General features: G+C 46.3%; 1 protein-coding gene, 1 non-coding gene and 1 pseudogene across 4 annotated transcripts; all 3 read right to left on the bottom strand.

Moving 5' to 3' along the window:
* Window positions 1-45240: 45240 nt before the first annotated feature.
* On the bottom strand, window positions 45241-120622 carry LOC137624401 (small ribosomal subunit protein uS2m-like). 3 transcript variants are annotated; one of them, XM_068355142.1, is made up of 4 exons: window positions 120481-120622; window positions 81650-81745; window positions 56769-57103; window positions 45241-45780 (listed from the first exon to the last, which is right to left on the bottom strand). In XM_068355142.1, exons 1-4 carry the CDS (start codon window positions 120518-120520, stop codon window positions 45424-45426), a joined length of 828 nt encoding a protein of 275 aa, XP_068211243.1. In that variant the 5' UTR covers window positions 120521-120622; the 3' UTR covers window positions 45241-45423. The 3 variants fall into 3 exon arrangements, with proteins under 3 accessions (XP_068211243.1, XP_068211242.1, XP_068211241.1); XM_068355141.1 differs by lacking the exon at window positions 120481-120622 and adding an exon at window positions 118689-118844; XM_068355140.1 differs by lacking the exons at window positions 45241-45780; window positions 120481-120622 and adding an exon at window positions 118689-120446 and having other exon boundaries at window positions 56966-57103.
* Window positions 60346-60464, bottom strand: LOC137625109 (5S ribosomal RNA; annotated as a pseudogene).
* LOC137625106 (5S ribosomal RNA) lies at window positions 105639-105757 on the bottom strand. The gene has a single exon (XR_011040820.1). It is a non-coding gene; the product is annotated as a 5S ribosomal RNA (ribosomal RNA).
* Window positions 120623-144179: the final 23557 nt, after the last annotated feature.

The raw sequence follows: 144179 nt of genomic DNA, 5'->3' as shown, positions 1-144179 counted from the left end.
AATATCAAGGAAAAATGTGGCAAGGAACATCCAACCCACCTATTACTGCCAGTGTTTCCCCAAAAAGAAATTCGCAATCTTCTGATAACATGCTGCATGGTAAGGCAAGAATATCACCTCCTAAGTCTTTGCTCCCCCCTATTAAATCTTTGTCCCTCATTACAAAGGATAATACTAATCTCTCAGGCTATATCTTTGCCTGATTTGATGGAGGTTTCACATAAAACCGACTTATGAGGTGCACCCGTAGTGGGGAAAACACCAACTCCTGCTAAATGACAACCCCTTGATACTCTTAATAGGGAAAGAGAGAGAGACCTCCATATCTCTCTTTCCCTTCCATTAAAAACACCAAAGTTATAATATCCAATAAATATGAAGTTTTGTCTGTTGATATTTCAGATCATCAAGAAAACTACTTAATCCAAAATTAAAGTTGAGGTCCACCATCTCCCTCAAGAATTAGGTAAAAAGAACATTGAAAAGGCAAATGTAAAACCTAACTTATCAAGACCCTCACTTAAGAAGATTACAGGAAATATTGTTAAATAAAAAAAAAACTGCCAAGAAGTCTTCCAGAAAATAAACCATATTTTTTAACCCCATTTTGCAATGGAATTGTCAGGGTCAAATATGAAGAAATTAAACTCCTAATTCATGAGCCTTCCCCCATAATTTTATGTGTACAGGAGAGTAAGCTTGATGATAATATTTCTTCCTTGTCCTTTAAAATATGTTGGCTATAGAACACCTTATGATCAACAAGCAGGGAGCCGTGGTGGAAGTCTCATATAAGTTCGTCAAGATGTTCCACAAATATCTTTGTCTATTCGTACACCTTAGCAGGCAGTGGTTGTACAGGTTGATATAGGGAGAAATATACAATATGCTTTCTGTACTTACCTTCAAATGATAACATTTTGTATGATAATTTAGTAGAGGCGATTCAACTCCCTCAACCTTTTTGGTGGGGCGATGGTATAGCAAGTATGAGGGGCAATATTATATCATCAATTGTGGAAAATGAAGATGTGAGACTTGCATTGAACTATCAATCGCAAGCTCTAACTGCCTTCTCGATTGGAGGACCTTAGATGATTTGCATACAGTACTACTGATCATACACCAATCATTATAAGCACCAACAATAGTCCACCTTTACAGAGATTGCCACGATGGAATCTTGACAAGGCAGATTAGGATAGATTTCATGAGCTATTATTATTATTACTTGCTAAGCTACAATCCTAGTTGGAAAAGCAGGATGCTATAAGCCCAGGGGCCCCAACAGGAAAAATAGCCCAGTGATGAAAGGAAACTAGGAAAAATAATATATTTTGAGAACAATGACATTTAAATAAATATTTCCTATATAAACTATGAAAACTTTTAACAAAAAAAGAGGAAGAGAAACGAGATAGAATAGTGTGCCCGAGTGTACTCTCAAGCAAGAGAACTCTAACCCAAGACAGTGGAAGACCATGGTACAGAGGCTATGGCACTACCCAAGACTAGAGAACAATGGTTGGATTTTGGAGAGTCCTTCTCCTAGAAGAGCTGCTTACCATAGCTAAAGAGTCCCTTCTACCCTTACCAAGAGGAAAGTAGCCATTGGACTATTACAGTGCAGTAGTTAACCCCTTGGGTGAAGGAGAATTGTTTAGTAATCTCAGTGTTGTTAGGTGAATGAGGACAGAAGAGAATCTGTAAAGAATAAGCCAGACTATTCAGTGTATATGTAGGCAAAGGGAAAGTGAACCGTAACTAGAGAGAAGGATCCAATGCAGTACTGTCTAGCCAGTCAAAGGACCTCGTAACTCTCTAGCGGTAGTATCTCAACAGGTGGCTGGTGCCCTGGCCAACCTACTACCTGAGCAAAATTTAAGTTGAAAGTGTTAATGGTGCCATAGACTTACTGTATAAACGGATTTTGAGCGAAGCGAAAAATCTATTTTTGGGTGAGATGGCCATGACGTCCTGATGGAAGGTTCCTTCAGTAGCTTCCTTGGGTATATTTGACTACAGTGGATATTCCCAGAGAATTAAACTAAAGGTTATCACAGAATTCTAACTTCTGGTGCGAGTACCCTAAAGGTTTCCCTCTAGGATATCGTATATCAACAGGGGACGCATGTATTAACACGCCACATAGCTATCTGCTCCCCGTATAGAGTTAACACTTCGATATGAAAAGGTGGTTGAGTAACTGGGGAGCCGTTCCACAGTTACACTCATCCGTGGCTGCTTTTTGTACTCGAGACGTAAACAAACGGGCGCCATTGCTAAATGACGTCACGTCTGTCCTCATCCTGAGTCCAGTTTCTGCTAATCTCCATGATACAGCAGGTCAGGGCGGGGCCTGAAAGGCTGAATTAGAATAGACGGGAGGGTCCATCAGGACGTCATGGCCATCTCACCCAAAAATAGATTTTTCGCTTCGCTCAAAATCCGTTTTTTGGGCTCAAGCCATGACGTCCTGATGGAAGTGTACCAGAGAATTAATGTATCGTGGAATTTTTTCCCTTTTTAATGCAAGTGCCAAGGGCTTCGGATAGAGCTATATAACATGTCCTTACCAGAGATTCTATGAAGAACTAGCTTCCTGCCCCCCTGGCAGAGAAGTCCTGGTGGACGATAGGAACATCTCGAAGCAATCATTGAAGAGCTACTCACCCTGCGGAGAGTTCGTGCCGGACTCGAAAACAAGACTAAGGTTAATATTTGGGTAGGAATATTATGAAGCATAGGTAAGTAAATAATATTTACTACTCTCCCTGGAGGAGAGATCAATCTGGTCTCGGAGGCAGGACAAAGGTTAATATTCAGGTAGGAATATTATCAAGGCATGAGTGAATATATAACGCAATGACATATATTATTCTTCTCATTATTTAGAGACAAAGGGGTAAATGAAACTAAAACAATCGTATATTTCTTGATAAAGAATAGGAGCGGAGAGAGACGCACATGGAATAAAATAGACATTTTATTTCAAAGATTGCAAATCATTATGGTAGTAATTACAATAATGAATGTAGAGTTTATTTACAATAATAAAGAATAATGTACATAGAAAATAAAGACTTCAATCTTGAATCTGAAAAGAAATTTTCTTTTTCAAAGAAAAACACATCATGCCCTAGGGCATGTGGCACTCATGTAAAGTTTATGACATTTCACCTTGGTAAGAACAGTCTATTAGAAATACTAAGTGTCCATGAAATCACTATGTATCACAAAAGGGACAACACAGGCACCCGTAGAGTTAAAGTCCCAAGTAACTCGCTGTTCTATGCAGAGTTAAACAGCAGGTTTCATAACACTACCTGCGGCTACCACAAAATGCTTAACTTCGTGCACTTGTTTTGCGTAGTGCTTGAAGAAAACGCGCGATGATTTCCATCCTGTGAAGCTCTTGAGGCTTTCGAAATCCATACTCTGGAAGAAGTTCAGAGAAGAGGCGACTTTTCTAGGATCATGACCTGCGGGTGTACTGTCAGGATCCGCTCTGCGAATGAAGTAGGTGATTTTCGCTCTTAGTTGTTTCAGTGACAGGTCGCTACCCGATGTTTCTCCTTTGAAGAGTTGTCCTCCACCGAAATCTGAAGTTCTTCGAAGATAGACCTTAAGACTCTCCACTGGGCTTAGAGAGACATCTTCCTTCAGGGGGCAGATTCTCCAAGGGCCCCATCTCTTGGTGGGTAGTTCATTCTTAGCGAGAAACGTCGGATCAGGGAAGAGGGTAAGCTCTCCTGTATCTGCGAACAGGATATGACCCTCTTCTCTTGATAATGCCACTATTTCACTGACTCGGGCTCCCGAGGCGAGAGCAAAAAGGAAGATAACTTTTTGAGTCAAGTCTTTTAGAGGGCACGAATTGTTGTCCAGGTTAGAGGCAAAATGGAGCACCTTGTCCAGGGACCAGGAGATAGGTTTTGGTGGAGGTGCTGGGCGTAGTCTAGCGCATGCCTTTGGTAATTTATTGAAGATATCACTGGACAAATCAATCTGGAAGGCGTACAGGAGTGGTCTAGTCAAAGCCAATTTGAGGGGGAAATCGTGTTGGCCGCTAAGCCTTGTCCATGAAGGTGAATGAAGAAGGACATACAAAAATCAATGGTGATTTCCGCAGGATTTTTTGCCTTGACGAAAGAGACCCACTTTCTCCAGGAAGATTCGTATTGCCGTCTTGTAGATTCAGTCTTGTATTCCTCGAGGAAGTCTAAGCTTTTCTTTGAGATTCCAAACCTTTTCTTTGCGGCTAAGGAGAAAAAATCATGAGATGAAGGTCCCTGACTTTCAGTGATGAAGCGAAGACAGTCGACTTCTGTACTTGTTGAGAGAGAACTGGGCCCGGTAGGGGGATCAGCGTGGGCTGCAGCTCCAGGACCAGAGGGTACCAATTGCTCCGGGGCCACTTGGGAGCCACTAGGGCCGCTGTCCCTTTGAAGGTTCTCAGTTTGGAGAGGACTTTCAGTAGAAGGTTGGGAGGGGGGAACAGGTATATCCTGGACCATCTGTTCCAATCCAGTGACTTGGCATCCACTGCTTCTGCCTTGGGGTCCTCGTACGGGGCCACATATCGAGGAAGTTGATTGTTGTCGCTCGTCGCGAAGAGATCGATCTGAAGTTCCGGGACTTGGTGAGAGATGAAGGAGAATGACCTTGCGTCTAGAGACCATTCCGACTCTATTGGACTTGTCCTTGATAGAGCGTCCGCCGTCACGTTGCGGAATCCTTGTAGGTGAACTGCAGACAGGTGCCATTTCTTCTTTTCTGCCAAACGAAAGATCGGAAGGAGTACCTGATTTATCTGGGGCGATCTCGAGCCCTGACGATTGAGACATCTGACTACCACCGAGTTGTCCAGAGTCAGACGAATGTGGATCGAGGGAGGCGGGGAAAGTTTCTTCAGGGTGAGAAGAACTGCCATGGCCTCCAAGATGTTGATGTGAAACGTCTTGAATAGGGGAGACCATGTTCCTTGAACCTGTCGTTGGTGGGAGTGACCTCCCCAACCCTCCAGTGAAGCGTCCGTGTGGATGTTGATCGATGGAGGCGGGTGTTGAAGAGGGATGTACCTTTTCAGGGCCTTTGCTTCCGACCACGGCTTTAAGAGTAAGCGAAGTCTGTTTGGAAGCCGTCTCTTGAGGTCTCTTCGAGCGATGGATGCGAAACGTCTCCAGACTCCCGCGGCATTCTTTAGCTGTGCGCGAAGCACTGGGTTTGTCACAGAGGCGAACTGTAGAGAGCCTAGAACTTGTTCCTGCTGTCGTCTTGAGATCCGTTTGGATTTTAGAAGTCTTCTGACAGACCCTGCTATTTCCTTCCTTTTCTTATGTGGGATGGAAAGGCGGTGTGACTGAAGATCCCAATGGATTCCCAACCATTGGAACTTCTGAGCTGGAGAGAGGCGAGATTTCTCGGTGTTTATCTTGAATCCCAGATGCTCTAGGAACTGGGTGACTTTGTTGCAGGCTCTTACACAATCTTCGGGCGATGTCGCCCAGACTAACCAGTCGTCTAGGTAGGCCATCTCTTGAACGCCCTGAAGACGGAGCTGTTGGATGATTGTGTCTGCCAGCTTGGTGAAGATCCGTAGAGCCACGTTGAGCCCGAAGGGCAAGGCCCTGAAGGCGTAGCTTTTCCTTTGGAGTCGAAATCCTAGGTAGGAGGAAGCGTAATGATTCATTGGAATGTGCCAGTAGGCATCCGCCAGGTCTATGGAGACCGTGTAGGCCCTTTGAGGCAGAAGGGTCCTTATTTGTTGCAGAGTCAGCATCTTGAATTTGTTGTTCGCAATGAACTTGTTGAGAGGGGATAAGTCTAAAATGACTCTGAGTTTGTCGGAGTCTTTCTTGGGGAAGCAAAATAGTCTCCCTTGGAACCTGGTTGACTTTACCCTCCTGATCACCTTCTTGTTCAAGAGTTCTAGGACATATTCTTCCAAGAGGGGGGTTGACTGTTGGAAGAATTGCTGGAAGGCTGGGGGTGGTTGAGTCCAGCTCCAGCCTAGTCCCTTCTTGACGATGCTGTGTGCCCAGGGATCGAAGGTCCAACGATCGTGGAATTGGCGGAGTCTTCCTCCCACCGGAAGCACTTCATTTCTTCTGGTGTCCCGAGGGTTTGCCACCTCGGCCGCTAGCTCCCCTTCCTCCTCTGCCTCTGGAGGGACGGCGAGAAGAATCTCTGCCGGAGCCTCTGCTTGAGCCCCTACCTCTGGGACGAAAGGTAGTAGAGTGTTGCTCATACGCAGGGGTGAAGACCGGTGACTGCGACACCACCGGTTGGGGGACCAACTGAAAGGTCTGTTGTGGCTGTGTAGCCACTTGGGGAGTAGCGGTACCCGGAAACTGTCGTCTCTGTTGACGTTGCTGGGGTTTCGGCTTCTGAGTTTTCCTCTTAGGCTGAGGGCCATCATCCTGAGAGGATTTCCTCTTTCTTGACATGCCCCACTTGTGGAGAAGGTTCCTATTCTCCGTGGCGGCTTTGTCTACAATCTCTTTCACCAGAGAAGATGGGAAGAGATACTTACCCCAGATATTGGAGGAAATTAGCCTCCGGGGTTCGTGTTTCACCGTCGCGTTGGCGAACACGAATTCACGACAGGCTCTGCGAGCCCTAGTGAAGCTATATAGGTCCTTTGTCACCCTTGCCAAGTGCGATTTGGCTAGGACCATATAAAAGTCCGGGACTCTAGTATCCCCGGCCATAAGTTCCAGCTGTACCTGGTGGGACAGCGACGCGGCAAGCCTCTCCTTCGTATCCTGTTCCCTACGAAGGAGGTGATCATTTAGCCTTGGGAGGTCTTCATTAAATTGACGACCGGCTACGTCAGGCTCTAGTTTCCCTACCGTGAAGGTTGACTGGATGTCTTTCCAGTGCCTATCATTGGGAGGACCAGTAATGGAGAAGGGTCTGCACTCCTCCAGTGCAGGGCAAGGTTTCCCTTCCTCCACTGCCTTTAAGACCGCTGTGAAGGCCTTTTCGATGAAGGGGAAGGTCGCAGCATTTGGCGCAACGAAGGTTGGATGCTTCTTGCTAAGCGCCGGCATCTTGGAGTTGGTGAAACCCCTACTCTTCACCGCCTGGGCTATCATAGCTTGGGCCTTTGCGAGATCGAACACGATAACCTCCTTCGGTTCGGTCTCTTCCTTTGAGGGTGGTTCGGACCTGAGCCGGACGTAACAGTCCGGATAAGCCTCGAAATTCGGGAGGAATTCCACTTCTTCCAGCAAGATAGAGCCAACCCTTTCACTGATGTAGATTTTGCCAGTTGTAATTGGCATATGCTCGGCATATCTCCATGGGTTAGCTTCCGAGCAAGTGGGGAGGTCCTTAACCGAAATCCTTTTCGGTTGTTTAAGACTAACGAGAGTCATCCGGAATTGCTCCTGGGTTTCTCGTAGCTTTCTTTCCATGAGGGCTTCAAGCATCTTGACGACCTCCTGAGTGGCCGATGGAAGAGGGTCCGGGGTGGCAGAAATCGAAGGAACAGGTTCCTCGGACGGTGCAGGAGTTGCTGCGGGAGTGGGAGCAGGAGCGACCTCGGTCTCCGAATCAGGGTATTCCACCTGATCTTCCTCGTAGTCGAGTTCCTCGCCCATGAGGCTCTTCTCTGTCTCTTCCGACACTTCCGACATACGTTCCACGTTATCGGAATCTAGATGGCACTCATGCATGGACTGGGCCATGACAACATCAGGTTCCACCACGATCTGGACGGTGGGGATCTGATCACGTGGGACCACTGAGTCTTTGGATGCCTTTGGGAAAAGCAAGGCCCTCAATGGAAGCCACGCACCCATTTGCGTAGCTTCTTTCTAGCGTTGTCCCTTGCCTCTGCAGAAGGAGGATCGTCGAACGCCTCGACCAAACGACTCTTGCAGACTGTGCAGTTCTGCGGGTCCTAATACTTCAGGTTGCCTTTCTTGGCGGCGCATGGGGCGTGTGCCCGTAGAAGTCCGGGCGCTTCACCCCGCAGAAGTTGCTCTCACACTTCATATACTCCTCCTTTCCAGAAGAAGGCGAGGCTGAAGGTAGCGACATAACGGCGATGTAAGCTGATGAAAAAAGCACTTAGGGAAAATCCGACTCAAGCAAGGAGCTACAGGCAAAAAGGATGAGGACGGACGTGACGTCATTTAGCAATGGAGCCCGTTTGTTTACGTCTCGAGTACCAAAAGCAGCCACGGATGAGTGTAACTGTGGAACGGCTCCCCAGTTATTCTCCACCTTTCCATATCGAAGTGTTAACTCTATATGGGGTGCAGATAGCTATGTGGCGTGTTAATACATGCGTCCCCTGTTGATATACGATATCCTAGAGGGAAACCTTTAGGGTACTCGCACCAGAAGTTAGAATTCTGTGATAACCTTTAGTTTAATTCTCTGGGAATATCCACTGTAGTTAAATATACCCTAGGAAGCTACTGAAGGAACCATCCATCAGGACGTCATGGCTCGAGCCCAAATATATATATATATATATATATATATATATATATATATATATATATATATATATATAGGCCTATATATATATATATATATATATATATATATATATATATATATATATATATATATATATATATAGGCCTATATATATATATATATATATATATATATATATATATATATATATATATATATATATATATATATATATATATATATATTGTGTGTGTGTTTATACACACATACATATAGTGAAAATAGGATAAAGTAGTGAGTATATATCATTATTTACTAATATTTATATTTTACAATCGTATTTACATTGTGTGAAGAATTTTTTTTTTTCACTCCTCTTCTTTCATTCGTATTTTTAGCTCTTTCCTAATAATACTGTAGCTACCCCTTCAACGTTCTCTCCTACAACAAGTTTTCTTTACTGAAACATCGGGAAAACTATTCTAAATCAAATAAACTTGACAGTAGTGTACTCCATCCTCGTGACGTCACAGCGCAGATACGCACACCAAGGCCATAGTAACCCCGGCGTATGTTGGTTCTTTCCTTAAACTACGTGGGTCGAGATTAAATTCCTAAAATGATTTAATAATAATTTTTAAAACTGCCGAATTAATGCATCTTTTATTTCTCAATACCCCTTCTCATCGCACCAGCCCATTGCTAATTGATCATTAAGCTACTAATTTTTAGCAACCCAGAATAGGTAGGGTTATTGTATATATAAACTCCCTTAGAGCAGCAAGATTTCTCTAGAGTATTTAGTACAAAGTCCTGCCTCCTATGCACTCCTTGCATCAATATATTACCCTGTCCTAAAGTCCCGATATGACACCTCAACTGGATTACCGTGCGCATTGTGACCCTCACCTGTCTGGAAAGGTGAAGTGAGGACTGTGAGGTGATCCCTCTCAACTTTAACCTCATCCCATTCGTTCGGAAGTTGTCGTGACCGACTGACCTGCCTGTCATTGAACCCGTGCACCTCTGGCTCACCTCCACTCCCTCTCCCAAAACTCGACTCACAGAGGAGTCCTACCGGTCGGAAAGATAGAGAAGAAGATCCTGGTAAACCTTAATTACCACAAACGAGGATTCTTGGGGTGAGCCAGTCAAGAGTGCAAAGTGCCAACTTGTGCAACCAGGTCAACAGCCACCAAAGGGCAAAGGACAATCTTCCAAGGAGTGTAGGTACTACAAAAGTGACCACTTTGTTATTCCCCCATTCTTAGTTTAGACTAATTTTAACTTGAGTATGGAACATGGCTTTTATATAATTCTGACTGTGTGCGGTGGGATTGTGTGTATATATTTTGGTTTCAATATAATTTTTTGCTTTTGAGACTAGCACAGTCTCTGGGTCACATGGGCCACGTATCCGACCTAAGTTCTGATTATTGATTATTGCGGACCACGTGTCTAACCAACCATTTTTTTATTATTTTTAATTGCTATTACTTCACATTTTGTTTTGATATCTTTATTTTTTGTTCAGATGTCCTTTTCATTTAATGTAAATTTGTATAATAAATCAATATTAGGTAATTAAACCTCCTTCGTATTTTTGCTCCCTCATTTATTTCAATGTGGAAATTATGAATATTTGATCACGCGACAGAATACCCGATATTTGAAAGGAGTAAGCCTAAATAAGTCTATAAGTGGTTTCAGCGAGGAACTTTGTATTAATATATCTGCTTCGAAGGTAAAGATCCATATATTTAAACTTTTAAACTTTACTTTACATCAACGTAAGATACCTGTCCAGCATCTCACTGGGGTCACTGGGATCGAGTTGGAACAGAGCTTGAGAGTGCAAGATGACTATAGACCTGACAAAGTTAGAGTAGGCCAATAAATTACTTTTATTTTCACGTGTGGAGTTCTCCAACCTCTGGACAGTAAAATTTCCCCCTTTTGTATTTAAGAATGACGGTTAGTAAACTGTGGCATTAAAGTTATTAGCAGGGTGTTTGTGCCCCGAGTGTAAGTGCTCATTATTCTCCCCTGTTGATCTTTGTGTAACTGCCGTAGGGAGACTTCCCCGGACTAAGTTCCCACTCAAACATTAAAATAAAAATTCTCCACACATTTCACTTATTTTCATTATCCTCAGTGCAATTCCATATTACTTTCAGAGGATATCGGTATATGATACATTTAGTATTATAATACTTACAATATCAAAATTAATAAAAAAATAGTGAAAATATGATACAGCATTGAAGATAATTAATTTTGTTATATTTGAGGTATGATGTAGGCATTGGAAGTAAGATAATAGTAGTGAATAGTATTTGTGTAAGCTATTGAAAATATTTATATATAATTAAAATGTGATGAAATTTTGAAGATATGATATAGTACATAGCGAAGATACGATAGATGTAATGTGTGCAGTGAAAGTAAAAAATATTTTTGAAATCTGTGGATAGTATTGAAATATGTAATAATGTGATATAGTAGTGAAGATGAGATATTTTAATGAACATGTGATGTAGATTATGATATAGTATGAAAAATAATTGCAATCAAATGAGGGGATATGAGGTTTCCATTTGTTTTATTGTTATCATTATTATTATAATTTTTTAGCTCAAGCCATGTCGTCCTGATGGGAGCTTCCTACAGACAGCTTTCTAAGGGATATTTGGCTACAGTGATACTCCCAGAGAATTGACCATAGGTCGCCAGAATTCTAACTCCTGGCGCGAGTATCCTTAAAATTTTTCTTAAGGATATCGCATAATATCAGGGGACGTATATCTTGATACGACACATGGCAATCTTCACCCCGAATAGAGTTTTCACTCTGAGGGGGAAGAGTGGCAAAATTGAAGGGGAGCCGTTATCAAGGTATCCTTAAAATTTTTCTTAAGGATATCGCATAATATCAGGGGACGTATATCTTGATACGACACATGGCAATCTTCACCCCGAATAGAGTTTTCACTCTGAGGGGGAAGAGTGGCAAAATTGAAGGGGAGCCGTTATCAAGGTTACCTTTCCTTCCCTACTATTATAGGGCCCAAAATGGCCGCTCGTTCCTTATTCAGTAGCGCTTTCGCACGGTGTGCCTTCGTGAAGGCCAGGAGAGCCTGTAGGGAGTTCGTGTTTGCTCCTGCAATGGTAAAACACGAACCCAGGAGGCTGATTTCCTCCAGCATCTGGGGTAAGGACCTCTTCCCAAAAGAAGTGGTCCAAGAGGTAGTTGAGAAAGCCGCCACGGAGAATAGGAACCTTCTCCAAAAGTGGGGCATCTCCTCAAAGAAGAAGTCTTCCCCGGAAGCTGGTCCCCAACCCAAACAGAAGACAAAGAAGCCAAGACTACCTTCTCGGCCTACTCAGCAACATCCCACTGTCACCATGACCGCGATGCCCCAAGTGGTCGGTAAGCCAAAGACCACCATCCAAGTGGTGCCTTAACAGCTGGTTGCCCAGTCACCAGCTTTCAACCCAGGGTTTGAGAGGCACACTACTACCTTTCGCCCGAAAGGAAGAGGATTTCGACGGGGCTCCTCAAGACACCCCTCACGAGGCAGGGGAGGACGCGGTCAGGGTAGCAAGCCCTCCGGACCACCTAAGCAATGAGATGCTACAGGTAGGAGGGAGACTCCAACACTTTCGGGATCGTTGAACCTTCGATCTCTGGGCCGACAGCCTAATAAAAAATGGACTAGGATGGAAATGGAACAGATCTCCACCTTCATTTCCTCAATTCTTCCAACACTCCACCCCTTTACTGGAAGAATATACTGTACCTTAGAACTCTTGAGCAGGAAGGTTATAAGGAAAGCAAAGTCCATCAAATTCCAGGGAAGGCTGTTTTGTGTTCCCAAGAAAGACTCGAACAAACTCAGAGTCATTCTGGACTTGTCGCCACTCAACAAATTCATCGAGAACAACAAGTTCCGATGTTAACCCTTCAACACATCAGGACCCTATTACCGAAAGGGGCGCACACAGTCTCAATAGACCTGGCAGATACTTACTGGCACCTTCCAGTCAGCCGCCCCCTCTCCTTCTACCTAGGATTCAAGCTACAGAAGACAAAGTATGTCTTCAGAGCCATGCCCTTCGGACTAAACATAGCCCCAAGGATCTTCATGAAACTTGCGGACGCAGTCGTACAACAACTACACCTAGAAGGCCTTCAGGTAGCAGCGTACCTAGACGACTGGCTGGTGTGGGCAGCATCCAAGACTGCTTCTCTGCAAACATCCAAGAAAGTGATCCAGTTCCTGGAACATCTGGGATTCAAGATCAGCTTCAAGAAGTCTCGCCTCTCTCCAGCTCAGGAGTTTCAATGGCTGAGAATCCATTGGAACTTGAAGCCACACCGCCTCTCCATTCCACCAAGGAAGAGGAGAGAGATCACCGGTTTTGTCAAGAGATTACTGAAATCCGACAGGATCTCAAGACGCCAACAGGAAAGAGTACTGGGCTCTCTCCAGTTTGCAGCAGTTTCAGACCCAGTGCTAAGAGCACAGCTGAAAGATGCGTCATGAGTCTGGAGAAGATACGCATCAAACGCTTGAAGAGATCTACAGAGACCGGTACCGACTTTACTATGATCACTTCTCAAGACGTATTCGAAGGTCAAGAGGCTAAAGAAGACTGTTCCCTTACAACCACCTCCCCCATCGATGATCATCCACACGGATGCCTCGACGGAAGAATGGGGAGGTCACTCCCATCAAAGGAAAGCCCAAGGGACCTGGTCATCCCTATTCAAGACCTTTCACATCTATATTCTGGAGGCCATGGCAGTCCTCTTGACACTGAAGAAACTATCCCCTCACAGATCAGCCCACATCAGGCTGGTCTTGGACAGCGAAGTGATAGTGAGATATCTGAACCGACTAGGCTCGAGATTGCCCCACATCAACCATGTGATGTATGCCATCTTTCGTTTAGCGAAAAAGAAGAGATGGCGCTTATCGGCAGTTCACCTACAAGGGTTCCGCAATGTGACGGCGGACGCTCTATCCAGGCTAAAGCCGATAGAGTCAGAATAGTCCCTAGATGCAGACTCACTCTCCTTCATCTTGGAAAAAGTCCCAGAACTGCAGATCGACCTCTTCGCGAAGAGCGACAACAAAAAACTACCTCGATATGTAGCCCCATACGAGGACCCTCTGGCAGAAGCGACGGATGCCACGTCCATCGATTGGAACAGATGGACCCAGATCTACTGGTTCCCTCCAACGAATCTCCTGCTGAAAGTCCTCAACAAGCTGCGATCCTTCAAAGGAACTGCAGCAGTAGTGGCCCCCAAGTGGCCCAATAGCAATTGGTTCCCTCTGGTGATGGAACTGAAACTGAGGCTAGTCCCTCTACCGAACCCAGCTCTATCCCAATTGGTTCAGAAGTTGACTGTCTTTGCTTCATCACAGAGAACCCAAAACCTTCATCTCATGATTTTCTTGCCTTAGCAGTTAAGAAAAGATATGGGATCTCGAAAGGCAGTATAGCCTTTCTACAAGAATACAAGTCAAAGTCAACCAGAAGACAATACGAATCGTCTTGGAAAAAGTGGGTTGCTTTTGTTAAAGCAAAGAGGCCGAAATAAATCTCAATAGACTTCTGCCTGTCCTTCATCATCCCCCTTCACGAGCAAGGCTTGGCTGCCACCACGATAACTACGTGTAAATCAGCTTTGACTAGACCTCTTCTCTACGCCTTCCCGGTGGACCTGGCAAACAAAATCTTCAACAAGATTCCGAAGGCATGCGCTAGACTTAAACCAGCAGCCCCTCCGAAGCCCATTTCAGGGTCTCTGGACAAAGTCTTACACTATGCTTCAACCTTGAACAATGAAGATTTTTCTCTTAAGGATCCAACACAAAAAGTGATATTCCTGTTCGCTACAGCGTCAGGGGCTAGAGTTAGTGAAATAGTAGCCCTATCAAGAGACGAGGGCCATATTCAGTTCACAGAAGTGGGAGAACTGAATCTCTTTTCTGATCCTACTTTTCTCGCCATAAACGAGCTAACCACCAAAAGGTGGGGTCCCTGGAGAATCTGCCCTCTGAAGGGAGATGTCTCTCTATGTCCAGTAGAGTGTCTAAAGGTCTATTTTTGAAGAACTTCAGACTTCAAAGGAGGACAGCTCTTCAAAGGCGTAACCTCAGGATCAAACTTATCCCTAAAACAACTGAGGGCGAAGCTCACCTACTTCATTCGCAGAGCGGATCCTGATAGTACACCCGCAGGTCATGATCCGAGAAAAATTGCTTCCTCACTGAACTTCTTTCAGTATATGGACTTTGAGCGTCTCCGCTCATACACTGGTTGAAAATCCTCCAGAGTTTTTTATAAACATTATGCGAAGCAAGTGCACGCGTTGAAAAATTTTGTGGTGGCGGCAGGTAGCGTGGTGAAACCTGTCGTCTAGTACTGCGATGAACAGTGAATTGATTGGGACTTTTCGATTCGGGTGAAAAGATGTTGACACCTTCCAGTGCAATACCCTTTTATTGAGTGTTACCCTGGTGACACTAGGACTGTTCTTTTCTAGGTGCAGAATTATACCAATGACACTAGTGCCATGTGTACACTTGTACAGAGTGTTGATAGTTATCCAACATTTACAGTAAAATTATCTTAATAATTTTTTAACTGATTTTGAGTATCAAAATTTTCTTCCCTTTCAGGTAGAAAATATTTTTATTTGTATATGTTGAATGTATAATTCTATTAAAAATTTTAATACATCTTCTGTTCTATTTGATTATCGATTTAATTAAATGGTGAAAGTGTATTTGCGTCTTCTTTCGCCCGATATGTAGCTAAATAAATAAACTTAGCTCGGGTCTTTTACTAATTTTCCTAAGTAAAATTCATACTTAAGGTACTTAATCATATGAACAAAAAGATCGGAATGATATCTATATTTGTTCCTATATGAATACAAACCTTGTGCTTCTATCATTAAATACGACATTTCCCTGCAGGGGGCAGGAAGCCCTAACATTGTTCCATGCTTAGTGGTAATGAAGTATAACGGTATCGTCATATATTTCAGTGGTCTGGATGACCATATAGAAGCTGACCCAAGGTTGAGGCACTTACACAAACCCACAGATATAGTACTTTCAAGTAATTCTCTGGTAAACTTCCATCAGGACGATATAGCTTGAGCCCAAAAAGCGGATTTTGAAGCAAAGCAAAAAATCTATTTTTGGGTGAGATTGCCATTTCGTCCTGATGGACCCACCCTCCTTTTCTAAGAAAAGGATTATGTAATAATCCCCTCCCAAAACTACTGTATCTGTAGCACCATGCTTAATGCTACAAGGAATGAGCGGCCATCTTGGGCACTGTAATAGTAGGGGAGGAAGGGTAACCTTGATGACGGCTCCCCTTCAATTTCGCCACTCTTCCCCCTCAGAGCGAAAATTCTATTTGGGGTGAAGATTGCCATGTGTCGTATCAAGATATACGTTCCCTGATATTATGCGATATCCTTAGAAAAATTTTAAGGATTCTCGTGCTAGGAGTTAGAATTCTGGAGACTTATGGTCAATTCTCTGGGAGTATCACTGTAGCCAAATATCCCTTATAAAGCTGTCTATAGAAAACTTCCATCAGGACGACATGACCATCTCACCTAAAAATAGATTTTTCGCCTTGCTTCAAAATCTATTTATTATTATTATCATTATTATTATTTGCTAACCTACAAGCATAGCTTGAAAAACAGGATTATATAAGTCCAAGTACTACATCACAAAAAAAAAATTCCAAGAGGGGTAAAGAAATAAATAAACTGCATGAGAAGCAATGAAAAATTGAAATAAAATATTTTGAGAACAGTAACAACATTAAAACACACTATCATATACCATCATCATCTCCTCCTACGCCTATTGACGCAAAGGGCCTCGGTTAGATTTCGCCAGTCGTCTCTGTCTTGAGCTTTTAACTCGATACTTCTCCATTTATCATCTCCTACTTCACGCTTCATAGTCTTCAGCCATGTAGACCTGGGTCTTCCAACTCTTCTAGTGCCTTGTTTAGCCCAGCTAAACGTTTGGTAAACTAATATCTCTTGGGAAGTGCAATGAGCATGCCTTGTGGAGCCCAGGTGAACATTTGCCAAAACCTTCCCCATCTACTCATCATGATCTAACCCCCATATGGCACTCGTGCAATCTCTTAAAGTTTCATTTCTAACCCTGTCCTGCTATTTAACTCCCAATATCCTAATGTAGTCTATAGTCTAGTTCTCTTCCTTGAGGGTAAACTCAGGCACAATATTCTATCTAATTTCTCTGCCAATTGTTTTGTTAAAGTTTTTATAGTTTATATAAGAAGTATTTATTTTAATGCTGTTACTCTTCTTAAAGTATTTTATTTTTCCTTGCTTCTTTTCCTCACTGGGCTGTTTTCCTTGTTGGGGCCCCTGGGCATATAGCATCCTGCTTTTTCAACTAGGGTTGTAGCTTAGCAAGTAATAATAATAATGATAATAATAATAATGATAATAATAATACGGGCTTTGTTCTCAAATCTACTAAATCTATTGGAGATTGTTTCATTGTCATACTATGACTCATGTCCATACAGTAACGCTGATCTCGCTAAATTGATATATAGTCTGATTTTTATATGTAATTTCAGGTGATTTGATTTCCAAATTTTACGTAACCTAGCCATTGTCTAATTTGCCTTTTTCAATCTTTCACTAAACTCTAATTCTAAAGACCCTGTATTGATGATCATAGTTCCTAAATACTTGAATGGTTCTATCTCATTAATCTCTCTCCTTCCAATGATATTTCATCTTCCATTGCATACTCCGTTCTAATCATCTGTGTCTTTCTTCTATTTATCTTCTGCCCAACCTCGTGTGATATTTCATGTATTCTGGTAAGCAAGCGTTGCAAATCCTGTGGTGTTCTGCTAACAAGGACAGCATCAACAACATACTCTAGGTCTGCTAAATTCTTATCACCAATCCAGTCCAATCCTTCTCCACAATCTCCAGTTGTTCTAAGCATTACAAAATCCATGAATAGGATAAACAACATAGGTGACCACACATTCCCTTGGAATACTCCGCTGTTCACTAGAAATTAATTTGATAAGACTCCATTAACATTAACTTTGCACTTGCTATGCTTATGAACAGACTTAATCAACTTTACATATTTCAGAGGAATTCCATAATAACACAGGAATCTCCACAAAAGTCTTTTTCATAGTCCACAAATGCCATCAAAAGTGGATTTCTATATTCTACGCATTACTGTACAGTATATGTATCAAAATGAAAATTTGGCCAGTACAACTACTACCTTTTCTAAATTCTACTTGTTCATCTCTCGGCTTTTCATCAATCTTTCTCTCCAGTCTCTTTAAAATAAGCATACTAAATATTTTCATAACAACTGATGTAAGTGTTATACCTCTAGAATTATTGCAATCAGTCATGTCTCCCCTTTTTTTTTTTTTGCAATTTTAACCAACACTTCTAACTCACATTCATCAGGTTTTGCCTCTTCAAAAAGACTTATGCCAGCCTGTTTAACCTAAAAACATTTGCTACAACTTATTCTTGAACTCGTTCACCGTTTTACTGTTTACTACATCTACTGGAAGTCTATTCCAAGTATTTGCTATTTTGTATGTAAAGAAATTGCCACATTGAGTGGTGTTGTATCTTTTCAATTCCAATTTGTATCCATTACCTCTGGACTGATTTTTGCTAAGCGTGAATAGATTGTTGTAATATATATTTGTTATTCCTTTAAGAATTTTGAATGTCTCTATTAACTGTCCCCTTAATCGTCGAGTTTATAGATCAAATAAGTTAAAACATTCCATCCTCCATTTATATCCAAATTGCCTTAGTTTTGGAGCCAGTTTGGTGACCCTAGCTTGTACTGCTTCCAGTCTGTCTATATCCTTCTGAGTACTTGGTGCCAGAATTGGACTCCGCATTCTAGATGGGGTCTCACTACTGATGTGTACAGCTGTAGTACAGTCTCTTTTCTTCTGTATTTGTATTGTCTCTTTATGTAGCCAATTAGTTTCTGTGCTTTCTTTTCAGCTTTTATGCTCTGTTTGGTGAAATCCAAATCCTTGCTGATAATAATATCGAGATCTTCCTCTTGGTCCACACTTTCTAGTTCATTACCCAGCAGTGAGTAATCTGACTGTGGGTTACTATAGCCTATGTGCATGACTTTACATTTCCCACAGTTGAAAGGCATTTACCATTTTCTGGACCATTCTCCTAGCTTCATTAGATCCTCTCTTAAGGCTTCCATGTCTTGAGTTCACAGGATTTATGCCTAATTTAGTATTCAGGAGGAAAGCTTCTCTCGGTCTCAGCGATGAAAGGCCACCGCTCATCCTTGAGCCGTGCCTCCATACCGAAAGGAATTAACCTTTCTTCTACATTGGTATCTCCTCTCTTCATGCGTAGTTTCAAGTCTATCTACCTTTGGTCGGAAGGGAGACCTCCATGGGGCATGAATCACATCCATTGGTTCCCAAGGGGTGCCCCTTACGACCCAGGACTCCAAGCAGCAGATCTTCACCCGACCTCGATGACAGGTCTGAGGTCTCCCGCTTGTTTTGACTTGATAGACTACTGCGGATGACTTTCAGAGGTATCCAAAAAATTGTTTCACGGTAGGTTTCGAAAACCCTCTCTTCCAGAGGAAATGCTGGATAGTCTCGGACCATGAAAACAGAGGCAGAGAACCGCCTCTTGGAATTTTCTTACGTGCGGCTGACACAGTAGGTTTGGCCATTCTGGGTGTTTTCTTGAGATTTCCGTAATAAGTTTTAGCTAATCTGTATACCACTACGTTGTTGGCCACTTTTTGGGCTATTAGCATTATTCTGATGTCCAGGGATGTTCAGACTGTTCAGGACCTAACGAATCAGACAGAATGGTGGGAATGCATAAAAGTCTAGTCCATCCCACAGGTGCTGGAAGGCATCTTCTATTGCTGCACCTGGGTTCAGGTTTGGAGAATAATATACTGGGAGTTTGGTGTTCAGGTTGAGTGATGAACATATCTAGTGATGTGGAACCCCACCAGGTCAAAAGACTATTTGGAACCAACTGTTGTCCTGATCGACTCATGATGGTCAGCAATACATTCCTCCTCCCGGGGATAACCCTCAGCCGAGTGGGACACTGCGTTGTTCTGTGCCTAACGATGCATCTCCACTGCTAGTTGGCATAGGCTTAGTGATGTAGGTCACAACCACGTAGTTGTCGCAAATCAACACCACAGAGAGGGCTTTGAAAGCCTTTGAGAAGTTGAGTGGGGAGGTCCCTCACAACTCTTCCCCCTTAGGATTTATATGTTCTCATAATTGTTTCTAAGTAGTTGTGAAGAAGGCCTTGGTTTTATGACACTACATACTTGAAAACTGCTCCCTTCCTAGGTGAGCTAACAGGCTCTCCTTTCTCAGTCAACATTGGGAGATTTATCACCACCTCCTGGAGCACTAACAGCAGGGTGATCGGATATTTGAGACAACTGGCTCTTCAGAGCCCCCTGCACCGAATGAAGATGCATTCTTCTGAAGGGGATTTACTTCTCCATTGAGGTGAGGTGTCCTAGGAGTTTTACCAAAAATGAGCAGGAAGTGATTTTTCTTCCAAGAAGGTTTCTGCCACATTTTTCAATCTTGCTACCTTGTTGGACGATGGAAACGCTCTGGCCTGGGTCGAGTTGATATCCATGCCTAGATATCTGATGGACTGTTAGAAGACGAGACTGTACTGTTAGAAGACGAGACTGGACTTTTCTAGATTTAGTCGAATCCCCAACTCCCTGCAGAAGTCAAGGAGATTCTGTGTTTTTTAAGCAGGGTTCGAAACTCTGCTAGGAGAAGCCAGTCGTCCAGATATCTCAGAAGCTTCATGTCCATAGCATGAGCTCAGGCTGAGATAAGAGTAAAGATCCTGGAAAATGCTGAAGCATTACACCTTGAATTGAAAAATTATGTCTCAAAAGGGAAGCCTTAAATACTTCCTTGACACAGGATGGATGGTAACCTGAACATACTCATCCTTTAGGTTTATGGTCAGAGGGAAGTTATTCTTCCCGATGACCTGAATAATAGTAGCTGAAGTCTCTATTTTTCAGCTTTCTTTGTAGGACAAACGTATTCAAATGGGATAAATCTATGATGGGTCTCCAATCTCCCATCAGCTTTTCTACTAATAGATTGCTGAGGAAGCACGGAAAGTTGTCTAAGACTTCCTCTACGGCTCCTTTGGCCAACATCTTAGATACTACCTCTGTTAAGGAGGTCCTTTACCAAGCCTTCAATGATCGAGCTGTCAGAGTCCGAGTCAGAGGGGCAGACACTCTATGAATTAGACATGATATCCTGAATGCAGTGCTTTCATGGTCCAATGACTTTGCAGACATCCCCCTGCTGGTGCTAAGTTGGGGGATAGGCCATCCCTACCAAGGACCTCTCTGGTCGGAGGAGTGTCCTATATGGCGAAAGGTGTGCAGAGGGTATTACCTTCTAGCCTGTTGATAATCTTTAGGAGGAAGAAGTCACCTTTGCTCGTTGATGCGCTTATAAAGGCGAGTTCCTTTGGGGCAATTGAGGGGTAAGCATCCTCAGTGCCGCAGGTCTCATAAGAGAATCCTGACTGACCTTCTCTGATTTTCTAAGGCAGCGGTCACATCTGACGGAAAAAAAAAAAAAAAAAAAAGTCTTGGAGTGCACCAGGTTGGAGTTCCTCATACAGTGTGTCTCTAGAAGAAAACTGATTAATGCACCTAGCTATGATGGCGTTGCATCTTTTTAGGATGTAGTTGCCCCAAAGGCAGCCTGTCTGATGAAGAATTCCCATGCCTTGGCTCCTGACCTCAAGAGGTCTACTAAGTGTTTCAGGGCACTCTCAGCTTGCAAATATTTTGTTAAGAAGCGTGAAACTGCCCCACCTTTCCCTTTTCCCGGTGGTCGCTGTTATGCGTTTGTAGGGAGGGGAATGGGGTGATGGTGACCTTTCACAATCTCTATTGTGACATTCCTTGTATTTTCAAGCCTGTAGAACCTGCTCTGATGTTTTGCGTAATTGCGCAGGAGAGTGACGGCACGCAATACGATGCTACGCAGGAGAGCGATGGTACGCAGGAAAATGTGAGTGCGGGTGTGCAGATGAGCACTGGGGAGCCGGAGAGTGCTGAAGCGCAGGAGTGCGCTGGCGCACAGGGGAGCGCTGGTGCTTAGGAGAGCACTTGCGAGTTGGAGAGCGTTGGCGCGCAGGAGAACAGCGCTGCGCATGAGAGCTTTAGCGTACGAGAGTGCAGCTGCGCAGGAGAGCACTGATGAGTTGGCGAGCGTTGTAGCGCTGGCGAGCTGGCAAACGTTGGTCCTTAGACCGGCGAGAATGCGCTGGAGAGTGCCGGTAAGCGCTGACGTGCTAGCAGGTGAGTGCTGAGGCCCCGAAGGGTGCTGAAGCGCAGAGAGAGTTGATGCGCTGGCAAGCGATGACGCTCTGGAAAGTGCTGATGCTCTGGAAAGCGTTGATGTGCTGGAGGACGCTGACGTGATGCTGGTGAGTGCTGGTGCACTAGAGGGCGCTGGCGTGCAGCTAAACACTTAGGAGGTGCAGCACGAGTAGGCAGATGATGAATAGGTGACAAGAACGGTGAAGGCAGGTCAGCAGATAGGCGTGAAGGTTGAACTGGAACCGAACCAGGATGTGCCGTTTGGAAGGGCGAACATCCACCGACGAGGATTGCAAATGATCTACATTAGAGTCAAGGACTGAAGTCCGAGGACTAGCTGCAGCATCGTCAGGAGAAAGTCCAGGAACAGGCAAAGGTTGAGGGTCGGAAGACAAATGGAGCTTAGGCTCCTCTGCGGGAGATGGCTGCAAGGATGAGGCTGAAGAGCCGAAGAGGCCCCTTTTCACTGAAGGTGAAGGGCTACTTCTAATGTGAAGCAGAGGGCAAGCTCTGCGTCAAAGACGCCCTCTAGAGGCTGGGGGATCAACAAGCTGACCTTTAGAAGCAGCAGTCCTCCGCAGAGAAGTCTCTATGAGTGAACTCTCCCGAGGAGGAAAAACACTCGCAGGAGAGACCAAAGAAAGACCAAGTCCCCCCTCGAAGGATGACCTGGAATGGGGTGAACAGAGTCGGCAGCAACAGTAGGAAAGGCTGAAAGTGCAGGGGCATCGGCAGCGGCCACAGAAGACGCCTCAGACACTATCACGTCGACACACGACTGAGGATCTACCTACAAAGTCAACGACGGCTGCACACTAGCACCACAGATGATGAAGCGCAGCAAGGAGTCCTTGGAGGGTGGACCCGGAAGCCCCAAGGACGACCACACTAGTACAAAAGGAGACAGAGACAAGGTCTCACCCAGGGGAGAGGTGGGGCCACTTTGCTAGGGGAAGCAACACCACCTGTTGAGGACCGGAGTTGGCCATAAATTAAAGGGTCTATGCTACTACTCGACAGTCTTCCGGAAGAGACCAAACTATCATGAGCTTTGGAGGAAGGTTGGGAAGCTGAAGAAGAGGTATTGGGTTTTTCCCCTTTCGAAGAAACCTTCAAATGAGAAATATCCTGCTTTGACTTCTTCCGCCGCTGTCCAAACCTTTCCCACTGGGAGGCAGACCACTCCCAACATTCACTACACCTGTTACCACGATCATACTGTTGACCTTGGCAAGTGGGACAAAGGGTGTGGCAATCGGTGTCCACGGCTGATATGAAGGTTAACCAGGGCCGACCTTTGAGTCCAGGGCAAGTAGGCATGGTTGCAGAAGTCAACACATACACACTAATAAAAGAAAAAGAACAAACAAAAGCATTAATGGCAGTCCAAATAGGTGAAGGATGAAGAACGACAACGACCGTACACCATCCGAGCCAAAAGCAAAGTGAGCTAAATCACCAGTGTGATAGCGGGAGCAGTAGCAAGCTGACCCCCCTACCGCGCTAACTAGTAGAATGGGTAGTTGACCTTCACTAAAATTTAATGGCTTGTCCTTTCAGCTTCACTAAAAGTAATAACCCCTAATAAATAGCGTAGGTTTGTATTCCAGTTACGGAGCAAAGATCCATTAGCACCTCAACAGGAAGCTCCCCCTCTACTGCTCACCAGTACATATCAAATCAAGTTTCAGAACTCAAAAACACTTTGCAACATCTGTGAGATGGCCTCGACGCTTATGGGTCGTCAACAGGGTCTTGATCACTCCAAAACTAAGAATGACCTTAGTGGTGGCCAAATGGCCAAAATCAATGGTACCCAGACCTGATGTTGTCCAAGATACCAAGAGAATTCCTTAATTGGCCCAACCTGCCATGCCAACTTCACTGCGGACACACCACAGCTCGGTAACATCCCTGTCTCTTCACAGTTGTAAGTTATCCCGCATCTTCTCTAGAAGAGAGGCTTTTCACAAGGCACTGCAAAAGAAACGCAAGGATGCCTCCCCAAGTCATCGGCAGCAGTTTACCAGGGAAAGTGTGCCATCTTTAGTTGGTATCCTGGCAAGACCACTTCTCCTGTTGCAGATTCTCTATAAACAATTGATGTTCTGGTCTTCTTACATAGAGAGTATCAACTTTCAGTCTCAGTGGTGTGAGGTCATCACTCTGCCTTGAGCCAAGTATTTAGGTTGAAAGGCCTTGACCTCTCTTCATCTTGGGAACTCTCATTACTACGATGAGTTTCGAGCAATCCTACCCTCTGAGAGAGCTCTGACCATCAGCTTGGGACATTACCAATGTCTTATCTCTATGAATAAAGTCCCATATGAACCGGTGAAAAGGCCCTCCAACAGGGATCTTACCCGAAAAACAATATTCTTACTAGCCGTGGCCTCAGCTAAATGGGTTAGCAAAATTCACGGATAGTCTTACGCAATTCATTAATGCCTCCCGACACGAATTTAATTGGTTCCGCAATGAATTTCGTAACGTGATTTTTTACATGTAAATAGCCTAATTTGTTCCATACCCTGCAAAAAGACTACATTAAATGATTATAAAAGGGATACACACCACTAAACAGTACTAAATGTATGACAAGTACTGTATTTGGATCATTCAATAATAAATTAACCGTTGGTAACCTGTGAAAGAAGTGTATAATTAGAGCAAACAGTAAAAATACAGTAGAAAAATGTGGAACCTTACCTTTGGAGTGAGGGTATGTCCGAGAGCGAAGTGTGGGGTGGTAGAGGAGGATGACAAACGGCGGAAAACTTAAACACATACCTTTACAGAACAGATTTATAAATGACAGAAAACATTAACAATTAATTTTAGGAAACATTTACAAATGGCAAAAAATATTAACACAACTTCACGACAAATTTAGAATAAAAATTTTTCTTTTTTTCTTTCTCTAATTGTTTTTTTTTTTTCACTTTACATTTTGTATTTTCTAAATTTAATTTCACTACGTATTTTCTTCATTACTGCCACTTTTCTTTCGTTTTTTTATCTGGCGTTTGGTCTGCTTCTACCGAAAGCCTCTCTTTAAAATAATCGTCAAAGGAGGTTGTTTCTGCCCGCTTCTAATAATTTTCCTGAAATGACTCATGCAAACTTCATTACAGTACTTAACAGCAAGACCCGTGAGAATTTTTTCTGGGTGTGTCTTTTCTACGAGAGCCGCCAATTTCACTACGTATTTTTTTCATCACTGCCACTTTTCTTTCGTTTTTTTATCTGCCGTTTGGTCTGCTTCTACCGAAAGCCTCTCTTTAAAATAATCGTCAAAGGAGGTTGTTTCTGCCCGCTTCTAATAATTTTCCTGAAATGACTCATGCAAACTTCATTACAGTACTTAACAGCAAGACCCGTGAGAATTTTTTCTAGGTGTGTCTTTTCTACGAGAGCCGACAATTTCACTACGTATTTTCTTCATCACTGCCACTTTTCTTTCGTTTTTTTATCTGGCGCTTGGTCTGCGTCTACCGAAAGCCTCTTTTTAAAATAATCGTCAAAGGAGGTTGTTTCTGCCCGCTTCTAATAATTTTCCTGAAATGACTCATGCAAACTTCATTACAGTACTTAACAGCAAGACCCGTGAGAATTTTTTCTGGGTGTGTCTTTTCTACGAGAGCCGCCAATTTCACTACGTATTTTTTTCATCACTGCCACTTTTCTTTCGTGTTTTTATCTGGCGCTTGGTCTGCTTCTACCGAAAGCCTCTTTTTAAAATAATCGTCAAAGGAGGTTGTTTCTGCCCGCTTCTAATAATTTTCCTGAAATGACTCATGCAAACTTCATTACAGTACTTAACAGCAAGACCCGTGAGAATTTTTTCTGGGTGTGTCTTTTCTACGAGAGCCGCCAATTTCACTACGTATTTTCTTCATCACTGACATTTTTCTTTCGTTTTATATCTGGCGCTTGGTCTGCTTCTACCGAAAGCCTCTTTTGAAAATAATCATCAAAGGGGGTTGTTTCTGCCCGCTTCTAATAATTTTCCTGAAATGACTCATGCAAACTTCATTACAGTACTCAACAGCAAGACCCGTGAGAATTTTTTCTGGGTGTGTCTTTTCTACGAGAGCCGCCATTTTAAAGTAGCCATCTAGACCCACCTTAATTTCTGCTGTTGTCAATGGGTCATCTTCCTACACCCCCGCTGTACTCTTCTTGAACGACGTTCACTAGCATGCCCTCCAACTCCTTCAGGTCATCAGTCATAAGTTCCTCTTGGTGCTCCTCGATAAGCTCATCAATGTCAGCCTCATCAACTTCTAGACCCATGGACATCCCGAGTGTAACGATCTTGGCAACCTCAGAATAAGCCGCTGGTTCAGGATCGTCAACGTTTTCAGCTTCGTCTTCAGCTTGGCCTTCGTGAAAGCCCTCGAAATCTTGTGGGGGAGATGGCAGCAGGCCACAGCTTCTTCCACGCAGAGTTCAAGGGGCGCCTCGAAACCCCCTGCCAAGCTTGATTGATGACTTTGAGGAATATGACAATATCAAAATGCTCCTTCCAAAATTGACGAAGGTTGAGGTTTGTGCTCTAAATGATTTTGAAACATCTCTTGAAGAGATATTTCGTATAAAGTTTCTAAAAATTTGCTATCACTTGCTGGTCCATGTGCTGGAGGAAAGGGGTAATGTTCGGTGGAAGAGAGAACCTTGATGAGGGTATACTCTGCTACGATATCTTCCTCGAGGGCAGGAGGGTGAGCAGGGGTATTTTCCCGCACCAGCAGACATTTCATAAGGAGGCACTTCTCTTCCAAATACTTTTTCACAATTTGGCCAAAACATATATTTACCCACTCGGTGAACAATGATCTTGTTACCCAGGCTTTGCCATTAGCCATCCACAAAACGTGAAGATTTTCCTTATTGACTTCATGGGTCTTGAAGGCTTGAGGAGTATCGGAGTGATACACCAGCAGGGGTTTCACCTTGCAATCAACACTGGTATTTGCACAGTATAAGGACAAGCCTGTCCTTCATAGGCTTATACACAGGTAGCCTCTTTTCTTCTGCCGTGATATATGTTTGAGGTATTTTCTCCAAAAAAGGCCATGCCTGTCGCAATTGAAGACTTGCTGGGGACTGTAGCATTCCCGGACAGTCAACTCGTCGAACGTCTTAACAAAGCCTTCGGCCGCTCTCATGTCCGAGCTTATAGCCTCCCCATGACGCACCACCAAATGAATGGCTGAGCTTCTCTTAAATTTTTCAAACCCCCCCCAAAAAGCTTTAAACACTTGGCGTGCCTGCTCCGATATTCCTTCTACTGCGTCGGCTTCGGCCTGAGCATGCACGAGATCACTGAAAATGGCGCTGGCTTTCTAGCAGATTATCACTTCGGTGATAGTGTCTCCAGCCATTTCTTTGTCCATTACACAGACAAACAGCAGTCTCTCCATCTCATCGTGGAAGGGGCTCCTCTTGCTGGAAAAAAAGTCATGCCCTTAAAAGGTGCTGCTGCTTTGATAGCTGCCTTCTGCTTCAGGATCATTCCTATCGTAGAGGGATTATGGCCATATTTCTTCACGATCACATTTAACCCCATGAGAGACTCGTACTTCTTGATTATTTCCATCTTCACCTCCATGGAAAGCATCATCCTCTTCTTTCCCTGGACATCAGCAACTTTCTTGGGACTCATGGCTAATAATGTAACGTAATATCACACACGATACAGTACAATTGTTACGAAAGGGAAATCACAAACACTAAGTCAATGCGTACGATACCGCTGCCGAAAGAAAAAGGCATAGGACCGCCAATGCGTAGATGCATGATGGGATACAGTACAGTAGATGCTGACCAATAGGAGAGCAGGATCTTATGGTGGTAACTTGCATCTAAGTAGGAAGATAACCAATGGGTGCGCGGGAGGATGGTAGCGAGTTTACGGGCTGGCGGCGCACAAATTTTAAAATCAGTCTTGGACACGGTCGGGCTATCGCACTTTAAAATCAGTCTCGGACACGGTCGGGGTCTCGCACCCTACCTCCTTTTGTTGCCCAAAACATTTTTCGTGATGCAAGTCATAAAATTCTTCGCATCTCGTTTTGCAGAGTGAAAATTTCGTAAGCAGATTCTTTTGTATCGAGAGGTTTGACTGTATCTCATTCCCTTTCCTTCATATCTGAATTCATAGCGAAAACTCAGAACATGACAAATTCAAAGATAATTTGTATTTTTCCTAACCATACAAACCTTAGCTATTTACATTGGGTTTACCTTTTAGCGCAGCTGAAATGGCGAGCCATTAGAATTTAACGAGGGTGTATTACCCCCGCGCTAGTTAGCAGGGGGGTAGGGGAGTGGTAGCTAGCTACCCCTCCCCCCCCCTCACACAGATGAATGCTCACTTTCACTTAGAGGTAGGACTTGTCTTGGGGGACAGGGCTGGCGGGCAAATATGTGTAAATAGCTAAGGTTTGTATGGTTAGGAAAAATACAAATTATCTTCGAATTTGTCATTAGTTCCGTAACCGAAATACAAACCACGCTATTTACATTGGGTGACTTACCCATTAGGTAGGGTGGAAAGTCCCCAGCCATACTGGCTTTGGCTTTACCCGGGGACTCAGAATCCGAGTGAGTCGCACTTGAGAAAAGGAGTCCCTGCACCTCACAAGTTCCTTGCTCCGCAAGGAACCGTGTGGCCTACATAAGCTTGTGTGTGAAGGAAGAAGTGTGACCCGTCCTAGGCAGTTGACCTGGAGTTCCAGAAGGAACTCTGGGTTAGGACGTTCCCAATACCACCTCGTCAGGGTATGGGGGACGCGACAGTATTGACTCAATACTCGGAACACAAGGAAGCATGGTTTAACAGCAGAGGTTCGAGGTCAGCTATGCAGAGACCAGGATGCTGCTTCCCCGTAGAGGGGATGATGAAGAAAGAAATAAGGGCCAGACATACTTCTTTCATTCATGCAGACTAAAACCTGATAACAATGCCCTCAACCTTCTGCTACCTGTCCAAAAAGGAGCCTGAGGTTAGACCAGCTGTTGTGTAGCCACCACAGAGCGATAGAAAACGTATCGAGACTCCTGTGGGTCACGCCCTGCAGGCAGCGGGTTGCGAAGGTCATTAGACGCTTCCAGACTCCAGCTTGTAGCACCTGCGTCACAGAGTAGTATTACTCGAAGGCGAGGGACGTTGCGATGTATCCAACATCGTACTGTAGGGCGACGTGACGGGGGAGAGTCTGGAGACAGGTCGAGATGAATGTCCTTGAGTCCGGGCTGAAGAGGTATACTGCTGACTCTCCCCCGTGTCCTCCTTGTGCTCCCAAATCGGCTGCAACTGAGGACAAACTGCAGCTGTTCCCAAAGCTAACCTCTCGATTCCTTTACTGGCAAGAAAGAGAAGGTCTTGGGACATCAGATACAGAATGGAGACTCGAAATCTTGAAGGAATTGGACCGAAGGGCCGGGACCCCCAGGTTCTGAGTCTAGCCAACAACTCAGGAGTGAACCTGAATGTTGCCTTCCCCTCTTCCTTAGCAAGGGCGGAGTCGTACGAGACCAAGAAGATTGCTTACACACTGGCCGTGGCCAGAGTGAGCAGGAGACCCAAGGCAGAATACAATCCGAGGCCTGTCGTAAAGGGTCTTGAGAAGATCTCTTAAAGGACTAAAAGTCCGAGCCATGCTCCAAGTTGGAGGTCTTCCTCCGACTAGGGCAGGGACGATCGTAGCTTCGCATAAGCGAGGAAAGATCCAGCGGGCAGGAAAAAGTTATTCCTTTAAGCCTGAAGATCAGGGAAAGGCTGAGCGACAGGTTTCATTGCCGAGAGCGGAAAGGAGTTTCTTCCCGCCGAAAGGCAATAAGACCGTTATTGCTGGAGAAGAGGCCTCAAGGGAAGAGGTATATCTCCCACGGCACCAACCACCGAAGACTCTTCACTTTGCCTGGAAGACCCCTGCGGATGACTATCGCAGATGACGCGACCTCCGTACCGCGACTGTAGCGGGTTGTCTCTTCTTGAGGAGGAGGCGTAGTGTCTCCAGGCATGAAGCCGAAGCGACGCCCAGGTTCGGGAAAGATGTCGCAATGTGGTTGTTTGAGTAGTCTGCGCCATGGGAGAGGCTCTCCCGGGAGTTCCGTCAGGGGAAGCAGAGGGTCCAGAAACCGTTCTGCGCATAGTCCCAGTGGAGCTCTCCCATTGAAAGGTTGACAGACAACCTGGTTTTGTTGAGACCCATTGTCCACAGACAAAAAGGAGGGAAGACGCAGGCGTCGAAGTTGTCCCACCATAACCGGAACGCATCTTGCCAGAGTATCGGGGTCTGAGACTGGGGGGAAGACTAGCGGAAGCTTGAGGTTCCAAGCTGTCGCGATCAGGTCCCCCAAACCAGCACTTGCTGGTTACTCAAGGTCAAAGACCCCCAGGTACACTCTCTCTACGAGGCTCTGCTCGGATAGTCGGAGAGAACATTCCTCTGCCTGGAATGAGAGAGCCGATGGTGGTATTGAGATAATCTCCATCATCCCGGTATCTCTACTGCAAGATGTGAAGGTGTGAAAATGCGTCCCCTGCTGGTTAGAACACGCCAGAATCATGAAGTCGACGCGCACGGGGCGACTCGGCAGGAGCTGTAGGATCCGTAGAGGGGCCAGACTACGGCCCCTAAGCCTGCCTGAATGATGGAGAGGTATCCTTCAGGTCTTGACCATAGGCCTGGACCGGAACATGCCCCCCCTTCCCTTTGACGAGTCCGAGAACAGCATCAAGAATGTGGGGAAAGGACGAGAATATCCACTACCATCAAGAGGTTCCATAGGTCAACACCCATTGCAGGTCTAATAGTTCCGCTGGCCCCATAGGGGCCAGGAAGTCCGGTTAAACGTTGCCTGAAACCACCGGAACTTGGACCGACCCACATGGAACTTATCCTGAGGCGACCGTTCGGACTATAGACGGGTCAATGAGGAAAGGAGAACTAGGAAACGTTCCAAGGTAGGGCTGAAAGCTCTGCTTGACTGAGAACAGGTACTGCGACTCTCCTCAGTCTTGCCACAGTCAACTGAAAGGAAGGCTCGGAGGATGTGGCAACAGAATCTGGCGTCCCCAGGTGGTCACCCATCCAAGTACCGACCAGAATCGACGTTGCTTAACCTCGCTGGACGGACGAGAAGCGGGGTTTTCAACGTGGTAAGGCCGTTGACTCAATATCATGGCCAGATACTCCAGATGTTGAGGCAGAAGAAGAGAAGGCTCCAAGCAAAATACCATGAACCCACACTCATGGTAAGCATCCGGAAGCTTGTCCCGGCGCTGAAGAAGGTCGAACCCGAGCCTACCGGAGTTGACCAGCCCTCCAAAAGGCAGAGGAGGCGGAAGCCTGCACCTGAGCGGCCGTGAGGAAAGCAGGGAGAGTTCTCTGGGGAAAAAAACCTGCTATGCCACGGCGGGATAGCCACACTGCATCATAAGCAGGAATACTTGCAGTCTAGGCTGAATTCGACGAGCTCCCTGGAAGATAGATGGAATGGAAACTGAAAGTACCCGTCCTTCCGATCCAGGGTTTAAGGAGTCCTGTCGCCTCGTTACCAGTCTGATCGATTCTGCTGTTCTACGCTGGCCGAAGTTTGTTCGACAAACTTGATCAGGGCTGAAAGGTCGACTACGGAACTCCCCTCTCAGATCCTTCCTTACAAGAAAGGATCGACTGAAGAGGCCGGGGGTGAAGCCGTCGATGATCCTATGGAGGACCTTCGCCTAAGGTATGGATCATTCTGCCCAACCGGGCAACTCTTGCCGACGCTATGGCATAGAGGTTCAGAGACACTGAATTCGCTGACAGAGACGGCACGCGCGATATCCTTGGCTGATCACAGAGATTGTGCGGGAATGGGCATCGGGAAGCTGTCATCCGGATGAGTAACCTTAAGCATCCTCCCAGCGAGAAACCTGCAATCCTAGAGTTCGTGAACTCTGCCGCTCCTTTTAGGACTATGCCTCCCCGGGGGAGCCTCCCGTGCCATCTGTTCCTGACAGGAGGAAACCGCAATTGGACACCTTGTCCCAGTTGTCGTAGCCGATAACTTAGGCCGACGTGGTTGAAAGAAAAGGGCGCTGGAGCCCTGCCGAGTCTGGAAGAAAGCGCCTTGGAGGAGTGAAAACGGAAGTCGATTTCTTCCGCACAGCCGCTGTCTAAGTCTCTGTCCTTGGGCACAAACAAACTCTTCTCAAGGATGGAAGGGTGTCTGAGGTCGTCGACCTCCACAGATGAGACACCCGAAGGAAGCCCTCAGTCAGCACGTCCAGATGGTACAACATCGAGCTTGTCCGCAAGTTAGATACTTAACGACGAAGGGCCAAGGTGCCTGAGCTCGAGAGGAGGAAAGTACCCATGATCTTCCTGTATCTTCCTTGAACCAATCCTCAGGCCGTAACCGAGGAGGGAAAGGACCTGGCAAGCCCCCAGAGGAGGGGGTAAGCAGTCACCCCTTGGCCGATGGAGAAATCTCGAACGGAAAGCCGCCCCCCCCCCCCCCCCCCCCGCCAAAAATCCTTCCAGGGAATGACGGGGAAGGGCTAACCCAGGTTCTGGAAAGAGGAGTGTTGCTCAGACCTCCCTGAAGTTTCTTTCTATTCTTGCAAGTGCCATGCTCTGCGTTTACGGGGTGAGGCCGTGTTCTGGAAATACGCTCCAGAAGAACTCGCTAGGCTGGCTATGCTGCGAAAACCCCAATGGGAATCGTGGTCGCAATTGCCCTGGAGCTCGCGCGATGGTAATTCAAAGATTTGCGCGAGGGCGAACGTGGAAGCGCCCATGCGCGGTCACACAGGAACGCAAACGAAGGTGAGCGAAGGAGCGCAGAAGGAGGGCGAGCGTGGTAGGAAGGGCGAGAGCTGGTGGTCGGTGAGCGATAACCCATAGACGAGCAATGGATACTGCAAGAATTAAGCCGACGTTCGTGCGAAGAAACACCGTCGGTTCGCTTGACGGAACACCGTCTGTCCGCACGATGGAATACTGTTGGTTCGCGCACGGGCGAACATTGGAGAGCATGTGCGCGGACGCGCATGAGCGTAGATGTGCAGGCACGTGGGCGTGTGGGCGCGCAGGCAAATGATCGCGCGGGCGCGCAGGCGAATGATCGCGCGGGCGCGCAGGCAAGCGGTCGCGCGGGCGCGCAGGCAAGCGGTCGCGCGGGCGCGCAGGCGAACGGTCGCGCAGGCGAACGGTCGCGCAGGCGAACTGTCGCGCGGGCGCGCAGGCGAACTGTCGCGCGGGCGCGCAGGCGAACTGTCGCGCGGGCGCGCAGGCAATCAGTCGCGAGGGTGGGCAGGTGAATGAGCACGAGTCCGAGGCGGCGAACGCAAGCATTAGCGCGATGGCGAGGAAACGCGCTGCCGCGTGGGCGAGGAAGACCGCTGGCGATATAGATCAACAGGCGATCGGTGGTGAGCTGGTGAGCGCTAACGCGCAGGTTGGCGATGGCTCGTTGTGGCATGTCGACGCGTTGGCGATGGCTCGTTGTGGCATGTCGACGCGTTGGCGATGGCTCGTTATGGCATGTCGACGCGTTGGCGAGCAGCATGCGCAGGTGAGCGATCGCGCGATGGGGAGCAGCATGCGCAGGTGAGCATCGCGCGATGGGGAGCAGCATGCGCAGGTGAGCATCGCGCGATGGGGAGCAGCATGCGCAGGTGAGCATCGCGCGATGGCGAGCAGCATGCGCAGGTGAGCATCGCGCGATGGCGAGCAGCATGCGCAGGTGAGCATCGCGCGATGGCGAGCAGCATGCGCAGGTGGGCGATCGCACGATGGCGAGCAGCGTCCGCAGGTGGGCGATCGCGCGATGGCGAGCAGCATCCGCAGGTGGGCGATCGCGCGATGGCGAGCAGCATCCGCAGCATCCGCAGGTGGGCGATCGCGCGATGGCGAGCAGCATCCGTAGGTGGGCGATGGCGAGCTAGTAGCTGGCGAACCATGTTCTTTCAGAAGTGTTGGAGAACGTTGGCGTGCCGGCTGTAACACACGCGGGCGATCCGGAGATCGCAGACGTGTAGAACGCTGTTGAATAGGCGATACTAAAATCGCCTGTGCGCGCTGGCGAGCAGGTGAACGCTGGCGAGCAGGTGATCGCTGGCGAGCTGATGATCGTTGGCGAGCTGATGATCGCTGACGAGCAGAAGGCAACGCGTGGAAGCCTGTGCATAGAAGAAGAGTCCTTGACCCAGACCTGAACCGAAGTTCTAGATCGCGAGGGCGAACGTGGGCGCACAGAGCGCGTAACAGGAACCAACAGGAACAGCAGGGATGATCATCATGAGAGCGCTGACGAACAGGAGAGCGCTGGCGAAAGGAGAGCGCTAGCGATCAGGAAGCGCTGATGAGCAGGAGAGCGCCTGTGCGCTAACACTGAGCAGGAGCAGGAGAGAACACAGCAGAAGGACGCGCAGGGGAACCCTGACACGCAAGGGAAGAACCCCCGTGGGAGGCAACCCTTTGCCCCGAAGGGAACGTTGTCCGTCGGGAGACAGATGTCCATCGGAAGACCGTAGCCTGTCCGCCGGGAGACTGATGTCCGTTGGAAGACCGTTGTCCGTCGGGAAGACCGTTGCCCGTCGGAAGACAAGATCAGACTGCTGTCCATCTGCACCAAGGCAGAAGATCAAGAAAAAGGAGTTGTAGGCTGCAAACGGAGATTCAAAAAGGCGCCTCTTAGCACCCTTATAGGGAGATGAGAGGCCCTTACGACGAGGCGGACGGTGGGCCTTACGGCGAGGGAGGCCAACAGCAACAGCAGCAGAAGAATCCTCCGAAGAGGAGTCTCTAAGAGTGTACTCTCTCGCGAACGAAAGAGAAACACTTCGTAGAAGAGACTGGTCAGCCAGTGACCTAAAAGGAGCAATCCTCCGAAGAGGAGCTCCTGCAGTTGCCCAGCCCCTTGAGCGAAACTGCAGGTGTGACCGCTCAGCACCAAGAGCATAGTCGCACGAAAAAAAGGCAAGAGAAGAACCCCCCAAAAGGGGAAAAACTCAAGCCTGGACAGGAAAAACTTCCCTCGGAAGGAAAGTTACCCGCCCAAGGAGGCAAGCCTCCTGAGTTCTAAAATGAACTGGAGAGCTGTCCGTCGTCACGGGAGTACTTCCAGTAGAAGGAGACACGCCCCTGACGAAAATACAAGGGGGGAGGCAGCAACAGCCGAATCCCCAGGCCTCCACAAGACAGCTCACACCGTTGCCATATTACAGAAACGAACTAGATCGGTAACTGTAAAAAAATAAAACAAAAATCATCAGTACACATTCATTCCCCTGGGAAGGCTCCGAAGAGGAATCCCGAGGGAAAGGAAACAAGAATTACACAACAGGCACGTGCCCTCACAACCACTTACACTCATGGAAGGAGAGCTGTAACCAAAACAGAATTATAACAATTATAATTATGAAACTATGTAATTATGTAATTTAAAAATTAATGAATACTAAAGAAAGAACGAAAACCCCGAAAGGAATCGTTCTACAAGCTCAAAAAAAAAACAACTACAATTAGATTCATAAACTAATTGAGACAACCGTACGGCGTAGCAACCCCCCCACACGGAAAAGAAGCTACAAGGGCGTAGTAACACGTAGTAAAAGGGTGAACGACCTCAAGAGAGAGAGAGGGAGAAAGACCGGAGTCAAACTCGATCGCCACCCATAAAATTACGCCGTGGAGGCCTAACTGCCGAGGACACCACGTAGAAATCGTACACTACACACACAAATCTGAAAAGGAAACTTACTGATTTCTATACTCAAATATATATACAAACATGAAAACATGTTTACATATATATTGAGTAAAAGAAAATTAAGTGATTAAGTAAAGACAAAACAAACAATGGCTGCCAAGAGAGGACCAAGACAGAGACGTCTGTCACAGTCCGAGCCAAAAGTGAAAATGAGCATTCATCTGTGTGTGAGGGGGGGAGGGGTAGCTAGCTACCACTCCCCTACCCCCCCGCTAACTAGCGCGGGGGTAATAAACCCTCGTTAAATTCTAATGGCTCGCCATTTCAGCTGCGCTAAAAGGTAAACCCAATGTAAATAGCGTGGTTTGTATTTCGGTTACGGAACAACTTATCTTTCAGAATTCATAGCGAAGACTCAGAACCTCGCCGTTCACAGCCTTAGATTTGAGTTCTTTTCTACTTCTTTAATACGGGAGGCAGCTAAAAATTCTGCCCTGTAAGAGCTCTAATATGCTATCTGATGGACATCCGACCTGTTAAATCACAGCTCCAAAACCTGTTTATCGGTACCAGGTGTAAGAGGAAAGTTCCTAAAATTTTAGAGAAAGATATCATTGAAAAGAACAATAAAAATCCCACAATTTTGAGAGACAGAAATCCGATTTTCTTTTTACTTTCTTTTTCACGATTATTTTGTGTCTAGAAGAAAAATGACAAATTCGAAGATAATTTGTATTTTTCCTAACCATACAAACCTTAGCTATTTACAAAGGGTTATTACTTTTAGCGTAGCTGAAATGGCGAGCCATTAGAATTTAACGAGGGTGTATTACCCCCGCGCTAGTTAGCGGGGGGGTAGGGGAGTGGTAGCTAGCTACCCCTCCTCCCCCTCACACACAGGTGAATACTCACTTTCACTTAGAGGTAGGACTTGTCTTGGGGGACAGGGCTGGCGGGCAAATATGTGTAAATAGCTAAGGTTTGTATGGTTAGGAAAAATACAAATTATCTTCGAATTTGTCATTTGTTCCGTAACCGAAATACAAACCACGCTATTTACAAAGGGTGACTTATCCCTTAGGAAGGGTGGAAAGTCCCCAGCCATACTGGCTTTGGCTTTACCCGGGGACTCAGAATCCGAGTGAGTCGCACTCGAGAAAAGGAGTCCCTGCACCTCACAAGTTCCTTGCACCGCAAGGAACCATGTGGCCTACGTAAGCTTGTGTGTGAAGGAAGAAGTGTGACCCGTCTTAGGCAGTTGACCTGGAGTTCCAGAAGGAACTCTGGGTTAGGACGTTCCCAATACCACCTCGTCAGGGTATGGGGGACGCGACAGTATTGACTCAATACTCGGAACACAAGGAAGCATGGTTTACCTGCAGAGGTTCGAGGTCAGCTATGCAGAGACCAGGATGCTGCTTCCCCGTAGAGGGGATGATGAAGAAAGAAGTAAGGGCCAGACATACTTCTTTCGTTCATGCAGACTAAAACCTGATAACAATGCCCTCAACCTTCTGCTACCTGTCCAAAAAGGAGCCTGAGGTTAGACCAGCTGTTGTGTAGCCACCACAGAGCGATAGAAAACGTATCGAGACTCCTGTGGGTCACGCCCTGCAGGAAGCGGGCTGCGAAGGTCATCAGACGCTTCCAGACTCCAGCTTGTAGCACCTGCGTCACAGAGTAGTATTACTCGAAGGCGAGGGACGTTGCGATGTATCCAACATCGTGCTGTAGGGCGACGTGACGGGGGAGGGTCTGAAGACAGGTCGAGATGAATGTCCTTGAGTCCGGGCTGAAGAGGTATACTGGTGACTCTCCCCCCATGTCCTCCTTGTGTTCCCAAATCGGCTGCAACTGAGGCCAAACTGCAGCTGTTCCCAGCGCTAACCTCTCGATTCCTGTACTGGCAAGAAAGAGAAGGTCTTGGGACATCAGACACAGAATGGAGACTCAAAATCTTGAATGAATCGGACCGAAGGGTCGGGACCCTCAGATTCTGAGTCTAGCCAACAACTCAGGAGCGAGCCTGAATGTTGCCTTCCCCTCTTCCTTAGAAAGGGGGGGGGGAGTAGTAAGAGACCAAGAAGATTGCTTACACACTGGCCGTGGCCAGAGTGAGCAGAAGACCCAAGGCGGAATACAATCCGAGGCCTGTCGTAAAAGGGTCTTGAGAAGATCTCTTAAAGGACTAAAAGTCCGAGCCATGCTCCAAGTTGGAGGTCTTCCTCCGACTAGGGCAGGGACGATCGTAGCTTCGCATGAGCGAGGATAGATCCAGCGGGCAGGAAAAAGTTATTCCTTTAAGCCTGAAGGTCAGGGAAAGGCTGAGCGACAGGCTTCATTGCCAAGAGCGGAAAGGAGTTTCCTCCCGCCGAAAGGCAATAAGACCGTTATTGCTGGAGAAGAGGCCTCACGGGAAGAGGTATATCTCCCACGGCACCAACCACCTTAGACTCTTCACTTTGCCTGGGAGACCCCTGTGGATGACTATCGCAGATGACGCGACCTCCGTACCGCGACTGTAGCGGGTTGTCTCTTCTAGAGGAGGAGGCGTAGTGTCTCCAGGCATGAAGCCGAAGCGACGCCCCGGTTCGGGAGAGATGTCGCAGTGTGGTTGCTTGAGTAGTCTGCGCCGTGGGAGAAGCTCTCCCGGGAGTTCCGTCAGGGGAAGCAGAGGGTCCAGAAACCGTTCTGCACATAGTCCCAGTGGAGCTCTCCCATTGAAAGGTTGACAGACAACCTGGTTTTGTTGAGACCCATTGTCCGCAGACAAAAAGGAGGGAAGACGCAGGCGTCGAAGTTGTCCCACCATCACCGGAATGCATCTTGCCAGAGTCTCGGGGTCAGAGACTGGGGGGAAAACTAGCGGAAGCTTGAGGTTCCAAGCTGTCGCGATCAGGTCCCCCAGACCAGCACTTGCTGGTTACCCAAGGTCAAAGACCCCTAGGTACACTCTCTCTATGAGGCTCTGCTCGGATAGTCTGAGAGAAACATTCCCCTGCCTGGAATGAGAGAGCCGATGGTGGAATTGAGAGAATCTCAATCATCCCGGTATCTCTACTGCAAGATGTGAAGGTGTGAAAATGCGTCCCCTGCTGGTTAGCATGAAGTCGACACGCAACGGGGCGACTTGGCAGGAGCGGTAGGATCTGAAGAGGGGCCAGACTAAGGCCCTTAAGCCTGCCTGAATGATGGAGAGGTATCCTTCAGGTCTTGACCATAGGCCTGGACCGGAACATGCCCCCCCCCCTTTCCTTTGACGAGTCCGAGAACCGCATCAAGAATGTGGGGAAAGGACGAGAATATCCACTACCATCAAGAGGCTCCATAGGTCAACACCCATTGCAGGTTTAATAGTTCCGCTGGTCCCATAGGGCCAGGGAGTCCGGTTAAACATTGCCTGAAGCCACCGGAACTTGGATCGCCCCACATGGAACTTATCCTGAGGCGACCGTTCGGACTATAAACGGGTCAATGAGGAAAGAAGAACTAGGAAACGTTCCAAGGTAGGGCTGAAAACTCTGCTTGACTGAGAACAGGTACTGCGACTCTCCTCAGTCTTGCCACAGTCAACCGAAAGGAAGGCTCGGAGGATGTGGTAACAGAATCTGGCGTCCCCAGGTGGTCACCCATCCAAGTACCGACGTTGCTTAACCTCGCTGGACGGACGAGAAGCGGGGTTTCCAACGTGGTAAGGCGGTTGACTCAATATCATGGCCAGATACTCCAGATGTTGAGGCAGAGGAAGAGAAGGCTCCAAGCAAAATACCATGAGCCCACACTCATGGTCAGCATTCGGAAGCTTTTCCCGGCGCTGAAGAAGGTCGAAACCTGAGCCTACCGGAGTTAACCAGCCCTCCAAACAGCAGAGGAGGCGGAAGTCCGCACCTGAGCGGCCAAGAGGAAGGCAGGGAGAGTTCTCTGGGGAAACAAACCTGCTATGCCACGGCGGGATAGCCACACTGCATCATAAGCAGGAATACTTGCAGTTTAGGCTGAATTCGACGAGCACCCTGGAAGATGGATGGAATGGAAACTGAAAGTACCCGTCCTTCCGATCCAGGGTTAAAGGAGTCCTGTCGCCTCGTTGCCAGTCTGATCGAATCTGCTGGTCTACGCTGGCCGAAGTTTGTTCGACAAACTTGATCAGGGCTGAGAGGTCGACTATGGACATCCCCTCTCAGATCCTTCCTTACAAGAAAGGATCGACTGAGGGGGCCGGGGGTGAAGCCGTCGATGATCCTAAGGAAGACCTTCGCCTAAGGTATGGATCATTCTGCCAAACCGGGCAACTCTGCTGATGCTATGGCATAGAAGTTCAGAGACACTGAATTCGCTGACAGAGACGGCAGGCGCGATATCCTTGGCTACTCACAGAGATTGTGCGGGAATGGGCATCGGGAAGCTGTCATTCGGATGAGTAACCTTAAGCATCCTCCCAGCGAAAAACCTGCAATCCTAGAGTTCGTGAACTCCTTTTAGGACTATGCCCCCCCGGGGGATTCTCCCGTGCCATCTGTTCCTGACAGGAGGAAACTGCAATTGGACACCTTGTCCCAGTTGTCGTAGCCGATAACTTAGGCCGACGTGGTTGAAAGAAAAGGGAGCTGGAGCCCTGCAGAGTCTGGAAGAAAGCGCCTTGGAGGAGTGAAACCGGAAGTCGATTTACTCCGCACAGCAGATGTTTAAGTCTCTGTCCTTGGGCAAAGACAAAACTCTTCTCAAGGATGGAATGGTGTCTGAGGTCGTTGACCTCCACAGATGAGACACCCGAAGGAACTTCAGTCAGTGCGTCCAGATGGTACAACATCGAGCTTGTCCGCAAGTAGATACTTAACGACGAAAGGCCAAGGTGCCTGAGCTCGAGAGGAGGAAAGTACCCTTGATCTTCCTGTAGCTTCCTTGAACCAAACCTCGGGCCGTAACCGAGGAGGGAAAGAACCTGGTAAGCTCCCAGAGGAAGAGGTAAGCAGTCACCCCTTGTCCGATGGAGAAATCTTCGACGGAAAGACCCCCCGCCAAAAATCCTTCCAGGGCGGGAGAAGGAGAGAGTACTCGTGCAGGAGAGGGGACCCTCGAGACCGACCTCTTGGGAACCAACTTCGCCCTGGGGGAAGTCACCACGAAGTCCACTCCTCTCTTTCTCTTAAGCGTAGGAGAGACAGCCGCTGGTTTGTTACCCTGGCCGGTGAGTGCTGGTTTCATAACCCTCATTAACGCCCGTGCCAGCGGATCAAACCATGTCTGCTGCTCCAAGGACACAGAGTCCGAAATCCTCGCTAAGGTGAAAGGGATCGGGCGATCCTTTGGAGAGGACACGACGGTTCCTGCCTGAAAAGAAGGTGGGAAGAATGCTGTACTGACCTGTCTTCGTCCTGCACTACCAACCTGTGCTTGGATGGAGGTGATCCCGAGTGCCGCCTAGGAGCACGCGTCCCTGCTGCTACCACCGGCTGTGGAACTCGCCGCGAACTATGGTCGCGCGAGGGCGAACGGTCGCGCAAAGGCGAATGGTCGCGCGGGGCGCGCAGGCGAGTGGTCGCGCGGGCGCGCAGGCGAGCGATCGCGCGGGCGCGCAGGCGAGCGATCGCGCGGGCGCGCAGGCGAGCGATCGCGCGGGCGCGCAGGCTAGCGATCGCGTGGGCGCGCAGGCGAATGGGCGTGACGGCGAGGGATCGTGCTGCCGCGTAGGTGAAGAAGATCGCTGGCGGTAAGCGATGGCGAGCAGCATGTGATCGCGTGATAGGGTGCGATGGTGATCAGCATCCGCAAGAGGGCGATCGTTCAGGGTTGTGCGATGAGGAGCAGCATGCGTAAGCGGGCAATCGTTCAGGGTTGTGCGATGGCGAGCAGCATGCGCAGGTGAATGATCGCGTGAAAGGGTGCGATGGTGATCAGCATCCGCAAGAGGGCGATCGTTCAGGGTTGTGCGATGAGGAGCAGCATGCGTAAGCGGGTAATCGTTCAGGGTTGTGCGATGGCGAGCAGCATGCGCAGGTGAATGATCGCGTGAAAGGGTGCGATGGTGATCAGCATCCGCAAGAGGGCGATCGTTCAGGGTTGTGCGATGAGGAGCAGCATGCGTAAGCGGGCAATCGTTCAGGGTTGTGCGATGGCGAGCAGCATGCGCAGGTGAATGATCGCGTGAAAGGGTGCGATGGTGATCAGCATCTGCAGGAGGGCGATCGTTCAGGGTGGTGCGATGAGGAGCAGCATGCGTAAGCGGGCAATCGTTCAGGGTTGTGCGATGGCGAGCAGCATGCGCAGGTGAATGATCGCGTGAAAGGGTGCGATGGCGATCAGCATCCGCAGTTGAGGGTCGCGCGATGGCGATCAGCATCCGCAGTTGAGGGTCGCGCGATGGCGATCAGCATCCGCAGTTGAGGGTCGCGCGATGGCGATCAGCATCCGCAGTTGAGGGTCGCGCGATGGCGATCAGCATCCGCAGTTGAGGGTCGCGCGATGGCGATCAGCATCCGCAGTTGAGGGTCGCGCGATGGCGATCAGCATCCGCAGTTGAGGGTCGCGCGATGGCGATCAGCATCCGCAGTTGAGGGTCGCGCGATGGCGATCAGCATCCGCAGTTGAGGGTCGCGCGATGGCGATCAGCATCCGCAGTTGAGGGTCGCGCGATGGCGATCAGCATCCGCAGTTGAGGGTCGCGCGATGGCGATCAGCATCCGCAGTTGAGGGTCGCGCGATGGCGATCAGCATCCGCAGTTGAGGGTCGCGCGATGGCGATCAGCATCCGCAGTTGAGGGTCGCGCGATGGCGATCAGCATCCGCAGTTGAGGGTCGCGCGATGGCGATCAGCATCCGCAGTTGAGGGTCGCGCGATGGCGATCAGCATCCGCAGTTGAGGGTCGCGCGATGGCGATCAGCATCCGCAGTTCAGGGTCGCGCGATGGCGATCAGCATCCGCAGTTGAGGGTCGCGCGATGGCGATCAGCATCCGCAGTTGAGGGTCGCGCGATGGCGATCAGCATCCGCAGTTGAGGGTCGCGCGATGGCGATCAGCATCCTGACGAGCTGATGATCGCTGACGAGCTGATGATCGCTGACGAGCAGAAGGCTACGCGTGGAAGCCTGCGCAAAGAAGAAGAGTCCTTGACCCCGACCTGAACCGAAGTTCTAGATCGCGAGGGCGAACGTGGGCGCACAGGGCACGTAACAGGAACCGCAGGGAAGATCATCTTGAAAGCGCTGACGAACAGGAGAGCGCTGACGAACAGAAGGGCGCGCAGGGAAACCCTGACACGCAAGGGAAGAACCCCCGTGGGGGCAACCCTTTGCCCCGAAGGGATCGTTGTCCGCCGGGAGACTGATGTCCGTCGGAAGACCGCTGTCCGTCGGGAAGACCGTTGTCCGTCGGGAAGACCGTTGCCCGTCGGAAGACGAGATTAGACTGCTGTCCATCTGCACCAAGACGGAAGATCGAGAAAAAGAAGTTGTAGGCTGCAAACGGAGATTCAAAAAGGCGCCTCAAGCACCCTTATAGGGAGATGAGAGGCCCTTACGACGAGGCGGACGGAGGGCCTTACGGCGAGGGAGGCCAACAGCAACAGCAACAGAAGAAACCTCCGAAGAGGAGTCTCTATGAGTGTACTCTCTCGCGAACGAAAGAGAAACACTTCGTGGAAGAGACTGGTCAGCCAGTGACCTAAAAGGGGCAATCCTCCGAAGAGGAGCTCCTGCAGTTGCCCAGCCCCTTGAGCGAAACTGCAGGTGCGACCGCTCAGCACCAAGAGCATAGTCGCACGAAAAAAAGGCAAGAGAAGAACCCCCCAAAAGAGGAAAAGCTCAAGCCTGGACAGGAAAAAACTTCCCTCGGAAGGAAAGTTATCCGCCCAAGGAGGCAAGCCTCCTGACTGTTCTAAAATGAACTGGAGAGCTGTCCGTCGACACGGGAGTACTACCAGTAGAAGGAGACACGCCCCTGACGACAATACAAGGGGGGAGGCAGCAACAGCCGAATCCCCAGGACTCAACCAGACAGCTCACACCGTTGCTATATTACAGAAACGAACTAGATCGGTAACTGTAAAAAAATAAAACAAATAATATTAGTACACATTCATTCCCCCGGGAAGGCTCCGAAGAGGAATCCCGAGGAAAAGGAACAAGAATTACACAACAGGCACGTGCCCTCACAACCACTTACACTCGCGGAAGGAGAGCTGTAACCAAAACAGAATTATAACAATTATAATTATGTAACTATGTAATTATGTAATTTAAAAATGAATGAACACTAAAGAAAAAACGAAAACCCCGAAAGGAATCGTTCTACAAGCTGAAAAATTAACAACTACAATTAGATTCATAAACTAATTGAGACAAAATGTACGGCGTAGCAACCCCACCCACACGGGAAGGAAGCTACAAGGGCGTAGTAAAACATAGTAAAAGGGTGAACGACCTCAAGAGAGAGAGAGAGAGAGAAAGACCGAAGTCAAACTCGATCGCAACCCATAAAATTAGGCCGTGGTGGCCTAACTGCCGAGGCCTCCACGTAGATATCGTACACTACACACACACATCTGAAAAGGAAACTTACTTATTTCTATACTCAAATATATATACAAACATGAAAACATGTTTACATATATATTGAGTAAAAGAAAAGTAAGCGATTAAGTAAAGACAAAACAGACAATGGCTGCCAAGCGAGGACCAAGACAGAGACGTCTGTCACAGTCCGAGCCAAAAGTGAAAGTGAGTATTCACCTGTGTGTGAGGGGGAGGAGGGGTAGCTAGCTACCACTCCCCTACCCCCCCGCTAACTAGCGCGGGGGTAATACACCCTCGTTAAATTCTAATGGCTCGCCATTTCAGCTACGCTAAAAGTAATAACCCTTTGTAAATAGCGTGGTTTGTATTTCGGTTACGGAACAAACAAAAATAATCTATCATGATTTTTGCAAATAAATCAAAGAGTTTTTTTATCAAATGAGTTGAAATCTTTATATGATGAAGGTATCATATATGTCTAAAATATCTATAAAAATGGTGTATTTTGGATCATTAGAAAAAAAAAATGTCGGACAGTCCCCTTAAGACTACCGTATTAGATGTGGGTGGAAGTGGGCACTCCTGCACGTTTTTAGGTCTGAGTGCATTGACATCCTGGGATTTTATACAAGCCAGTTTGATTATAAAAACTTCTTCCCTCCTAAGGATAACCCTACTATTAAAGGACCGGGATTTGTATCTGTGTAGGAACAAATAAAAAATTTCAAAAATAGTTTGTATTTTACCTAACAATTATACAAGCCTAAGTCCTTTAACTTCCCGCCTCAGTCCACCACCAAATTCTTAGGCGTAGGTCAAAGCGACAACTTAGTGAGCCGATGAGGGGGGGGGGTTCTCTCCTGTCAGATGCCTTTAACTACCAACAATTAATTATAAAATCTTAAAGCCGAGTTTCTGGCTTTACTGAAATCAGACTCCTATTGAAGAACTCAGGTTTGTATAGTAAGGAAAATTACAAATTTCAAAAAATTGTGATATTTTCTCAATGACTAACTATAAATACTTTGTCATAGAAAATGCATTTTGAAACTTGCTATGCTATTACTGTATGGTACACAATTGAGTAACAGTAAACTTATCATTCAATGTCTTTATTACAAATAAACAACAGTATTTACATAATTGGAAATAAAAATTCAAGAAACAAACATTTACATGCAATGTTAACAGGAAATGCGTAAAAAGTCAAGTTGACTAACTTTATCATTCACGAAGTTTACTAAAAATATCTTTTATACCAGAAAATTTGAATACTTTTTTATAATCCCAATAACTCTTTTCGTTTTTCTTTGCCTCTAAGTATTGCATTTTTGAATAATTTACAATATAGATTAATTGAGGCAGCAGAATCATCATTGCCTGGAACAGGATACGTGATGAGATTAGGGTTACAATTTGTGTCAACTATTCCAACTGAAGGGATGAGCATTTTAGCCGCAGCTTCAACACCTCTATGTTGTTCTAAGCCTGAGTCTAGTGTGTTAAGGAAAATTAGAAGATCTGGCAGTCTTGTAACACAACCAAATGCAACAGTTGAATTGGTCAAGGTTCCTAGATACCAAAAGCGTGTGTGTGCGTACTCCCCGCATTCTTTAGCCCAATTTTCTACGGAAACCTGAAATATGAAGAAAACAGTAATGTTAACTTATTCTATAAAATTGATCACACACAAATGTATCTAAAAGATGGGAGGTGCAAGTTGGTATATAGAAATACAATAGCAATTACACCTACAGTAAATAAATGAAAATGTTCACACCCCTTAACACTTTTTAGATGGAAAGTACTGTAGAGGAAGTTACATCTTTGACAGCTTTTATATAGGTTACTTCAATGTGTATAATGTTTGATAGATTGAATTATTTTCAATAAATTTACAACCATGGCTAATGTAATTCTGAGATTTGATAGATTGAATTATTTTCAATACATTTACAACCATGGCTAATGTAATTCTGAGATTTGATAGATTGAATTATTTTCAATACATTTACAACCATGGCTAATGTAATTCTGAAATTGAGAAACTTGACAGAATAGTCATGAATCCCCGCCTTCATGACTAACCCATGTACCGTGGGCACGAAAGAGTAAAATTGCTCCAATAAATGTGGGATGGGGCAATGAAGTTTATGAACAGTCACCCAAACAAGAGGCTGCGTCATTTTTACCGGAAGACAAACTCATTTGGACTTCAAAATCAGAAACATTGTAGGGGAGTTAGTTCCATCAGTTCACCATAGGCATTACTATACAAAGAATATTTGCAGCACCCCCATTTAGCTAAACTTCTCTAAACCCCTTTTCAGGAGCCTGATTCACCTAAGTTCTAGATTTCCTTCTTTCCTCTTACAATCCATTTTTACCTTGTCTCCAGGAACAGTCAAAAACTATTCTGATTGGAGTGGTGGCACTATCTTTCTGTACACTATGATGTGCTAGATAATGACAATTTTCAACCACATTGTTTTTATCTACCCTTTCAATGAATCCCCTATCCTCCTGATCCTTCAGGATTTTCTGATAGTGGTTCAGGTAGGCTTCATCCTTCTGAAATTTTGCACACTGTTGCTTAACCCGGCTCAACGCCATGCCAAAATTGGATGGAAGCCTTGACTTATTAGACTTCCATGGTAAGGCCACAACATATTGCTTCTCCATTTCAGAATATACAATGGTACTTTCAAAGTCTTCAAGAACCTTTCGATCATGTTCTTTCAATTCATTGCAGTCAATACCTACTTTATCTAAATTCCACAAAATATCCAAATCATTCTTTATATCACTATCAAATTTATGAGTAGCTTCAATTACTTCCTCGTTAGTTGCTAGCTTTAACACAGTTACCTGGGTTTCCTGCACTGGAGGGGCATTACAGGACCCTGTCACAACATATCCAAATATGGTAGGTAACAATATCAATTTTCCAGCTTTTCTGAATCTGGGGTGTAATATGTTATAGACATTATCAACGCCTACCAACATATCAATGGATGCTTGTTTGTCCACAGGCAGATCGAAATCCTTGTCCGCTAGACAAATTTTGGTTTTACACAACGTTTTCAAATTTCGTTTAACGTTGAATTTCTTAGTATACTCTAGTAACTCATCTACCACAATACAATCCATAGTAATCAAACTACCCTTATAAGGTATGGAAACACTAACCGTCTCATACTCATTCACAGGTTTACTTGTCAAATAACCCCTTAAGACAATTTTTTCCGTGCCTTTAGATCTATACTGTACGTCCTTAAGTGCTGACCTCCTGATAAAGGTTCGTTCTGCACAAGTGTCCAATAATCCACGAAGGCGTACCAAATGTCTTCCTTTACCTTTTAACACAATTGTGGCTGTTGGTAAAATTGACCTCTGCTTGGGTTTCTGACCCTGATCACTTACGGAAAGTGTTCCAACCTGCACACCATTATTATTAGGTTTATTTGCTGATTTATTTGTTGATTTACTTGATTCGCTGGTTTGTTGTATATCACATAATACACAATGATGTTTTAATCTGCATCCGTTTCCACAAATTTGTTTCTCACAATCTACACTAAAATGTTTATTTGATGCACACACAAAACATAATCGTAAAAACCCGAGACGACTCAATTTCTTATCCCTACTGGCATAAGTTTTACTGTACACTGTGTCCACCAGTGTTCGCCTTCACACAACGCACATTTTCTTGTTTGTTGAGAACTAAATTTATTCACATTTCCTTTGCTCTTAGGTCTAACAGATTGTGACTGATTCACTGTAAACGTAGATATTGTTGATAAAGTTCCAGGTTTACTTACAACCGTTGAGACGAAAGATCTTAGATTGTGAATTTCTTCTTCCAGATATTTCTTAAATGTATCAAATACAAGCCAATCATCCCCACTTCTGCGTTTTACAGTTTCACTAACACTCTTAGGCAACTTACTATGAAGCAAAATAGTGTAGAGCTCATTCAACTCCAAGTTTTCACTCTCTAATGATCTGATCGAACATTCAAAATTTGCTCTGAATGATTGCAGGGCTTCTGAATCAGGAGATGGAGACTCCATTTCTAGTAATCTTCTTACTAGAACTCGTATAATCTCATCCTTTTTCCCATATGTGGTTCTGAGGAGAGAGATAGCTTGTGAATAATTCGCAGCTTCCAACTTAAATCCTGAAATCAGTTTTAGAGCATCTCCTGTGAGCAAACTTTGCAGATATGAGAATTTCTGATTAAGTTCTAAATCCCCTCGCTGGTGTACCGACACATTATACAATTCCCAAAAGGAATTCCGCTCCAACACATCTCCAGTGAAATGTTGGAGATCCAATTTAGGCAGTCTAACATTAGTCTTATGTGTGGGTGGAGGATTTCCAGAAGAACCACTTCCTGATATTGCTGTGATGGCATTGCCCAACTTATACCAATGTTCACCAACTACTACTTCATATTCTGCTTGCTCTTCCACTTCTTTCATTCGATCTTCTTCAGTGGTTAAGGCTAATATCTTTTCATTCAAGTCGTGCACAATCTTCATTTGCTTCATAATTAAATCCTTAATTGAAGACAATGTATTGACATTACCTGCCGCAATAGCAGAGTCTATCTTACTTACCCATTTGGTGATTACGCCCTTGTAACCACCTCGTGACCTCACCAAAGCTTCTTTATCAGACATTTTTCCAAAGATAATTATCAAACCAGCTAAAACCAATAAATTTTCAGCAATTTCAACAAACAACTGTTCATAGAGAATATACAATTTCAACAATTTTTCATATATAACCACCCCGTAAAATACAATTAATTAACACACTTAAAGAAAAATTAAATTCATAAATTATCACCATAATTACTGTATATACATTATTTTCAACAACACAACTATATTAAATGCTTTCCCATAGAGTTTTCATTTTAAACAACTTCAACTTAACTGCTCGGTCATTAACAAGATGGCCACCTGTGCGACAACGTTATTCCTAATTAATGCCGAGACTAGTTTAACCCATCAATGGATTCCCGAACATTGACAAAAATGGACGCCTTGTGCGACAACGATATTATCAATGTCGGCGCAAACTCACACAACTCAAAAATTTCACCATAGGAAAGAATCAATTTATTAACTTCACTTTCAACTATTAACGAATTGCCGAAACTCAATTACTCAACAATTATTTCTACTTTAAATCATTTTCAATAAAAACCACAACTAGTAAAAAATAATTTTCATACTTAAATGTTTTAAATTAGTGGCAACGATTAACACTGATCAATTCAGAATGCATATAAAATATCCAATTTCCTCATATGATTCACGGCAAAAAAGTACGGTGTCAACTGTTTTCTAAATTGCCAGTTACGATCTAGCCATAACAACCCGCCGCTACGAACACTTTCCCACGACGCGTAATGTTGGTAAAAACATCTCTCAAACATATTCACGTATTAACACCAATATTAATGTTAAATATATACGTTATCCCTCAGTATTAATCATCACCCTCGATAATAATAATCATCTTGGTCACGGCACCAATTATATATTTACTCTAAAGAATCCAAAATAGTAAACATACAGCATCTTCAATAAATATGAAAACCTAAACTTACCCTAATTTGGTTTGCATATTACCAGGTTCTTTAACAGATTTTCAAGGATTCTTTTCTGTTCCTATCATTCAATAAAACGAGACATTGCGTTGTTTAAATCATTATTTGACCAGGAATAAAAATATTCACATTTATTACTAACCTTAACTATTCATTGTAACATTTCCTATCCGGCAACCCGAAGTACAGTCTCATTTTACAAATGTTCGTCATTAACGATATCTAACGTGCATGCATGCCCTTCAATATCACTAACATAACAAAACACTTATAAAACCTTGACTTAGCTTTTAATCCATGATGGTAAGAACTCCTCTCGTAGGTGTGTTAATCTTTCCCTCCCCGTTGAATACCGTAAGGTAACTATAACCCTCACTGTCACGTAAGTGAGCCGGTATTAACTCCTTCTGAGTTCTGTTGCTCGAAAACGACTGCGCATCTACGCAGGCGCGACCTGCATTCGTCAAAACAAACACTAACAACTCGTTAACGATTGCTTAGAGTCAAACAACTATTTGATATATTTTGCCTTACAAAACTTCGACAAAAAGAAATATTATATACAAAATAATTCAATACAACAATTATGATTTTCTACGCATCTCACATTGCATAATGTTCATAATATTTCCCTTACAAAATAAAAGATAAATGACCTAGATAAATGACCTAGTATTACGAACGGGATAGAATTGTCTAGGGAGATCTGAATGTAAAGGATTGTCAGAGTTTTTAGGGAAAATTTTATGCAACATGCATAATGAACTAATTGAACGACGGTGCCAAAGATTAATATCTAGATCAGGAATAAGAAATTTAATAGACCGTAAGTTTCTGTCCAACAAATTAAGAGGAAAATTAGCAGCTGAACACCAGACAGGAGAACAATACTCAAAACAAGGTAGAATGAAAGAATTAAAACACTTCTTCAGAATAGATTGATCACCGAAAATCTTAAAAGACTTTCTCAATAAGACAATTTTTTGTGCAATTGAAGAAGACACATACCTAATGTGTTTCTCAAAAGTAAATTTGCTGTCGAGAATCACACGTAAAATTTTAAAAGAGTCATACATATTTAAAGAAACATTATCAATACTGGGATCCGGATGTTGTGGAGCCACCGTTCTTGACCTACTTACAATCATACTTTGAGTTTTGTTAGCATTCAACTTCATACCCCATAATTTGCACCATGCACTTATTTTAGCTAAATCTCTATCAAGGGATTCACCAACCCCAGATCTACATTCAGTGGATGGAATTGATGCAAAGAGAGTAGCATCATCTGCATATGCAACAAGCTTGTTTTCTAGGCCAAACCACATGTCATGTGTATATAGAATGAAAAGTAATGGGCCAAGAACACTACCCTGTGGAACACCGGATATCACATTCCTATACTCACTACGGTGCCAATCAACAACAACACTTTGAGATCTATTACTTAAAAAATCAATAATAATGCTAAGAAACGACCCACCCACTCCCAACTGTTTGAGTTTGAAAATAAGGGCCTCATGATTAACACAGTCAAAGGCAGCACTAAAATCAAGGCCAATCATACGAACTTCCTGACCACAATTAAGGGATTTCTGTACAGCATTGGAGATTGTAAGAAGGGCATCACATTCTCCAAGGCCTTTACGAAAACCAAATTGGAAACTAGGGAATAGATGATTACCTTCGGCAAACCTATCAAGATGTTTTGCTAGAAGACGCTCAAAAACTTTAAATAATATGGGAGTTATGGAAATTGGGCGGTAATCAGTGGGACTTGAGCTACCACAAACACATTTACATAGAAGAGTAACATTACCAATCCTCCAACAAGTGCTAAAAGCTCCTCTTCTTGCTGGCTTGCGCAAAATAACAGATAACTTTGGAGCTAAGAAATCTGCTGTCTTTATAAAAAACAATGGAAAAATACCATTTGGGTCTACACCTCCATAAGCATCAAGGTCCATCAACAGAGCTTTAATTTCATGAGATCGAAAAGCTAAACTAGTTAGTTTAGCCTCAGGAAAACATGAATGAGGAAGTTCAAGTTTTTCATTAATCTGTTTACTATCAAAAACATCCACCAAAAGGGTTGCCTTTTCCTTTGGACAGTGAGTGACTGAGCCATCTGGTTTAAGTAAAGGAGGAACTGTTGCATCTACACCAAACAGTGCAGATTTAAGGGTAGACCACCATTCATGTTCCCGAGTTGTACCAGAAAGGGTTTCTTTTATGGTTAAATTGTACTCCTTTTCAGTTGAGGCATAAACTCTCTGAGCAAAAGCTCGAAGCTGAGTATAGTTATTCCAGGTCAAATCTGATCTGTTACCCTTCCAAAGATGATAGGCCTCCTGCTTCTCCAAATAAGCATGTCTACAATCATCATTGAATCAAGGTTTGTCCTTCACTCGGTACCTTAGCACACGAGAAGGGATACGCCTATCAATTATGTTGACTAGATTCTCATTCGAAGGGACAACAGGATCTACACTAAATACTATATAACTGTGACCAATTCAAGCACAAAAGATCATGCAAAATCCCATTCCAGTCTGCTTGGGATTTCATATAAATTTTACAAGAGTATGATATATCAGGGACAGGCTGCTCAGTCTTCACTACTAATGAAATCAAGGCATGATCAGATGTCCCGACTGGAGAACCAACCTTACTAGTTATAACGCCAGGGGAGTCAATGTATACGAGATCCAAGCAATTACCAGACCTGTGGGTAGCTTCGTTATGATTTGCTCACAGCCTGATTCAGAGGCAAAGTCTAAAGCTCTTAAGCCATGGCGATTGGAAGGAGAGATAGAACTTAACCACTCCCTATGGTGAGCATTAAAATCACCAACAAAGACAAAAGAAGCCTTTCTATCATCTTCTTGTATCTTAGCCATAATGGTAAGAAGACAATCGAAGATAGAATCATCCATGTCTGGATTCCGGAAGATCGAACAAAAATAAAAGTTGTTATGCCTGCCACAAACTTTTATTACCTTAATGAAACACACGCGACCTTGACTCTTGACCCCTCAGTAGAATCTCTAACTACGGGCCTTCCGACTCAAACTCTCTCTTCCTTGAGAGCTTTGCTTTTGGCAGCTGAGCTCATCAACAGAGAGCAAGGCACAAGGTAAACCATGCTCCATGCTAGCGGCTTCATGGCTCAACCTATAGTTGTGGTCTTTAGGCCACATTATGCTCTATGGGAACTACAAGTTCCTGCTATCTGGGAGATAGCTTTTCTTTTGGCCGCTGTCAATCCCTTCGACCAGGGCAGAGCTGCCCTGGTCTTAGGGGATCTCCGAGTTCTGAAGAGCTCTTCCAAAACCATCTCTTTACCTTCCTGGGAGGTAGTACCAGGATCTGACAGCTTATTGATGGCCCTCATGCAAGCTCGGACTTGCCAGAAGGCATGCTCCGACTCCCTAAGCTCCTGTTCGTTAGTTTAGACTCGCTGCCCTTGTGAGATATTCCTCGTCCGTGTTCAGCGCATCGTCTACCTCCAAGCTCTCCTCCATAGGAGCCTGGGGTAGGTCCAAGTCGTCAATGGTTTTGCGGGAACCTGCCTCAGGGGACCTTCTATCCCTCTATCCTACGAGCTTCCCTTGCCCTAGCGTTCTTAGGTACCATTTAAGTCTTTCAGCTCATTCCGAGGAGAAAAATGCTCCTCCAGGATGGAAGGATTTGGCCGAGATTACAGTACATTTGACATGCTAGTTACGGGGACTGATGATTCTTCCTCAGCAGGTGGTTTAGACATTGTACGATGGTCTGGGAGAACCACTTCTATCTGCTGAGGATGGAAGGAATGAAGAGAGATATCCCTTTGTGAACCAAAATCACTCGTACGAAGCTGGATGAGATCAGCGTGAGGTGGTGTGTTGTCCCTCATCTTCCTCTTCTGCCGCTTAGTCAAAATATCCTTAGCCTAGACCAGTGTTTAAAGATGTTCCAGATATTGCTCAGCAGCAGATGGCACACTAGCCTCAGCACCGGATCTAGATGAAGTACTGTAGATTGCTGTGCCTTACTACCTTGAGTAGTCTTCCTTCTGGGATTAAGACCCACAAGAGACGTACCTAACTCCAAACTCTGTAGAGGAATTCAAGGAGAAGCCCTGACCTGAGCAAGTCGGGGCTGCGGCAGTGGAGGAGCCACACAAAGGACTTCTGAAGGGTTGATACCAATGTATCAGCTAGAAGTGGAGTCAGAGGTGTTGGGACTGCGCTCGCTTGCGATTCTGGTACCCCGATTCATGCGTGGAATCGCGAGATTCACACCTTATCGGGTGCAATTCACGAGCGGAAGTGCTCGTTTCACAAGTGATAGGTACCGATCGAGAAGAGGGAGGCCCTAAGAGCTCCTGTTATGCTGGAGAACCACTCACGCTCACTAGCAGAGGCAACAAGGGCCTCTGAACCGGGTCAACCCGAAGTGTTGGAGAAAGTGATACTGCAGTGGGACCCGTCTGAAAGCGCCACATAGGTGAACACTTAGCTAAAGCAAAGGGCACTGGGGTAGCTTAACCAGACGCCTTTCTAAAGTTTGTTCAATAAAAAAATCAGGTTCGGTCGGAGGTCGTTAAGGAGAGGCACGTAGCGTGGATGTTGAATGCGAATGTCTACCTATTCCTCGTGAATAGGAATGCTTAGGCTTTGATCGTGAACGGTATAAAACGTCCTGTTCGGGATCGTCAACGGTGTAAATATCGAATGTCTAGCTAGTGAACGTGAGTGTCAGACACGTGATCGTGAATGTCGCCCTCGTGATCGTGATCGTCAACAACGTGATCATGAAAGTCACCCTCATGAATGTGAGCGTCGCCTTCCTGAACGTGAGCACTGTCCCTGTGATCTATATTGTCGAGATCTAGAACATGAGCGCCCAGATCTAGACCTAGAGCGTCTAGCTCGTGATCATGAAGTTCGCTATCGTGAGCTTCTTTTTTTAGAAGAAGAGCGCCGAGACCATGATAACCTTTGGTCTTGTGTGCGTGAAGCTCTTGAGTTTGAACGCCTTCGCGAGGAAGAGCGACCTTCAATCTCTGGGATGATCTTTGGATAATCACAAATGACATCCTGATGAAGACTGTCCCGAAGAATGACATGGTGAGTCTTGCCCTTACGAACAGCTAGCAGATGGAACACTGGCCGCTTGAAGGGCATCATCACCGACAGCCTGAAGATTCCTGTGGAGAGAAACAGAAGGCTGAGGGTTAGGAGACGACAAAGTCCCAAGATGGCAAGAGGGTTCGTCGTCAGGAGGAGGCCGTTGGAGGGGCGAACATGAGCGATTGCCTCGTCCACGCGTAGAAGGGCCAGGAGAGGGTAAAAGGTAGACCTCGCCCACATCCAGAGCATAAGATGTTGAAGGCTTGGGAGAAGGATCCTTCCTAGCGCCACGCTGAAGGAGTTGCAGCACCGCTTTCTTCGAAGGAGAACAGAAACCCCAAAAGATGCCAAGGCTTGCAACACATCTGCAAGTGAAAAGTGTTCTTGGTAGCTGGAGGTGAAGGTGCTTCACTAGGGGAAGCAACTATCCCCCCGGATTGTCATGGAGTTATCCGGTCTGCGCTCCTACTCGATCGCGCACAGGGGGAAGGCAAGTGAAGAGCAGCTTCCAGAAGAGATTTGAGTGTGCATGAAGAAGAGGCGCGTGCTTTCCTCGCCCCGGAGGGAGAAAGATCACGTTTAGCCTTCTTCTTCCTGCGTCATCCAAATTTCTCCCACTGGGAGGGAGGCTACTCCCTACACTCGTCGTAGGGCGAGCCCTGCTCACAGTGACGCCCCGCCCCCCCTGTAGGTCGGACATAAGAAGTGAGGTTCGATATCAACCAACAACATGAAGGTACCACAAGCGGCGACCTAGCGACCAGGACAAGTTCACATTGGAACGTCGGGGAAAAAGCCCAGTCACACCTGAAAAGAAAAAGCAAAACACATAGGGAAAGTTAAAGGCAGCCTGAAGGAGGAGAGACGAGACGTCCACTCTCTATAAGCCAAAAGCAAAAAGTGACGTGATATAGTTCACCGATGTGTGAGTGGATATAGGTGGCTGGGTAACGCCCTGCCATCCCCTCCCTACCAACTACAGTGGTTAGGCAGGGTTGCCACCTCGTACGTTTAGTCTAATGGCTACATTCCAGCTCCACCAAAAGATAATCCACATAAATAACGTAAGGGAACAAACTCAAAATGGAAAAAAAAAAAATTCAACCTCTTAAGAAGTGTATTAATTTACATTTAAGAAACAAAATCTGGTAATCATAATTCTTATAAAGCTTTTCCTTTTCTCATCTCTTTTCCCCCCCCCCCCCCCAAGTAGCCAACAATGACTGATCCCCAACAACAAATATCACTAATCAGATCTGCACACAATAGATTAAATATAATTTGAAGGAGAGAAATTAATTGTTGAGAATAATTTTATGTCATAAGTGATTCTCACATTTTAGAAAACAGGTGACTGGTAATAAAATAGAAAAAATTATAAAAATCTACAATACAAATTCAATTCAGATACAAATCAATTTCGTACTAAAGAATGCCATTCTTGTATATTGTTAAATAAACTTTCCACGACTTGCTACAAGTTTTGATCTATAATAAACTATTGTAGTGACCAATAAATTTGCTACAAATTAATAGAATATTTAAAAAGTAACTTTTCAAATAAAATTCAAAGTCATAACTTGGGGACCATGAATCTAAGTAGTTAAAAATTACCAAATCCATAGGCAAAAATTAAAAACAAAATCTTGCAAAATGAGTATGCTACCAGAAGGCACAGATATACAGTAATGTATTAAAGATTTTGTTATTTCCAGAAGAGTATAAGATGCTAAGTCTTTAGATATACCATACCTAAAATATTAAATATCGATTACCTTCCTAAACCTTCCACTATTGACATCTTTAAATGCAAGGACATATCGAGTTCTGGGCAACGTAATGGTTTATGTAACAAATAGCTTACTACCACTTCATACATACCTGGTGCTGTGGAGAACGACAGACAAAAAGAATAATGCCCCCTCGAAAGGCAATGTGAGCAGTAAAGTTTAAAGCTTGACGAAGATAATCTGCTGTTTGGTCTAAATCAATTATAAGGTGACCTAAGCGTGACCCAAATATAAAAGGAGTCATGTTGGAATGCAGAGAGCCATCAGTATGGCCTAAATGAACACGAGCCTTGAACAAGTCTTCTACAGTGAAGAGATCAGCAACCTTGAAAAAATCAGGGTGTTTCAAAGCTTCTTTCAAATGCTTTTCTTCCGAGGTTAGATCTGTCAAAACTTCTTCCAACTGGTTTTCTTTAGAGGTTAAATCTGCAGAGTAAACAAAAGAAATCATCAATTCATTAATAACCCAGGACTTTTTACATAATAGAAAATTGTTGGTAACTGATATTATTACACAGTATACTATTTGGGACTTCGTTAAAAATAATAAATCTGGAAGTAATTTGTATTTTTCCTGACTATACAAACCTGTGTTCTTTATATAGGTATATGATGTCAGCGAAGCTGGAACACGATTGTTACCACTCAGCAGTGAGGAAGCACTGCCCCCTCCCCCAAATTGCTCACTGGCAAACCATTTTGATAACAGACAGGACTTGTGGGGGAAGGCGTTGGCGGGTAAATTTGAGTAAAAAACTGAGGTTTGTATAGTTAGGAAAAATTACAAATTCAGAGATAATTTGTATTTTTCCTAACCATACAAACCTTAGCTATTTACATTGGGTTTACCTTTTAGCGTAGCTGAAATGGCGAGCCATTAGAATTTAACGAGGGTGTATTACCCCCGCGCTAGTTAGCAGGGGGGTAGGGGAGTGGTAGCTAGCTACCCCTCCCCCCCTCACACACCGGTGAACTGCTTCACTTTCACTTACAGGTAGGACTTGTCTTGGGGGACAGGGCTGGCGGGCAAATATATGTAAATAGCTAAGGTTTGTATGGTTAGGAAAAATACAAATTATCTCCGAATTTGTCATTTGTTCCGTAACCGAAATACAAACCACGCTATTTACATTGGGTGACTTACCCCTTAGGAAGGGTGGAAAGTCCCCAGCCATACTGGCTTTGGCTTTACCCGGGAACTCAGAATCCGAGCAAGTCGCACTCGAGAAAAGGAGTCCCTGCACCTCACAAGTTCCTTGCTCCGCAAGGAAACGTGTGGCCTACATAAGCTTGTGTGTGAAGGAAGAAGTGTGACCCGTCCTAGGCAGTTGACCTGAAGTTCCAGAAGGAACTCTGGGTTAGGACGTTCCCAATACCACCTCGTCAGGGTATGGGGGACGCGACAGTATTGACTCAATACTCGGAACACAAGGAAGCATGGTTTACCTGCAGAGGTTTGAGGTAAGCTATGCAGAGACCAGGATGCTGCTTCCCAGTAGAGGGGATGATGAAGAAAGAAGTAAGGGCCAGACATACTTCTTTCGCTCATGCAGACTAAAACCTGATAACAATGCCCTCAACCTTCTGCTACCTGTCCAAAAAGGAGCCTGAGGTTAGACCAGCTGTTGTGTAGCCACCACAGAGCGATAGAAACGTATCGATACTCCTGTGGGTCACGTCCTGCAGGAAGCGGGTTGCGAAGGTCATTAGATGCTTCCAGACTCCATCTTGTAGCAACTGCGTCACAGAGTAGTATTCCTCGAAGGCGAGGGACGTTGCGATGTATCCGACAACGTGACGGGGGAGGGTCTGGATTCAGGTCGAGATGAATGTCCTTGAGTCCAAGCTGAAGAGGTATACTGGTGACTCTCCCCCGTCCTTCTTGTGCTCCCAACCCGGCTGCACGTGAGGACAAACTGCAGCTGTTCCCAAAGATAACCCCTCGATTCCTTTACTGGCAAGAAAGATAAGGTTTTGGGTCATCTGATACAGAATGGTGACTCAAAATCTTGAAGGAATTGGACCGAAGGGCCGAGACCCCAAGATTCTGAGTCTAGCCAACAACTCAGGAGCGAACCTGAATGTTGCCTTCCCCCATTCCTTAGAAAGGGCGGAGTCCTACGAGACAAAGAAGATTGCTTACACACTGGCCGCGGCCAGATTGAGCAGGAGCCCCAAGACAGAATACGATCAGAGGCCTGACGTAATGGGTCTTGAGAAGATCTCTTAAGGGACTAAAAAGTCCGAACCATGCTCCATGTTGGAGGTCTCACTCCGACTGGGGGCAGGAACGTTCGCAGCTTCGCATGAGCGAGGAAAGGTCCAGCGGGAAGGAAAAAGTTTATTCCTTTCAGCCTGAAATCCAGGGAAAGGCTGAGCGACAGGCTTCACTGCCGAGAGCGGAAAGGAGTTTCCTCCCGCCAAAAAGCAATAAGTTCGTTATTGCTGGAGAAGAGGCCTCAAGGGAAGAGGTATATCTCCCACGACACCAACCACAGAAGACTCTCCACTTCGCCTGGTAGACCCCTGCGGATGACTATCGCAGATGACGCGACCTCCGCCCCGCGACTGTAGCGGGTTGTCTCTTCTTGAGGAGGAGGCGTAGTGTCTCCAGGCGTGAAGCCGAAGCGATGCAACGGCTCGTGAAAGATGTTGCAGTGTGGTTGTTTGAGTAGCCTGTGCCGTGGGAGAAGCTCTCCCGAGAGTTCCGTCAGGGGAAGCAGAGGGTCCGGAAACCGTTCTGCGTATAGTCCCAGTGGAGCTCTCAGGGCCATCGAAAGGTTGACAGACAACCTGGTCTTGTTGAGACCCATTCTCAACAGACAACAATGGTGGGAAGACGCAGGCGTCGATGTTGTCCCACAATCACCGGAATGCATCTTGCCAAAGAGTCTTGGGGTATGAGACTGGGGGGAAGAACAGCGGAAGCTTGAAGTTCCAAGCTGTCGCGATCAGGTCCTCCAGGCCAGGACTTGCTGGTTACTAAAGGCCAAAGACCCCCAGGTACGCTCTATCTATGAGGCTCTGCTCAGATAGTCGGAGAGAACATTCCTCTGCCCGGAATGAGCAAGCCGATAGTGGTATTGAGAGGATCTCAAATCATCTCAGTATCTCTACTGCAAGATGCGAAGGTATGAAAATGCGTCCCTTACTGGTTGGAATACGCCAGTACCATGAAGTCGTCGCGCATGGAGCGACTCGGCAGGAGCTGTAGGATCTGTAGAGGGGTCAGACTACGGCCCCTAAGCCTGCCTGAATGATGGAGAGGTGTCCTTCAGGTCCTGACCATAGGCCTGAACCGGAACATGCCCCCCCCCCCTTTTCTTTGACGAGTCCCAGAACAGCATAAAAAATGTGGGGAAAGGACAAGAATATCCACTCCCATCAAGAGGTTCCATAGGTCAACACCTATTGCACGTCTAATCGTTCCGCTGGTCCCATAGGGGCCAGAAAGTCCGGTTAATCGTTGCTTTGAAACCACCGGAACTTGGGCCGCCCCACAGGGAACTTATCCTGAGGCGACCGTTCAGGACTTTAGACGGGTCAATGAGGAAAAGAGACCTAGGAAACGTTCCAAGGTACGGCTGAAAGCTCTGCTTGACTGATAACAGGTACTGCGACTCTCCTCAGCCTTGCCACAGTCAACTGAAGGGAAGGCTCGGAGGAGGAGGCAACAGCATCTGGCGTCCCCAGGCGGTCACTCATCCAAGTACTGACCAGACCCGACGTTGCTTAACCTCGCTGGACGGACGAGAAGCGGGGTTTCCAACGTGGTAAGGCCGTGACTCAATATCATGGCTAGATACTCCAGATGTTGAGGCAGAAGTAGAGAAGGCTCCTAGCAAATTACCCTGATCCCTCACTTATGGTAAGGATCCGGAAGCTTGTCCCGGCGTTGAAGAAGGTCGAACCCGAGCCTACCAGAGTTGACCAGACCTCCAAAAGGCGAAGGAGGCGGAAGCCTGCTCCTGAGCGGCCATGAGGAAAGCAGGGAGTTCTCTCTGGGGAAAAACCTGCGATGCCACGGCGGGATCGCCACACCGCATTCTAAGTAGGAACACCTGTAGTCTAGGCTGAATTCCAAGAGCTTCCTGGATGATGGATGGAATGGAAACTGAAAGTACCCGTCCTTCCTATCCAGGGCCTAAGGAGTCCTGCCACCTCGTTACCAGTCTGATCGATTCTGCTGTTCCACGCTGGACGAAGTTTATTCGACAAACTTGATCAGAGCTGAGAGGTCGACTAGGGAATTCCCGTCTCAGATGCTTTCCTACGAGAAAGGATCTACTGAAGAAGCCGGGGGGTGAAGCCGTCGACGATCCTATGGAGGACCTTCTCCTAAGGCATGGATCATTCTGCCCAAACGGGCAAAACTCTTGCCGACCCCATGGCATAGAGGTTCAGTGACACTGAATTCGCTGACAGAGACGGCAGGCGCGATATCCTTGGCTGATCACGGAGATCGTGCAGAAATCGGCATCGGGAAGCTGTTATCCAGAAGAGTAACCTTAGGCATCCTCCCAGCGTGAGACCTGCAAGGGGGGGTTGCCAATCCTAGAGTTCGTGCACTCTGCCGCTCCCTCTAGGATTATGCCCACCCGGAAGAGCCTCCCGTGCTACCTGTCCCTGACAGGAGGGGACTGCTATTGGACACCTTGTCTAGTTGCCGTAGCCGGTCCGATAACTTAGGCCGACGAGGCTGAAAGAAAGAGGTGCTGGAGGCCTGCAGGGTCTGGAAGAAAGCGCTTTGGAGGAGTGAAAACGGAAGTCGACTTCCTCCGCACACCGCTGTCTATGTCTCTGTCCTTGGGCACAAACAAGCTCTTCCCAAGGATGGAAGGGTGTCTGAGTTTATCGACATCCACGGATGAGACACCCAAGAGGAAGCCCTCGGTCATTGCGTCCAGATAGTCCAACATCGAGCTTGCCCGCAAGTTCGAAACTTGGCGACGAAACGCCAAGGTGCTTGAGCCCGAGAGGAGGAAAGTACCCATGATCTTCCTGGAGCTTCCTTGTACAAAACCTCGGGATGCAACCGAGGAGGGAAAGGACCTGGTAAGCCCTTTTCACGAGATGGAGAAGAGGAAGGGGTAAACCAGTCACCCCTTGGCCGACGGAGAAATCTCGAACGGAAAGCTCCCTGGCAAAACCCTTCCAGGGAATGACGGGGAAGGGCTAACCAAGGTTCTGGAAAGAAGAATGTTGCTCAGACCTCCCTGAAGATTCTTACTGCTCTTGCATGTGCCATGCTCTGCGTTTACGGGGTGAGGACCGTGTTCTGGAAATACGCTCCAGAAGACTCGCCAGGCTGGCCATGTTGCGAAACCCCGACGGGAATCGCGGTCGCAATCGCCCTGGAGCTCGCGCGGTGGTAAATCAATGGTTTGCGCGTGGCCGAACGTGGAAGCGCCCATGCACGGGCACGCAGGAGCGCAAACGAAAGTGCGCGAAGGAGCGCAGAAGGAGGGCGAGCGTAGTAGGAAGGGCGAGAGCTGGTGGTCGGCTCGCGATGACCCGTAGGCGAGCAATGGATACTGCAGGAATCAAGCCGACGTTCGCGCGACGGAACACCGTCGGTTCGCGCGACGGAACACCGTCGGTTCGCGCGACGGAACACCGTCGGTTCCCGCGACGGAACACCGTCGGTTCCCGCGACGGAACACCGTCGGTTCCCGCGACGGAACACCGTCGGTTCCCGCGACGGAACACCGTCGGTTCCCGCGACGGAACACCGTCGGTTCCCGCGACGGAACACCGTCGGTTCCCGCGACGGAACACCGTCGGTTCCCGCGACGGAACACCGTCGGTTCCCGCGACGGAACACCGTCGGTTCCCGCGACGGAACACCGTCGGTTCCCGCGACGGAACACCGTCGGTTCCCGCGACGGAACACCGTCGGTCCGCGCGACGGAACACCGTCGGTTCCCGCGACGGAACACCGTCGGTCCGCGCGACGGAACACCGTCGGTCCGCGCGACGGAACACCGTTGGTCCGCGCGATGGAATACCGTTGGTTCGCGCATGGGCGAACATTGGAGCACATGAGCGTAGACGCGCGGGTGAGCGCAGGCGGTCGGGAGACCGATGGCGCGTTGGCGGGCGATGGCGCGTTCTGGCGAGCGATGGCGGGTTGGCAAGCGATGGCGCGTTGGCAAGCGACGGCGCGTTGGCGAGCGGTGGTGCGTTAATAAAACGCTAGCGCGCAGGCGAAGAATCGCGCGGGCGCGTAGGCGATCGCTAACGCGTAAGAGACTAGTGACGGTTAGCGCGCATCCTGCTAACAGAAGGCGCGCAGGTGCATCAGGAAGGTGAGCACTGAAGCAAGCTGTTAATCAGGAGATCCTAGACGGTCAGAAAAAACCGTTGGCGCCCATTGGTGCGTGGCAGAAAAGGGCTCGCAGATGTGCGCTGGCGATTGAAGAAAGCTGGCGCACAGAAGGACAGAAGTAAAGGTGAGCGCTGGCGAGCAGGAGAAGATCTACGGCAAGACTCAGCTACCGGAGATCGTGGTCCACAGCAGGCGAGCGCTAGATCGCTACTGATGGTGTCCAGGGGAACTGACACGCGTGGCAGATCGATCGCGATCGTTGACGCGTAGGAGATCGCTGACGAGCAGGCGAACGTTGACCCGTCTGTGGTCGCTGGCGAGCAGAAGGCAACGCGTGGAATCCTGTGCGTAGAAGAAGAGTCCTTGTCCAAGACCTGAACCGAAGTTCTAAATCGCGAGGGCGAACGTGGGCGCGTAACAGGAACCAACAGGAACAGCAGAGACGATCCATCAGGAGAGCGCTGACAAACAGGAGCGCGCTGGCGAACAGTAGAGCGCTAGCGATCAGGAAAGCGCTGATGAGCAGGAGAGCGCCTATGCGCTAACACTGAGCAGGAGAGAACGCTGCAGAAGGGCGCGCAGGGGAACCCTGACACACAAGGGAAGAACCCCCGTGGGAGGCAACCCTTTGCCCCGAAGGGATCGTTGTCCGTCGGAAGACCGTTTTGTCTGTCGGGAGACTGATGTCTGTCGGAAGACCGTTGCCCGTTGGAAGACGAGGTCAGACTGCTATCCATCTGCACCAGGGGCGGAAGATCAAGAAGAAGGAGTTGTAGGCTGCATAGTAAAAGTAACGTAGTAAAAGGGTGAACGACCTCAAGAGAGAGAGAGAGAGAAAGACCGAAGTCAAACTCGATCGCGACCCATGAAATTACACCATGGTGGCCTAACTGCCGAGGGCTCCACGGAGATATCGTACACTACACACACAAGCACAAACTCTGAAAAGGAAACTTACTGATTTCTATACTCAAATATATACATAAACATGAAAAATTTTTTACATATATATTGAGTAAAAGAAAAGTAAGTGATTAAGTAAAGACAAAACAAACAATGGCTGCCAAACGAGGACAAAGACAGAGACGTCTGTCCATGTCCGAGCCAAAAGTGAAAGTGAAGCAGTTCACCGGTGTGTGAGGGGGGGAGGGGTAGCTAGCTACCACTCCCCTGACCCCCTGCTAACTAGCGCGGGGGTAATACACCCTCGTTAAATTCTAATGGCTCGCCATTTCAGCTACGCTAAAAGGTAAACCCAATGTAAATACTGTAGCGTGGTTTGTATTTCGGTTACGGAACAAATAGAATTTTCATACTAAAAATATCGATAATACTTATTGGATCATTTAGCTAGCCCTGAATCCCAATACCCGGCCCCCAAAATTTTTACCACATTGGCAGCCATGATACCTCCAATTCTGTACCGCCATTGGTAACACTGACGGCTAGAATGAGAGTTCATACAAATCTCCCGTCAGTTGTGTAATATCAGAAGTGGGGAAGGCTGGGTGGGATTAGCAAAATTATCCTGATAAGTATTACTGTATTAATATCAATTTTAGTATAATAATTCCACATTAATAAATTATATGTCATTACCTTATGATGATTTATCTGGCCTGATTATTCACATTAACAGCAGGGAACTGATAAAATTTCTCCTTTATGAATGGAACAGGAGGATAAGCATAGAGGGAAAACCCTCAACAACGGAATACGACAGACATTGACCATCTTCTCCATGATTTTACATAAACTGAAGTCTCTGTGAGAAGGATGTCCAAACTTATGGCTGATTACGTGATATGGGCGTACAGTATTGCTCATCCATGACCTTGACCTTTGAACTTCCAAAATCTAATTCTTTCCAGATCTTTACATAACAGTTCAAAATTCCTGCAAGTTTCATTACTTTACGATTAAAATTGTGGCCGTATGGTTGATGACCGGAATTTGACCTTGGACTTGACCTTGACATGTAACAATTGGCGTGGATTTTTATACACTTTAATATGAACCATATTTGAAGTCTCTGTGACTAGGATGTCAAAACTTATGGCTGATCACGTGATATAGACGTTTTGCTCGTCTGTGACTCTCATCTTCCAAAATTTAATCATTTCCAGCTCTCTACATAAAAAGTTTAAAATCCCTGCAACTTCCATGATTTTACGATTAAAACTGTGGCCACATGGTTGATGACTGGAAATTGACCTTTTGCTTGACCTTAATCTTGACACATTAATTGGCATGGATTTTCATACACTTTAATATGAACCAAGTTTGAACCTCTGTGACAAGGATGTCCAAACTTATTGCTGATTATGTGATATAGATGTTTTGCTCGTCTGTGACCTTTACCTTTGACCTTCCAAATTCAATCATTTCCAGCTCTTTACACAACATTTTAAAATCCCTGCAAGTTTCATTACTTTACAATGAAAATATTGGCCGTATGGTTGATGAATGGAATTTAACCTTTTGCTTGACACTGACCTTGGACTCGACCTTGACATGTATTAAATGGCATGAATTTTCATACACTCGAATATGAACCAAGTTTGAAGTCTCTGTGACAACAATGTCCAAACTTCGGGCTGATTACGTGAATTGGACATTTTGCTTGACCGTGATCTTGACCTTCCAAAATTTAATAATTTCCAGCATTTTACATAACAGTTAATTGCTGGAAGTTTCACTACTCTACGATTAAAATTGTGGCCAGGAAGGTGTTCACTGACACACACACACAAACAGGGGGTAAAACATAGCCTTCTTCCAACTTCGTTGACGGAGATAAATATTATACGGATCTCTGAACTGCGAAGATACAACCCAAAAATACTGAAGGGTGACTGTAAAGAGTACTGTAATGTAGATACATTGTTAGATTGTTAGTAGTCTTTTTCAATAAACGTATGAATATTTATCCTGAGATAGTTGTAACATTAAAAATAAGACAAAGAAGACTACAGTTCCCGTATAACCATATTTACTGTTTACCAAGTTCTAAACAGCAAGAACTCGTGACAAATGATGCAATCCTTGAGGCGCAGTAGTGGCCTTCAATATTGAATGCATTTACAGTATATGTACTCCTAAATACACAGCACGTAACAAATCCTTACGTAACTTGGCACTACTTCCTTGACACAGGTGTGGAAGATACTTTCACGATAAAGGATACTGGGAGAATGAGAGTCAACCAGAAAAGTGGCATTGTGTAAGGAGAGAAAAGGCATGAAGGCCGGATGCAAAGAAGCATGGGTGGTTTGAAAACATCGGGCTGCACACAGTAGTCCTAGCCACAAGGTTCCACAAAGAATCAGAACTTTATTCAAAATATTCTACGGATCTTCGTACCGTGGAATATCAAAACCGCATGTATAGGAATCCACGATGATTGAGAGCTGATTGTATGTAAATCCTATCAATAACTCTTAATGGACAAATTGTTCGATAAAATGAAGAGCAGCAACCTTTTTTTCTTCAGACCAGCAATGTGCTTAAAGTTTAGTGAATGCTTGGATCTGCTATCGCATTTAGGAGATGAAGGTGAGGTAGATGCGAAGAATAATCTTAAGCTCTCCTATCAGTAGTTTTTAACAATGTTTCCTTCCTAAGTTACGATACCATCCTCGTCACAACTACACACAAGAAAGGAAATCAACTGGAACAAAGTGTATATTGGCAACTTATACAGATGCTGTCAGTCAGCTACAGTTAACAGGATAACTGAAAAACATTTTTTCTTCCTTAAATTCTCTCACACAGCGAACTGCTAACCATAAATTACAAGGAAAAATGACAAATTCGTAGATAATTTGTATTTTTCCTAACTATACAAACCTTAGCTATTTACACAGGGTAATTACTTCGGTGTAGCTGAAAAGACGAGCCATTAGAATTTTAACGAGGGTTCACTACTCCACCGCTAGTTAGCGGGGGGTAGGGAGGGGTAGCTTGCACTAATGAATGCTTCACTTTGCTTAGAGGTAGGAATTATCCCGGGGGACAGGGCTGGCGGGCAAATATGTGTAAATAGCTAAGGTTTGTATAGTTAGGAAAAATACAAATTATCTACGAATTTGTCATTTGTTCCGTAACTGAAATACAAACCACGCTATTTACATAGGGTAACTCAACCCTTAGGAAGGGCGGTAAGTCCCTGCCATACTGGCTTTGGCTTTGCCCGGGGACTCCATATTCGAGTGTGGAAGTACTCAAGAAATAAGGAGTCCCTGCGCCTCGCTAGCATGCTGTGAAACTGCTGCGGCCTACATAAGCTGTGTGTGAAGGTGAAGAAGTGACTCGTCCTAGGAAGTTGACCTGGAGTTCTTCAGATGGAATTCTAGGCTAGGACTCTCCCAATACCACCTCGTCAGGGTATGGGGACATGACAGTATTACACTTAATACTAGGAACACAAGGAAGCATGGTTTACCTGCAGTGGTTTGAGGTCAGCTGTGCAGAGAAGCTAGGATGCTGCTTTCTCCAAGGGAGGAAAGGATGAAGAAAAGAATAAGGGCCAGACAAAGCTTTTCATTCACGCAGACTAAAACCTGGTAACAATGCCCTCAACCTTCTGCTACTTGTCCATTAAGGAGCCTGAGGTTAGACCAGCTGTTGTGCAGCCACCACAGAGAACCTATCGAGCCTCCTGTGTTTCACGTCTTGCAGGTAGTGGGCTGTGAAGGTGGTCTGACGCTTCCACACCCCAGCTTGTAGGACCTGCGTCACTGAATAATTTTTCTTGAAGGCCAGAGACGTAGCTATGCACCTGACATCATGTGCTCTAGGGCGACATGACGGAGAAGGGTCAGGATTCAAGGCCAGGTGTATTACCTTGCGAATCCAGGCCGAGATGGTATTCCTGGTGACCCTCCTCTTTGTTTTCCCAGTGCTCACGAACAAGGCTTGCACCTGGGGATGAACTGCAGCTGTTCTTTTAAGATACAACCTCAGACTCCTTACTGGGCAGAGTAGGAGATGGTCTGGGTTATCTGTTACAGAACGAAGACACGAAACCTAGAAAGAGTCGAACCGAGGGTCCGGCACTCCCGGATTCTGATTCTTGGCAACAAACTCAGGGACGAACCTGAACATTACCTCCCCCCATCCCCTTGAATGGGCGATGTCGTATGAGAGACCATGTAGTTCGCTGACTCGCTTGGCCGAAGCCAAGGCTAGCAGGAACACCGTCTTCCAAGTAAGGTGGAGATCTGAAGCCTGGCGTAATGGTTCGTAAGGAGGACTCTTCAGAGACCTGAGAACTCGAACCACGTTCCATGGAGGAGGTCTCACTTCCGACTGAGGGCAGGTAAGTTCATAACTTCGTATGAGAAGAGAAAGCTCCAGCGAGGAAGAAATGTCCACTCCTTTGAGCCTGAAGGCAAGACTTAAGGCTGAGCAATAGCCTTTCACTGCCGAGACTGAAAGGCGCATTTCCTCCCGCAAATACACCAGGAACTCCGCTATTGCTGGAATAGTGGCATCGAGTGGAGAGATACCCCTTCCACGACACCAACCACAGAAAACTCGCCACTTCGCCTGGTAGACTGCTGCGGATGACTTGCGCAGGTTTCCAGACATCCTATTCGCAACTTGTTGCGAAAATCCTCTCTCAGTGAGGAGATGCTGGATAGTCTCCAAGCGTGAAGTCGAAACGAAGCTACGGCTTTGTGGAAGATGTTGGCGTGTGGTTGTTTGAGTAGCTGGAGACGTGGAGGGAGTTCTCTCGGAAGCTTCGTAAGGAGCTGCAGAAGGTCCGGGAACCATTCTGTATGATGCCATAGCGGAGCTATCAGGGTCATTGATAGATTGACCGATATTCTGGTCTTGTTGAGCACCCTCCTCATCAGACAGGATGGGGGAAAGGCGTACACATCGATGTTGTCCCACCGTTGTTGGAAGGCATCTTGCCAGTGAGCCTTGGGGTCCGGGACTGGGGAGCAGTACAGCGGGAGCTTGAAATTCAATGCTGTAACGAACAGATCCACAGGCGGGGAACCCCAGAAAGTCAGGACTTTGTTGGCTACTTGACGATCCAAAGACCACTCGGTACTCACTATCTGCGTCGCTCTGCTCAGACTGTCGGCGAGCACATTCCTCTTGCCTGGAATGAAGAGCGGCCGCTAGTGTGATCGAGTGGGCTTCGGACCATCTCAGTATCTCTACTGCAAGATGGGATAGCTGTTCCGAAAAGGTACCTACCTGCTTGTTGATATAAGCCACCACTGTGGTGTTGTCGCTCATCACCACCACAGAGTGACCCGCCAGGACCTGATGGAATACCCTTCATTTCTAGCAGGTTTATGTGAAGGTACTTTTCTGATTCTGACCACAGGCCTGAGGTCCTTTGGTTCAGAACGTGGGCCCCCCACCCTTTCTTTGATGCGTCCGAAAACAACATCAAATCCGGGGGAAGGACGAGAAGATCCACTCCCTTCCGTAGGTTCTCGTCTGCCACCCACCACTAGAGGTCTGTCTGTTCCGCATGACCCATAGGGATCAGAGTGTCCAGGGAATAGTGTCCTTGATTCCATCGGGACTTGAGTCGCCACTGGAGAGATCTCATTCTGAGGCGACCGTTGGGAACCAGACGGGCCAGGGAGGAGAGATGACCGAGGAGACGTAACCACGCTTGGGCTGGAAGTTCTCATTTGAGGAAAGGTCTTGCGACCTTCCTCAGCCTTGCTATCCTGTCGTCTGATGGGAAGGCTTTGTGGAGAGTGGTGTCTATGACCATGCCTAGGTATACCAGTTTCTGAGAGGGCTGCAGAGAGGACTTCTCAAGATTTACCATGATTCCTAGATCCCGGCAAAGTTCGAGAAGCTTGTCTCGGTGGCAAAGAAGGGTTGCCTCCGAGTCTGCTAGGATCAGCCAGTTGTCCAGGTAACGGATGAGACGGATACTGATCCTGTGAGCCCACCATGATATCAGGGTGAACACTAGTGAACACCTGAGGAGCTGTGGAGAGACAGAAGCACAACACCTTGAACTGGTAGATCTTGTCGTCTAGGCAAAATCTTAAGTACTTCCTTGAAGACGGATGGACTGGGATCTGGAAGTACGCGTCCTTCAGGTCCAGTGTACACATGAAGTCTTGTGGTCTCACGGCAAGTCTGACCGTATCTGCCGACTCCATGCTGAACGGTGTCTGTTTGACATATCCGTTCAGGGTTGAGAGGTCGATGACTGGTCTCCAGCCTCCAGACGCCTTCTTTACAAGAAAGAGTCGACTGTAGAAGCCTGGGGACCCGTCCACTACCTCTTGGAGAGCGTCCTTCTTCAACATGGTCTAGACTTCTGCTCGGAGGGGCTGCCCCCTTACTGATCCCATGGTAAGGGAGCTCAATGACACTGGTTTCGCTGTCAGGTGAGGTAGAGATGTTATGAACGGGACGCGATAACCCTGACCGATCACGGAAATCGTCCAGGTATCTGCCCCGAGTTGCTGCCACCTTGTCGTGCAACTTTGCAGGCATCCCCCCACTGGTGGACATGCAGGGGGACTGCCAATCCTAGCGTTTACGGTCTCGGCCGTTTCTTCTAGGATTTTTACTTCCCCTGGAGGACTTTTTGCCCCTCCTGCCCTAGGCAGGAAAGGGCTTAGACACCTTTGGCTTTGCTGCTGTCGTCTTCTTCGCGTCCTTAGCTGGACGGGGCTGCTGGGCTGCTGGAGGTTTGTAGGGCCTCGATGTCAGGGCCCTATGGATGAGGGATTCCAGGTTGGACTTCCTCCACCTCTCAGCGGTTAGCTCCATGTCCTTAGGCTCAAACAAACTCTTACCGAGAACGGAAGAGTGTCTGAGCCCGCTAACGTCGAAACTGGGGACCTTCTGGTGAAATCTCTCAGCCACTGCATCCCGTCGTTTGAGAATCGTGTTGGCCCACAAGCTCGAGACTTGGTGGGCCAGAAACTCGATGGTCCGCGTGCCTGAGAGCAAGAATGTCTCCAGTGCCTTCCTGGTGCTTTCTTTGGACAGATCCTCAGACCTCACCAGGATGCCCAGAGACCCCAGCCAGATGTCAAGCCACAAAGTTGCCAGCATGGCACACTTCGCCACCTTCTCCCGGCTTAGGATCTCAGTAGCAGAATAGGACACGTGCCGGTTGGAGAGTCTCTCTAGAGGGACTCCCCTAGTGAGTTCTACCACGGAGTGGTGAACCGAAAGACCCAAACAAGTCTCCTCTAGGATCTCGAAATACCTCCTCTGATGGACTCGAGGAGGAGGGAGAAGCTTGTTACCGGCGCTGGATCTGTTGGAGGAGGCAAGCTCAGAGAGCTGGCCTTCGACCTTGTCTTTGGCACTCTTCATCCCTTGTGACCAGGGCAAAGCTGCACTGGCCCTAGAGGGTTTCTGGGTGCCATAGACTCGGTCCAAGACTGTGTCCTTAGCCTCACGAGGAGAAATCTCTGGGTCTGGAATCCCGTTGAGGTTCCTCATGAGGGTCAGAACTTGCCAGAACGCATGTTCTGACTCTTGGTGCTCTCCTCCTGAAGGACTGGCAGCAAAGTCTCCCGTCCCCAGTGGCTCTTCCTGGGGGGACTCGTGGACATTCTCCGAAGGTCTAGCTGGCTCCTGTCTGATCCTTGCCAAAGACTTAGGAACAGTCTTCGAGTCCTTCGGTTCCCTCCTGGGAGGGATACAGAACTCTAGTAACGATGGATGCAGGCTTTTCTCCACCCCTGTGCGAGAAGACTTCTCAGGAAGAGGCGGAGTTTCCCCCATTGGTGCGATGGGGGAACGGACCAGCTCATCCGACTCTCCTGAGGATGGGTAATCCTCATCCGCAGGGGAGGGAGAGAAAGTCTGGGGGGGAGAAGGAGCCTTGCGCAAGGATTTGCGAGGAGACAGTTTAGCCCTCGGAGAAATCACCATGGAGGGGACTCCTCTCTTCCTCTTCAGGGGAGAGGAAGCTGCCACTGATTTGTGATGTAGATCAGAGAGCACAGGCTTCATAGCCTGCATAAGAGCTCTGACTATGGCCCCAAACCAGGGCTGCTGGCTGACAGTCGCGCTGTCAGACACTCCCTCTGGAGGGAAGGGGATCATTTGATCCCTTGGAGGAGTCGACAAACGAGGGTTCGCCTGAAACGAAGCTGAAACAAAAGAGTCCTTAGACCTGTCCGGAAACCTCCCCTCCTCCGGCGAGCGCGCTGTTCTGCGCTTGCGGGGAGGGGAACGAGACGATGACCTGTCCGCCTAAAGCCCCGTGAAACCTCGTGCGTGATCGAGTTGGCGATCGGGGCACAGATCGCGCTGGTGGTCGCGCGATGAGCCCTGGTCTGGGTTGCGCGCGAAAGGATCGTGCGCAGCAGGAATCTCGCACTCGCGAGCACAAGGGCGCGGGCGTGCGAGGTTGATGGCGCGGGCGCGCGTAGATGGCGCGGGCGCGCGTAGGAGATGGCGAGGGCGTGCGGCGCGTAGGAGCTGGATCGTGAGGCGGGATTCAAGGCTGGATGGGCGCAATCAATTGATCGTGTGTGCGCAGGCAAGCAGCAACCTGATGTGAGACTGTTGGGCGCGAGTGCGCTGTAGCGCATGGGCGTGTATCTGGAAAGACTGGGCGAGGGCGGGATTGTGCAGCCTCGTGATAGCGCAAGGGTGAGTTTGGGCGTTAGCGCTCAGGTGAGCGCTGCGCAGTTTGTGTAGGCATCTTAACCTGAGGAGATCGTGGGCACGCCGGGCGCGCAGGAGATCGTGGGCGCGCATCAGAGTGCGGGCGCACAGGTGTGCGCTGCTGCGATGGGCGCGCAACAGGATTCGGGCGCACAGGTGTGCGCTGTTGAGTTGAGAGCGCATCACGCGCAACTGGAAGCGCGCGTACAGGATTGCGCAGTCTGGATGGAGAGTCCAGGGGTACCTGTGAGCACCCGTGCGCTAACTTAGGTACCTCCAGGACTGCGCGCTGGATTGTGGAAGCGCGCTGGCGCGTTAGTGAGCGCGTGTGCGCTGTATCAGGAACAACTGCGCAATAAAGCGCATCGCGCTTAACTCCAGAAGAGCGCTGAGGGTCTAGAGGTACCTGTGAGCGCCTGTGCGCTAACATAGGTGCCTCTTGGACTGCGCGTGATGAAGCAGGAACCGGTGAGCGCTTGCACGCAGGTGAGCGCTGGCGCGCTATATCAGGAACTGCTGGTGGGCGCTGGCGCGCAGTAGGTTGTGGCCGCTCAGGGGAACCCTGGCGCGTAACAGGAACAGGTGCGCGCAGGTGAGCGCTGTGGCGCTAAGTCAGGAACAGCAGCAGCATGATGGCGCGCAGGGTTAACCTGGCGCTTAAGGGTTTGAGGCGCAGTTTTGCGCTCAAGTCCCTTATGCCCCGAAGGGACCGGTGCCGGTGCAATGACAGGTTTTGTAGGCACGTAATGCACGTCAGCATCTTTGAAGGGTGACGGCAGGTCAGCAGGTCTGGAGGGAGACTGGTCACAAGGTCCCGAAGGACGATCTTCCTCTGAAGGGGATCGCGAACGATCTCCGAAGAGGTCTAAGGTGGTAGCTGGCAGGAACGGTGAACTGTGAGTCGTCTCCTCCGCAGAGGACTGCGGGGATGATGAGCCGAAGAGGCACCTCCTAACTCCCTTGTGAGGAGAAGGAAGACCTCTACGGCGAAGGGGAGGATGAGCCTTCCGCCTTATACGCCCTCGAGGAGCCGTGGGATCAGCAAGCTGACCATCGTAAGGCCTCCGCAGAGGAGTCTCTGTAAGTGATCTCCCCGAGGGGGAGAATCACTGGCAGGATGTTCGGAGGGGAACCTAAGGCTTCAACTACCTCAGCAACAACAGGCACAGGAGTTTGAGCAGACACACCGGATGCCTCCGTTACAACAACGACGACGACAGACAGAGGATCTATCCCTGCTATCGTCGGCGATTGCTTAACAGCTGCACCTAGTTTGATTATGTCAAACAGGGCTTCCCTGGAGGGCGAACCCTGAAGCCCCAAGGAAGCCCAAAGCTGTAAAAAATCATTGTTATTAACAGATAAATCAGTGTTCATATCCTCCTCCGGGGTAGGAAGGGCAGCTGCCTCGCTATGGGAGGCAACTACCTCTCCCGCACCCCGGGATCGGTCAACAGCAATACGGCCTACGCTACCACTCGCCGGCCTCTCGGAAGAGACGGATCGAGTGGGAGCTTCGGAGGAGGAATGGGCTATGGAAGAAGAAGTCTTGGAATTTTCTCTCTTCAAAGAAGCCTCTGAAGGAGAAATATCCATTTTGGACTTTTTCTTCCGGCGCCGGGCAAACCTCTCCCACTGGGAGGTAGACCACTCCCTACATTCAATACATACATTACCGCTATCACACCGTTGGCCCCTACAATGAGGACACAAGATGTGGGTTGAATTGAATATAGGATTTAGGCATTAAGCCAAGCACTGGGGCATCAAAGGCCATTCAGCGCTATATAACGAAAATCATTCAATCATATCTGTACACTCACACCATTTAGTATCATTTTAACCTTTAATACAAATCGTAACACTTTCATACAATAAAATCTAGATGTGAAATAAATAGAGATTAAAAGGGTAAAATAAATAAATAAATTAATAAAATCAATTATAGCTCGTAATATAACCCAATACTTTGTATAAATTTTCTCAAGTTCAGGGTATTACAGTTTTCCCCCAGTATATCTCTTAAAGGTTTGTCCTGGAGTAAATGTGTCCTCCTCTGAAGATTAAAAACAGGACAATCGACTAAAATATGTTTAACATCCATTGTCACTTGACAGGTATTACAAAGAGGGGCCTGTCTCCCTTCCCCACTCTTCATTAAATAATTGTGCGTTGCATGTGTATGGCCAATACGCAGCCTAGTTATAATAATGGTATCCCTTCTACTTGTAGAATTACAAGATGACCATTTATCCACCAATGGGTGTATTTGTTTCAATTTTGTATTGGTGGTCAGTTCAGACCATCGAGCTTGCCACTTATTTTTACAGTAAGGATGAATCTCACTTTTAAGATCTTTGTAAGGAATACTCAAGGGGGATGGATTACTTAGCCCTGAAGCTTCCTTTGCTGCCTTATCTACTTGTTCATTCCCATCCACCCCAACATGGGCAGGGACCCAACAGAAGTGAACACTGATACTCTTCCTAGACTGCAGAAGTACTAACCAGTCCTGCACCTCTTGTACTAGATGATGGCCTGGCATAATTTGTTTTAATGAGAGTAAAACACTATTGGAATCCGTAAAAATTGTATAAAAACTATTTTGGTTGCCATTTTTAAAAATATGTTGGACTGCGAGAATTATTGCGTACAGCTCAGCAGTAAAAATTGAACAAGAGGATGGGAGTTTCCTTCTAATAACCATATCCCCCACCACAGCTGCACTTCCAACTCCTGCAGCCGATTTGGAGCCATCTGTAAAAACATGCTTCCCATGATGTTGAGCAGCATGATTTAAAAACTCGCTTTTCATTACCCTACTAGGTAAGGTATTTTTCCCTCCTGCCATAAAACATACTTTAACAGGTGGATTACACCAAGGAGGAGACTTGGGATATCCTACCTCTGCTATCTGTGCTGTTAACAAGCCTACTTCTCTAGCATCATTTTTCAGCTGTACTTCCAAAGGCTTAGGCACTCTAGATCTGTTAGGAGCCCGATCTAAAGGCGCCCTAACATATTTACAGTTAGGATTGTTTCTCACAGCAAGGGACCTAGCTAAAAACCTCAAACTCAACTCCTCTCTGCGAATGGAAAGGGGAGGTATGCCAGAATCAACATAGAGACTGTCAATGGGAGATGTTCTGTAAGCACCTGTGCAGATGCGAAGCCCAGCATTGTGAACAATATCAAGTTTTCCAAGTAAAGTCTTTGTAGCTGACCCATATATTTGGCATGCATAGTCTAACTTGCTCAGACACAAAGATGTATAAATTCTAAGCAAAGTTGTTCTATCAGCACCCCAATCAAAATGCGATATCACTTTCAGAATGTTCAGTGACTTCTTAACCCTGATAGATAGGTCATTTATATGGGGACCAAATGTCATTTTCTTGTCGAAAATGACTCCAAGAAACTTGACACTATCCTCATATGGCAAAATACAATCATTTAAGAAAAGGGTGGGGATCTCTTCCCTTTTACGAGTACGAGTAAAGCGAATGGCTTTGGTCTTCTGAGGAGAAAACATGAATCCACGAGAATTTGCCCATTCGGAAGCAGCATTTATTGCAATTTGAAGATTTTGGCATGCTTGCAGTGCAGATGATCCACTACAATAAATTGCAAAGTCATCGACAAATAGTGATCCTTGTATGCCAGGAGGTATGTGACTAATGAGACTATTAATAGCAACAGCGAACAAGGTCACACTCAATACGCTGCCTTGGGGGACACCTTCTTCTTGTATGTAGGATGAAGATAGTTCTGACCCTACTCTCACTTTAATTGAGCGGTTTGATAAAAATTCTTCAATAAAAGAGAACATATGTCCTCCTATACCCCACGAGGCCAATTGCTTTAAAATACCACCCCTCCAGGTGGTGTCATATGCCTTTTCGAGGTCAAAAAAAGACACCCACCACCTGGTTTTGGTTAGAAAACGCATTTGAAATTTCCCTTGATAACATCAGCAAAGGGTCTAGAGTACTTCGGTTCTTCCTAAAACCAAACTGTCTGTTAGATAAGAGATTTTTTGATTCTAGATACCACACAAGTCTGTTGTTGATCATTCTCTCAAATAATTTGCATAAGCAACTGGTCAAGGATATGGGCCTATAACTAGATGGCAGTTCTGGGTCTTTACCAGACTTGTGGCCTGGAATTACAATTGAAGTATGCCAGGAATCAGGAGATGTATGGGAAGCCCATAGACCATTAAAGGTTTCTAATAAAAATTCCTTGGTATCCACTGGAAGATGTGATATCATTTCATACCGGATGCCATCCTCACCTGGGGCAGTTAAAGAAGAGCTGGAGATAGCATTTTGCATCTCCTCCATACTAAAAGGCAGGTTAAAAGCTTCAGTATTTGAAGAAGCAGGAGGAACAACAGATGTTGATGCTCTAATTTGTTGAAATGCTGGGGAATAGTTGTCAGCACTTGATACATGAGCAAAGTGCTTAGCAAGAACCTCTGCTACATCTTTGGGGTCAGATATATATCTATTATTTTCCCTTAATATTGGTAGAGGCTTAGGGACGAATTTACCTTGAAGTTTTCTAATCTTGTCCCATATTTCCTTTGAAGGAGTTTTGGTATTAATATTAGATATATATTTCTTCCAAGATGCTCTCTTTGCTTTTTTAAAAATTCTTTTTTGTTTGGCACAGGCTCTGAGATATGCTATTCTATCTGCTAAATAGTTTGTCCTCAAGTATCTTCTGAAGCAATTTCGGGTCACTTTTCTTGCGTTGGCACATTCTTTACTCCACCAAGGAACTACTGAGCGATGAGGTAAACCGCATGTTTTAGGTATAAACTTGCTAGCATTATCATCAATAATATTTTCAAGATGTTGATAGGCATGCACTGGAGATGTAAATTCATCATATTCTTTATCAGTGTGTGAACAGTTTTCATAAGCTGCCCAGTCTGCCTCATCTATCTTCCATTTTGGTGGACACTGAGAAGGAAGATTATGGACATAATTTAACATTATTGGCCAATGGTCACTGCCATGTAGGTGTTCATTTACTGACCAAAGGTAGTCCAATCGAATGGATGAGGAACAGATTGACAAATCAATGGCTGATGTAGAGTTGTGGAATACATCATACCTAGTTGGAGAACCATCATTCATTAGTATTACATCATTGTTGTCGATTAATTCTTCAACAAGATTACCCCATCTATCGCACACATTTCCACCCCATAAAGTATGCTTTGCATTAAACTCACCCATTAAAATAAATGGGGCAGGAAGCTGATTGATCAAGTCTTGGAGGTCAGAAAGTCTAAGCCTTCTTGGATTACCAGCATGATCTAAGAGGAAAAGTTCTAAGGATGGTTCAATATATAGCGAGCATAAAGTAATTTTTTTCCCGATATGAGTTCTAACTGCACATGCCTGTAGTGGTGTATTGAGTGGGATAGTTTCAAATTTTACAGATTTGTGAATAATAAAACCTGTACCACCTTGAGCTCTTGCAGCTTGCAAAGGAGGGGATCTACAAAAATGATAATTGAGTCCAGGATTAAATGGTTTGTCACTGATCTTGGTTTCCTGTAGGCAAATTACCTTCGTGTCTGAGTCCCTGGTTAAAGTTTTTATTTGCTCAATGCTAGTACTTAGACCTCTGCAATTCCACTGGATGATAGACATTATCTTTTGTTATTATTTTTCTTTGTCTCATTTGTCTTTTGGGACTTTTCAGATGAAGCCATGTAAGGCCTGGAGATGGAAGGCTTTACTAGGCCACCACTCTTCTTTTCTTTCTTTCTAGGATCTTTATAAGAGTCAACCTTAGGATCATGAGCAGTAGGGCACTTACCTGACTTAGATGAAGGTGAGGATGATGGGGACCTTTTCGTCTTTGGAAGATCTTGTTTTCCAATCTCCATCAAATCAGGTAGAGATTCTGCCTGAGACAATACATTTAAGGTGGTGGAAGCCACATTGGCTTTCTTGGAGGATTATGCTAGAACTTCAACAGTTCGAGCACTTAATCCAGAAGGCTGGGCTACTACCTCTAGGGGAGATGCTCCTATCGGTGACAACACTTTTGGTGTGTTGGAAACCATATTGACCTCTTTGGAGGTTTGTGCTCTGGCTTTTATAGGCTGAGCACTTGACCCAGATGGCTGGGCTACTACCACTAAGGGAGATGCACCTGACGGGCCAGGTGCTGCCACTGGTCCCCCTGTGGTAGTAAGGGGTAGTGGATTATAATCTTTTGTTGGCATCTTAACCGCGCGAGCAAAATTAAGTTGCCGATTGATTAAATGCTTTGCATAACTTACACTTATATATTCAGCATTTGCTTTCAAGATTGCAGCAGCTTCTTTCTTGTATTCTCTACATCTTCTATCATTTGATTTATGATTATCTTTACAGTTTGCACAGGTTGTATCTCTGTTGCATTGGTCATGTTATAACAAAGAACAGTTAATACAGATCTTCGTATTATTGCAGTACCGGGAAGGGTGACCGTACTTGAAACAATTAAAGCATTGTAAAGGCCTAGGTTTATATTCTCGAACACGTACTCTTTCATTCTCAATAATTATATGATCTGGTATAACAGGGGTTTCAAATGTTAAAACTACCATGCTTGTTTGAGGGATCTTACTTACTTTCCAAACATTAGCAGGGCACATGTCCAGAATTTCTGGTTCTGAGAATTCATACAGATCTTTATCAAAAACTACCCCTTTACCATAGCTGAAGCTCATATGTGGTTTAATATCCTTAATAGGATCAATTTCTGCAATCTTCATGCCACAAAGCATGTGAGCTTGAGTATCTGATTTAGCATTAATCAAAACAGATTGCTTACCGTATCTACTAATATCCATACTTTTAATTAAACCAACTTTTTTTTGTATAAATTTACTAATCTTATAATAGTTATAATTATCTATCTTCCCAGATGCAATTATCCATGTTGGGGGCTTGGGGGTTCTTACTTCTGGAAGTCTATGCTCTATTTCTTTTTCCATCCATTCTTCTGGTTTATATACCTCTAGGTGTCTTGGTGCTTTATCACATAAAGCCCCAGAAATCAAACAATTGTCAATTTTTATGCTCTCTAAATGTTTATTTGCTTCTAAAGCAATCTCAAAACTTGAAAATGATACCCAAGCTTCCCAAAAGCCTTTACTACCATTAAGCTCCATTAAAATTTCTTTGATTGCCCCAAATCTACAGAAGGCTTCATGAATTATGTCATAGCTACAACCAATTGGTATGTTTTTTAAGTGGAGAATTTTCAGATTTTTTGTTGGATCTGGTAATGAGCCAGAACCAGAGAGTAAAGTATTACTGTTATTACAAGCATCATTTTCCACCAGTGCCGATAAATTTTCTTTAACAACACTGGTCAGAGAAGTATTGTTGGAGGAATCCTTTTTATTGCCGGGGTTGTCAACAGAGCTTTCCCTATTTAAACAAGCAGAAGTCGTCAACGGTGTCTGGGGTTCGCCATTTGATCCAGGGGTACGGGGAATATTAAGTTTACTCATTAATTATTTTTTCAGGGGGAGGGAAGGGGTCATAATAACAATGAAAAAAAAACAATGGAAAAAAATAAAGTTTAAGGGAGAGAAAAAATTAAGACTGTCTGAAATTCTAAAGAAGACACCGTTAGCCTTTCCTGGAATTAATTTCTCCACCAATGACACCTGTGAAAGCTGCTTACCAAATGTCTACTCCCTACTCTACCACAAAGGGATGGTACCATTATGATTAGAGTGGCTCAAGTGTATGCCAAACCCGCTTGATGGGACTGAGAGCATTTCTAGAATACAATCATCCCCACTCTAATCATAGTGGCAGGCAAACCGGACAGAATGCCGAGAGTCCTATCTCTATAAAATCGCCAACCCCTGGAATCCGAAGGCCAAATTTCCTACGAGACAGTTCCGCGTGCCAGTATGGGAATACTGACACTCCTAGGTGTCCAAACATTTTCGGGCAGTTGGCAAGACCACCACAGCTCCCACAATTGATTTTGAAATAAAAACCGATCATGGATACAATGTCCCCTCTAAAAAAACCTGGACAGTGAAATGGGTAAGAGAGTTTTGACAGCAAGGTTGGAGACAGCTGATAATTATGAAGGAGGAATAAGCAATAAGAGGTAATAGAAAAAGAAGGAGAGAAATTTAGAGTCAAACTGAGGAAAAGAAATTCCCCAGTTCGAGAACCCTCTTGCCCGTCACAAGCCTTCAGCACGGGAATGATATGCCGTGCTGAAGCCCAATGACTTCATCAAGGCATTCTCTCGTTAAGAGGGACACAAGGTGTGGGGATCAGTGTCGACCGCCGACATAAAAGTCCCACAAGGGCGGACAGGTAATCCCGGACACGTACGCATTATTAATTAATAGAGGCCAACTTCATACACACACTGTAGAAAAAGAGAAAGCAAAACAGATTAATGGCAGTCAAGAGAGGGTGAGAGCAGACACGTCTGATCGTCACCTGAGCCAAAAGCAAAGTGAAGCATTCACTAGTGTGTGTGTGTGGGGGGGGGGGTAAGCAAGCTACCCCTCCCTAACCCCCGCTAACTAGCGGTGGGGTAGTAAACCCTCATAAAAATTCTAATGGCTCATCTTTTCAGCTATGCCGAAGTAATTAACCTATGTAAATAGCGTGGTTTGTATTTCAGTTACGGAACAAACACAAAATTAAAACAGCCCGTCAGCGGCACCTAGACTACGTTTGTATTCTCCAGCAACTGAAACAAATAGTGGCTACTCAGTATACTGGTTGGGGGGGAAGGGGGGCTTCATGCCATGGGCCAGTAAGTACCAACACTTTGTTATAAATTTTAATAGTAGAAGTCCCAGCCAAGCTGAAGGCATACAGTACTTCTATTAAAAGACAAGGGTTTGTATTTGTGTAAGAAAAAATGAATTTTAACAACCGAATTTTCAGATGCGCTGAAATCATACATCAAAGGTTTGTACCCATATGAGAACAAAACAAATAACACAGTAATAGGATACTGACCTTCACTGGGCTCTGGCTGATAGGCTACTTTTGCTGAACCCATCACTGGCACAGACGATGAAGAAACAGGATGCCATTGTGACCGAAACAGTCCAACTGCAAAGATATATTTTATATTTTAATCTAAAGTAACAAGTTCACTATGAAACCTACTTTCAGAATACTTCAGGTAATATATTAAAATGAAAATGACAAATTCGAAGATAATTTGTATTTTTCCTAACCATACAAACCTTAGCTATTTACAAAGGGTATTACTTTCAGCGCAGCTGAAATGACGAGCCAATAGTTTTTAACAAAGGTTAATTACCCCCGCGCTAGTTAGCGGGGGGTGGGGAAGGGTAGATTGCTACCCCTCCCCTCTCCACACACCGGTGACTTGCTTCACTTCACTTAGAGGTAGGACTTGACTTGGGGGTCAGGGATGGCAGGCACATATGTGTAAATAGCTAAGGTTTGTATGGTTAGGAAAAATACAAATTATCTTCGAATTTGTCATTTGTTCTGTAACCGAAATACAAACCACGCTATTTACAAAGGGTGACTTACCCATTAGGAAGGGTGGAAAGTCCCCAGCCTTACTGACTTCGGCTTGCCCGGGGGCTCGATCCCTCAGTGAGCAGCACTAGAGAGAGGGAGCCCCTGTACCTCACAGGTTCCTAGCATCGCTAGGAACGAGTGGCCTACATAAGCAGTGTGAGGAGGAGAGTGTGACTCGTACTATGAAGTTGACCTTGAGACCTTCAGATAGGAATTCTAGGATAGGACGTTCCCCATACCACCTCGTCAGGGTATGGGAGACGCAACAGTATTAAGCTTAATACTAGGAGCACAAAGAAGCATGGGTTACCTGCAGAGGTCGAGGTCAGCTATGCGAGGACCAGGATGCTGCTTCCCCAAGAGAGGGGAGAATGAAGAAAGAAGTAAGGGTCAGACATACTCTTTCATTCACGCAGACTAAGACCGGGTAACAACGCCCTCAACCTACTGCTACTTGTCCAAAAAGGAGCCTGAGGTTAGACCAGCTGTTGTGCAGCCACCACAGGGCCGATAGAGAACGTATCGAGGCTCCTGTGGGTCACGTCTTGCAGGTAGTGGGCTGTGAAGGTCGTTTGACGCTTCCAGACCCCCGCTTGAAGTACCTGCGTCACAGAGAAGTTTCTCTTGAAGGCCAGGGATGTAGCAATACCCCTGACATCGTGGGCCCGAGGGCGACGTGACGGAGGAGGGTCAGGATTCAGGGCATGGTGGATAACCCTTCGAATCCAAGCTGAGATGGTGTTCCTGGTGACCCTCCTCTTTGTCCTGCCTGTGCTCACAAACAAAGCTCGCACATGAGGACGGACTGCAGCCGTTCTCTTCAAGTAGTACCTCAGACACCTCACTGGGCATAGTAGCAGCTGGTCTGGGTCGTTTGTTACAGAACGGAGACTCGCGATCCTGAAAGAGTCGAACCGAGGATCCGGCACTCCAGGATTCTGAGTCTTGGCCACAAACTCAGGGACGAACCTGAACGTTACCTCCCCCCATCCCCTTGAATGGGCGATGTCGTACGAGAGACCATGAAGTTCACTAACTCGCTTGGCCGAGGCCAAGGCGAGTAGGATTGATTGATTGAAAGTTTTCTGGCATCCTGACATCTAAGGTCATTGATGCCGATACCATTTACTGTATACGAAAATTAAAAGAGAATTCGATTAAAACCATAAAAATTAAGAAGTCATTAAAATAGTTAAATAGTTTTCAGAAGACCTGCTTCTGAAATAAATCTAAAAATTCCGCTCGCATAGTAAGACACATCATGTCCAAGAATCTTGGCAAGGATAAACCTGCCATCCTCACCTCAAGCCTCAAACAGATATCTATTTCTTAAGTTAGTAAAATTAGGGCATTCGGTCAACAAATGCCTCACTGTTAAAGGTACTAAGCAGTCCTCGCAATACGGTTGGTGTTGGCCCTTCAGCAGAAACTCGTGTGTCAACCGTGTGTGACCAATACGGAGACGACAAAGAGTCGTCTCCCATTTTCGGGGAATCATGTTATACCTCCAAGGTGATATGATATTTGTTACTTCCCTCATTTTATTGCCGTCTTGACTGTCCCAGTGCTGTTGCCATTTATCACAAACCAATTTCTTGATGTAAGGTAGGAGATCGTTACATGGAATGGGATACCTCCTTGGTAGCAACTCGGATGCCGCATTCTTCGCCAGTAAATCTGCCTTCTCATTCCCAGACACACCTACATGTGCTGGAACCCAACAAAATCGAACAGTTATACCTTTCCGTCCAATAATAAAAAGCCATTCTAAAATCTTTAAAACTAGAGGGTTACTAGAATTAAAAACTTCTAAAGCTTGAAGAACACTCCTTGCATCACTAAAAATTGTAAAATTACCCTCCTTTTCCAAAGCTATTTTCTCAATAGCGGTTAATATGCCATACAGTTCGGCAGTAAATATGGAAGCTGTTAGAGGAAGTGCACCTCTACAATTAAAATCATTACTATGTACTCCAAATCCAACGCCAGCATCAGATTTGGAGCCATCAGTATATATGAAAGTCGATCCCCTATGTTCTTCGACATGTTCCATAAAAAGAGACCTGGATTCTAAGTCAGTCATATTCTTCTTAACTCCAATAAAGTATTTACAAAAAGATATGTCAGGTAATTTCCATGGAGGCGTTGATGATACCTTGAATGGAAGTACCTTATTTCTAATTATATCCAGACTATTTAAAAATCGTTTCACCCGAAAGCCATAAGGTTGAGGAGATTTTGGGTGCAACTCAAAGTATGATGCGTGTCTTACAAGGCTTGCAGTCTGAAAGGCTAGAGAGCTAGGGAGTCTTTGCAATCTAAACCAATACCGAAGAATGGAAGACATTCGGTAAAGAAGGCGAGTAGGAAAGCCGTCTTCCAAGACAGGTGGCGATCGGAGGCCTGGCGTAATGGCTCGAAGGGAGGTCTCTTGAGAGACCTGAGGACTCGAACCACGTTCCAAGAAGGGGGTCTCACTTCCGACTGGGGGCAGGTAAGCTCATAGCTACGTATGAGTAAAGAGAGTTCTAGCGACGAAGAAATATCCACGCCCTTCAATCTGAAGGCCAAGCTTAAGGCTGAGCGATAGCCTTTCACCGCCGAGACAGAAAGGCGCATTTCTTCTCGCAGATACACGAGGAAGTCCGCTATTGCTGGAATAGTGGCATCGAGTGGAGAGATACCCCTTCCACGACACCAACCACAAAAGACTCTCCACTTCGCTTGGTAGACTCCCTCAGAGGACCTTCGCAGGTGCCGAGACATTCTCTCCGCAACCTGTTGCGAGAAAAGCCTCTCTCCGCGAGGAGACGCTGGATAGTCTCCAGGCGTGAAGCCAAAGCGAGGCTAGGGCCCTGTGAGGGACACCGGAGTGGGGTTGTCTGAGAAGCTCGTGTCGTGGAGGAAGCTCCCTTGGGAGTTCCGTCAGGAGTTGCAGAAGGTCCGGAAACCATTCCGCGTGATGCTATAGCGGAGCTACTAGAGTCATGGAACAGTTGACCGATAGTCTGGTCCTGTTGAGCACCCTTCTCATCAGACAGAATGGTGGGAAGGCGTACACGTCGATGTTGTCCCACCGTTGCTGGAAAGCATCTTGCCAGAGTGCCTTGGGGTCCGGGACTGGTGAGCAGTACAGGGGCAGCTTGAAGTTTAAGGCTGTCGCGAACAAGTCCACCGTCGGGGAACCCCACAAAGTCAGGACTTTGTAGGCTATCTGAGGATCCACAGACCACTCGGTACTCACTATCTGCGAAGCCCTGCTCAGACTGTCAGCGAGCACATTCCTCTTGCCAGGAATGAAGCGAGCTGATAGTGTTATCGAGTGGGTTTCGGTCCACCTCAGAGTCTCTACTGCAAGATGGGATAGCTGTTGCGAAAAAGTGCCTCCCTGCTTGTTGATATAAGCCACTACCGTGGTGTTGTCGCTCATCACCACCACGGAGTGACCCGCCAGGGACCGTTGGAACTGCTGAAGAGCCAGAAAGACGGCCTTCAATTCTAGCAGGTTGATGTGTAGGCACTTTTCTGATTCTGACCAAAGGCCTGAGGCCCTCTGGTTCAGAACGTGTGCTCCCCACCCTTTTTTTGACGCGTCCGAAAACAGAGTCAATTCCGGGGGGAGGACGAGAAGACTCACTCCCTTCCGCAGGTTCTCGTCGGCCAGCCACCACCGCAAGTCCGTCTGTTCCAGAGACCCCATTGGGATCAGAATGTCCGGGGAATCGGATCCTTGATTCCACCGGGACTTGAGCCGCCATTGAAGGGATCTCATCCTGAGGCGGCTGTTTGGAACCAGACGGGCCAGGGAGGATAGGTGGCCTAAGAGACGAAACCACGATTGGGTGGGGAGTTCTTTTCGCCTGAGGAAAGGCTCCGCCACCCTCCTAAGCCTTGCTATCCGGTCGTCTGATGGAAAGGCTTTGTGGAGATTGGTGTCTATTAGCATGCCTAGATAAACCAGTCGTTGGGACGGCTGCAGATAGGACTTCTCGAGGTTTACCACGATCCCCAGATCCTGGCAAAGATCCAGAAGCCTGTCTCGGTGCCGAAGAAGGGTCGACTCAGAGTCTGCTAGGATCAGCCAATCGTCTAGGTAACGAAGGAGATGAATGCCGTTCCTGTGCGCCCAAGATGAAATCAGGGTGAACACTCTGGTGAACACCTGAGGAGCTGTGGAGAGACCGAAACACAGCACCTTGAACTGGTAGATCTTGTTGTCTAGGCAGAATCTCAGGTACTTCCTGGAAGACGGATGGATTGGGATCTGGAAGTACGCGTCCTTTAGATCCAGTGTACACATGAAGTCTTGTGGTCTCACCGCAAGTCTGACCGTGTCTGCTGTCTCCATGCTGAACCGGGTTTGTTTGACAAACCTGTTCAGAGCTGAGAGATCGATGACGGGTCTCCAGCCTCCAGTAGCCTTCTTTACAAGAAAGTCGACTGAAGAAGCCTGGGGAGCCGTCCACGACCTCCTGGAGAGCACCCTTCTCGAACATGGTCTCGACTTCGGCCTGAAGGGCCAGCCCCTTTGCCGATCCCATAGCATAGGAGCTCAACGACACTGGATTCGCTGTCAGGGGAGGTTGAGATGACGTGAACGGGACGCGATAACCTTGGCCGATCACTGAGACCGTCCAAGCATCGGCCCCGTGTTGCTTCCACCTGCGGACGCAACGCTGAAGGCATCCCCCCACAGGTGGACACGCAGGGGGACTGCCACCCCTAGGGCTTGCGGCCGCGGCCGCCACCCCTAGGAGTCTTGCCTCCCCTGGAGGACTTACCGCCCCTCTTGACCTTGGCTGGAAAGGGCTGGGGCTTAGACACCACTTTCTTAGCTGCCGGTGCCTGTTTGGGAGCCTTACGAGGCTGTTGCTGCTGTTGTGGCGGGGCTGGAGGCTTATAGGGCCGAGTTGTAAGGGCCCTCTCAGCCGTTCGCTCCAAGTCTTGAGGCTCAAACAGGCTCTCCCCCAGAAGGGAAGCATGTCGGAGCCTACACACATCTACGGCGGGGACCTTCGGATGGAATCTCTCGGACACAGCATCGCGACGCTTCAACACCGAGTTGGCCTACAGGGTGGTAACCTGGTGTGCCAAAAACTCGATGGAGCGGGTGCCCGAGAGCAAGAAGGTCTCTAGGGCCTTCCTATTGGTCTCCTTGGACAAGTCCTCCGATCGCAATAGGATGCCCAGAGATCCTAGCCAGAAGTCCAGCCACGAAGTGGCCTGCATGGCACACTTAGCGACCTTCACGTGGTTAAGGATCTCTGCCGCCGAGAACGACACCTGCCGGGCAGAGAGTTTCTCCAGGGGAACTTCCTTCGCCAGCTCCTCCACAGAGTGATGGAGAGGAAGAGCGAGGTTGTGCTCACCCAGGATCTCGAAATACCTCCTCTGCTGAAGGCGAGGAGGAGGGATAAGCTTGTTCCCGGCAGTGGAACGACTGGAGGAGGCAAGAAGTGCGAGCTGAGCGTTGGCCCTAGCTCTGGCACTCTTCAGACCCCGAGACCAGGGCAGAGCTGCACTGGTCTTAGGGGCTTTCCGAACGTCAAACACTTCATCCAGAATCGTGTCTTTGCCTTCACGGGGGGCGAAGACTGGATCCGTAAGTCTGTTAAGTGTCCTTATCAGGCTTAGGACCTGCCAGAAGGCATGTTCGGACTCTTGCTGTTCTCCTCCCTGCGGGCTGGCAGCTAAGTCTCCTGCCCCAGGAATCTCTTCCTGGGGTGATACGTGGACATTCCCCTGGGTAGTCGTGGGTTCCTGATGAATCCTTCCAGAGGATTTAGGGACGGTCTTGGAATCCTTGGGTTCCCTCCTGGGAGGGATACAGGATCCCAACAACGAGGTTCGAGGGGCCCCTTCCTCACGAGACGATTCTCCTGCCTGAAGCGAAGTCTCCCCCCCTGGTGCCGAGGGGAAGACTACCGCCCCACTGGACTCACCTGAGGACGGAAAGGCCTCGTCCACGGGAGAAGGAGAGTACTCGTGCAGGAGAAGGGACCTTCGAGACCGACCTCTTGGGAACCAACTTCGCCCTAGGGGAAGTCACCACGAAGTCCACTCCTCTCTTTCTCTTCAGCGTAGGAGAGACAGCCGCTGGTTTGTCACCCTGGCCGGCGAGTGCTGGTTTCATAACCCTCACTAACGCCCGTGCCAGCGGACCAAACCAAGTCTGCTGCTCCAAGGACACAGAGTCCGAAATCCTCGCTAAAGGGAAAGAGATCGGGCGATCCTTTGGAGTGGACACGACGGTACCTGCCTTGAAAAGAAGGTGGGGAAGAATGCTGTACTGACCTGTCTTCGTCCTGCACTACCAACCTGTGCTTGGATGGAGGTGATCCCGAGTGCCGTCTAGGAGCACGCGTCCCTGCTTCTACCACCGGCTGTGGAATTCGCCGCGAACGATGGTCGCGCGAGGGCGAATGGTCGTGCGAAGGCGAATGGTCGCGCGGGAGTGCGGGCGAGCAGGTGGATGATCGCGCGGGCGCAGAGGCGAGCGGTCGCGCGGGCGCACAGGCGAGCGGTCGCGCGGGCGAGCGATCGCGCGGGCACGCAGGCGAGTGGGCGCGAGGGTGGGCAGGTAAATGAACACGTGTCCGAGGCGACGAACGCAAGCGTTGGCGCGACGGCGAGGGATCGTGCTGCCGCGTAGGTGAGGAAGATCGCTGGCGATGTAGATCCACAGGCGATCGATGACGAGCTGGTGAGTGCAGTCGCTCAAGTTGGCGATGGCGCGATGTGGTATGTCGACGCACTGGTGTGCGATGGTGAGCAGCATGCGCAGGTGAATGACCGCGTAATGGTAAGCGATGGCGAGCAGCATGCGCAGGTGAATGATCGCGTGATAGGGTGCGATGGTGATCAGCATCCGCAGGAGGGCCATCGTTCAGGGTTGTGCGATGAGGAGCAGCATGCGTAAGCGGGCGATCGTTCAGGGTCGTGCGATGGCGAGCAGCATGCGCAGGTGAATGATCGCGTGATGGGGTGCGATGGTGATCAGCATCCGCAGGAGGGCGATCGTTCAGGGTTGTGCGATGAGGAGCAGCATGCGTAAGCGGGCGATCGTGCAGGGTCGTGCGATGGCGAGCAGCATGCGCAGGAGGGCGATCGTGCAATGGCGAGCGATGGCGAGCGGCATGTGCAGGCAGGCGATCGCGCGATGGCGAACCATGTTCCTTCAGGAGCGTTGGCGAACGTCGGCGCGTTAGTTGTCGCTGTTGAATAGGCGATACTAAGATCGCCTGTGCGCGCTGGCAAGCAGGTGAACGCTGGCGAGGAGGTAATCGCTGGCGCGTAGGTGATCGCTGGCGAGCTGGTGATCGCTGGCGAGCAGAAGGTCGACGCGTGTCCTGCGAGAGGACAGGTGGTGCGGCGCGTTCACGAGCAGGAACGGGAAGATCGCTGGCGCGTTGGCGAACATGTGTTTCTGACACACGCGCAGCACGATGTTGCGTAGCCACAGGACCAGGCAGATGGTGAGCAGGGAGTTCAGCAGGAACTAAAGGGTGGTCAGAGACCGCAGGGCGATGGTCCTCAAATGAGCGCTGACGCTCGGAAGAGAGCTGACGAGCAGGAGAGCGCTGGCGAGGGGGGCGAACATCAGGAGAGAGCCGACGAGCAGGAGATCGTCGACGAGCAGGAGCGCGCTGGCGAGCAGGAGATCGCTGGCGAACAGGTGAGCGCTGGCGAGCAGGAGAGCGCTGTAGCAGGAGAGCGCTGTAGCAGGAGAGCGCTTGTGCGCTAGCACTGCTCGTGTAAGGGAAGAATCCCTTAGCCCCGAAAGGACCGTTGCCCGTCGGGTGACGAGTTCTCCAGAAGGCGAAGATCCGGCAGGAGATGGTGAGTGGTCTGCAGAGAGGTTCAAGGAGGGCGGAGCAGTAGGTTGAGGCTGACGAGGAGAGTCCCCACCGGAGGACGAAGACCCAAAAAGGCATCTCTTAGTCCCCCTGTAAGGGGAAGGGAGGCCCTTGTGGCGTAGAGGGCAGTGAGCCTTACGGCGGAGGCGGCCTCGGGGGAGATCGTCGGGACCATCGGTCCTCCGAAGGGGAGTCTCCGTCAAAACACTTCCCTCAGAAGGAAGCTGAGCAGCAGTCGAGACCGAAGGACTCACTTCCCCCTTCGAAGGATGTACGGAAGGAGGAGGAGAGCCTTGAGCACCATCACCAGCAACACCACCTGCGGCGGAAGGCCCAGCCACGTCGGAGGCCTCTGTCACCACGACGTCGACAATAGACAGAGGGTCTACCTCTGCTACCACCGGCGACTGCTTAACAGCGGCCCCCAACGAGACAAGGTCAATAAGAGCGACCCTGGAGGGCAAGCCCTTAAGCCCCAGGGACGACCAAATCTGTAAAAGATCATCACTGGATAAGGCATTATTAATAACCTCCCCCGGAGGAGGAGGGGGAACCGCCTCGCTATGGGAGGCGATGCCCTCTCCCCCCACCGAAGGTAGGGAAACAGAACAAGGGCCTGCGCTCCCACTCGGACGTCTCTCCTTAGGAGGCGGCCGAGGGGGAGCTTCGGAGGAGGTTTGGGCGGCGGAAGAAGAGTCCCGAGAACCTTCCTCCTTCAAGGCTAACCCCGGAGGAGAACGGTCTCTCTTGGACTTCTTCTTACGCCGACGGCCAAACCTCTCCCACTGGGAGGCAGACCACTCCCTGCACTCACGGCACATGTTATCCTGGTCACACCGTCGGCCCCGACATTGAGGGCAGAGGGTGTGTGGATCCGTATTAACGTACGACATGAAAGTCCCACAAGGACGGCCGGCAACTCCAGGGCATGTACGCATAGTAAAGACAATAACTGAAGGTCAACTTCCAACCAACACACACGCTGAAAAGAAAAAGCAGAAAATTAAAGGCTGTCACGAAGGCGATGAGCAGACACGTCTGATCACCGCCGAGCCAAAAGTGAAGTGAAGCAAGTCACCGGTGTGTGGAGGGGGGAGGGGTAGCAAGCTACCCTTCCCCACCCCCCGCTAACTAGCGCGGGGGTAATTAACACTCGTTAAAAACTATTGGCTCGTCATTTCAGCTGCGCTAAAAGTAATACCCTTTGTAAATAGCGTGGTTTGTATTTCGGTTACAGAACAAATAAATTTTAGAAGTAATTTGTATTTTTCCGTAGAATCATTTTTACAAGCAGTTTAGCAACAGATGGGAGTGAGGGTTTGGTGACCTGCCCCCTTACCTGTCAAAATGTCTTCACTTATGACCTTTTGGCTCAAGCTGAGAGTGGTTTGAGGACTCAGGTTTGTATAGCTAAGAAAAATGAGAGATTTGAAAATAATGTGTATTTTTCCAAACTATAAAAACCTGAAGTTCTTTACATAGGAGTTAGATTCAGTGCGCAGTGACGTAATGACTATAAAAACGACAAATTTGCAGATAATTTGTATTTTTCCCTAACATATACAAACCTGGAGTTATTTATGTGGATATTCTTTCAGTGGCAGCTGGAGGTAGCCATTAGACTTTAAATGCGAGGTGGCAATCCTGCCTAACCGCTTAGAGAGTAGGCAGTGGGTGGCTGGGGGGGTACCCAGCCACCTCTATACAGTATATACTCTCACAGCTGTGAGACATCACTTTTCATTGCAGGCGGGACCGGGGACAGGTGATGGCGGGCCAATTTATATAAATAACTCCAGGTTTGTATTAGTTAGGGAAAAATATAAATTATCTCCAAATTTGTCATTTGTTCCCATACTAACAAATCATCCGTTATTTATGTGGATGACTCACTCTTAGGTGGGTTGATGTCCTAGATCTGGCATGGATATTGACCCGGTTTTGCCTAGTACAGTATATGTCTGTTGTCTAGGGAAAACTTTTACACCTCGCTGAAATATACAAAGTGAGTATATTTGTGGCCTGTGCAATTTAGTAAAATAGAGGTTGTTATTTGTATGAAAGGTCTGAGTTTTTAAATAGGAAAAAACAACCAGACGTACCCATTGTTCCCTCGCAGAAGCAATGGAGATGTGGACAGTATAAAATTATTGCTTATACTAAGCTACACAAGAGAAGTAATAATTACCTGCAGAGGTTGAAGCCAGCTTGCAGAGGGACCCATGGCGCTGTACCCCAAGAGAGGGGAAGATGAAGGACGGAAAGCTTGACATTCTTCTCATTCATCCCAGTCTTAACCTAGGTAACCAATACCCTCAACCAAAAGCTACTTGTCCATTAAGGAGTCTGAGGTATCTTAAAACCACCAGCCACCACAACACCTATAGTAAACGTATCAAGCCTCCTGTGGGTCACATCTTTGAGGTTATGTGTTGTGAATGTAGTTTGTCTTTTCAACACACCAGCTTGAAGGACCTGCAACACGGAAAAGTTGAGTTTGAATGCCAGGGAAGTACTAATTCCCCTGACTTAGTGAGCTCTAGGTCGACGAGCCTGAGGAGGATCAGGAGTCAACTTCTAGAGGTTCTGAATTCTGACCTCAATGCTTTAGAAGTTTAATTCTAGCTCTCCCAACCAAGAATTAGTTCAAGCAGGCCCTGGTCTGAGAACATAATACCTTTCTAGTTAATATTTATTTCTTAATACAATACTGTATAGCGCCAACACCAGACGCTCATGGTCATGTAGACATCAAGTTTTACTTGATGTCATAGAAGCTCTTCACGCTCAGCGCCACGTGACTTTAAGAACAATAATGCTTGCGATTAAAAAATTCTCATGATCCAGACGCTCGGAGCTATGCCGATCGCGTCTATTGAAAGCTAGATGACCAACACTCTGTTGTTGTCACGCTCAACTTGGCGCGAGGCGTCACGCTCAGCTTGGCGCAAGGCGTCACGCTCAGCTTGGTGCGAGGCACCACGCTCAGCTTGGTGCGAGGCACCACGCTCAGCTTGGTGCGAGGCGTCACATTAAGCTTGGTGCGAAGCGACATGCTCAGCTTGCGCGAAGCGTCACGTTCAGCTTAGCGCGAGGCGTCACATTCAGCTTGGCGCGAGGCACCATGCTCAGCCACCTGGCGACCGCCATCATGCTCAGCTGCTTGGCACGTGCCATCAAGTTCAGCTCTTATTAAGAGATAAGAACATTGAATGCTCATTACCTGTCAAGAAAGATTTTAATTTAGTTTTCAGCTTCGCGCCTGATGCGCGCAATCGTTTAAAGTTAGAAAAAACACTTTTACCTCGCCTTACCTACGGCGAGGGTGAGCGTTCTGGGGATAGTCAACAGAAAAACGCTCGAGGGGACTTCTGCTCGGGTCTTACAAGACGGTAAGTGTCAGGCTACGCCTCTCGCTTCCCTTCGCCGCTCGACTTTACTTCTCCCATGGGTCCGGGAGCTTGAAAGAGGTCTAAGGCTAGGATAACGACAGGTCCGAACAGAAGTACCCTCCACTGTATTGAATGAAATTCACTGCACTAATATGACAAATTCGTAGGTAATTTGTATTTTTCCTAACTATACAAACCTTAGCTATTTAATATGGGTAATTACTTTCGGTGTAGCTGAAATGACGAGCCATTAGATTTTTAACGAGGGTTTACTAGCCCACCGCTAGTTAGCGGGGGTTAGGGAGGGTAGCTTGCTACCTCCCCCCCTCACACACACCTGCACTTGAGCTCACTTTGCTTAGAGGTAGGACTTCACGGAGGATAGAGCTGGCGGGCAAGTTTGATTAAGTAGATAAGGTTTGTATAGTTAGGAAAAATACAAATTACCTACAAATTTGTCATTTGTTCCGTAACTGAAATACAAACCACGCTATTTAATATGGGTGACTCACCCCTTAGGAAGCGTGGTAAGGCCCAGCCAGTACTGGCTTTTGGCTCTGACCAGGGACTCAGTATCTGAGTGTATCAGCACTCAACAATAAGGAGTCCCTGCACCTCGCTAGAACCTTGCTGCGCAAGGACTGCGGCCTACGTAAGCTGTTTGTGAAGGTATAAAGTGTGACTCGTCCTAGGAAGTTGACCTGTAGTCCTTTATAAGGAAACTTAGGCTAGGACTCTCCCAATACCACCTCGTCAGGGTATGGGGACGTGACAGTTTTTAACTTAATACTAGGAACACAAGGGAACATGGTTTACCTGCAGTGGTTCGAGGTCAGCTGTGCAGAGAACCCAGGATGCTGCTTTCCCCAAGAGAGGGGAGGATGAAGAAAAGAATAAGGGCCAGACAAACCTTTTCATTCATGCAGATTAAGACTGGGTAACAATGCCCTCAACCTTCTGCTACTTGTCCATTAAGGAGCCTGAGGCTTTAAACCAGCTGTTGTGCAGCCACCACAGGGCCGATAGAAAACGTATCGAGCCTCCTGTGGGTCACGTCTTGCGGGTAGCGGGCTGTGAAGGTCGTCTGACGCTTCCACACCCCTGCTTGTAGAACCTGCGTCACTGAAAAGTTCTTCTTGAAGGCCAGGGACGTAGCTACGCCCCCGACATCGTGCGCTCTAGGGCGACGTGACGGAGGAGGGTCAGGATTCAGGGACAGATGGATTACCTTATGAATCCATGCCGAGATGGTATTCTTGGTAACCCTCCTCTTTGTTCTCCCAGTGCTCACAAACAATGCTTGCACTTGGGGACGAACTGCAGCCGATCTTTTGAGATATAGCCTCAGACTCCTAACTGGACACAGTAGGAGATGGTCTGGGTCATCTGTTACAGAACGAAGACTCGAAATCCGGAAAGAGTTGAACCGAGGATCCGGCACTCCAGTCTTAGCAACAAACTCAGGGACGAATCTGAACATTACCTCCCCCCATCCCCTTGAATGGGCGATGTCATAGGAGAGACCATGAAGTTCACCGACTCGCTTGGCCGAGACCAAAGCTAGTAGGAACACCGTCTTCCAAGTTAGGTGGCGATCTGAAGCCTGGCGTAATGGTTCGTAGGGAGGTCTCTTAAGAGACCTGAGAACTCGAACCACGTTCCATGGAGGAGGTCTCACTTCCGACTGAGGGCAGGTAAGTTCATAACTTCGTATGAGTAGGGAAATTTCCAGCGAGGAAGAAATGTCCACTGCTTTGAGCCTGAAGGCTAGACTTAAGGCTGAGCGATAGCCTTTCACTGCCGAGACTGAAAGGCGCATTTCCTCCCGCAAATACACGAAGAACTCTGCTATTGCTGGAATAGTGGCATCGAGTGGAGAGATACCCTTCCACGACACCAACCACAGAAAACTCGCCACTATGCCTGGTAGACCCCTGCGGATGACCTTCGCAGGTGTCCAGACATCCTGTTCGCAACTTGTTGCGAAAATCCTCTCTCAGCGAGGAGATGCTGGATAGTCTCGTGGCATGAAGTCGAAGCGAAGCTACGGCTTTGTGAAAGATTTTGGCTTGTGGTTGTTTGAGTAGCTCGTGTCGTGGAGGGAGTTCTCTCGGAAGTTCCGTTAGGAGTTGCAGAAGGTCCGGAAACCATTCCGCGTGATGCCATAGCGGAGCTATAAGGGTCATCGAGAGATTGACCGATATTCTGGTCTTGTTGAGCACCCTCCTCATCAGACAGAACGGGGGAAAGGCGTACACGTCGATGTTGTCCCACCGTTGTTGGAAGGCATCTTGCCAGAGTGCCTTGGGATCCGGGACTGGGGAGCAGTACAGCGGGAGCTTGAAGTTCAGCGCTGTAGCGAACAGATCCACAGTCGGGGAACCCCACAAAGTCAGGACTTTGTTGGCTACCAGATGATCCAAAGATCACTCGGTACTCACTATCTGTGTCGCTCTGCTCAGACTGTCGCCGAGCACGGTCCTCTTGCCTGGAATGAAGCGAGCCGATAGTGGAATCAAGTGGACTTCGGTCCATCTCAGCATCTCTACTGCGAGATGGGATGGCTGCTCTGAAAAGGTACCTCCTTGCTTGTTGATGTAAGCCACTACTGTGGTGTTATCGCTCATCATCACCACAGAGTGACCCGCCAGGTATTGTTGGAACTGTTGAAGGGCCAGGAAGACGGCCTTCATTTCTAGCAGATTTATATGGAGGCACTTTTCTTATTCTGACCACAGGCCTGAGGTCCTGTGGTGCAGAACGTGGGCCCCCCATCCTTTCTTTGATGCATCCGAAAACAGCATCAAATCCGGGGGGAGGACAAGAAGATACACTCCCCTTCGTAGGTTCTCGTCTCTCACCCACCGCTGAAGGTCCGTCTGTTCCGCAGGACCCATAGGGACCATGATGTCCGGGGAATCGTGACCCTGATTCCACCGGGACTTGAGTCGCCATTGAAGAGATCACATTCTGAGGCTACCGTTGGGAACTAGACGGGCCAAGGATGAGAGGTGACCGAGGAGACGTAACGACGATTGGGCTGGAAGCTCTTCTCATCTGAGGAAAGGACTCACGACCCTCCTCAGCCTTGCTATCCTGTCGTCTGATGGGAAGGCTTTGTGGAGATTGGTGTCTATGACCATGCCTAGGTATACCAGTCTTTGAGTGGGAAGCAGAGAAGATTTCTCGAGATTTACCATGATCCCCAGATCCTGGCAAAGTCCCAGAAGTTTGTCTCTGTATCGAAGAAGGGCTGACTCCGAGTCTGCTAGGATCAGCCAGTCGTCCAGATAACGGATGAGACGGATGCCGATCCTGTGTGCCTACGACGATATTAGGGTGAACACTCTGGTGAAAACCTGTGGTGCTGTGGAGAGACCGAAACACAGCACCTTGAACTGGTACACATTGTTGTCTAGGCAAAATCTTCAGTACTTCCTTGAAGACGGATGACTGGGATCTGGAAGTACGCGTCCTTCAGGTTCAGTGTACACATGAAGTCTTGTGGTCTCACTGCAAGTCTGACCGTGTCTGCCGTCTCCATGCTGAACGGAGTTTGCTTGACAAACCTGTTCAGAGCTGAGAGGTCGATGACTGGTCTCCAGCCTCCAGACGTCTTCTTTACAAGAAAGAGTCGACTGAAGAAGCCTTAGGACCCGTCGACTACCTCTTGGAGAGCGCCCTTTTTCAACATGGTCTCGACTTCTGCCTGAAGGGCTTGCCCCCTTGCCGATCCCATGGCAAGGGAGCTCAACAACACTGGATTCGCTGTCAGGGGAGGTAGAGATGTTTTGAACGGGACGCGATATCCCTGACTGATTACGGAAATCGTCCAGGAATCGGCTCCGAGTTGCTGCCACCTGTTTGCGCAACTTTGTAGGCATCCCCCCACTGGTGGAGATGCAGGGGGACTGCCAATCCTAGCGTTTGCGGCCTCGGCCGCTCCCTCCAGGATTCTTTCCTCCCCTGGAAGACCTTTTGCCTTTCTTGTCCTTGACAGGAAAGGGCTTGGACACCGTTGTCTTCGCTGTAGGTGCCGGTTTCGTGTTCTTGGTTGGACGTGATTGCTGGGTTGCTGGAGGTTTATAGGGCTTTGATGTTAAAGCCCTCTGTAGGAGAGAGTCCTGGTTGGACTTCCTCCACCTATCAGCCGCCTGCTCCACGTCCTTAGGCTCGAACAAAGTCTTCCCCAAGACGGAAGAATGCCTGAGCCTGCTGATATCAGAACTGGAGACCTTTTGGTGGAATCTCTCAGACACCGCATCTCGACGTTTCAAGACGGAATTAGCCCACAAGTTCGAGACTTGGTGGGCTAGAAACTCGATTGTACGAGTGTCTGAAAGTAAAAAGGTCTCCATGGCCTTCCTGGTACTCTCTTTGGACAAGTCCTCAGATCGTAACAGGATGCCCAGAGACCCTAGCCAGATATCCAGCCACGAAGTTGCCTGCATGGCACACTTCGCCACCTTCTCCTGGCTAAGGATCTCCGTTGCGGAGAACGAAACTGGCGGGTTAGAGTCTCCCTCTAAAGGGACTCCCCTGGTAAGCTCTTCCACAGAGTGGTGAAGGGGAAGAGCTAAACAAGTCTCCTCCATGATCTCAAAGTACCTGCTCTGATGGACAGGAAGAGGCGGGAGGAGTTTGTTACCGGCACTGGATCAGCTGGAGGAGGCGAGCTCGGAGAGCTGGCCTTCGACCTTATCTCTGGCACTCTTAACCCATTGAGACCAGGGCAAAGCTGCGCTGGCTCTGGAGGGTTTTTGAGTACCAAAGACTCGGTCCAAGACCGTGTCCTTGCCCTCACGAGGGGGAATCTATGGATCCGCAAACCCATTGAGATTCCTCATAAGGGTCAGAACCTGCCAGAAGGCATGCTCCGATTCCTGCAGCTCTCCTCCTGAAGTGCTAGCAGCGTAGTCTCCCGCCCCCAAAAGGCTCTTCTTGGGGGGAATAGTGGACATTCTCTGAGGGCTTGGCTGGCTCTGGTCTAGTCCTTGAGGATGACTTTGGCAAAGTCTTAGAGTCCTTCGACTCCCTCCTGGGAGGGATGCAGGACTCCAGCAGTGATGGTGGGAGGCTCTTCTCCACCCCTACCCGAGAAGACTTCCCGGCACGAGGTGGGGTTTCCCCCATTGGTGCGATAGGGGAATACCTCATTTCGGTGACTCCACTGTGGACGGGAAATCTTCGTCCGAAGGGTAGAGAGAGAAGGTCTGGGGGGGGGTAAGGAGGCCTTCCTCAAAGACCTCCGAGGAGTCAGTTACCACGTCAGATACTCCTCTCTTCCTCTTCAGGGGAGACGAAGCCGCCAATGATTTGAGGTCCAGATCAGAGAGAACAGGCTTAACAGCCTGCATGACTGCTCTGATAAGGGACCCAAACCAAGGCTGCTGACTGACAGCTGCGCTGTCAGAAACGCCCTCTGGAGGGAAGGGGATCATTCAATCCCTAGGAGGAGTTACCAAAGGAGGGTTTGCCTGAAAAGAAGGAGAAAGATCCCTGGACCTATCCGAGCGATGGAATTTGCCCGTGGGCGCGCGAACTGGAGATGGCGCGCAGAAGGCTGGATGAGCGCTCGGGCGCGCGAAGGCGATTTTTCGCACGAGGGCGCAGGATCTGCCTGAAGAGCCCGTGAGGGCCATAACGTTGGCCGCGCGCAGGAGAAATATCCCTTGAGCGCGGGCGCGCATGAGAGCACACGTCTGGTTGTGGTGGGCGTGCAGTGCGCGCGTTGGAGACTACGCGCAATGGCGCGCAGGTGAAGACTGGAACACAGGAGGGGTCCGATGGTGCGCAGGGGAAGAAGTTACCTTCCCCATTGCGCCCAGATCCGAAGATCGTGGGCGCGCAGGAGAACATGGGTGCGCATGGCGCGCATCAGGATGAGGGCGCGCAGTAGCGCGTCGGCGATCAGGAGAGTGCTGGTGCGTTGATGAGCGCTGGCGCGCTATAACAGGAACATCTGCTGGCGAGCGCTTGCGCGCTATAACAGGAACATCAGCAGGCGAGCGCTTGCGCGCTATAACAGGAACAACTGCAGGTGAGCGCTTGCAGCAGGTGATCGTTGGCGCGCAGGGGATACCTGGCGCGTAAGGGACTTAGGCACAATTTTGTGCGAAAGCCCCTTATGCCCCGAAGGGACCGTTGCCCGTTTTACAACGGGATGGGTTGTCGCTCACAGCGCATCAGCAGCCAGGAACAGCGACGACAGGTCAGCAGGTCTGGTGGGTGGAAGGTCGGCGTGCCCTTTGTAAGGACGACCTTCCACCGAAGGAGATCGCGAACGATCTGCGGAGAGCTCCAGGGATGTAGCTGGCAGAGTCGGCGAACGACGGCGAGGTTCCTCTGCGGCGGACTGCGGTGATGATGAACTGAAGAGGCGCCTCCTAACACACTTGTGAGGTGAAGGAAGGCCTCTACGGCGAAGAGGAAGGCGGGCCTTGCGCCTTATACGCCCTCTGGGGGTCGTGGGGTCAGCGGGCTGACCGTCAACAGTCCTCCGAAGCGGAGTCTCTGTTAGTGAACTCCCCCGAGGGGGAGAATCACCGGCAGAAGAGACCGTTGGACTTAGCTCCTCCCTCGAAGTATGTTCGGAGGGGGGAACTAAGCCTTCAGCTACATCAGGAACATCAGGAACAGCAGGAGCAGAGGTTTGATACAACTCATCGGAAGCCTCTACCACAACAACGTCGACAATTGACAGAGGATCAACCTCTGCTAAAGTCGGCAATTGTTTGACAGCTGCCCCCAACCTGATCATGTCAAACAAGGCTTCCTTGGAGGGCGAACCCTCAAGCCCCAAGGAAGCCCAAACCTGCAACAAATCATTATTAGACATGGTTACATTAAAATCCTCCCCCGGGGGAGGAGGAGGAGCTGCCTCGCTATGGGAGGCAACTCCCTCTCCCAAACCCAGAGTTCGGTCAACAGAACTACAGCCTACGCTACCACTCGACGGTCTCTCGGAAGAAGCCGATCGAGTGGGAGCTTCGGAGGAGGTTTGGGCCACGGAAGAAGAGCCCTTGGGATTTTCTCCTTTCAAAGAAACCTTCGAAGGAGAAATATCCCGTCTGGACTTCTTCTTCCGGCGCCGCGAAAACCTCTCCCAATGGGAGGTAGACCACTCCCTACTCACCACACACATTATTCGTATCACACCGTTGGCCCCTACAGTAAGGACACAAGGTGTGGGGGTCCGTTTTGACCGCCGACATATACGTGCCACAAGGGCGGTCAGGTAATCCAGGACACTTACACATCGCAGAGGCCAACTTCGCACACACTCTGTCACAGGAAAAGCAAAAAGAAAGATTAGTAATGGCTGTCAGAAGGCGAGGGTGACAGAGGACAAGTCCGACTACCACCCGAGCCGAGAGCAAAGTGGGCTCAAGCGCAGGTGTGTGTGAGGGGGGGAGGTAGCAAGCTACCCTCCCTACCCCCAGCTAACTAGTGATGGGATCGTAAACCCTCGTTAAAAATCTAATGGCTTGTCAATTCAGCTACGCCGAAAGTAATTACCCATATTGAATAGCGTGGTTTGTATTTCAGTTATGGTACAATTAGCACTACAAATTTTCATTTTTGACTCTGGTATAAAACCAAAAGTATACACACCCGTAGAGGGAGAACTTACTATTCTGTCAAGGGCTTGAATGGGAATGCAATAGTCACTGAATCCCATATAAAAAGTAACAAAATATTTAATATAAAATATTAACATATTACATGAGTAGATATAGGAATAAAGAATATATCTATATATTCAAAGAAACCCTTAATATTAAGGGGTTCCAATATAAGACGAAAAGTCACATTTAACAATTGGAACATCTATAATCATACGAAAAAATTAAGTATTCCAAAAACGAACAAGTAAACAACAATACAAAGAATCGTGAGACTATATCGATTGTCATGAATACTACGTCGTATAAAAATTAACTGAACGCTAATTTTCTTTAATCTTTGTAAACAGACTAGCTAAAGAAAAATACTAAAAGGACCAATATAATTGGAAAATAACATATTCCTTTCATCTAATACAACTTAAAAACCTTAGTTTTTAAAGAAAAAATGTACTTTTCAGAAATAACGATACAAAGAGTAATACTGTACTGTAACGATAGACTGAGGACTGGGTAGTATAAATAAACTAAACGCTAGATAATCTTTAAAACAGATCGGGAATATCAAAAGAAAGCATACCAAAAAGACAAAATTTTTCTTAAAATAACATAATCCTTTTATTTTATATAACTAAATACTTTGTAAGATAGTATTAACTTATCATTCTTTGTATAAAAATAAATAAAACGCAAGTCATACTCAAGCTTACGTCATCTGACTGTGACGTCATTGGTAAGGCGAGATGTTTACCTATCGCCATAATGCTTTCGTTAGTTAAAAATAGGTTGAAAAATTTCTTAATTCTACCTTATAAGCTATAACATAGCGATAAAATATCAAACAAAACCAAATAAGCTAATGCTAAAACCCATATATGAGAGTACATCACCAATATACTGCTAAAATCCAGGTTAAACAAGAGTGAATTCCTTTCTATGTTGCCAATATGGCGGCAGAAGAAAATCTGGTGCTGGGAGGAATAGTTCGGCCTAGCTACCGCGGTGGCGCTAGTGTACACCTGGCATATCTATGCGATTGCTGCGAGTTTTTTAATTTCTGCCAGACAGAAGAATAAAGCTATTGTTATATAACCAGCGGCCATGTTTAAACGTTTAAAAAATTCCCTTTTCGTGCCTGTGTCTGTACCCTAACTATCGCAAAGAGTGAGGCCTGACTGTAGTTTATAAGTACTGCCCTACCTTGGAGTTGACTAGTAACCTATTACATAGTTACCCATTAGATATCTAAACTTTTTTGTCTGGTCGTAGTAAATTGACTTGGGAATAAACCCATATAAATGACTTAGACGTTTGTATCCGTGTAGAAACAAACCAAGGGTAAAAATGACAAATTCGAAGATAATTTGTATTTTTCCTAATCATACAAACCTTAGCTATTTACATTGGGTTTACCTTTCAGCATAGCTGAAATTGACGAGCCAATAGATTTTAACGAGGGTTAACTACCCCCGCGCTAGTTAGCGGGGGTTGGGGAAGGGGTAGCTTGCTACCCCTCCCCCCCACACACCGGTGATTTGCTTCACTTCACTTAGAGGTAGGACTTGACTTGGGGGACAGGGCTGGCGGGCAAATATGTGTAAATAGCTAAGGTTTGTATGGTTAGGAAAAATTACAAATTCGGAGATAATTTGTATTTTTCCTAACCATACAAACCTTAGCTATTTACATTGGGTATTACTTTCGGCGTAGCTGAAATGACGAGCCATTAGATTTTAACGAGGGTTTCCTACCCCGCGCTAGTTAGCAGGGGTAGGGGGAGGGATCCCTCCCTCCCTCACACACCGGTGAAATGTCTCACTTCACTTAGAGGTAGGACTTGACTTGAGGGACAGGGCTGGCAGGCAAATATGTGTAAATAGCTAAGGTTTGTATGGATAGGAAGAATACAAATTATCTCCGAATTTGTCATTTGTTCCGTAACCGAAATACAAACCACGCTATTTACATTGGGTGACTTACCCCTTAGGAAGGGTGGAAAGTCCCCAGCCATACTGGCTTTGGCTTTACCCGGGGACTCAGAATCCGAGTGAGTCGCACTCGAGAAAAGGAGTCCCTGCACGTCACAAGTTCCTTGCTCCGCAAGGAAACGTGTGGCCTACATAAGCTTGTGTGTGAAGGAAGAAAGTGTGACCCGTCCTAGGCAGTTGACCTGGAGTTCCAGAAGGAACTCTGGGTTAGGACGTTCCCAATACTACCTCGTCAGGGTATGGGGGACGCGACAGTATTGACTCAATACTCGGAACACAAGGAAGCATGGTTTACCTGCAGAGGTTTGAGGTCAGCTATGCAGAGACAAGGATGCTGCTTCCCCAGTAGAGGGGACGATGAAGAAAGAAGTAAGGGCCAGACATACTTCTTTCGTTCATGCAGACTAAAACCTGATAACAATGCCCTCAACCTTCTGCTACCTGTCCAAAAAGGAGTCTGAGGTTAGACCAGCTGTTGTGTAGCCACCACAGAGCGATAGAAACGTATCGATACTCCTGTGGGTCCTTGTGTAGCCACCACAGAGCGATAGAAACGTATCGATACTCCTGTGGGTATCGTCCTGCAGGAAGCGGGCTGCGAAGGTCATTAGACGCTTCCAGACTCCAGCTTATAGCACCTGCGTCAGAGTAGTTCTACTCGAAGGCGAGGGACGTTGCGATGTATCCGATATCGTGCTGTAGGGCGACGTGACGGGGGAGGGTCTGGATTCAGGTCGAGATGAATGCCCTTGAGTCCGAGCTGAAGAGGTATACTGGTGACTCTTCCTTGTGTCCTCCCTGTGCTCCCAAACTGGCCTGCACGTGAGGACAAACTGCAGCTGTTCTCAAAGATAACCCCTCGATTCCTTTACTGGCAAGAAGGAGAAGGTTTGGGTCATCTGATACAGAACAGAGACTCGAAATCTTGAAGGAGTCGAACCAAAGGTCCGGGACTCCAAGATTCTGAGTCTAGAAAACAAGTCAGGAGCGAACCTGAATGTTGCCTTCCCCTATTCTCTTGAAAGGGCGGAGTCGTACGAGACCATGAAGATTGCTTACACACTGGCCGAGGCCAGAGTGAGCAGGAGCACCGTCCCCCAAGACGGAATACGATCAGAGGCCTGACGTACTGGTTCTTGAGAAGATCTCTTAAGGGACTAAAGAGTCCGAACCATGCTCCATGGAGGAGGTCTCACTCCAACTGGGGGCAGAGACGTTCGCAGCTTCGCATGAGCGAAGAAAGGTCCAGCGGGAAGGAAAAAGTCTATTCCTTTCAGCCTGAAGGCCAGGGAAAGGCTGAGCGATAGGCTTCACTGCCGAGAGCGAAAAAGAGTTTCCTCCCGCCGAAATGCAATAACTCCATTATTGCTGGAGAAAAGGCCTCAAGGGAAGAGGTATCTCTCCCACGACACCAACCACAGAAGACTCTCCACTTCGCCTGGTAGACCCCTGCGGATGCCTATCGCAGGTGACGCGACCTTCGCTCCGCGACTGTAGCGGGTTGTCTCTTCTTGAGGGGGCGGCGTAGTGTCTCCAGGCGTGAAGCCGAAGCAATGCAACGGCTCGTGAAGGATGTTGTAGTGTGGTTGTTTCAGTAGCCTGTGTCGTGGAAGAAGCTCTCCCGGGAGTTCCGTCAGGAGAAGCAGAGGGTCCGGAAACCGTTCTGCGTATAGTCACAGCGGAGCTCTCAGGGCCATCGAAAGGTTGACAGACAACCTTGTCTTGTTGAGACCCATTCTCAACAGACAACAATGGTGGGAAGACGCAGGCGTCGATGTTGTCCCACCGTCACTGGAAAGCATCTTGACAAAGAGTCTTGGGGTCTGAGACTGGGGGGAAGAACAGCGGAAGCTTGAAGTTCCAGGCTGTCGTGATCAGGTCCCCCAGGCCAGGACTTGCTGGTTACTATAGGCCAAAGACCCTCAGGTACTCTCTATCTGTGAGGCTCTGCTCAGATAGTCGGAGAGAGCATTCCTCTGCCCGGAATGAGCGAGCCAATAGTGGTATTGAGAGGACCTCGGACCATCTCAGTATCTCTACTGCAAGATGAGAAAGTATGAAAATGCGCCTCCCTGCTGGTTGGAATACGCCAGTACCATGAAGTCGTCGCACACGGAGCGACTCGGCAGGATCTGTAGGATCTGTAGAGGGGCCAGACTACGGCCCCTAAGCCTGCCTGAATGATGGGGAGATACCCCTCAGGTCCTGACCATAGGCCTGAACCGGAACATGCCCCCCCCCCCCTTTTCTTTGACGAATCCGAGAACAGCATCAAATGTGGGGAAAGGACGAGAAAGTCCACTCCCATGCAAGAGGTTCCATAGGTCAACCCATTGCCGGTCTAAACATTCCGCTGGTCCCATAGGGACCAGAAAGTCCGGTTAATCGTTTCTTGGATACCACCGGAACTTGGGCCGCCTCACAGGGAACTTACCCTGAGGCGACCGTTCGGAACTAGACGGGTCAATGAGGAAAAGAGACCCAGGAAACGTTCCAAGATAGGGCTGAAAGCTCTCCTTGACTGAGAACAGGTACTGCGACTCTCCTCAGCCTTGCCACGGTCAACTGAAGGGAAGGCTCAGAGAAGGAGTCAACAGCATCTGGTGTTCCCAGGCGGTCACCCATCCAAGTACTGACCAGACCCAACGTTGCTCAACTTTGCTGACCGGACGAGAAGCGGTGTTTTCAACGTGGTATGGCCGTTGACTCAATATCATGGCTAGATACTCCAGATGTTGGTGCAGAAGTAGAGAAGGCTCCTAGCAAATTACCATGATCTCTCACTCTTGGTAAAGACCCGGAAGCTTGTCCCGGTGTCGGAGAAGGTCGAACCCGAGCCTACCAGAGTTGACCAGACCTCCAAAAAGCGAAGGAGGCGGGAGCCTGCTCCTGAGCGGCCATGAGGAAAGCAGGGAGAGTTCTCTAGGGAAAAACCTGCGATGCCGCGGCGGGATCGCCACACCGCATCTTAAGCAGGAACACCTGTAGTCTAGGCTGAATTCCAAGAGCTTCCTGGAAGATGGATGGAATGGAACCTGCAGCCTCGTTACCAGTCTGATCGACTCTGCTGTTCCACGCTGGACGAAGTTTGTTCGACAAACTTGATCAGAGCCGAGAGGTCGACGACGGAACTCCCGTCTCAGATGCTTTCCCAGAAGAAAGGATCGACTGAAGAAGCCGGGGGGGGGGGGGAGCCGTCGACGACCCTATGGAGGACCTTCTCCTAAGGCATGGATCCTTCTGCCCAATGGGCAAACCTCTTGCTGACCCCATGGCATAGAGGCTCAGTGACACTGGATTCGCTGACAGTGACGGAGAGATGGTAAGAGAGAGGCGCGATATCCTTGGCTGATCACGGACGATCATGCAGGAATCGGCATCGGGAAGCTGTTATCCGGACGAGTAACCTTAGGCATCCCCCCAGCGTGAGACCTGCAAGGGGGGTTGCCAATCCTAGGATTATGCCTCCCCGGGAGAGCCTCCCATGCTACCTGTCCCTGACAGGAGGGGACTGCTATTGTACACCTTGTCTTAGCTGCCGTAGCCGGTCCGATAGCTTAGGCTGACGAGGCTGAATGAAGAGGCGTCGGAGGCCTGCAGGGTCTGGAAGAAAGCGCCTTGGAGGAGTGAAAACGGAAGTCGACTTCCTCCGCACAACCGCTGTCCATGTCTCTGTCCTTGGGCTCAAACAAGCTCTTCCCAAGGATGGAAGAGTGTCTGAACTTGTCGACATCCACGGATGAGACACCCGAGAGGAAGGCCTCGGTCACTGCGTCTAGATGGTCCAACATTGAGTTTGCCCGCAAGTTCGAAACTTGGCGACGGAACGCCAAGGTGCTTGAGCCCGAGAGGAGGAAAGAACCCATGATCTTCCTGGAGCTTCCTTGTACAAAACCTCGGGTCGCAACCGAGGAGGGAAAGGACCTGGTAAGCCCCTTCCACGAGATGGAAAAGAGGAAGGGCTAAACCAGTCACCCCTTTCCCGATGGAGAAATCTCGAACGGAAAGCTCCCTGGCAAGACCCTTCCAGGGAATCACGAGGAGGAAGGGCTAACCCAGGTTCTGGAAAGAAGAATGTTGCTCAGACCTCCCTGAAGATTCTTCCTGCTCTTGCACGTGCCATGCTCTGCGTTTACGGGGTGAAGACCGTGTTCTGGAAATACGTGTTCCAGAAAACTCGACAGGCTGGCCGTGTTGCGAAACCCCGACGGGACTCACGGTCACAATTGCCCTGGCGCTCGCGCGATGGTAAATCAATGGTTCGCGCGTGGCCGAACGTGGAAGCGCCCGTGTGCGGGCACGCAGGAGCGCAGACGAAAGTGCGCGAGGGAGCGCAGAAGGAGGGCGAGCGTGGTAGGAAGGGCGAGAGCTGGTGGTCGGAATCTGATAGTTCACCGGTTCGCGCAATGGAACACCGTTGGTTCGCGCGATGGAACACCGTTGGTTCGCGAGATGGAATACCGTTGGTTCGCGCGCGGGCGAACATTGTAGCGCATGTGCACGGGGGCGCATGTGCGCAGGCACGTGGGCGTGCCGTCGCGCGGCGAGCGCAGGCGGTCGGGAGACCGATGCCGCGTAGGCGGGCGATGGCGCGTTGACGAGCGATGGCGTGTCTTGACGAGCGATGGCGCGTCTTGGCGAGCGATGGCCCGTAGGTGAGTGAAGGCGCGTTGGCGAGCGATGGCCCGTAGGTGAGTGAAGGCGCGTTGGCAAGCGATGGCGCGCTGGCAAGCGACGGCGCGTTGGCGAGCGGTGGCGCGTTGGCGAGCGGTGGCGCGTTAACAACACGCTAGCGCGCAGGCGAAGAATCGAGCAGGCGCGTAGGAGATCGCTGACGCGTAAGAGACTAGGGATGGTTAGCGCGCATCGCGCTAATCAGAAGGCGCGCAGGTACATCAGGAAGGTGAGTGCTGATGCGAGCTGTCAATCAGGCGATCCTGGACGGTCAGGAAAAACCGTTGGCGCCCATTGGTGCGTGGCAGGAAAGGGCACGCAGATGTGCGCTGGCGATTGAAGAAAGCTGGCGCACAGAAGGACAGAAGTAAAGGTGAGCGCTGGCGAGCAGGAAGAAGATCTACGGCAAGACTCAGCTACCGGAGATCGTGGTCCACAGCAGGCGAGCACTAGATCGCTACTGATGGTGTCCAGGGGACCTGTAACGCGTGGAAGATCGATGGCGATCGTTGACGCGCAGGAGATCGCTGACGAGCAGGCGAACGTTCGACACGTCTGTGGTCGCTGGCGAGCTGGTGATCGCTGGCGAGCAGAAGGGCAACGCGTGGAAAGAAGAGTCCTTGTCCAAGACCTGAACCAAAGTTCCAGGTCGCGCGGGCGAACGTGGGCGCGTATCAGGAACTAGAAGCGCAGGTGCGCACTGACGGGCAGGAGATCTAGAGAGCTCAGGAGACCGATAGCGCGCAGGGCGCACAACAGGAACAGCAAGATGTTCGGAGTCCTCAGGAGAGCGCTGGCGAGCAGTGAGGCGATGATCATCAGGAGAGCGCTGACGAACAGGAGAACGCTGACGAACAGGAGAGCGCTGGCGAACAGGAGAGCGCTGGCGAACAGGAGAGCGCTAGCGATCAGGAGAACGCTGACGAGCAGGAGAGCGCCTGTGCGCTAACACTGCCGGGGGCGCGCAGGGGAACCCTGACACGCAAGGGAAGCACACCGTGGGAGGCAACCCTTTGCCCCGAAGGGAACGTTGCCCGTCAGATGACGAGGTCAGACTGCTGTCCATCTGCACCAGGGGGGGAAGGTCAGGAAGGCGTTGGAGATCGATCCCCGGAGAGATCTAAGGAGGTAGGAGCTGCAGGCTGCATACGGAGAAGATTAAAAAAAGGCGCCTCTTAGCACCCTTATAGGGAGACGGGAGGCCCTTACGACGAAGGCGGCCAACAGCAACAACAGCAGAAGAGTCCTCCGAAGAGGAGTCTCTATGAGTGTACTCCCTCGCGAACGAAAGAGAAACACTTCGTAGAAGAGACGGGTCAGCCAGTGACCTAAAAAGAGCAATCCTCCGAAGAGGGGCACCTGCAGTTGCCCAGCCCCTTGAGCGTAACTGCAGGTGCGACCGCTCAGCACCAAGAGCATAGTCGCACGAAAAAAGGCAAGAGGAGAACCCCCCCAAAGGAGAAAAAACTCAAGCCCGGACAGGAAAACTTCCCTTGGAAGGAAAGTTACCCACCCAAGGAGGCGAGCCTCCTGAGTGTTCTAAAATGAACTGGAGAGCTGTCAATCGTCACGGGAGTACTTCCAGGAGAAGGAGACACGCCCCTGACGAAGATCTATAGGGGAGGCAGCAACAGCCGAATTCCCAAGCCTCAACAAGACAGCTCACTCCGTTGTCACATTACAGAAACGAACTAGATCAGTAACTGTGAAAAATAAAAACAAAAATCATTAGTTAACATTCATTCCCCCGGGAAGACTCCGAAGAGGAATCCCAAGGGAAAAGAACACAAGAATTACACAACAGGCACGTGCCCTCCCAACCACTTACACTCACGGAAGGAGAGCTGTAACCAACACAGAATTATAACAATTATAATTATGTAACTATGTAATTATGTAATTTAAAAATGAATGAACACTAAATAAAGAACGAAAACCCCGAAAGGAATCATTCTACAAAAGCTGAAAAATCAACATATACAATTAGATTCATAAAATAATTGAGACAAAACGTACGGCGTAGCAACCCCACCCACACGGGAAGGAAGCTACTCAGACGTAGTAAAGGGAACGTAGTAAAGGGTGAACGACCTCAAAAGAGAGAGAGAGAAAGACCGTAGTCAAACTCGAACACGACCCATGAAATTCACCGTGGTGGCCTAACTGCCAAGGGCTCCACGGAGAAATCGTACACTACACACACAAGCACAAACTCTGAAAAAGAAACTTACTGATTTCTATACTCAAATATATACATAAACACAAAAAAATTTTTACATATATATTGAGTAAAAGAAAAGTAAGTGATTAAGTAAAGACAAAACAAATAATGGCTGCCAAGCGAGGACGAAGACAGAGACGTCTGTCCATTGTCCGAGCCAAACGTGAAGTGAGACATTTCACCGGTGTGTGAGGGAGGGAGGGGTAGCAAGCTACCCCTCCCCCTACCCCTGCTAACTAGCGCAGGGTAGGAAACCCTCATTAAAATCTAATGGCTCGTCATTTCAGCTACGCCGAAAGTAATACCCAAAGTAAATAGCGTGGTTTGTATTTCGGTTACGGAACAAATACAAATTATCTCCGAATTTGTCATTTGTTCCGTAACCGAAATACAAACCACGCTATTTACATTAGGTGACTTACCCCTTAGGAAGGGTAGAAAGTCCCCAGCCTTACTGACTTTGGCTTTACCCGGGGACTCCGACTCCAAGTGAGTAGCACTCGAGAAAAGGAGTCCCCGCACCTCACTAGTTCCTCGCTTTGCAAGGAATGTGTGGCCTACATAAGTTGTGTGTGGAGGAAAGAGTGTGACTCGTCCTATGAAGTTGACCTTGAGACCTTTAGATAGGAATCCAGGATAGGACGTTCCCAATACCACCTCGTCAGGGTATGGGGGACGCGACAGTATTAAGCTTAATACTAGGAGCACAAGGAAGCATGGTTTACCTGCAGAGGTTGAGGTCAGCTATGCGGAGACCGGGATGCTGCTTCCCCAAGAGAGGGGAGGATGAAGAAAGAAGTAAGGGTCAGACATACTCTTTCATTCACGCGGACTAAAACTGGGTAACAACGCCCTCAACCTACTGCTACTTGTCCATAAAGGAGCCTGAGGCTAGACCAGCTGTTGTGCAGCCACCACAGGACCGATAGAAAAAGTATTGAGGCTCCTGTGGGTCACGTCCTGCAGATAGTAGGCTGTGAAGGTTGTCTGAGGCTTCCAGACCCCAGCTTGAAGTACCTGCGTCACAGAGAAGTTTCTCTTGAAGGCCAGGGACGTAGCGATGCCCCTGACGTCGTGTGCCCTAGGGCGACGTGACGGAGGAGGGTCCGGATTCAAGGCATGATGGATAACCCTTCGAATCCAAGCCGAGATGGTGTTCTTGGTGACCCTCCTCTTCGTCCTGCCTGTGGTAACAAACAATGCTTGCACCTGAGGACGAACTGCAGCTGTTCTCTTCAAGTAACACCTCAGACTCCTCACTGGACATAATAGCAGCTGGTCTGGGTCGCTTGTTACAGAACGGAGACTCGCGACCCTGAAAGAGTCGAACCGTGGGTCCGGCACTCCAGGGTTCTGAGTCTTGGCAACAAACTCAGGGACGAATCTGAACGTTACTTCCCCCCATCCCCTTGAATGGGTGACGTCGTACGAGACACCATGAAGTTCACTAACTCGTTTGGCCGAGGCCTAAGCGAGCAGGAAAGCCGTCTTCCAAGACAGGTGGCGATCAGAGGCCTGGCGTAATGGTTCGAAGGGAGGTCTCTTAAGAGCCCTGAGGACCCAAACCACGTTCCAAGGAGGAGGTCTCACTTCCGACTCAGGGCAGGTAAGCTCATAGCTACGAATGAGTAGAGAGAGTTCCAGCGAGGAAGAAATGTCCACTCCTTTTAGCCTAAAAGCCAAGCTTAAGGCTGAGCGATAGCCTTTCACCGCCGAGACCGAAAGGCGCATTTCCTCCCGCAAATAAACGAGAAATTCCGCTATTGCTGGAATAGTGGCATCGAGTGGAGAGATACCCCTCCCATGACACCAACCACTCTCCACTTCACCTGGTAGACTCCCTCAGAGGACTTTCGCAGGTGCCGAGACATTCTCTCTGCAACCTGTTGCGAAAAGCCTCTCTCCGTGAGGAGACACTGGACAGTCTCCAGGCATGAAGCCGAAGCGAGGCTACGGCTCTGTGGAAGATGTTGCAATGTGGTTGTCTGAGTAGCTCGTGTCGTGGGGGAAGTTCTCTCGGGAGCTCCGTCAGGAGCTGCAGAAGGTCCGGGAACCATTCCGCGTGATGCCTCAGCGGAGCAATCAGAGTCATCGACAAGTTGACCGATAGTCTGTTCCTGTTGAGCACCCTTCTCATCAGACAGAACGGTGGGAAGGCGTACACGTCGATGTTGTCCCACCGTTGTTGGAAAGCATCTTGCCAGAGTGCCTTGGGGTCCGGGACTGGGGAGCAGTACAGGGGCAGTTTGAAATTCAAAGCTGTCGCGAACAGATCCACGGTCGGGGAACCCCACAAAGTCAGGACTTTGTTGGCTATCTGAGGATCCAAAGACCACTCGGTACTCACTATCTGCGAAGCCCTGCTCAGACTGTCGGCGAGCACATTCCTCTTGCCAGGAATGAAGCGAGCTGATAGTGTTATCAAGTGGACTTCGGTCCACCTCAGAATCTCTACTGCAAGATGGGATAGCTGCTACGAAAAAGTACCACCCTGCTTGTTGATATAAGCCACTACTGTGGTGTAGAGGTCCCCTTTTTTGTTTTGTTTCATTTGTTGATGTCGGCTACCCCCCAAAATTGGGGGAAGTGCCTTGGTATATGTATGACCGTGGTGTTGTCGCTCATCACCACCACGGAGCCAGGAAAACGGCCTTCATTTCTAGCAGGTTGATGTGCAGGTACTTTTCTGATTCTGACCAAAGGCCTGAGGTCCTCTGGTTCAGAATGTGCACCCCCCACCCTTCTTTTGACGTGCCTGAAAACGGTGTCAATTCCGGGGGGAGGACAAGAAGATCCACTCCCTTTCGCAGGTTCTCGTCGACCAGCCACCACCGCAGGTCCGCCTGTTCCGAAGGTCCTATCGGGACCAGGAAGTCCAGGGAATCGGATCCTTAATTCCACCGGGACTTGAGCCGCCACTGCAGGGATCTCATCCTGAGACGGCCGTTTGGAACCAGACGGGCCAGGGAGGACAGGTGACCCAAGAGACGCAACCACAATTGGGCAGGAAGCTCTTCTCGCCTGAGGAAGGGTTCCGCCACCCTCCTCAGCCTTGCTATCCTGTCGTCTGATGGAAAGGCTTTGTGGAGATTGGTGTCTAACAACATGCCTAGATAAACCAGTCGTTGGGACGGCTGCAGAGAGAGACTTCTCGAGATTTACCGAGATCCCCAGATCCTGGCAAAATCCCAAAAGCCTGTCTCGGTGTCGAAGAAGGGCCGACTCCGAGTCTGCTAGGATCAGCCAGTCGTCCAGATAACGGAGGAGACGGATGCCGCTCCTGTGCGCCCAAGACGAAATCAGGGTAAACACTCTGGTGAACACCTGAGGTACTGTGGAGAGACCGAAGCACAGCACCTTGAACTGGTAGGTCTTGCTGTCTAGGCTGAATCTCAAGTACTTCCTAGAAGACGGATGGATTGGGATCTGGAAGTACGCGTCCTTTAGATCCAGTGTGCACATGAAGTCTTGTGGTCTCACCGCAAGTCTGACCGTGTCTGCTGTCTCCATGCTGAACGGAGTTTGCTTGACAAACTTTTTCAGAGCTGAGAAGTCGATGACGGGTCTCCAGCCTCCAGACGCCTTCTTTACAAGAAAGAGTCGACTGAAGAAGCCTGGGGAGCCGTCGACGACCTCCTGGAGAGCATCCTTCTTGAGCATGGTCTCGACTTCCGCCCGAAGGGCTAGCCCCTTTACCGATCCCATGGCATAGGAGCTCAACGACACTGAATTCTCTGTCAGGGGAGGTTGAGATGTTGTGAATGGGACGCGATACCCTTGGCCGATCACGGAGACTGTCCAAGCATCAGCCCCATGTTGCTGCCACCTGTGCACGCAACTTTGAAGGCATCCCCCCACAGGTGGACACGCGGGGGGACTGCCACTCCTAGCGTTTGCGGCCGCGGCCGCTCCCTCTAGGAGTCTTGCCTACCCTGGGGGACTTACCGCCCCTCTTGTCCTTGGCAGGAAAGGGCTGGGGCTTAGACACCACTTTCTTAGCTGCCGGCGCTTGCTTCGGTGTCTTGCGAGGCTGCTGCTGATGTTGCTGCGGAGCTGGAGGCTTGTAGGGCCGAGATGCAAGGGCCCTTTGGAGGAGGGAGTCCTGACTAGACTTCCTCCACCTCTCAGCTGTACGTTCCATGTCCTGGGGCTCAAACAAATTCCCCCCGAGGAGGGACGCGTGTCTGAGCCTGTTGACGTCCACGGCGGGGACCTTCGGATGGTTCTTCTAGGTCACCGCATCACGACGCTTGAGCACTGAGTTGGCCCACAGGTTGGTAACCTGATGCGCCAGGAACTCGATGGAGCGAGTGCCCGAGAGGAGGAAGGTCTCCAGGGCCTTCCTATTGCTCTCCTTAGACAGATCCTCAGAGCGCAATAGGATGCCCAGAGAACCTAGCCAGACATCCAGCCACGAAGTGGCCTGCATGGCGCACTTCGCGACCTTTTCATGGCTTAGAATCTCCGACGCCGAGAACGTCACCTGCCGGGCGGAGAGCTTCTCAAGAGGAACTCCCCTAGTAAGCTCTTCTACCAAATGGTGGAGGGGAAGAGCGAGGCTAGACTCCCCCATGATCTCAAAATACCTCCTCTGCTGGAGACTAGGAGGTGGGAGGAGTTTGTTCCCGGCAGAGGAACAACTGGAGGTAGCGAGTACTGCGAGCTAAGCGTTGGCACTCTTCAGCCTCTGTGACCAGGGCAGAGCCGCGCTGGCCTTTGGGGGCTACTGAGTTCCATAAACCTGATCCAGGACCGTGTCCTTGCCTTCACGGGGGGCGATCACAGGGTCCATGAACCCGTTGAGCTGTCTCATCAGGCCCAAGACCTGCCAGAAGGCATGCTCAGACTCTTGCTGCTCTCCTCCCTGCGGACTGGCAGCTAAGTCTCCTGTCCCCGGAAGTTCTTCCTGGGGAGACACGTGGACGTTCTCCCGGGGTCTAGCTGGTTCCTGACGAATACGTGCAGAAGACTTCGGCAACGTCTTGGAGTCCTTGGGTTCCCTCCTGGGCGGGATACAAGACTCCAGCAAAGTGGTCTGGTAGGCATCTTCCGCGCGAGCCGATTCTCCTCCACGAGGAGGTGACTCCCCCCTTGGTGCCGAGGGGGAGACCGCCGCCTCACTGGACTCTCCCGAGGACGGAAAGCCTCGTCTACGGGAGAAGGAGAAAACGACTGCGAAGGGGACGGGGCCTTCCTGACGGACCCCTTAGGAACCAACTTCTCCCTGGGAGAAGTCACCACGAAGTCCACTCCTCTCCTTCTCTTCAGCGGGGGCGAGGCCGTCGCTGGCTTGTATCCTAGATCCGCGAGTGCCGGCTTCATAGCCTTCACTAACGCCCGCATCAAAGGACCAAACAAGGACTGCCGAGACACGGACACAGAGTCCGAAATCCCCGCTGGAGGGAAGGGGATCGGGCGATCCTTCGGAGTGGACACCACTGGACCTGTCTGCAAAAAAGAAGGGGAAGAAAGTTGCCATGACCTCTCCGAAGGTCCTTCCTTGTCCTGCAAAAGAGACCTGCGCTTAGGTGGAGGCGATCCCGACTGCGACCTGGCGACACGCGTCCCTGCTGCTGCCGCGAGCTGCGGAAGCCGACGTGAACGGGGGTCGTGCTGACGCTCGTGCGAGGGTGACACGAAAGAGTCGCGCGCGAGGGCTGTTGGAGCGCGGGCGCGCAATCGCACGCGGGCGCGTAGGCGAGTGAGCGCGTGGGCGAACGAGAGCGCTCAGGAGACCACTGAGGGCCAGGGGACCGATAGTATCCTGGAGACCTGTGACGCGTGGGCGAGCGATGGCGAGTCGGCGATCGATGGCGCGTGGTGGCGCGTTAGCAAGCGACCGCGCGTGGGCGAGTTGATCGCAGGGGACCTATGTTTCTCCAGATCTGCTGGGCGCTGACGCGTAGGAGAGCGCTTGCGCGCAGGCGATGGATCACACGAAGGATCTGGAGATCGCCGGCGCTCAGGGGAACGCTGACGCGCTGGTGATCGTTGACCCGCATGAGATCGCTGACGAGCAGGAGAACGTTGACGCGTCGGAGATCGCTGTCGCGCTGGAGAACGCTGGCGAGCAGGGAGACGGCGCGTAGAAGGCTGCGCAGGAACTGTCGGCGCGACGCGCAAAGGCGAATGCTTGCGAGTGAGCTCAGGATGAGGTCGTGTGTGGGCGTGCAGGAACTCTAGATGTACGCGCAGGAGACCGTGCGCGTTGCTGCGCAGGAGAAAGCTGACGAGCAGGATCGCGAGGGCGAGGAGAAGTTGAGTCCTTGCCCAAGTCCTGAACCGGAGTTCTAGGGCGCGTGGGCGAGCGTGTCAGGAACTGGAAGCGCAGGTGCGCGTTGACGAGCAGGAGATCTAGTGCGCTCAGGAGACCGTTGGCGCGTTGGGCGCGCAGCAGGAACGGTAGGATGTTCGTTGTCCTTAGGAGAGCGCTGGCGAGCAGTAGGGCGTTGATCATCAGAAGAGCGCTGGCGAGCAGGAGAGCGTTGTTGTGCAACTACGCGTGAACGCGCAGAAGGGCGCGCAGGGGAACCCTGACGCGCAAGGAAAGCGCCCACACCGTGGGCGACATCCCTTTGCCCCGAAGGGACCGGTGCCCGTCGGCTGGCGAGATCAGACTGCTGGCCGTCTGCACAGGAAGTAAAAGATCTGGAAGGCGTAGGAGAACGTGAACGATCCCCGGAGAGGTCTAAGGACGCGGCTGCTACAGACTGCTTCTGGTGAGGAGAGTCCCCATCGGAGGACGGAGGAGAAGACTCGAAAAGGCGCTTCTTGACACCCTTATAGGGAGACGGGAGGCCCTTGCGGCGAAGCGGACGATGAGCCTTACGGCGAAGGCGGCCACGAGGAAGGTCGTCAGGATCATCAGTCCTCCGAAGAGTAGTCTCAGTCAGAGTGCTCCCTCGAGGGGGAGACTTAGCCGCAGGAAAGCCCGTAGGACCCCCTTCCCCCTCCGAAGGATGTACAGAAGGGGGAGGAGAGCCTTCAGCAACGTCATCACCAACAGGAGCCGCAGAGGTTTGACCAGACTCGTCGGAAGCCTCTGCCACCACGACGTCGACGATAGACAAGAGGATCTACCTCTGCTATCACCGGCAACTGCTTGACAGCGGCCCCCAACTGAATAAGGTCAAACAGGGATTACTTGGAGGGCAGCCCCTTAAGCCCCAAGGAACCCCAAAGCTGAAAGAGATCATCATTATACATAGAGTTAACATTATCAAAATCCTCCCCCGGAGGAGGAGGGGGAACCGGCCCGCTATAGGAGGCGACGCCCTCTCCCGCACCCCGAGGTCGGGACACTAGGGCCTGCGCTCCCACTCGGCGGCCTCTCACTAGGAGCCGGACGAGGGGGAGCTTCGGAGGAGGTTTGGGCGGCGGAAGAAGAATCCTGAGAGCCTTCCTCCTTCAAGGCAACCCTCGAAGGAGAACAGTCTCTCTTGGACTTCTTCTTACGCCGGCGGGCAAACCTCTCCCACTGGGAAGCAGACCACTCCCTACACTCACTACATGTATTTTCACTATCACACTGTCGGCCTTAACACTGCGGGCAAAGGGTGTGAGGATCGGTATCCACCGCAGACATGAAGGTACCGCAAGGGTGGCCGGAAATCCCAGGGCACTTGCGCATGATGAACAGCAAAGGGCGAGGCCAACTTCAAACACACAAAGCTGAGGAAAAGCAAAGAAAAGATTAAGGCTGTCAAAAACGAGGACGATAGACAGAGACGTCTGTACATCGTCCGAGCCAAAAGTGAAGTGAAGCAAATCACCGGTGTGTGGGGGGGAGGGGTAGCAAGCTACCCGTTCCCCTACCCCCGCTAACTAGCGCGGGGGGTAGTTAACCCTCGTTAAAATCTATTGGCTCGTCAATTTCAGCTACGCCGAAAGGGAAACCCAATGTAAATAGCGTGGTTTGTATTTCGGTTACGGAACAAGTCTCATTTTGCCAAAGCCAGCCAACGTGGAAGGAAATGTCTGTCTACAACCATGGCCGAGATTGAAGTGTACAAGGTATGAATGAACGGGGTTGGGGCAGTGCTTTTCCCGGCTACCACTGGTAACAACCGAAACAGTTGTTGACACCTCGTTGGAAGTTTTTATAGCTATATGTCAGCTGGCACCGATTTCTTCTACGTAAAGAACGAGGGTTTGCATTTGTGTTGGGCAAAATTTCAGCCGGAGAGAGAGAGAGAGAGGGTGTGTCTGCACTCTCAGATAGCCGAAATCAAAGGAAGTTGGCTGTGGGCCAGGGGTGGGGGGTCGCCTCTCCTCTCCCTACAGGTAAACTACTTGCTAGTTGTATACAGTACAAATCATTTAAAGATTTTAACTGCCTTATTCCAACTTGGTTGTTATCATTCTCCTATACTAAAGAACAATGGTTTGCATTTTTGCAGGAACAAAGTAAAATTTTATTGATTATGATACAGTACATGTAAAACAAAAAATTTCAATATGGTATTAGAATACAGTATTCATGTAACCAGAAATCTACATTCTGTGCATGCACACTTAAATGCCAAAAGGCTCCCAAGATAAAATCTTGGCCCAGTCACTTCATCTATTGGTTAACATTAGGATTCATATGCTACTATACAATTCAAAATCCATATCGCCAACAAAATTTTTATAAAAATTTTACGGTAATGCCATGGAACAAAAGATCTTTTGCTGCTTTGTACTTGCATATAAAATCAAATTAAAAAATATCAGCTAAAACATAAAAAACACTTAATCATACCATCAGAATAAAAACTGGAGCCAAATATGAAATGGTTGACTGCCATACAAATCTAGAAGATCCTGAAGTTGTGAAGTTTGTCTGTATACAAGAGGGAGTGAATTTGTCTATGCCCTCAACTTGACACCAATTATGCCTAGTCTCAATTTCCTTTAGTTCTGAAGCATTCTCCTTTCTTTTTATTATGTTTTCCAACTCAACTACTTTTGTGGGACTAGTAACATTAGTGACAAAGAGGCTATCTTTTGTGTCTTTTAAGTCATTTGCAACTCCCTGGCTTGCAAATATAGGAAGACATATTTCAGGTGTTCTATCATTCAAATAGCATATGCTACAGTACACAGCCTTTTCCTGAATGGAGTACCATCCAGATGTCAGCAAAAGGGCCAATGTCAGTGGGTTAAAACTTATCTCTCTTGATCTTATACCACCAGCTGACATTAATGATGCCTGAGTGGGAAACATGTGATCCTGCCAATGAAGTCCTGTACCAGTTTCTGCTACATTTATACTTTCAGAGGAGTTGAAAATCCCTTCTGAGTCTAAATACTCATCAAACAATGATCTTTTTCCATCAGTTTTTTGTGACACTGCTTGCCTGGTAATATCATCACTACCATCATTGCAGTCTACAGATGTACACTTAAAAGTTGTGTTCCTAATCTGCAATGCTGCTTCATACAGTGCCCCGACCTTAATAACCAAGCGACTCTTTGCAACCACTCTTATCACATCGCCTCTTTTCCAGCAAGACACATCTTCCTGATCTTCTTCACAATCAATATATTCAAGAATACTTTTGTAATTGAATCCCAAGAGATGGATCATTTCATGAGCTACTATTCTCTTCAGTAACATTTCCGAAGCATTATTTAACTCTTCAGGACACATGTTGATGCCACCAGCAACTGGTCGTCCACTTATTACTCCTCCAATGTATTTGGGCTCTATTCGACACATTACAGAATGTGCAAATAATTTAGCACATGTACTCCTTTCCCTGGAAGTGAAATACACTACAAAATTTGTACCGTCGACAAATCCTTCTCCTTCCGACAAAGACTCAGTTAATTGCGGAGTAGTATCAATGAAATTGTAAATGGGCAGCCCCTCAAGATGTTCAGCAGGAATAGGAACCAGACCACAAAAGTCCCCTTTATAATTTCTGCTGATCTTTGCACATCTCCCGGCGTTTGGTCCATCAATGAACACTGATGCACATGCATTCCGCTCCCTTCCTAACCTGAATGTTTCCCTTGGGCTATCAGCAGGCTTACCTCCGCCCCTGACAAAATTGAAGACAGGCCTAAGCCTTTTCTTTAATGTGACAATTCTAGAAATCACCAACACTGTTTCTTTGATAATATTCTTAATCTCGGCCTTGAATTCGTCAATAAAATGTACGTGAACTCTTATTATATCAGCGTTGGCATACGATTCTCTCACCATATTCACGGGCGATGTAAGGGCTAGGCCAAACGATATGACGAAGTAAGTGCTTAACGATAATACCATTTTCTAACTTTACACGTTGTCTTAAAAATACAGAGCCAGTAGCCATTCACATGATCAAAGTGAAACACTTCTTATGAACGAAGTCATTGTATTTGATATCCTTCTGCACCTCCAAAAATGTTGCCATCGCATTACAACCGTATTAATAAAACAAGTCGGCGACGTCTACGCTAACAGAGTACAAAATTAATAAAGGCACAAAAATGTGAAAACCTTTATGGAACAGAGTTCTAATATGGACATTAATCTATGAAAAAGCCTATAAACTGCAAATTACCATTAAACTGTTGGAGCATTCGCCGACACAACATAGCCATGGCACCTCCTAACAATAACAAACGCAATGTGATCTTCTTGTGTTTAAATCATGTTCGTTCTTTGCCTCTTTGCATAGATATATCTATAACCTCTTCGGTGGTGTTTGATAGAAATGCCTAAAAGAAAAGACGATGATATGAAGATATTTACAAAGAAATAAGACCCAATCATTTTATATTAGCTATTTAACAAGACAAGTAGTCATTCAACAACATTATACTAGCAGAGAACTGAAGGTGCAATTGTGAGAAATTCCGTAGCATATTTTTTTTTTATTTTCGAAAACTAGCCCTTCCATCTTTATGCATCATATAATTTTTACATCTCATTTTGTCCCGAAAATCAAAGAAAGTTTTGGCTTTATCCACAACTTCCTGTCTGAACTCAGGCCAGCTATGTAGGATATAATCAATCAATTATTGAGAATGTGGATCACTTGCATTTGCCTCCTGGATTTCTACATACTCTTATCAGATATATCTTATCTACTGTCATCCATATGAAGTTATAAACTCACAATGATAGTGAAAAGAACCTCAACATCAGTTATTAAACTTTTTTTTTTTCTTTTGCCTGACTTGGTGGATGATAATGTATGAGAAGTATAAAAGGAGAAAAGCTAAAAAGAGAGAGAAATACAGAGGTAGAATAAGTAAATAAAGCAAAAGGGGGGAGGCGAATCAGAACGAAAAAAAAATTATAAAGTACTAGTAAAATAAGAACAAAAGGGAAAAACGAACGAGGAAATAAATAAAAGGAAAAGGAGAGGATGGATGGAGCTAATGGAGAATGAAGAGGGTGAAATAGAGAAACCTTGGTGAAGAACGAAGAAACACGAGAGGAAAGACAGAAAAGAAAATTATCACCATTATTATAAACCAAGCTGCAATCATAATATATATAAAAAAAAAAACAGTAAGGAAAAGAAATAAATTGGTAGAAAATAAACTATTAAACAGAAATGGAAAAAATATCTTAAGATAATGTAACAATCTTAAACAATTAAACAAAATTTAAGCTATGAAACGACACTTATGTCAACCTGTTCAACAAAAAAGCACTTGCACCAAGTTTGAACTCTCGATTGAAAAGATCATTCCGCAATTTCATTAGAACTAGAATGACACTTCTAGAATACTGTGTAGTATTGAGAAGACAAATTAAATTAATTATGGAGGAAAAAGAGTATATGGGAGAGGAAGCGGGGAAATTCTGAAGTCATTTGCTGAGAGTGAATAATTAGAACGACATCTTCGTCTAAAATGGTTAAAATATGGTAGATCCTTATGAGGTTAACCGCGAAATGGAGATTCCATGTTTCCCAAACAGGTAAGTCTAATTGCAATTGACTTTTTTTTTTCTCTTGATAATCCAGTTAAGATTCGTTTATCTTGTTAATTCCAATAATGTAGAACAAATATAGTAGCCTATATCATGATATGATATTTTTAGATTTTCTATATACAGTATCGTAAGGGATGAAAATTCTTTGATTTTTTTTGTATATATGATGTCATTAATTCCCTTGTATTAATCTACTGGGCATATCCCAATAAATACAGATTTTCTAATTGGGTAGTGATAAAGGGAAGAAAATTAAAGTTTTTTTTAGACAAAAGGCACATTGGCATACGGGATGGAATATTCAGTCCGAAATGTCACAAAACCACTGCACATATGTCGTAACATAACGTGTAGGCCTATTTTCTTCTTTTTGTAAAACTTAAGTGCTATTTGGTCTTCTCAGAATGTAAAATGATCGTGACGTAATCTACAGATAGCTTTATATGACACAATTTTGTACGAGTTATCATGATTATATGATTATTCAGTAACAAATAAAATTAGCCATCTAATTTCAGTGATATAAAATAGCGAATCTCTATACAATCTAGTAAAACTATTGAGAAACCAGAGGGGCACTCAGTAAAGCACAGACCTCCGCCATGGCAGGTTATTTCTCGATCTTTTGCTCGACATTTTGACATTGACCTTTGACCTAGGACTTTCAAGATTAGATAACTTCCACGTCCCAATATAACAAATTAATCCCTGGAAGTATCACTACGTTATGAGTAAAATCGTGGTCAGGAAGTTGTTCACACACAAACGAACTTTGGCTTGACTTTGACCTTGACCTTTGACCTAGGATTTTCAGAATTGAATCACTACCATGTCTTAACATAACAATTAATCCATGAAAGTTTCACTGCCCTACGAGTAAAATTTTAGCTAGGAAGTTGTTCACACGCAAAACAAATAAACAGACAAACAAACAACGACGAAAACATAACCTCCTCCCAATTTCGTTGGCGGAGATGAAGAATGGCAGTTCCTTCTACGAGTCAAAAATACACACAACTATATATACTTAATTAAACAAAAGTAAAATAGTTTAATTTGGCTATTGATATGTTACGCAACATATCTGGGTACATCTTATTCTTAGCTCTGTCTGGGTGGATGCTTATCAAAACAATATACAGGTGTTGAGGTGCCGGTGATGGGAGATGAGAATGAGAGAGAGAGATTACAATAGAGGAAGTGAGGAGAGCACTAGATGAAACGAGAGTAGGAAAAGCATCTGGTTTGGATGGTGTGAGAGCTGAGATGTTGAAGGAAGGGGGTGTGACTGTACTTGAATGGTTGGTGAGATTGTTTAATATGTGTTTTGTGTTGTTAATGGAACCAGTAGATTGGGTTTGTGCATGTATTGTACCACTATATAAGGGTAAGGGAGATGTGCATGAGTGTTGTAATTCAAGAGGTATTAGTTTGTTGAGTGTAGTTGGAAAAGTGTATGGTAGAGTAATGACTAATAGGATTAAGAATAAAACAGAGAATGCAATCTTAGAAGTACAGGGTGGTTTTAGAAGAGGTAGGGGTTGTATGAATCAGATTTTTTCAGTTAGGCAGATATGCGAGAAATATTTAGCAAAAGGTAAGGAGGAGTATGTTGCGTTTATGGATCTGGAGAAAGCGTATGATAGAGTTGATAGGGAAGCAATGTGGAATGTGTTGAGGTTATTTGGAGTTGGTGGAAGGTTGTTGCAAGCAGTGAAAAGTTTCTACAAAGGTAGTAAAGCATGTGTTACGATAGGAAATGAAGTGAGTGATTGGTTTCCGGTGAGAGTGGGGCTGAGGCAGGGATGTGTGATGTCGCCGTGGTTGTTTAACTTATATGTTGATGGAGTGGTGAGAGAGGTGAATGCTCGAGTGCTTGGACGAGGATTAAAACTGGTAGACGAGAATGACCATGAATGGGAGGTAAATCAGTTGTTGTTTGCGGATGATACTATACTGGTTGCAGACACAGAAGAGAAGCTTGACCGACTAGTGCCAGAATTTGGAAGGGTGTGTGAGAGAAGGAATTTGAGAGTTAATGTGGGTAAGAATAAGGTTATGAGATGTACGAGAAGGGAAGGTGGTGTAAGATTGAATGTCATGTTGAATGGAGAGTTACTTGAGGAGGTGGATTAGTTTAAGTACTTGGGGTCTGTTGTTGCAGCAAATGGTGGAGTGGAAGCAGATGTACGCCAGAGAGTGAATGAAGGTTGCAAAGTGTTGGGGGCAGTTAAGGGAGTAGTAAAAAATAGAGGGTTGGGCATGAATGTAAAGAGAGTTCTATATGAGAAAGTGATTGTACCAACTGTGATGTATGGATCGGAGTTGTGGGGAATGAAAGTGATGGAGAGACAGAAATTGAATGTGTTTGAGATGAAGTGTCTAAGGAGTATGGCTGGTGTATCTCGAGTAGATAGGGTTAGGAACGAAGTGGTGAGGGTGAGAACGGGTGTAAGAAATGAGTTAGCAGCTAGAGTGGATATGAATGTGTTGAGGTGGTTTGGCCATGTTGAGAGAATGGAAAATGGCTGTCTGCTAAAGAAGGTGATGAATGCAAGAGTTGATGGGAGAAGTACAAGAGGAAGGCCAAGGTTTGGGTGGATGGATGGAGTGAAGAAAGCTCTGGGTGATAGGAGGATAGATGTGAGAGAGGCAAGAGAGCGTGCTAGAAATAGGAATGAATGGCGAGCGATTGTGACGCAGTTCCGGTAGGCCCTGCGGCTTCCTCTGGTGCCTTAGATGACCGTGGAGGTAGCAGCAGTAGGGGATTCAGCATTATGAAGCTTCATCTGTGGTGGATAATGGGGGAGGGTGGGCTGTGGCACCCTAGCAGTACCAGCTGAACTCGGTTTAGTCCCTTGTTAGTCTGGGAGGAACGTAGAGAGTAGAGGTCCCCTTTTTGTTTTGTTTCATTTGTTGATGTTGGCTACCCCCCAAAATTGGGGGAAGTGCCTTGGTATATATATATATATATATATATATATATATATATATATATATATATATATATATATATATATATAGATATATAGATATATTTACAAAGCTGGTCTAGCATAGAGTAACTATTTTATTTTTGTATTTCCTGTGTATATTTAAGAGAAGTATAGCCAGCTTGTAAGTTAAGTTCCACTTATGTAGGTTTAAGTAATGTATATGAATTACATAAGCCTTTCATTATTCGTGTAATTATATTTTCATTCAATTCAGTATACGTAAATTTACGTTGCATTTAAGAATTAACTTTTTATTTCACATGTTTTGTTACGAAGTCTTATGTAAACTCATTTAGGTATGCTGTATGAGCACGAGTGATTACGTCATCTTTATGTTTCCACGTGGTTAGAAAGTGTATGAAAATTCCTGAATTAGATTTACTCCTTTTTTTTGTCACAAGAGGGAGGTGGGCGGAGTTAGCTGAGAGATAGTTGCCTTGCAAGGACGGTTAGTACCCCTTTTACAATTTGCTACGTTGGCACCCTTACGCCGCCAGGCGTTGCCTCCACGCCACGAGAAAAATCTATTAGAATTTTCTAGAAGTATTAAGTCAATATATATAGCACCCATGAATGCATAAACAACAGAAGAGACACAGCCTATCCCTTTGAAAGAGCCAAAGTTTGCCTGCCCTCTCCCCTCTCAAGTGTGTGTCCTCTCAAACGTGAATAAGTTTTTTACCCAACGTATATTGCGTATAGGGTTGTTCAAACGTTGGTGAAATTTATTGGATGTTAATGCAAGTGTAGTGTGTTAATGTAAGTACATTGTCATATAAATTTTTGTAACTGGCCCTGCAAGATTTGGGTTAAATAGTGAACTGTATTTATTTTTCTTAACTGTTCGGTAACCTCGTAAGAACCAAAAGATCTAAGTGTAACAGTTACATATATGTAAATTTCAGTATTGCAAGTTCATTAGTGTTAAAGTGCTAACTCTTTTCATTAATTATCAAAATTAAATATTTTTATAAATTAATTTCCAGTGAAACAAGTGACTATATAATTTCTTTCAAAGAGTCTTTCTTTCGTCTTAGTCTATGGTTTAGTTCAGATTTAATATTGCAAGTGATTTATTTTGGTGTTAATTCTTCAGTATTATTGTTAATTTTTTATAGAATATATTTATTTTTGTAAAGTGTGTATTATTTCAATCACCAATATTTTCTATCGGTGCTTTGCTCATAATCCCTGACTAAGAATCGAAGTAAGAGGCTGGTTTTTGAATAGTTCACATAAATAATAACCCAGTTTTGTTTTGAGTGTAACGTAAGAGACCTTTAGATTTTCAGTGCATTTGTATATTGCTGTCTGGGAGTTGCATATATTATCGGAGCTCAGGTATTATTCAAGTGTAACCAATTTATGTAAAAATGAACAGGTGAGTTTGGAGCTTGGGAGTTTATGTAATTCGTCAGCCATAATAATATATAAATATCAACACAATATCATGCTCAAATAGAAATAAATTTGTACATCATACTTGGAATCGACTCCTAGCCCCTTCTAATGAAAGGCCAGGTGGCTTTCAACCATGCCACCAGAGGCTGAAAAGAAGTTGGAACCTAACTACTAATCTGCAGTTCAGGATTTACCTGGCGAGACATTAGTCTCTTACTAGTGAGTTTTCCCCGACTTCCTGGCCCACCAGGTGACACAATTGTTAGTAATTCATTCAAATTACTCATAATGAGTCAAGATGGATAAATATCAACACAATATCGTGCTCAAATAGAAATAAATTTCTACCTCATACTTGGGATCGAACACTAGCCCCTTCTAATGGAAGGCCAGGTCGCTTCCAACCATGACACCAGAGGCTAAAAAGAAGTCGGAACCTAATTGCTAACTGCAGTTCAGGATTTACCTGGCGAGGCATCGGCCTCTTACCAGTGAGTTTTCCCCGACTTCCCGGCCCACCAGGTGACACAATTGATAGTAATTCATTCAAATTACCCCTAATGAGTCAATATGGATAAATATCAACACAATGTCGTGCTCAAATAGAAATAAATTTTTACCTCATACTTGGGATCGAACACTAGCCCCTTCTAATGAAAGGCCAGGTCGCTTCCAACCATGACACCAGAGGCTCAAAAGAGGTCGGAACCTAGGTGCTAACTGCAGCTCAGGATTTGCCTGGCGAGGCATCGGCCTCTTACCAGCGAGTTTTCCCCGACTTCCCGGCCCACCAGGTAACACAATTGATAGTAATTCATTCAAATTACCCATAATGAGTCAATATGGATATTGTGTTGAGATGAAAATACTATATATTTTCATAACAACTTACGTAAGTGTCAGACCTCTCTGATTATTGCAATCAGTCAGATCTCCCTTTTTGTCCTTTTAAGCAATAATATATATATATATATATATATATATATATATATATATATATATATATATATATATATATATATATATATGTATGTATATATATATATATATATATATATATATATATATATATATATATATATATATATATATATATATATATGTCTTACTTATAACTGCAATCGAACATTTTAACATGTTTTTTTCAAAAAGGCCCATAAAAGAAACACAGGAAATAAATAAATCCCTATATTTCGGTCAATAAACATTGACCCTCTTCAGGATGTAAAGTAAAAATGAGGAATACAGTGGAGAGTGACGGTTTCTAAAGGAAAGCAAAAAGGTGTGTTCAATTCTTCTACAGTTGTTATAATTGCTGGAAGTATTAGCCAAATTTAATTACATCCAGGCGAGTCTTCTTATTGTTGAGCCGGTCGGAGGATGTCTTGACCTCTGATGCATATCTGGTGGTCGGTCTCCGTGGATTATCTTCTTAACGATAGGGTTGAGAAGAGTATTGTCCACTGTGTCAGCTTTCCATTGGCCGCCGGATAGGTTCATTGTGTTTGATTGAATTTATGATGGCTGATTCCAGGATTTTCCTTCTGTACAGACAGGTACTCTTAAAAAGTAAAGACGACTCACTCCAGTTAATCTTAGAGATTTAGGGCACCAGATTAACTGGAGTGAGTCGTCTTTACTTTTTAAGAGTACCTGTCTGTACAGAAGGAAAATCCTGGAATCAGCCCTCATAAATCAATCAAACACAATGAACCTATCCGGCGGCCAATGGAAAGCTGACACAGTGGACAATACTCTTCTCAACCCTATCGTTAAGAAGATAATCCACGGAGACCGACCACCAGATATGAATCAGAGGTCAAGACATCCTCCGAGCGGCTCAACAATAAGAAGACGCACCTGGATGTAATTAAATTTGGCTAATCCTTCCAGCAATTATAACAACTGTGGAACAATTGAACACACCCTTTTGCTTTCCTATATAAACCGTCACTCTCCACTGTATTCCGATCCAAGGGAAAGGCTCGTGCCAACAAGAAGAGTTGGCTGTAATACTCTACGAACGAACTGTATTCCTCATTTTTACTTTACATCCTGAAGAGGGTCAATGTTTATTGACCGAAATATAATGATTTATTTATTTTCTGTGTTTCTTTTATGGGCCTTTTTGAAAAAAAAAACATATATATATATACATATATATGTATGTATATATATATATATATATATATATATATATATATATATATATATATATATATATATACACATATATATATATTTTTTTTTTTATCATCATCATCATCATCATCATCATCTCCTCTTACTCCTATTAACGCAAAGGGAGGACTTGGTTAGATTTCGCCAGTCGTCTCTATCTTGAGCTTTCAATTCAATACTTCTCCATTCATCATCTTCTACTTCAAGTTTCATAGACCTCAGCCATGTAGGATAGGGTCTTCCAACTCTTCTAGTGCCTTGTGGAGCCCAGCTAAATGTTTGGTGAGCTAGTCTCTCTTGGGGAGTGCGAAGAGCATGCCTAAACTACCCCTCACCCTGATCTCATATACATACGGCACTCGAGTAATCTCTCTTATAGTTTCATTTCTAATCCTGTCCTGCCATTTAACTCCCAATAGCCTTCTGAGGGCTTTGTTCTCAAATATACTGAATCTATTGGAGAATGTTTCATTGTCATACCATGACTAATGTCCATACAGTGACACTGATCTCACTAAACTGATATATAGTTTGATTTTTTTACGTAATTTCAGGCGATTTGATTTCCAAATTTTACTTCTACCTTTTCGCAATCCTGCTTGTTCATCTCTCACCTTTTCCTCCAAATTTCTCTTCAGTTTCTTTAGTATAAGCATACTATATATTTTCATAACAACTGACGTAAGTGTGATGTCTCTGTAACTATTGCAATCAGTCAGGTCTCCTTTTTTGCCATCTTCATGAACACTCCTAACTTCCATTCATCAGGTTTTTGCCTCTTCATGCCACATTCCAGTAGTTATTCCATCATATCCAGGGGCTTTCCATCTCATGATTTTTTTTAATGATAGCTTCGACTTCGAAGACACCAAATTCATTTATGGGCACATCAAGTTCTTCATCAGCTTCAGGTATATCAATCAAATTATTCTCTTCGTATCTCCTATACATAACCTCACCAAAGTGTTCCATTCAACACACACACACACACACACACACACACACACACACATATATATATATATATATATATATATATATATATATATATATATATATATATATATATATATATATGTATATATATATATATATATATATATATATATATATATATATATATATATATATATATATATATATACAATTATATATATAGTGATAATGAGCCACACAAACCTCATGAAAACATCACTCGCTACATCTCAAAAGAGGGTTGATTGATTTAAAGTTTTCAGGCATCTCAAAAGAGGAAGTTTGGCATAATGTCAAGAGGATGTTTTGATGTATATTCTACGGAACTGAGGTATTTTAAGGCGATACTCATCCTAATTTAGGATGCTTACTATTACGGTATAATCAAGTGGATTAGTGCATTTGGATATGGCAAACACGTGAATGCTATATCTGAATTCTTGTATTCTATCAACAACATTTTCATTGTAGCAAAATGTGGACAAACAGACACGCCCATGTGAGGGCAGTAACACGTACCTGCCCAATCACGGCGTAACATGAAATGCAATAAAGAGAACTTGGAATATTTAGCATCAGCTGGAGAGCTTCCTCAATCTCCTCGCGTTGATTTTGTAACAGGTATTGTTGAAATAACATTGACTGTTATTAACGTAAGGTGTCTCACCATAAAGGAACCTGTTGCGTATATGCGAGCTGTGTGGTTTAACAGATCATTACATTTTCTATGATTTTTATTTGTCGCACTTCTATGATATTTCGTGACGTATTAATTAAGTGTTGAAATTAAGCATCAGGAATGTAAATAGGAATAAATGAAAAAGGGTCCAGTTCTAAACCAATGGAAATATATAAGGTAGATTAAATCCTCTCCCGTGCATCCTTTTGTCTCTTAACCCAAGTCAAGATGTAGAAGCCGTCGTAAAAAGTTTGGAAGACAAATATACAATGGACAGGAAAGGATTTAACAATGTGGGGATCAAAGTAATAGTAAAAATCTAAAAAAAGTCTTACGTTTATCTTGTCATAGATAGATGGAAACATACGTGTCTAGGAAGAATGGTGCATGATAATTGTGTCACTACATGAAATGGAAATAAGATGGAATTAGAAAATAGTAGAAGAATATTTATTAGAGGTACAATTAGTAAGAAATTTGAGAAAATAAGAATGGAAGAAATTAAAGAACACATTCAAGGAAGAAATGGCGAAGTTCCAATGCAGAGGCGTTGAAGGAAGTCGACTGCTAACTCTGAACGCAGTTATGGGCTTTACAGCCTAATTGAGAGGATCAACATACTGTGCACTGTATATAGTTTTATGCAGCTACGAGAAGTTAAACTTGAATGATTGTATTAAATAGATAGGAAATGATAGGATGGAAAGAAGCACTGACAGTGAGGATAATGAATAACAGTCATTAACTTTCACGCAGGAACAAAAGATAGCGTTGAGACAATGAAACGTAGGACAAGGAACTATACTTGGATCCAAGCTATGCAGTATGGTGACAAAGTGAATAACATCGGTAGAATAATTACAACGTACGTAAGGAATATTGAAATCAACTCCCTGATATTTGTAGACGATATAATGTTTCCCACAGAAGTAAGATGTTCTGTAAGTAACTGTCATAGATTGGAGATCTTAAAGCAGTTCACAATCAGTACCAATCCCAAAATACTTGCGTATAAATGATTGGCAAAAGAAAAAAAAATGAAGAGATTATAGCAAAAACGAAGAACGGGTAAGTACTGTAAGTATAATAAGGAAGTGTAAGTATCAGGGAGAACGAAAATAAGGAAGTGAGAAGAAACAGGAAAAGACAAAGGACCGCGTACATAATCCAAGAAATGCTTAAAAATGGAAAAAAAAATAAATAAAAAAAGGTATAGGAAGTGACAAAGGAAATATATTATGAAACAGTGGTTGTTCCAACAATATCTGCTAATATAGATATCTGAAATGAAATAAGAGATGAAGCTATGACAGATATGAACAACCTTCAATGCAAAATAAGAAATATGTATGAGCAGCCATCAAGTACTCCATACTAGATCATAATAGAAACAAGAATACGGCCAGTGATTTGTAGAACAGACTCTTAGAAAATAATGCCGTTCTATAACATCATAAACTCTGATAAGAAATGATTGATTAGAGAGATAATTGAAGACTAGTTGCGGAACCCCTATGAAAGGTGCTGGGACAGCAGCATTGAAGAAATTTGTTGTACATATAGAGTGAAAATATGTGAAATAAAAGAATGTGTGAAAAAGACCCTGGAAAAAATGGGAAAAAATTACAGAGTGGATAGAGGAAACAACTAAAAAAAGAAAAAAAAGAGAAAAAAAACTCGAATTTATATGGTTCAGCCAAGCCTAATGATATAGAAAGCTAAGCTAAAAATGCCCAAAAATAAAAACAAATCACAGACGAAAATACATGTAAATTTATGATACTTTGACCTAAGCAAAGAAGATAATACAACATTTTATTTTCACGGTGAAATTAAGAAAGTAAAGAAAACACGATTAGATATGTTACAAAATCCCAACAGAGATCTGGTAGAATATAGAAGCCGGGCCAAGACTGAAAGAAGAATTTAAAAATAACACAATAGGTTGCCAAAAACTGATAAAAAGTTTCTACCACACTGATTTTAGGATAGAATGGGATAAAGAAAAATAAAACCTAATATTGTCATTGAAACTGTTGTTTATTGTCACAGGGACGAAATCTATTACAAAACTACGTATACGACGTATAGGCGCTTTGTACATATCAATAAATTGATAGAGTGGCCGCAAACTTATTTTGCGGAGGGGAGGAGTTAGGCACTTACTTATGTTTGTAGAATTAGGTTTTATTTCATTACATTTACGTAACCCCTATATTTTTCTGTGCCTTCTAAATGGTTCTAAGACGCAGGGAAGTTCCCTCATGCTAATATCCTATAATCATTCCTGATAATCCTCCTTCCTGCAAAACAGAACGCCGACAAACAGAAATTATTCTTAGAGCGGAACAACACCGAGATTAATTTTACTAGAGTTTGATAAGAGGCTTATCAAACACATGAGATTCAATGCAAATAACTAATTTCGGGCAATGCCAGGAGCGGGTCGGAAGTGAAGGAATCTGTTATTATACTTTAGTTGGAATTAATAAGGAAAGATATATGAAAAACAAGGAAATTTTCGATGTTGTAAATTTAAAAGAATGGTTGCTTTCTCTGATGAAGAATCGAGGTGTTATAAGAAAAGGAATCCTGATGTTAAAGGTTGTGGATAGAAATATCTCACTAACGAAGGAGTTTAGAACTTTACAAGCCAGCAGGCTTAGTTGGGCTCACCCTCAGGTTTTTGTTGTCACTAGCTTGCCAAAATAGCTGGATACATTACACAATATAGTAAGTAAAATAAATTAGATAGATACCCATAAACAGGGAAGAGGTTATACTCTGACACAGTTATAAGAAAGGCTAGAATATTGATAACTTCAACCGTAGGTCGGTGTCCCCGAAAGGCATAACTTCCAATATGCTTGAACCTACCCTTTGAGAAAAATTCCTGTTAATATTTCCTGGGACCCTTTTCATACGCTCTTTCTTCGTTGTCGAAATGAACACTTAGCCATACGTTTTGAATTAATTTTTTATTTTTATATAACTTTATTTTTACGTTTGTAAGCTGTGAAAAAAAATTGATTCATGGATCTTCCAGATAGATTGATATATATGCAAACTGTTGGTACATGTACAGCTGAATCCTACAATTGAAAATAAAGGACATGGCTTGAGCCATAATAGAAATGCACTCACGAACCCCTAAAAGGTATGCAAGAACACATAACAATAGATATAAATTACCACTCTATGTTACACAATGCGAATGTTCTTAAGGATCCATGAAAAATATTCTAGATGGCCAACTCACTTTATACCGAACAAAATCTAATGAGTTATAACTATCGTACATTGCTCAATAGTCTGCATTTGAACAAACTGAATATCTGTTTCAAATTTTTTGACGACAATATCACTGACAAGAAAAATGAGGCAGAAAAAAACACTCAAAGATATACCAATGTTTAATACGAGATCGACTTCAACTGGAAATGTTGTAAACTTCACTGATGACAGAAGCAGCGACGGAGCAGTAAATACGATTCAATACATGGTTGCCGACACCGAAACGAGAAAAAGAAGAGAACTAAATGTGATCAGTGATGAAGAAGATATGGATAATTCTTTGATTCGTAGGAATCGTTGCTTGGAACCGATAAAGAATGTAGAGGAAAAGAAAATCGCTGTGGGTAAGACCACCCGCTTCATGCTGTAAGTAATCCTGAAAATCTAAAGGCTATCCATGTAATGACGACAAAGTTATGTTGCGATGGGACACATATAGCATACGTGATAGGTACCATGCGATCACCTTCTTCTAATGTTGTGAGGACAGCGAATGACAGACAACGTGAATACTGACTTATTTATGGCTGGTTGGTTGATATAGATTGCCTTGCCTATAGCAAGACACAGGCTCTTTTTGGGCCACCCGAACAACATAAAGGTGTGCGGACGGAAGTGTAGCGACTGGGTTGGGCAACCAATATGGGCTGCAGTGTAGCAAGAGCCTGTAATTGGCTGCAAGTGCTAGGCAATCTACAAGCAAGCAAGACCTCTATACATCCACTGGGTCAAATTTGACAGAGGATTGTGTTTCTTATACATATATAAAACGTAACAGCAAGGTATATAAAACATGTTATACATGATGAATTTATCGGCGAGAAGGATGGAGCATTCTGTATATGGTAATATACATAAAATCCTCATAGATAATATGGGTATACTGTAGAATAACTTAATTAAGCTAAACATATAATTGCCGATGAAAGATTGGGAAAGACCATGTCTTTACAAGTACTCTCCCCCATGATGATAATTATATAAAAAATAATGATTTGACAATTACTGTACAATAATATTTGAGCCATGGCCTTCTCAATCTTCATATATCTGTAGAAGCCGGAGATTACCCCTGGTTCTTGTGTTTTGAGGTCGGTTGGCATAGGCTGTCAAATTATTCAACGTTTTGCCTGACAGGATGCTCCCTAGTACGGTGCCTGGATTGTTTGACTGCCTGTTGCTATCGTCTATGATTGCGTTCATGTGACGTCTTGTTTTTGAGAGGCACTCCAGGGTGCCTGCTCGTTTTCTCTTTGGCATCTTTGCCATCCATCGGGAAAGCAGGTTTTAGCCTGTTGATAAAAACTAAATCTTCTCAGCTATGGTAGGCCTTGGCTGAACGACTAGCGACATGATACAGCGCTCAGTATGGTCATGTTAAGTAGGCACAGTGGGTGTCGTTTTTCATGAGGACATGGTCACAGGTGTTCAGGCCTCTTGGCCTGAAGTGCTTGGTTCTGTTGGGGAAGGTTCTTAGGCAAGGGCAAACTTCCCTGTGATTTTCCGAAGTCTCAGGATGGGCATATCTTGATCGGATGCATCTGTGGGAAAGAATTCCCCGGGCATGGTTAACTCCTCACTGTAGACCTTCTCTGCAGGGTATACTTTGCCATTAGCTTTTTGAGTGGTTCGGAGGCCCAACAAGACCCTGGGCAATTGTGACCTCCAATTTTTGTCTGTGCAGAGGGGCATTAGGGCAGCCTTCAGTGAGCGATAGGTTCTTGGCCATTGGGTTATACATGGTTCTTACTATGAAGTGACGTATTATCAAGCCCTAATGCCTCAGACAGGAAGGCCAGGTCACGGTCAGTGGTGATGTCAACGGGAACTCCGAAGCGGCTGATCCAACTTGACAGCAAGGCCATTGCCCATGCTCTGGTCTTTACTTACTTTACTTTGCCAGCTGCTTTTCCGGTCCCATACAGCAGGGGAATCCTACTCTTTACAGGACATCCACTGTTGTTTTACCTTGTTCATTCAGAGTATTTAACGTTTCATATCACGTATTGTTCATTTACTGTTAAATCGTCTGTTATACGACTCACGGAATAAAAAAGTCTTCAGTTTCCTCTCGAAAGTAGTTCTTTTTTAACATTCTAAGATTTGAGTAACTTTTATGAATAATGAGTCCAACACCCCCACCAGACCTACCCTCTCTCGGTATGTGAGAGAAAGTGTGTGTTAGGGCTTTCATTTCAGGGATCTTTGCCTTGTCCAAGTTATTTAACCATGTTTCAGATAATACTAGTATGTTCAAATATTTATCGTTTATCAATTCTCTAATTTGAATAGTCTTATTACCTACAGATTATATATTCACATAGTCACAATTTATGACATCCTTAGTAACCATGATCAGTATTTTCTGCAAGTCTTTTCAATTCCAAGTCATACGCTTTGCATTCTCTAGAATTTACAGTGTGGTCTCTTGGTTTGTTTAACTTTGTGCAGTTAATACACTTTGACACTTGCAAATTACATTCCTTGGTGGAATGTTTTCCTGAACCTTTCCTGCAGACTTTATCACCATTCTTAGACTTGCAATCTTTTTCAAGATGTCCATACGTCTGACAGTGGTAGCAGGTGATCACGTGGTACCTATCATGTATGTTATAAGCACCCCATCGTAACGAAACGTTGTCCCCATTATCATGATTAGCCCTCCGAACTTCAGGATCACATTTCAGCACATAGTGGGTGGTCCCACCTGAAGCATTTTTCTTCAGGACTACACTTATCTTCTCTTCTATATTTTGGATTTGGTCCAGGCAGCGTTTTTTTTTTTAATCAAAGCATTTACTACATCATCTTCATCATTGTACACAGTACCTATAATCATTTTTGGTTTTAGTTCTCCAATTTTTTTCGTTTCAGTATCAGCAACCAATGTCTGAATTTCGTTTGCAGCCTCTTCTATGATCATTTTGTTTGCAAAGTTTACAACAACATTTCCATTCGTAGTTGACCTTGTGTTAAGTACAGGAATGCCTTTAAGTGCTTGTTCAACCTCGAGTTTTCTTTCAGTAATTTTAGTTGTTGTATTTGTTGATTTAATTACCAACAGATTTTTTTCCCCTTAACTTTGTCAGCAAATGCTGGTTTCTCCGTTTTTGGGTCCATCAATGTTTGAAGTGTTGCCTTAATTGATTCCTTAATCATAGCAAGACTATCAACTTTTTCAGTGAGGTCAGTAGTCTTGGTGGAATTTGTTGCATGTGCGCTAAGGTCCGCAAGTTTGTTTTCCATTTCAGCTATTTTCGCGTCTTGTTCACTCAAGGCCTCTTGTCTCTTATTCACATCTTCCTTCAATTTTGATATATATAAATTGGCTTGTCTTGCTTCATCTGCGCAGGGTGGGCATAACCAATCTAGGTTCTTTCGTTCATTATAAGTGATACCTGTAACTATATACACACATTTCTTATGATAGAATCTATTGAAGTCACATCCTATCCATTTTTTCCGGTCTCCCTTCGTGGTTTTACATATGAGGCAGAAATAGTTAGGGACAGACATAGTGTACTGTTTTTTATCACTTAGGTTTCTCTGCAAGGTTAACTAATATCTTTTCAATGATATTCTAAGCGAGAAACAAAAAGCTAAAACACAATTCAGGGCGAGTGTTGAACGGAGCTTCGCGCAAAAAACGTCCACACTTTCTGGTCATAGCATCCGTCATGGGGGTTACCACGTGCCATCTTGAAGAGCAATCAATGATGGTCAGGAGGTATCTGGGGTTTCCAGACAGCAAAAAAGGGCCCACAACGTCGACATGGATATGTCCGAATCACCGTTTGGGTTGTGGAAAATTCTCTACTCCTGATTCTGTGTGCCAACTGACCTTGCTTGTTTGGCAAGGCCCACACGTCCTGGGTCACTCTCCCACGTCCTTCCTAATCCTGTGCCATATGAACTTCTCCATCATCAGCTGTGCCGTCGTACATCTCGCTTGGTACAACAGCCTATGAATCTCCTCAAACACCTGTCTCCTTCGGGAGCCTGGTATAAATGGACAGGAGTAGCCGTGTTGGTATCACAGAGGAGCGTTGTGCCGGATGGACCTAACAGGACAGCTGCCAACTTCAACGAGGTCAATGCTGTGCAGTAGGCCATTGTCTCAGGATTGGTGGCCTGTTCTCGTGCGAGGCCTTTGTAGTCCAGTCCTAGGTGGATGGAGTTGATCTCAATTCTTGGCAGGGTTTTGGCCATGGGATTTTTCTTGCCTGGGGTATAGTAAATAATTATCAACCGAACTCAGGGATGGCTGCTGGACTGCATTGCTATATCACTGACCATATGTCCCATGCTTTCATGAATGCATGAACTAGTGGCTGGCAGTCCGTCATGATGGTGAAGGAGATGCCCTCCAGGGGGTACTTGGAATGCCACACAGCCTCGTAGGTGGCTAGCAGCTACTGGTCAAACGTGCTGTAGAGGTCTAGAGTGGCTTGAGCTTTTGGCTGAGGAATTTAAGCGGTTGAGGCGAACCATTTATGACTTGTTTCAACACAGCTGCACTGGCAAGATTGCTGACAACTATAATTTGTCTTTTAATGCTCAAATGAATTATGTAAGAATTGCTGGATTATCACCTTAGAAACATTGCTTTTGCAAAGATCTGGATGAATATTCAGTAAAGAAAATTATGATTACCTGTGTTTACTTGAATTGATTACTATAACTCCACCTTTTACAATATCCAAAGTGCAACTTACTAAATTACAAAACATAATAAACAGAGGAGCAAGATAGGATTACTCCTATGCTAATTGAATTACACTGGCTGCTATTAAAGCCAGAATAGAGTTTTTAATTGTGCATTAAAGAGATGATTCCCAGCCTGTAAAATATGCCCCTCTCATGTAGATATAAGTAGTTTATGTAAATTACGTAAGACCTTCATCATTGATTTCATTGTATTCTTTATTCGAGTTAGTATATGTGAATTTACGTAATTTTTAATCCAACTTTTTATTTCATGTATGTTTGCTACAAAGTCTTACTTAGTCTATTTGAAAGTGTTGTAGGATTCATGTGAGATATGAACAAGGGCTTAGGTAATGTTCCTTTATTTTTTATGATGTATTGCGTCATGTTTGAGAGAGAACATGTGCTTTGGAAGGTTCTATACCATGTGCCTTAGAAACGTCTTTTTTTTTATTTCGGGGATAATAGGTGGGCGGAGCTAGCTGACTGAGAGAACCGTCTGACGTAGCGTACGTAGCAGTTGGGAGTGTAATATTTGGCAACTTTGATGCTTGGCACAGCTCCCACACTACCACAACTCGATCCTGGAAGGTTCTGGAAGCAGTTAGATTTCATATATAGGTGACCCAAGGTTGGGTTAGAGTCAGATCGAGATAGAACTGAAGCCTAAAGATAGCCTCCTTCCCCTCTCCCTCTCTCATTCCCTCATGTAATCCAGTGTATTGTCGAAAGTGTTCAGTGGGTTTTTGTGTGTCCTCTCCTAAGTGACCCTTTGCCCCAAAGCAAATCGTGTGCTGAAAAATTAAGGTGATTTTAGATTCATTATATTAGGGTGAGTGTTGGCATTGTATAAGTTTTTTTTTGGTAATTAGTCCTGTAGGAAGTATAGATTTTGTAACATGATCTGGTTGACTATTATTCATTAAGTGTCAAACGTGAACATTGTATTATTCATAATCATTTCAAGCTTTTATGTAATTTTCATTTCATTATTTCTTTTCTTAGGCTAAGGTTTATTCAGATATAATAGTCTAAGTCAAATTCTTATATAATTTTCAGATCGTAACATTTTTGTCTTAATCTAAGTTTGGTTCAGATTTAATTTTTTTTTTTTTGCAGTGAATTATTTTATTGTTGTGTAAATTATTTCAAAGTGTTATAATTCATATAAAATATATTTATTTTCGTAAAGAGTGTATTATTCCAGTCATCTTTATTTAAGACCAGATTCCTCTCGATTCCTGTTAAGAACCTCAGTGAGTTTAAATACGTTTTAATAATACTTGAGAGTAATTACCCAGTTTAGTTTTGAGTGTGCTTAAGAGACCTTTGGATATTAAGTGTTTTATATATTTCTGTCTGGGAGTTATTTAACTGTCTCAGAATTCGTGTATTAATGTTTTACAGTGTAACAGTTTTAATGTAAAAGCAAACAAGGGAGTTTGGAATTCGAGAGGTTGATTAACTTGCCAGTCTTAGTATATATGATATTATATGTTTGGTTCCCAGTCACGAGCCATAGTATAGTATATTTTTTTTAATGCTCAGACTTCGGGAGCCATATCATATAATAATATGTGCAATCACTCATCAAGTTATTAGAACTGAATATCCAAAATATGTATGTGAGAAATTTATATTCTAGTGTGGGAATTCTATTTTCCATCAGAACCTCCCCACAAAAGATATCCTATCATGGGGAATTGGAGTACCATCCTTCTCATGCCATCAGGGAGAAACCTACAATGTTGTGGTTCGTAATCATACGCACAGTATCAAGTCCAGTAAGTCCAGATACTTTGTGACTCACACACACACACACACACACACACACACACACACGCACACACACACATATATATATATATATATATATATATATATATATATATATATATATATATATACTGAATTTGTCAGTACTAGTGCCACCTTAGTGCTCAGGCACTACTCCGAGCTCGGGATAGTATGCCCCAACTGAGAGTGCTGGAGAAATAATTAAATACAAAGTCAATAATACAAGAGCATGAGTATGAACAGTTGCATATGGGTATAGGTTTATCTTCAAGTATTCCTGCGGGCCCATTTTCAGAATGAGGACATTTTACTTCAACATCTCTAAGAGATCACGGTCGTAGTCTGTTTCAATCAATTATCCCTAAAAAAGTATTTTTAATTCAAATCCTTTGAACAGTGTGGTTGGAGCATGTAATAATCTTAGTCACTTTAAGGGAGGGATCAAATTGAATATATAAATGACCTTAGTAATTTACCTGATAAGTAGCATAGTAAAACAGGTAAATAGACATAAATTGACTAAATAGAAATAGGAAATTCCCTTTACCTATAGGCTATCTCATACCTTTATTCTTACAAATTACACTTATCTTCATACGGTCATCTTAACAGGTTATACAAGGTTCAACAACAAAACAAAGGGTTAGTCAAAACATAAATGAATTCGATAAATAACACTGATTATACCTTTGAATGAAAGGGGTTAGTCGAAGGTGTAAAACATAATGGGACCCTTAGACAAGGAGTATACTAGACTGTACCACGAATTTAGCGGTTTAGTCAAACACATGGATGATGATCGATTGAATAGTATCTGTAAGATTATGAGAAATTAAATCAGAACACTATGATTACAAAAATTACGCATGCACGTCCAAATAATTTTAGTCTGATAGAGTGGAGAATGCTTTTGATCAAATATGAGCGGGACCTTTGTCCGGGAATGTCTCCCTACAACATGCAACAAAGAGTTATCAGGGGAGCACAGGAACAATAATACTCTTGGAAACAACACATTGACAATGATTTTGGTGATATAGTTCACAAACCTTCACTCTAAGAAAAAACCTCATCTCTCCAGAGACCTAAAACTCCACACGTGACTAGGTAATTTGTTGGTCTATTTTAGCTTTGTCATTACTAAAGCCATCTCACTCTAAGGCTCTATTTCGGATCTGTCCTAGTGATCCCAGTGAGATGCTGGACAGAAGTATACTTTAATATAGACAATGACAATGGATGGAAAGAATGATGTATTCTAATTAAGTTAAAATAAGGATCTTCACCATCAAAGCTCTAAGCTCTTGCTAATATCACTTACCAAGGCTACTCTCTTCAATATCGTAGGTATGATTATCCCGAACTAAATCATTATAATGAACAGTCAAATAAAAGGATTAAGGATAGTAGCAAGTAAAACCTAATCTAATTTCTTTATTACAAAAATTACAGAGAAGATGGAAAACCAAGCCAAATTAATAAGTACTTAATTAAACAACACAGATTAATAAATGAAGAGATATTAACCATAGTTTACAACACAAATAAACACTATGAAAATAATTAACCGAATAAATATGTGGGATTAGCCCTTGAATGTAATGAATAAAATCTTATTGCCAATAACTTTACTCTAAACTAACCAGTACTGTAAGGGCAAACCACAAGGTCAATGACTTTAGGCTAAAATACCAAAAGTGAAATAAAATTACATTAAATTCTACTCACGCAGCCAGAAAAATGTAATGCCAGATTGTTAAATAAACCCTGCTTAGAACAATATAATAACTTATCTAATAGGGGAATGGCCATTGATTAAGCAACTTAATTATTTAGTTCTTGGGCACCCGCATCTGGAGAATGGCTGTCTGAGTTCCATCTCAATATAAGGCTTTAGTTAAGTCAGGGCCCCTTTCCCGCTCGCCCCTAGTCTCAGTCTGCCTTCCAACTGAGATTGCGGCTTCCTCCTGAATTTCGTCCTTTGCTCTTACTGGATCCCTTGATAGATGTACAAGGGGACAGCCTAGTAGGGGGGTGAGCGGAGAGCATGTAGTCGACTCACGGTAGGTAACTGACCCACCTGTGCACTAGCGCGGCCAAGAGGTTAATGAGGTCGTTTACAGGTCCCGATCTTCCAGCTTCCTTCTCCCCAACAGCATTGCAACTAGATGCGTAGGCTAGGGGTCTTGAGATGCCATCTTTAGTTCAGGACAGGCTTAAAAGACTTGTTCTTGTGAGTTTTATGTAGTATTCTATCTAAAATACGAATAATCTTACGACTCTAGGGGAACTTACATAATACTAACTCTATATATCTGGCATAAAAATAAAAATAAAACTGTTAAAAGGTAATTAGCAAATCGGGCTTATGTGGGTGGACAAATATATCTACTAGACTGGTAGACTTGGATTGTAGTAGTGAGATAAAGTTAAAAGTACATAAATACTTAAGGTGTAAAATAATGTATACAAATATTCATCTCAAGATACTCGTTTATGAAAGAACCATCACTTAAATTTCCCCTGCCTGACGTCATGATCAATAACAAAAGACGTACCACAATTGCTTTTGGCAAGTTAGGGCCAACTAAACTACGTTGAGCACAATCTACATAGGTGCGTTCCTATTTGTGTACTTGGTGAAGTCAAGTTTAGCTCCTTGGGCCCGCCCTCGAGATTCCCCTTGTAACTAGCGAAGTCAAGATAAATGCAGCCTATAAGGCCTTGAGCCCTGTCGCTGCTAATGCTTCCAGGTGGGCTTCTTCCACTCCTGGATTCACTAGGCAGCGGGGGGGGGGGGGGGGGTGGATGTTCACTGATTACGGGCCACATACGTCCCCAAGAGCATGATATAGACTCCTGTGCTCTAAGTGGGCTACCATCTTTGAAAGTTGAATGGGAAGTTTGAAAAAGAGGGGCGCTTTACGTCCCCCCCGACAAAAGAAAAACTCCAGGCGTCCTTGTAGGCCTACCCTGTCTTGAAGTACCCTATTGGGATCGAAAATGTTTTTGATCCTTCTAAAGCGGTAGAGTGTCTATACAGAAAACAAGGGGTAATCTGGTGGCTCTTGGGGAATATACCTGTCAGGCGTATACAATAATTGACTTAGTAAGGAAAATTGGCGAGGCTGTGCATGTTGGATAATATTCCTAGTCAAACAGACTTGAAATCTGTGTAGAGATATGTAAATAAAATACACATAAATCTAATGTCAGCTAAGTCATTTTACGACTTGGGCCTTGAATACTCTGTGAAAATAAGTAATAGGCTTCATTATTGCACAATATTTTCATGTAATCAAATTATCTTTTTCTGCTGATATAAACACAATTTAAATTCGAATGCTGCTTTGACTTCCAAATAATGTTCTGGTATGATACATAACGATATGTGTTACTATACTGAATAGAAATAGAAGTTAAAAATTACGCAAATTCCAGTTGTATGATATTTAAAGCATCTTTATTCTAGCCTCTATATTTTCAACAATGTAACTATAAGTTTGAACAATATCAATATGTTATTCGGAAATGAAAGCAGCATTCAGAAAAAAAGTTTTATTTGATGTTACGGAAAGATTAGCCAATAATCAAGCCTATTACCAGCTTAAACAGTAAGATGTTAGAAAAAAAAGAAGAAAAAAAAATCCCTGGTTTCAAAATAACTTGGATGGCACTGGTAAGTCGTCAACACCTTTTTTTCATATTCTTTTTCTGTTTTTTATAGAGAAAAAACTCTAAAGGATAAGTTAAAACTAAATAGATATTCTTTAAAATTGTCAAGTTTGTATATTTACCAAATTATTAATACTATGGAGAAATCATAAAATTTCATTTACCTATATCGATATTGTCCTGAAGAAATCTTCAAGTTATATTGAATTTGCGGAGAAACCTTTCTACGTATCTTGTAATTACGAAAGTTACCATCAACTAATGTCATACATTGTTCATTGTTATTTAAAGGAGCATTTTTTCGTGAAGATTTTGTTGCCTAGTTATCTTGGATGTCATATATAAGGAAAAGGAAAAGATGTTACTTTAAAATGTTAAAGAATAAAAAGACGTCAATGAGAAATGTGATTACAAGCGAGATGATAATATGGGACAATGCAACTGAGATATTATCAGACTGTAAGAACTGTAAGGTGTGGCTGGGTAAGGGAAAGTTTCCTAGTGAAGGAGTAAAAGGCATTACACTGCCTTGTGTGAGGACACAGGTAAGCGTATCATAAAGGCATAAAGTCACTAATATCAGGTGAGAAGGTAAATTATAGTGTTTTG

This window comes from Palaemon carinicauda, chromosome 31 (genome assembly GCF_036898095.1).
Source record: "Palaemon carinicauda isolate YSFRI2023 chromosome 31, ASM3689809v2, whole genome shotgun sequence".
Taxonomy (NCBI): Eukaryota; Metazoa; Arthropoda; class Malacostraca; order Decapoda; family Palaemonidae; genus Palaemon; species Palaemon carinicauda.
The sequence above is the reverse complement of the archived record's forward strand: the minus strand, read 5'-3'. Positions and strand labels throughout refer to the sequence as shown.

Excerpts from the sequence above, each read along its gene's own strand:
- LOC137624401 (XM_068355140.1), bottom strand. The coding sequence starts at position 120,203 with ATGGTATTATCGTTAAGCACTTACTTCGTCATATCGTTTGGCCTAGCC. Across the intron at positions 81,746-118,688 it reads CTCCAGTTTTTATTCTGATG|TTGGACTGTTTCGGTCACAA; the intron begins GTATGATTAAGT and ends ATATCTTTGCAG.